The sequence below is a fragment of the Limanda limanda genome, chromosome 14 (assembly GCF_963576545.1).
Source record: "Limanda limanda chromosome 14, fLimLim1.1, whole genome shotgun sequence".
NCBI lineage: Eukaryota > Metazoa > Chordata > Actinopteri > Pleuronectiformes > Pleuronectidae > Limanda > Limanda limanda.
Window position 1 is genome coordinate 21,901,799 of NC_083649.1, and position 113,186 is coordinate 22,014,984.

General features: G+C 42.2%; 2 protein-coding genes and 1 long non-coding RNA gene across 3 annotated transcripts; all 3 read left to right on the plus strand.

Moving 5' to 3' along the window:
• Positions 1-18,610: 18,610 nt before the first annotated feature.
• Positions 18,611-96,892, plus strand: med13a (mediator complex subunit 13a). Its single transcript, XM_061085855.1, has 30 exons — positions 18,611-18,974; positions 28,606-28,840; positions 40,010-40,178; positions 60,540-60,685; positions 66,978-67,178; positions 67,295-67,489; positions 67,619-67,781; positions 68,937-69,047; positions 71,028-71,771; positions 73,113-73,329; positions 76,557-76,587; positions 76,821-76,942; positions 77,316-77,406; positions 78,754-78,959; positions 80,095-80,270; positions 82,604-83,526; positions 83,802-83,969; positions 84,479-84,702; positions 85,229-85,418; positions 85,727-86,153; positions 86,597-86,828; positions 88,071-88,262; positions 89,050-89,273; positions 90,421-90,563; positions 90,669-90,827; positions 92,587-92,775; positions 93,313-93,455; positions 93,550-93,714; positions 94,330-94,430; positions 94,813-96,892. The coding sequence occupies exons 1-30, from the start codon at positions 18,909-18,911 to the stop codon at positions 94,943-94,945; spliced, it is 6,486 nt and encodes a 2,161-aa protein (XP_060941838.1). The 5' UTR covers positions 18,611-18,908; the 3' UTR covers positions 94,946-96,892.
• Positions 96,893-98,350: 1,458 nt separating this feature from the next.
• On the plus strand, positions 98,351-99,457 carry LOC133019480 (uncharacterized). Its single transcript, XR_009682879.1, has 4 exons — positions 98,351-98,563; positions 98,784-98,894; positions 99,014-99,107; positions 99,199-99,457. It is a non-coding gene; the product is annotated as an uncharacterized LOC133019480 (long non-coding RNA).
• Positions 99,458-104,635: 5,178 nt separating this feature from the next.
• On the plus strand, positions 104,636-107,419 carry LOC133019013 (microfibril-associated glycoprotein 4-like). The gene is made up of 5 exons (XM_061085349.1): positions 104,636-104,692; positions 106,301-106,339; positions 106,411-106,507; positions 106,601-106,762; positions 107,115-107,419. Exons 1-5 carry the CDS (start codon positions 104,636-104,638, stop codon positions 107,375-107,377), a joined length of 618 nt encoding a protein of 205 aa, XP_060941332.1. The 3' UTR covers positions 107,378-107,419.
• Positions 107,420-113,186: the final 5,767 nt, after the last annotated feature.

The following is a 113,186-nucleotide window of genomic DNA, read 5'->3' on the forward strand; positions in this document are numbered from 1 at the left end:
AACCTTCAAAACTCCAGGAAATAATCAGCGCTGTCCGATATGAGATGATTGCAGTATCCTACATGCAGATATTGTTCTACGTGTGACTCTGTGCTGTGTGATCAAAAGAGCTGTCGGGGAAATGTACGCTTTCTAAAGAAAGGTAGAGTACAGGGAGGCTTAGTAATGAAAGATCTGTAATTACTGTGGTGGTGAACAGTAATGGTAACCTCCCACTCTGCAGGCTTTTGACAGCCATACTGTTCTCTGGGGACCGCAGATTTCTCTATATAAGAGGGCTCTTTAATTCAAGTCCTATAGGAGCCGAGATAAACTGGGTAGGACATCAGAGAGGTCTGGTGTGGAGATATACACCTCATTTCACTCCTGGTATAAATCCTGTCAGGCATCACACATGTGATTGAGTTTTGGTACCACTTTCTAAGAAGGCATTTTATATAATAACATTATATAATATGGTATTGATTAGTAATGAGTCATAATAAAACCAGAACACTCTGTTAGGTTGGGGGTTATCATTATAATGGGTTTAATTCAGCCCCCTCAAATGAACAGCACCCACACCAAAACTCCTTCACTATTTGATTGACAGTTGTGGATAAATGATCAAAGAAAAGGGAAGTGGTGGAGGAAGTACTCAAACATTTTATTTAAGTAAAAGTAAAAATAAAATGTACTCAAGTGAAAGTACCACATTAACTTCTCAACTAGTGTAATAAAGTGCTTGGTTTTAAGTATTAAAAGAAAAAGTACTTGCAGAGTGCGGCCTATTCCCTAATGCAGGGATCAATGGACAAATTCCCTTCTCAGTATCAATCACTTTAAAATGTATAAAGTATATATAAATATAGAAAAACTTTTAAATATAGAAAAACAATAAAAACATTCAATGAAAAGCCAACATATTTGCTGCTATGTGTAGTGAAGTGAAAAGTAAAAGTAACCAAAATAAATGTAGTTGAGTAAAACGCAGATAAAATGAAACATGTAATTAAGTAGAGTAACTAAATAAATGTACTTTATTACATCCCACCACTGAGGCGGGGTTTGCATTATTCCGAGTCTGTCCTAAAGCAACATTTACTAGCTGTATTATGCACATTGAACGAGTTATGGCTCGCTTTATTCATTCTTCCTGGCTCTGCTGTCTGTGAAGAAATTCCTTCATAATTTGATTCAGAGTTGAAGGTCATATTGCACAGTTTTACATATTCTAATATTTAATTAATATGCGTCTTCAGCACTATACGTCAAACCAGGTCTTCTTGTTAACAGCTCTGCTTCCAAATTAAGTCTGTTGTGTGTTAAGTCATCAATTCTTGCCATTATTACCAATTAGGAAAGCTGTCTGTTACACTTATATGCAACATTTGTGAAGCATGACTAAATGATTTAAGTAGAATATATAGCCTTGTGTCTTTTAGGCTACAGAAAAAGATAATTCAAAGTGAAGTGTGCATTTGATTTGCTTTAAGATAGAAGATTGTGAAATATGTGCTCACCGAGCTCATGATATGTCTGTAACATGGCTTCAGCACACACTTTGGTCCGGGTATTTAGAGCCCTGCTTCCATACACCTCGGACATATGGAGTGAGAGACTGAAGAACATTATTCATTCACTTTTCCAAACATCTGTTCCCAGCTGGGCTTCAGAAATGAAGCAGCAACCTGTAGGCGCTGAACCTGCCTCTCTCACCCAGAGGCTACAGCGTTTGGTTCAGGGCTTCACTCCTGACATCTTGATGATCTTTGATGTGATTTTTATAAGGCCCTTGACTCCCCTGTTTTCATATTGCTCACAGTATAGCCAGGCTGCTGCCATGATCTGTGGGAAATGAGTTTCTCTATGATGTAGTCCTGTATTGTAACATGAATGATGATGTAGAGTAGACCACAGTGCCACACTGCGTTGCTGTTATTTGCTGTGACACATGCAGGGACAGGAAAAGGTCAATGGCTTCTGCCTTAGAGAGAAACACGACATATGTATCATAACATCTGCATATCTACGAGCCATGGAGACTGGTTGTGACTCGCTGCCGTGGATTTATTGACTAGCGTACAAGACTAAATGGGGAGTAATAATTGTGAGGCGACGAAGGAATCCAAGCAGACTACATTATGTTAATGCGGCGTCTGCGAGCAGAGAAGAAAGGACTGTGGAGTAGTATTTGTGTTTTCCTGCCACTCAGAGTGTGCAGCTCATGAAAGCAGTCGGCTTCAAGGTTTCACTCTCTGTGTGTACTAACCACAGCTATTCATAGCTTTGATTGCCCCTGAGCAGAGGTTTGCCTGTGTGAGTGACTTATTAAATTGTGCAAGACGCAATATGTCTGAATGATGTGTGTGTGCGTGTGTGTGCATGCGAAAAGGACAATTTTTAATAGTTAATTTCTGTTTTTTTTAAATAGAACTTGTAGTAATACTAATTCAGCTTTGAAAAACTCTGTGTGACTGACTTACCACAAGATGCAATTTCTGAATGATGTCTGAGGGTGTGTGTGTGTGTGTGTGTGTGTGTGTGTGTGTGTGTGTGTGTGTGTGTGTGTGTGTGTGTGTGTGTGTGTGTGTGTGTGTGTGTGTGTGTGTGTGTGTGTGTGTGTGTGTGTGAGTGTGTGTCTGTGCGAACTGAAGTGAATCTGCGTGATGTTGGGTTAATGTCAGAAGATATGAATTCTGAACAAGAGGAATGGTATTTTAAAGCATTTAGTCACTGGTTTGTCTAGCAAAAAATTAAAAAAAAAAGAGATTCTGGGATTATGGTTACAAAATACCACTAATATGTCTAATATGTTTTCCTTCATGCCAAAATAAATTTTACATTAATTCTTCTTCTTTTTTTCCCCCCTCGGCTCCAGTTCCATCAGCTACCTTCCTCAGTCCAAAGACATGCAGATTGGAGTTAGGTTATTTTGAGTCTTTAAATTTACCGTAGGTGTTTTTCTTGTCCCAGTAGGTTGCCCTGCGATGCAGCAGCGACCTGTTGAGGTTGAACCATGGGGTGTACTCCGCCTCTGTCCCAAGGTCAGCTGGGATTGGTTCCAGCCCACCCTGCAACCTTCAAAGGATAAGCGGTATGCTCAATGGATAGATGGAGATTTAAATAATCTGTATTCAAATCTCATCTTGATGACCATTCAAAGGTCTTTACAGTACACTTTTCACACACATTCATATACAGTGCATCTATGTGCAGCACTTTCTCTATCACACATCACTCACCCTCATGGAGCACAGCCAGCAGGGGCACGTTTTGGTTGAGTGTCTTGCCCGAGGAAACTTCTGCGTGCGGAATAGGGAGACTTGGATCGAACCGCCGATCCTGAAAGTACTTGGAGGTGTTTTCTCCTTGGTGCTCGTTTGATCTCAAATGTTGTCACAATTATCCAATCAGGACACACCTCTGAAAGAATACATTAAAAGGTCAGGCTCAGGTAATTTCCCTATACCAATGTTTGTGTTTTCCTTTTCTTTTTTAGAGCACCAGTGTTTGATGTGTGACTTCCAGGAATATCCCAGTGAACAAACCACTGTCTCTTTGATCTTCAGTTGGTAAATGGTCATATCTGAGGCTGTTATTGGACCGCACCCTGTTATTGTCCACCTACTAAGGAGGGAGATGAAATACAACAGTTTCCTTGCAGGGACAGACATTTTAATTGTTCCAATTCTTCAAGCCTTAAAATATGGCCATCAGACAGCACTGACTTCACAGTACTCTCAATGTACTCTGAGGACAAAGTGTTGTGTGGGCTATTTAAAAAGAAAGATTGGTATTAACAATGTTCTGTGATGAATAGAAACATATCTTGTGATGTGGCTTCAGGGATAAGCTCCACAGACGCTGCTGCACAGCAAAGCCATTTGGAGAGCTACTTCTGTGTGCCACGTGTGGGATCAGATGTGACACGGCGGTGGATGGAGGGGAGGTCATGCTCCTGCGTTGTTTGTGTGTCTGTGGGATGATCGCTCAGTAGATCAGGAGGCCGCTGTGTGCTTATATCTAAGTGCTATTTAGAGGTCAAGCTGTATACCATGAGGACTACAGGAGGAACCTTGCACAACACAATGATAATCTGACTCGAGTGTTTATTTGTTATAATATTTAAATATCACATAGCAACGTCCAGCGCCTCAGTTTTACTGCTTCTTCTCTACTCATGTATTTCTCTTTTCCAAACATCTGTCATCCTAACTAGGCAGTTTAAGGGGATTATTTGCCCCACACTGGGATGCTTTCCTGCCATTATGTGCGTCAGGATTGTTCTTAATGATTTCCTTGTGTTTTCAATGGCCCACCAGTCAAAATGTCCTTGACTCTGTCAGCTGCTTGGCTGCCAGGAGAACATAGGGAGAATAAGATCTTCTCATGCATGTTTGTGCGTGTGTAATGTATTTTCAAGACAACAAGCTATCTATCCATCTATATGGAGTTTGAATGCATGCATTCTACACATGTTAATGTCTTACGCGTGTGTGTGTGTGTTTGCGTGTCTGTTTCATGTGTGCAGTCACTGCAGCAGCCCCATCCTCCACCACAGCACAAGGCCTGGGTTTTGCTCTTCAGACATCTTGTGCGTCTCTGGTGAGTAATCAGGTACTTGATCATAGAGACAGGTAATTATTCCTGTGCCAAGCTCACTGGCAAATGAAAAGTCCAGCAAAAAGCATCCGTCTCATCCAACACAGCCTGGAGTAAGAGGACAAGGAAAGAGTAAAAATGTGGAGAGAATAGATGGCCAAATGAACAAGCCTTAAATCACCAGTTAGGACTTTTTAGGCTGTTTAGTCTCGGCTTATTAGAGAGGTATGTGCTCCAGATGTTCAGAACTACAACCCTCGACTTACGCACAGTGATTACAAGGACACATTCCTGTGTGATTCAGAAGGGATTCCTGTTGAGTCACTTGAAAAAACATATATTTTCCCCTCAAAATCCCATGGTCACACTTTAGAAGTTTGAATAGCAGCCTGAGACTGCACTGGCAGCGATCCAGTGATTAGAACATTTCACTGGTAATATAGTGTGTTTTACTTGGGCCTGCACTCTGTAGGCTGTAAAAGGTGAGCTACTGTTGACGTGACAAAGTGCTTACAGGCAGAATTTCTACCTCCCCTTGCCTACATCTGTGATCTAGATTGCTTGCTTCATTGGTGTCATTTAGGTTTGTTCTGGAGCAGTGAGTAAACCAATCTTCTTACATACACCCCAGTCTGCAGTTTGCCTTGATTTATGAAGAGGGAATAACCTAGTTGAACTTGAGGCTCATTTGTCACCTGTCATTAAGATGTACTGGTAAGGTGTTTTCCTGTTACAAATAGCCGCCTCAGTCGTTGTGCTGCTGCTCCTGCTCCTTCTTGGCCGGTGCTGTGGAGATCAGTGGAGGGAGAAGCAGAGAAGAGCCACTCCAGATGTGTGCAGCTCACGCAGAGGGAAAGGGTGTTAATGTGTTGTCCACTTTGTCTGTCGTAATTGCGTTGCCGTCTGTAACAAGAGGATCTCGTTCCCCCTCACGGCGATCACTCATTGTCATTTCTCATCTTTGTGAGTGAGCGTGCAGTGCCTTTCTTCCCCTCCCCACCCCCTTCCTCACGCACACCCCTCCACCATCGCCGAGGTGGTTGCGCTCTTGTGGGCTGCGACTCCCATTGGAGACAGACACTTATTTGGCTCCAGGATAAAGCTAGATGTGTGCTGAATTGAAATGCTAAGTCTAGCATGAAACTCCGGGGCCATGAGAGACTAATCAGATGTTGAGAGGCAAATAAATAAATAAAGTCGCACTACAAATCTAATTTCACCAGGACATATGCCCGTGCATTTTGTGAGACTGACGCCTGCAGAGGCCTTAAAACACAAGCAAGTGCAGGAATTCTTTTTTTTCAGTGTAGAGTGATGGAGAGGGATAGGGTAGGACAACAGCTCAATAGAGGGTGTCAGGGGGACACGAATGGGTGAGGCTGAAAGAAGGCAGTTTCAGATTTATATTCAGATTTACATTCTATTTTTAGATTCATTAAATGTGCATCTCCTTCTGCAGAAATCCCCTTAAACACACTTCTGCACTGACATTCTGGTGGTGTCCTCCGAGCTGTACAGAACAAAGGGTTGACACACAAAGGCAGAGGCACATACAGGCAGAGAGGGAGTGTAAGAGAGACTGTTTGACAGGAATAAGAAGAAGAAAAAGCAGGAGACACTGCATTCATGGAAATACTGAGCCGACAAACCGTCCGCTGACAGTGAAATTGAAGCTACTGTTCCAGAAGTGAAATAACTGGAGCATGTTTGACAGCTAAGATTACACATAGCTACACAGCTAACACTCATTAATATCTGAGCCTAATTATAGCACTCTGGATTGAACTTGGAAGCTTAATAGCGAATCTATTTCCAGAGGGGCTTTCAGTCTTTATTCATTTACCTGTTCACACAGCACAGAGGTGCTACAGCGATAGTACCAGACTTATATGTGGGCACAACTTGAAGTGGCTTTTAAAGACGTCAGCAAAGATAAATTATTTCTAACCACTATCTGTTGAGGAATCTGGGAGGAATCCCTCAGGCTCAAACAACTTGGGCTTCCTTCCAGATTGACCATTTTGCAACATTCATCAATAAATTTGTTTCTGCTCCAGCAGTGGCCTCAATCGCACACAAGGTAGAAAAGCTTCAACCAGAGTTCTCCTTTTGAGCAACAATTCATTCTTAATTTTTCTTTCTCCAAAAAATACTGCCCCCTCACATTGTGCTATTGCTCTGTGCAATGGGGACAACAAAAGCAGAAGGCAACAGGTTGAGGTTTGGTCTGAGATTTCTGCCAAAGGTCAGAAAGGTGAATCGTAGAGGACAAATCCAACTCTTGCCTGCAGCTGTGCTAAAAGCTCCTTGAGGCACAGTGTGACTTTGAGCAACAAATGTTATTCGTTAGGGTTCAAATGAGGTTTAGTGCATTGTTTCCATGTTCACAATCTTAGCTTAACATATAGTATGCTAACATTAGCTAATTAGCAAAAAGCACTGCTGAGTCCCTTAGGAATTAGTGTGATTATCATTGCAGGTGTTTTAGTCAAAAATCTAATTATGGGACAAACTGAAAGTTTGACATGATGAAGAAACTCAATAAAAAAACAAAATGTGATGCACGCTTTTTATACAGTCTATGGTCATGGAGATACTTGACAAGATGTTAAGACGTTTTCAGACATGTCCCGCGAAGGATCTCCGGAGTTCAGTACACGTCTGAAAGCAGATTTATAGAAATCAGTCCCCTTAATTTGAAATATTTTTAAATTCAAGATCAATGAATTATTCCCTGGGAAATCACTGACACCAATATCAAAAAACACCTATTAAGCATTTTTAAAGAAAGTAAAACTTCCTGGATCTGCCCCCTGATCTGGATACACACCTAAATTTAATGGGATCCTCTTTGACGCATACAACATCCTCCCATGTACATTTACTTCTTCTACATAGCTTTATGGTAATCTTTCTCATACTTTTTGCATAATCTTGCTCAATTAACAGATTTGAAAACATAATCTCCTAGGCAGAGGTAATCAAGGAATTCATCCTGAGGCAAACATTAATGTTTGAAACAAATTGCAAGGCAATCCATCCAATGGCTGTTGAGACATTTCACAGACATCTCAATGTCAACATCAGGCTTTTAGCTGAAGAAAAATCAGGGCATTAGCAAAGTCGTTTGGGTTCATATAATGGAATTTTCGATTAATTAAAAAAAAAGGTGGGTAAATTGATCAGATACATCTGGATAAGTAAAAATGTTCATCTACAGCTAAAGTCAGGGGATCACCAACATTTTTCCGCCTCATCCTCTAGGCACCATGACTGTAGAAAATGTCATTGTAGAGGAGGCATGTTTTGGGATTATTGGCATCATGACAGCATTGCTTTCTTCCAGCATCCTAATATTTTCTGCTTTAGGATTTTGACCTGCTCTTACTTTGAAAATAACTAAAAAGACAGCGCTGGAAAGAATGTGTCATATTTCAGAATCTCCATGCAGCAGTAAAAGTGACTGGGAGAGACAGGACCACTGTTTCCCTCTGTACTGTCTGATTTAACACCAGTGCTGCACTTTTCAATGTAACCCCAATGTAAGGGGTGTTTTTAAAATTCATTCTCACAAGGTCAGTTCCTGCTCTGTGAAGGGTTAATCTGAGCTCAGTGCAGGCAGACCTCTCTGACACTCAGCAGGAGCTCCCCCTGATGAACACAGGTAGTGGGCGTCCAGCACGCTCCCTGCTGTGACTGGTGGTTAGAGAAAGATGGAAATTGCATTTGCACACTTTCTGAGAGCTGCTTTCCTCCTCCCCGTCGGGTTGATCCCACAAGGTCTGCAATAAAACCCCTAGTTCAACAGTGTATTAACAGTAAATGGTTATCAGCTTTCAACCCTCATAAAATGTGGTACAACACATCTTAATGAGGCTTAAAAGCTCTTTATTCACTTTTTTGACACGTTTCTACCAAACTTATTCACATATCTCCTCTCATTACTCCTCTACATGCTGTGCAAGTATGCAATCCCATTTTGGATAACACGTTTGTACTCTGAGTGATGAAATTAAGGTTTTGCCTATAGGTGGCGCTGCCATGAAATCGTACATTTCATAACTCAGTTGGCTCACTAACTTGAAATAACTTTTTAGAAATACAAACAAATTCAGAGGAAAATTGTGAAAAAAATGTAACAGTAAGATCCTTTTATTTGCATTATCCTCCATCCGACAGTGGCCTACATGAAGTGAGGCTGAGGTGTCATGTTGTTGTTGTCAGAGTTAAAAGGCCACAGAGTGACAGAGAACTTAACCACTGTGTGTGTGTGTGTGTGTGTGTGTGTGTGTGTGCAGTGGGTGGAGGTGCCAGGGGAACAATAAAATTATTTAATATGTCCTCAAAAACTACATCAACACCAGGCGCCTGTGGCTGATACCACTGGGCAGATGTTTATCTCTAATCAATATGAGCACAAAGAGGTTATAGCAAAGTATTATCATCCTTCATGTAATACAGCGTGGCTACAGTAACTGTTGTTGTCTGCTCTACACTCTACCTGTGGCGGGGGGTAAAACCTCCAGTGCTCCAGTAGTGTGACTCGGCAGCTTGGAGATTCGGTGGCAGAGGTCCAGCCTGGGAACAGCTCAGCCAAGTGTGCCATTCCCAGGCTTTATAAAGTGATATCATAGAAGCGCTTAAACATGTGAGGGCACATCTGATTTGCAAGCCAAATACCCTTAGCCAAACCAAGCGGAGCACAGTAAAGAAGTACCTGACACTGAATGATATCACCCACAGTGTGTCTTTTTAACATCTGCCACTAAGACTGTAGATAAACCGACAGAATGATGAGTCCCACATTTTTAATTTTCAGTCTGCAGTCATGTATGAATGAGGGGGGCAGATGCTTTAATTAGAAGAATGCAAGTTGCTGCAGTAATCATGCTGCAATTTCTATCTTCAGTTTTTTCTAAATTAAGCTAAATGAAACGATCGAGAGTAAGACTTTTCTTAAATTCTTATAATCAAATGGTGTTTATTTAATTTATGCTGCACACTATGATTGTTAAAGACACTGACATGAGACAGTGCATCCAGGCTGACAGATCATGTGTCTGATAAATTCGGTGCAGAGAATGGTGCAGGCTGATCCAACGCTTTATTCCAACCATATTGCCCCTCAGAACTAGACACTCCACACAGTAAATGTAAGACACAGATGCAGACATGCATAATGCATGAGGGTTGAGCAAGTGTTCACGTTGCAATGCAAGTGTGCTATGTTTAGAGTATTTATGGCATATTGTACGGTGAATAATGAAACCAAACACACATATGTACATACACACACAAGTGCACACACATATTGGACACACACTGATGCACACACGCCTGCAGACACACACTGAACAGTCTAGTAGTCTCTGCTGGCGGCACAGACAGAAGTCTTCTTGGCAGCTCATAACCTGTATCTCACAACCTGCTCGGCTCGCACAGAGCAGGTAATGACATGCACGAGGTATTATTGGATGCATTAATACAAATGAAAACTACAGTCCTCCCGAGATTGTGTCAATATTATTCAGCGTTGATATTGAGAAGTCATTCCCGTGCTCTTCTTTACAATCAGAGTTACAACAGATTTAATGTAATGCATCTATTGATCACAGAGCAGGGGAGGATACTGTATCTGTCAGTGTTCTGTTGGGAAGAGCCTGTTTGCAAAGACCTTGGATGCTGCACTTGGTAAACTTATTGACCAGTAACTGGCTTGTTCAAATAAACCCCTGCTCATGAATATTGACCGACACCCCATAAAATATTGACTAGTGTGCTGTGCTAGATCCTTGGTTGTGTATTGCTGTTTGTTCGAAATGTATTCACATGAGTGTTACTCTATGCCAAAAAGTATAAAAGTCCTTATTTGCCTAAAAACAGAATCATAATTCAATGTAGTTAGTCATGGTCATGAGTATAATGAGAACCTGGAGACGTGGCAGTCTGAGGTAAGAGCTCATAAAACTTGTGGGGAAACTTCTTTTCTTTTCCCACTGTGTTCATCATTTCATGGTTCAGTACCTTGTTTATTCAAAATCAAATCTTCATTTACAGATGAAATGAGTCCTGAAGTGTGTCTTAAAGTTTCTGTTGCATTTCATTAATACACCGCTCACTGAGATGTTAATTGCTTTTTCAGACTGCAAACATAATGCAAACTGCTCAAACAACCCTGTAAACATAAAACTTAAATGAAGGTCAGTATGCATTTATGTGGGATCGCAATGAAATATCAGTGCAGTGCTTAATGCTTTATTTTTGAATCTGCAACAGTGACCTATAATTAACTGGATTCAGTTTTTTTCAATATTTTCATGAAACTGAATTTGCTTTATTACTGTTAAGCTAGAAGATTACATTCTCTGTTGTTGTTCATCGTACATTGAATGTCGTATTTCCTATTTCAAAGTTCTGTTAAGCAACTGATACAATCTTTAGAGCGCAAAACTTCTCACATAAAAGCTGTCAAAAAATGAAAACATTTTGCTTTTACTTTGCAGACAAATTGCTGAAGAGAAAGTTATTCTATGAATGTTGCTGCTATGACTCAGATCAGCACCTGTGATTCCCATGAAAGTCAGATATGCTGATAAAGAAAAATGTAATTATGAAAACGACGTGGTAGAACATATATTGCTGGTTGGCCAGTTTAAACCCTGGGGCCACCAGTTGTTGGCCACTGGTGTGGGTTATCTGACACGCACTCACACACACACACACACACACACACACACTGACTGCTATGGAGCACTGCCTGCTTGTTTATTCAAAGTTTATTAATACTGAACTTGTGAGCTTACGAGTCCAAATCGCACCAGATTTGACACTGCACTTCCTAAGGCCATTAACAACACTCATGCAAAAAGTGAGGCTGATAAAGACCTTGATAATAATGAGCTGCAAATTGAATGTAGACTCGGACCCGAGTCGACTCAAACAAGGACCATTGTGTCTCACAGCTGTTGTTTGTTTAAAACAGAGGTCGGCGACAACCATCAATCTCAGCGCTACTTCAATTTACACATTTGTGCAAGTGTTGCAATTTTTTTTTTTTACAGCGTGATCAACTAATGTAATGAGCGCAGTGCAGGAAGCTGAGGGGCGGGGCTGAAAGGGGGCGGGGGGTGGAGCTGTGGGCTGGTGACAGTGCTGATGGGGCAATCAAGTGGTATCATGAGGAGGGGCGGCTTACTGGGTGGTAAATAGGCTCTATATCAATAGCTTGAGGAGGGGAGGGGAACACGTGGGCTCTGGAGCCCCCTCCAGCCCACACACAGGCCCCAATTAAACAATTAGGGGCCGAGGCTGCTCTGATCCCGCTGCACGAGGGCCTCTGCTACATCAACAGCCCTTCAGCCACCATGTTACATGCCCTTGAGTTGAACTCTAACATCCCCATTGCTCTCTGATAAACCCCCCTCCCCCCCTTTCTCTCTCTCTTACTCTCTCTCTCTCTGTCTCTCTCTCTCTCTGATCTAATTGCAGCAGTCCATATGGATGCTGGGAAAACTGCAGTGTCTGCAAACCTGGATGTGTATCCTGTGGCTGCTGTTTCCTTTATTATGGCACAAACTGCCGTAATCCAAGAGGAAGATGGAGGATTGCATCGTCCCATTATCTTTATGTGCCCATGTACACTCTTCTGGACCCTGGGTGTGCAGCCTCCTGCACCTGTCCTGTGGAAATTTGAAAGATAACAAGTGTCTTGCCAAATATTGATGCACGATCTGGGAAGATAGCTCCACGTTGGGAACCTGAACAATTACACCCCCATGAGACTCCGTGAATGCTGTTTCCTTGGATGTGGCCCACCCGACAGTGTCACTGAGAAGAATGTGACAAAGCACCATGTCACAGAGGAATGCCGAGCATGTTGGACCCGGGTCAGACTCCTGACCGCAGGCCAGCTCTATGGCTTTGCTTACAGCTGCTTTTGATAGTGTAATTGTGACAATGATCTCACTTTCACTCTCTCTCTCTCTCTCTCTCTCTCTCTCTCTCTCTCTCTCTCTCTCTCTCTCTCTCTCTCTCTCTCTCTCTCTCTCTCTCTCTCTTTCTCTCTCTCTCTGTCTCTCTCTCTCTCTCTCTCTCTCTCTCTGTCTCTCTCTCTCTCTCTCTCTCTCTCTCTCTCTCTCTCTCTCTCTCACTCTGACTCGAGGAGCTCTGCGCTCAGCTTTCCTCCCAGCGGGGGAGGTGGGGGAGCACATTTCATTAGCTTTCAATTCATATTGAATTTATTAATCCCATGCTGCTTCTGCAGGGCGGAAGGCTGCCAACGAAGCGGGGGAAAAATATCTTCGATATAGACACCTTTTCCTCCATCTGCTTACAACGTGTGTGCAAAAGTGTATGAAAGAGGGGGAGCAAGGGCTGTGGGGGGCAAAGGAACCAAGAAGGCGGGAAGGGGAGAGGGGAGAGGGGAGAAGGGAGAGGGGAGAATAACAATGACAGCCTAACAACAAGGGCTTGTGAAAAGACTGCAGCAGGAAAAAGTGTGTCAGATCATTTACCAGCGGGGATGCACGACTCCGTCTTTTTAAAGGCAGCCGCCCTGCAGAAAGGCTCTTGTCTAGTCAGCACTGCAACAAAGGCGCAGCTATGGCTCCATTCGAGCGCCCGGAATGTTCCTGTGTGCACGGGGCCGGCACCCGAGTGACCAACCCTCGGCTCCATCAAGGGAGAGAGCGCAGGGTTAACCTCGGCCAGACCTCGACCCCAGATAGAGAAGCGAAGCCTTGTTGTAACAACGGGCCTGACAAGCACTTCACACTATTTAACGACAGAAGCGATTCAACAAAGAGCCGCTCTGCCTAACTGCCTCTGAATAACACTGTTTGACATTGTTCTGAAGAGACTGAGACGGAGAGTGCTGTAGCGCACTGGCCCTGGACCAAAGCAGGTTGTAGAGTTAGATGTGATCTGGTGTCAGATGAAAATATAAAAGGTTTATGAATTCCTTGTGGAGACAGGGCACAGGAGACAGCTTTCACTTTAATTTTTTCTGCAAATCCGAATGTCCAAAAGGCACTGGGCTGGGAACACTGCCAGGAGAATAGGCAGCTGGAGAAAAGTAAATCTCGAACTACTTTAGATAGACATCTCCTTCTCAACAGGACGAGCTCACAATACCTGTTTTCTTTGAACACCTGCCAATAAGCCCACACACTTTATCTGACTGAAATCAGACAGTCATAGAAACACTTAAGGGATCTTTCATTCATTTTCAATCAACTTCCTTATCTGATCCTCCAAGAGACGGTTCAAAAGGAGCACATTTATTTATTTCCTTTTTTTTTTTTTTTTCTTTTTTTTTTTTTTGTATGGCTTTGATACAAAAATTACATTTGCGAGCTCAACACAATGTTATGTCACTCTACTGTGCACTTGCCTTGTGTGTGGTGTGAATGACAATAAATTGGATCTTGATCTTGATCTTGAACAGTCAAAATCCAAAGAATAACAATTTGACTACGTCTGAACTGGAACCAAACAAGAGCCAATTAAATGTTGTGCATTCTGTTTCCTCCTGATTAACTTTTATTTTCATTGCCTCTCTCACCAGCCAACTGCGTGATTATGTTTTATGTTGCAGCACAAGTTGGAGTGGAGTTACTCTGCTCTTTCCAAGCTGCCACTTTATCAGCAGCGTTTAATACTGTTGCCCTTTTATTTTCATGTAACACAGATCAGTTTATTCATTTAGTCCAAGCTTTTTGCTAAATGTTGATCACAGTTCAGATAATAACCAAATGAGCCAAATATTGTAACTATTTGAATCTTGTGTGTTTTTATATTCCAGATCAGCCCCACGGCTCCTAATTATTATATTATTGTAACTCAGGCCAAAATCTGGGCTCTCGAGATGTTTTTATGCTGCATTTTAATAATTTTTCAGTCTGGGCCAAGTGCTACTATGTGTGCGTAAATTAATGGAATAAGTGCTTGTTCTCATTATCTTCAAAAGATCCGCTCAATCTGTCTTTGCAGATGAGGCTTGTGGGTCCTCAGTGAGCATGTTTGTTTGTGTGTGTGTGTGTGTGTACAAGAGAGACGAGGAAGGAGGGAGGGAAAGCAAAGAGCATATCTCGTGTGCTTTAACGGGGGGGCTGGGAGGATAGCTTCTTTATTTGAACATGGCACGCTCGTTGACCTCTTCAGAGCTATTCCTTCTCTGCAGAGGCCAAGGGTGTGGAGGGAGGGGGGGATATTACCACTTAGCCTCTGTAAACACAAGTTACGCTGTTGAACTATGGACCTCGGAGTCGTGCTCTTAACTGCTGGATGCCGCAGCTTTGTCCGCCAGTGAAAGAAAACCCTTTTTCAGCCGGTGTGGATCGATTTTATTGATTTGTAGAAAGCTTTTCAAATATGCCATGTGACTCCTGTGATCTTTCAGTAACAGCACTGTGCATCCTGTGTCTTGTCCTGTGTCTAAGGTCATATATGGCAGACCCGTATTTTACACTTTCACTACCCCTCCCCAATATTTCCGAGTGCTGCTGAGTTTGAATATATATATGTCGGGACATCTCAGTGGGATTAGATAAGAGGGAGCTTGAGATAAGTGAGAGAAAAGCATCACCCGATATGATAACAATCTGGTATCCACGTTAGTTCCTCTGCTGTGACAACTGCACTCATCGGCTGCACTATTAGATGTTTTTCTTCTGTTAAACAATCTTATACAGATGGTATCATGCCACAGTTGTATTCCGTATCAAGGGGAGTGATGATAAAGAGTGGGAAGTGCTGAAAGTGAGATTATTATTCACTCCTATGGGGAGATTTAAGGTTGAGAAAGCTGCTCGGTCCTTGAGGATGGGATGGAAGACACAAAGCTGATTGTGCAGGCCCCTCAGAGGCTGCACAAAACAAGCACACAACTCTCGTTGTACATTGTGTTAAAATTTGGTTTTACATGCTTGCACAATTGATATATCTACGCCAGATCATAACGCGTGGATCTGGAATATTTCTGTTGTTTGATGTGAGGGACGGACGCTACTTTAGCTTGGGAGAAGTCTAGACATCAAGTGAAATTGTTTGTTTAAGCCACGCACAAACAGGAACAATGCTGAGACATGTTAGAAAGCTTTGTATGTCTAGTGTCGTGGTGTCTGTCTTGAACACACACTGTCTCTTTACTGATCACAGTTTTCATCTTCTGAAAGTTCAGGTAGGTGGAGCATCTTCCCGGCCAATCACTGGAGCAAAGTGATCACCTCACATGTTGCTGTTTGGTACAGTGTTGTTCCTCTTCGGGCTACCACACCTGCATGACTCCATAAGCATTTCAGGAGCAGCCAGCTGTTTTCTGGCCCTGGGGTCCTTCTGTCATCACTACCTTTATGGCCGGCTTTTCCCAAACTCTTTAAATATTGCAATTGGGAAATGTTACTTATCCCTGGCAAGGGAGAAAATAACTGACACTGACTGTTGAATAGTTCTGATTAATGAGCACGCCACTACAGTTACTGTATAAATATTATTTTTTTTTAAACCACAAGGCAACAGTTACTTCATAATAGTGCAATCTTGTAGAGCAAGGATTATATACAGTAGCAAAAGCAGTGTTTAGAATCTGCAGAATAAAGGTTTCATTCAGAAGAGAGTTTAACTTATTAATTACTCAAGAAATGACAGTTCTAAAAAGAAAAGACCAAACCACTTAAAGACAGCTTACATGGTCTTTATAATATTATAATTAACAGGTAATGCAATAACAAGAACAAAAAGCAACTCTTCGTTAATATTTTATAAATCTATGGTGCTCCAACTTGGAAATTACCTGAAAAACTAAGTGTTCAAAACAGATGATATGATCAGAGAGAGAATTTTGTTGGTGTTGATATTGTTGTGTACGATTTGTTATATTTTCTTCACAGTGAGAGGATTTGATGTACTGTTGAAATTATCCTCAAACACCAGCTCCAGTTGAGCTGACTGTAACAGCTGCAGTATTCACATGCACAGCGTACAGAGGATGAACTAGAATGTTCAGTGGTAATGCAGATTCTGCTGGACATTGATGCCTATTTACATACAAACCAAAAGAGTGGAATCAGAAAAGATTATTTTGATTGGCTTATTTCTGTCATATTGTGCAGCTGTAATCGAAGCCCTTTTTGTTAAGCTCCCTTGAGATCAGTGGTGCGGCAGCTCTCAGTTATGCAGTGCTTTATGATATTTTTGGTAAAAATCATATACACTTTATTGCCATGTTTATTTTGAGAGCAAACATTGTGGATTTTAATAATTTACAACTGTCTGGTTTGAGTCAGGAATTACTTGGAAGGAAATACAGGCTGGTTCCAAGAGGATGACTACAGTTGAAAAAAATAAGTTTTTTAATGCTAAATACTTTTACAGTAAATGAATAACACAAATCCTATAAAGTGAAGTCAAACAGTTACGGGTCCGTTAGTGCTGCACAAGTGGCATGAGCAGAGGGAGTCGGGCCTTTGGCACTCAGAGTCCAAAGTACCCGTGGCCTTCATCAAGAACAATTGACAATTAATAACAATTTAATAATTGAGTTATACCTAAAATGACCCGGCTGCCGTTGGTCAGTTACACGCCACATTCTGAACTTTCACCTGCACGACTTGAAAGCTCAGTGTGTGAAGGAGAAGAACATGGTAAGTTCACTTCTGGGGAAGTTCTGTTACATAAAGTAGTATGAGTTCTGTTTGAATATTGGTAACTTTTCTGCAACAGGTTATACTGAAATTTATGTTTTTAATATCACCTGCCTCTCTAAACAAATCCTAACTTTTTTATTAAATACAGTCAACAGTTACATCATAGTTTAATATTATTTGCACTGCTGCATATATGTACGTGATCTCCAGTCCCAGGTCAGTGTGATGATCAGAGAGACATGGACCAACCTTCTCTCAGTCCATTGTCACCCCAACATACCTCCCACTTACTTACATGTCCTTAGTTGTGCTGTTTGACCTTTGTCTAGTCATCATTTAAGTTGCTTTGATTTTATTTATTCATCCATTTCTGCTCTCACTCTGTCCTCTGCTCTCTTCAGTGATATACATGATTTATTCTTGCACTTGTGCACTTGCTAAATATTTGATTTTAGTTGCCTTCTCTTTGTACATGAAGCCCCGCTCTGCTGGAGTGGGGTGAGCGGGGTGACATGAATGTATTCCATTGAAATAAAGAACCAAACACAGAGCTGCACCGGTGCATCTCGGGCCGCACGTTTCCCTCTGAGGAAGTGCAGCATGTCGTGCGCTAGGTGGTGCACTGTGAAAGTGAGCAACTTGAGAGGGGCTGATCATTAGTAACAAAATCTGTTGCTCAGTAGCGCCACTTGCGCTCGGCCTAGCGGCAATACCTATCAGTCCTGTGTTATTACAGCCCTCATGACCACGACACCGGCAAGTTGGCAGAGGTCAGACTCGACGGTTGTTAGCGGGACTGTCAAAATAAAACGCGTGCCACAATCAAAATGTGGCAGCGCCTAATTAAGATGCGTGGTACTTGAAGAAAAAGGGCAAATATATCTTTGTGTTGTCGAATTCGAATGCCGTATTTGTTTTTCCTGAATCTGTATCCACTGGGTTAATTGGAATGATGAAGGAGACATTGCAGCACTTTTACTTCGCCGGAAACGCCACCCGCAGTCTGACGTGTGCCTGTCTGTGTGCGGCCAGCTTGACGGAGCATTGACCACGAACGAGCCAATAGGCTGTGGAAGGCAGAGTTGTCCCTGTGGCCGCCATTAAAGAAAGGAATCCATGAATTCAAATGGAAACCAACAGGAACCGAGGCTGAGAGAAATTATCGGATCGATCGTTGTGATCTAGGCCGATGCCGGATTTCGAGGGGTTTCGTCGGGATGCGTTTCGTGTTCGGGGAGGATTTGGCGATGGACGAGCGAGACAGGACGGCTTCTATTTTTTTTTAAAGCAGAGACCGTTCCAGGGCTAAGGGGGAGGGTGGGTGGGAGGGGAGGGGGAGAGTTGCTTCTTTTGCTCTCCTTTTCTTTTTGTTTTATGGACATTTGTCGCGTCCCTGCACGACTTCCCACTGTGTGCTGCCGGAGATGTCGACGTGAGGGCCACACGAGTCTCCGATCCGCTCCGGGCTCCGGCGGCCGGGGGGACCTGCGGGCGGGGAGGTTGTTGAATTAACTCTCCTCCAGCCAAATGTTCCACAAAAAAGATCTGTCGCTGATTTGAGCCTCTGCACACCTCCGGAAAAAAAAAAACACACACACGCACAGACCAGAATCCGCCCGATTGTTCTTCATTTCCCCGGGACGCGACACAATGGAGAGTTGGACCTCGCAGTGAAGAAGGATGAGTTCTTGTTTTGTGCCGAACGGGGCCAGCTTGGAGGATTGCCATTCCAATCTATTCTGTCTGGTAAGAGATTTAAAACTAAAGCAAAGCAGCCATTTTTAACTAGCTGAACGGGGGCTAGGCTAACGCTAGCCGCACGGGCATCAGTTGATAGCGGCTTAGCCAGGCTTCACGGCCCTGTCGAGCTGACATCTCCCCGGGACGAGGTTTCCCCCGGCGTGGACCCGAGTCCTCCCCGGGGACACTTTGTCGCCGAGTTGTCATTTCAAAAAATCCCGTCTCTGACACATTTTTCACTTTTCCCCCGGACACTAACACTCGAAGCCCGCGCCGCTCGCTCGTTAAACCTCCACTTGTCTCTCACGTTACAGCAACAATATCCCCCGGTAACACGCTGGAATCCGTGTTGTGTTGTGTTGTGCATCACACAAGTCCAGAAGCCTGGACTCGTGTCGTCACCGGGAGTTAGTTGTTGTTGTTGTTGTTGTGTCACTTTCTGGCTCTTCCACACCAGTGTTTGTTATTAACTTCCCATCTCCTCCTCACTGCATCCCCACTGTGTCTCTTCCAGTGCTGTGCTTTAAATCGAACACGCACGTTTTACTGACACTTGGAAGCCACAGTGCATTTACTATTAGATCTTTTATTGTGGAAAACTGACAACTCAACTCCAGCGTGGACTGGATCAGTGTCTAACTTGCACTAGTCCCACGCTTGTGTTTCCCCTCTGACAGCTATTGTCCAGCACCGGGCATGCACAGAGATCGCTTGAGGTGACAGTATGTGTTTACATGCCATTGTGTTGTTGATCTCCCCGGACCTGAGGCACAGGTCCCCCCGGTTGAGCTCTAAAAATCTGTGGTATGCATTGCATTCCTGTGCACTCCCGCCGTCGAGGTAGCTCCAAATCTCAAACTTCACTTTCTGTTTACCATCGAGCTGCAGTGTGACTCGGGTGGAAGCGTCTCACTCATTTCCTTGTTCGACTGCCAGACTGTAAATATCCTTTTCATCAAAGCCTGCTGTCAGTTGTGGGTGGTTGTCATCGCCCTTCATAGTTAGGGGTGGTGCATCTAACCACATGGAAGTTCACAGGTATTTTGTTCAAAATCCAATTTGAGATAAATGTCACGGCGATCATCATCATCATCCCCAGTTTGTCTTTGCCACTGCAGCGGATGTAAAAGGGGTGCAGTCCCTCCTCTGGCTGGATAATCAGGAACACGGTCTCAATGTGTTTGTTGTCACAGTTAATTGGCTTGTCAGCAGGCTTAACTACAGTTTCACTTGAAGGTTTAGCCCAGGAGTGTAATACTCCCTTAATATGCTCCCTTTAACATCTTGCCTCCTCCAGTGGGAAGTTGTTAATATGATTTATTATGTGCTGAGAGGTAAATATTCTGGCAAAGTAGATTTTGTGATTATAATTAAAGTGAGTGACACTGAATAGATTTGTGGTGCGGTGGAAGTCAAATATCCCAGAGTTTATAGGCTGTAGATAGATTTGATGTTGCATCTAGGTGAAAAAGTTAAATGAGGAGTCTGGAGTAGAAATTCGTCAATTGCGATATTGACGTAGATGCCTGTATAATAACAATATTATATACAGAGATACTACACTGCCTTCATCACAAATTGACACAGCTTCCTAGCTGTCCGCCACCTAAAGGCAACATCTCCTCGCAGAAAATCCCCCACTCTTTCAGCACTACACTTTTGGGTCGATTGTGTGTGCTGCACTGGTAATTACAATGTTTACGACAGCACTTGAAGGCAGCGCTGGCTACAGTGGACAGGCGAGGTGGAGGCTGGTCGCTGTGGTGCTGTGCCTGTCTGGCTGACATTTTCCTGCACAGTGAGACTAAGCATAACACCACTGCTGTTATGACTCACTCACTGAACAGACTCCACTTTGTGGTTTTATGGTGAAAGAATGCGAACACATTGTGGCACTTTTTCCCTGCTTCGTTTTCCAGCGGATGGTTTTCTCTTGAGAACGATACTACTTGTTGCATGCTCTTTTTTTTTTGTCTTCTAAAACAAGCCTCTTGGAATCTACTTGTCATGTAAGTTTAGTTGATGTATTTCTATACTATTATGCACTTATGGAGCTGGCTTGTTATGAAAATTGTTGTTTAGCCTGGCATGCATTTCAGTGTTGGAGTCGGTTCAAACCTTTATAAAAAGCCCTCCTCTTTGGTGGTAACATTGAATGGGGCATGCAATAAATTAACAGGAACTATGTATAAACCAGGTCAAATGAAATTGATCGGTGACAGATAGGGAAAGTGACAGGGACTCGTTCGAGGGGAAGCATCTGCAACATCATTTGAGCAGCATCACCTGTTGCTTGTCTCATATCTTGAAAAGCAGGATGGCAGCTGCTCGAACACGGTGTTCCCTACTGATACCCAGAGCCCAAAGTGGCCCCAGGGAAGGTGAGCAGCTGGCAAAATCAGGGGTCGCAACCTCCCAAGTACGCATCACCTTAGGACAGCTTCTTTGGCCATATCTAGTGTCTTTGGCCTTAAATTCCCTCCCACAGCAGCCCTGTGAGTTTATGCTTTGGTGTATGAAAGATAAAACTCCTCATGACCCACATCGCTCAATCTGCCAGGATATTTTATAAGCAGTTGCCCAGATACCTGAGCAGTCGCTACACAGAAGGGAGGAAAGACTGTGTAGATTTACAGCAGTGTTTAAGGCATGTGCATGTGCAACACTTAGTTGGAAGGAAATCCACCCTGTTGTGGCACACAGACTCTTTATTTTGAAAGGACAGACAGACTGGAGCAGGAGCATTTGGAGTGGATGGGGAGTGAAGTACTGATGTGTCTTATTTTTGATAGTGGGAGTATTAAGTTCTACCTCCTCAGGCTTCGAGTATGTACCTTGAGATTCAGCTCAAAGTTGTGGTCATAAATACAGTCGATGCATTTTTTGAAAATATATGATTCAAGACAAATATGACAACAAGTCAGTTTTTTTAGTAAGTTCTGTACTTGGAACTCGTAGACAACTTTTGAATCCTAAATTATATAACCCATTACTCTTCTATGCAACAATAGACATTGCATGTTGAAGAAGTCGTCCCTTTAAAAGCCTTTAAAAACATGTTAAAAAGTCAAATATAACTCCACATTAGTAAGTGTAGTTTTGTAATGGTGTATGTTATATTTTCATATGTTACAAAATGCACTGTGTGGTTAGTCAACTGTAAATCTAATCTGTCTAGAAAGGCATACAATATTTCTTTTTCTTTTCAAACCCAGAATGCTGCGCCTCAACATTGCTAAATAATTATTGACCACATCAGTTTGTTATTATTTCAAATGGAGCATTTGATTTTATTTATCTATGAATCAGCAGAACTCATACATGGCCCACTTCCAGTGTAAACAACAACTACTCTGGTTGAAGTCTTGTGGGAACAGACTGGTTTCATTCAAAGTGACTTCACACATTTTCTTCTGTTTTCTCCAAAATAAGCTCAGCAGGTTTAAAACAAACTCATTCAGCTCCAGAGCTGCTGCAGACCCTCAGTTTAAACACTTTTCAGTCAGGTTACAGTCCCCTAAACTTTATTAAGTTGTGGGTTCAGCTTATGTCAGCCTTACCTCTACTTCCTCACGGTATGAAGCAGAGTTTCTCACTGGAAGTGATTTAGTGGAAATACTCTCAACATCCTTCTCCACTCTGTAGATTGTCAACATAACGTATTGCATAAATTATGATTATACTTTAACAGCTTTCTGTGGAAGCATTTTATATCCTCATGTCCATTACTGGAGCTCTTGTGTTGTGCTATGATATTAAGTGTTATAATACATCGTTCAGATATCAGATCTAGAAATTATGAGTGACGTGTGCTACTAGACTATAGTAAGAGGTGTTCCTAATATCTTTCCAATCCTATTTATTTGAATTAAGGTGGATAATATTTAAGGGTGACCCCCTCAGTATAACCCACCACAATTCAAAAGCACCACAAATTAAAGACTTGGAAGTGGCCATTCAAATAAATGAACATGCTCTTTAACAGTCAATAAAAAGAATTTGAACAACATCATCCCAGTGTACATAATAAGGTGCTTGTGCAAGTGAGTGAAGATTAATATATTCACTGTGTCAGCTGTTTCACTGAACTGCAGAATCAGTTTGATTTAAGAACGTGTCTTAAAACCTAAAATAGGTGCGACGCGGATTTATTTAATCACTGGAATAAAAAGCACTTAAGAAAATCACCTGCAAATGTATTTTTGTTTCAGCGAGGAAATGAGGTTTGAAGAGATTTACTGACGTGAATAAAAGTAACTTAAAAACCAGTTTCTCACTCGAACGTTCCAGGAAACAGAAGATATACAGCAATTGAATAAGTTAGACGGCGCATTGTGTTATGTTACATTACCATAACAGCAGAGGTGAATAAATACATCACTTGTTCTATCTGTTAAGAATAATAATATATCTTGCTTTGGCGAGAATACAAAGTAAACAAACCAGTGCTGTCTGCCTGTCGCTGCGTCATAACTGAAGCGCTCCGTGATGCTTTTGCTCCAAGAGACCGTGCTTAGCTCTTCTCCTGCTGTGATAAGCCACTGCCAACGAGCAGAACTTGGGTCTTTCTCAAATACTCCCACATTTTAGTTGATCCTGTGCTAGGTTTTGTAACTGCAGCCTGAGTTCTTTCGTAATCAATGACGTAGGTTATGCGGATGCTCACTCAAGCACTGACCTAGTCACCGACTGTAATTTAATGTTTCTATTTTGGAGTCTCTTAAGAACTGCTCATCCGAAGAAAAAAAAAACGTCACAGCCAACGCTGCACTTCCCTGGGCCCTCGGCCATCCACCAGCCGCGTTTAAAGTCGATCGGTTGAATGGTTGTCAAGAAGAGGGAAGGACAGAATTTAGGTGGATTATCTGTTTCTCTGGCAGAAACGCAAAAATAAAAATATACCCAACCTAAAACCTCTCTTCATCCGGACTAAACTATCACATGAGTTGACGTGAACAAACCTCCGCCAGTGATCCGCATGTCTGAACTTGTCTGATAAATCTTTTTAAAAACCCACATGGTGTTACATGGTTAGATGATTTTATTCTGTACATCAGAGTTTGAGACTGTTATTTTATGTATTTCACAATATCTTCCCATTGAGCTGTGGTTAGGTGTTAATCCATGTTCCCAGCGTGTGTGTGTGCGTGTGAGGAAAGGGTGCGTCTTTGCATCTGGTTTTAGATGCTATTTAACTGCTTTTGCCAGGATGGAATTTAAGAATAAGTTGTAATTATTGTACATCTGTATATAGTTTTTTCTTTATGATAAAGTTTGATATTAAGGACGAAGATGTCAGAAATAGACTTAGAGTAATAAAAATGTCCCCTTAATGAGGCATTTATTACAGGGGATAATAACCCACAGCATTTGGTTAGATTTAAAACCACAGTTTTAGTAGTGAATGTTTATTTTTACACATGTTCGCAATTAGATTCATATTTTGACTAGCCCAGTTGCAATGAAACTGCAGCAGCGATGGAAACATCTTGTTTGTAACCGTTCAAAAGGAAAGAACTGTAATCTAAGATGAAGACTGCTGCTATTGTTTGTTTTGTAGGTTGTTCTATTTAATTCATGCAGTAGCAGCACAGCAGCTGCATCAGTTCATATGTATGCTGCACGTGCTACTGAAGCTCAACTTCAAAACAAAGCTTTATTGGTCACAGGATGCCGTCAGTTCACTTTTCCCTGCGTGTTCAGTTGCACTGCAGCAGCCGTAGATCAGTCAGGGTTTTCTCTGCATCCCATTTAAAAGTCAGCTGATTCCATGCCGACTGTTAATTAGAGTATTTAACTGTGTTTACACCACATGTGACGGTTGTTTGATGATCTGTGCCTTTTAATATATCACTTGAAACCACAAATGTCTGGTGAGAGTCTGTAACTAGCAGATATTTTGTATTATTAAATAATTCACAGTTGGTTGTTAATAATTGTCTTTTTAATTAATGGTGTAGTTTTTCATTAATTTGAAATTGCTGTAGTCAAATGTTATTGGGTTGTAGAGCAGTTTGCATTACACTTGTATTCTTTTGTTCCCTGTAACTTTGAAATAGATGAAAATACAGTAGGAAATATTGAGGAATAAAAACCCTGTTGTTTTTATATGTAATTTTAAAAACCTTTTCACATATTTGAACTTACCGTACCTTAGTGTTGATGCAGATGAAGTTAATGCACTCAGCAGTGAAAAGGTCAAGGGATTATGTTGCCACTGTTTTCCTTTTTTGTTACCAATTGTATTGAACAGGCCTGTCAGAGCAATGCCTATGTACACATCTCCTTTTGTATTTAGTGTTCCTTTTTAAAGTTAACCTATTACATGAACTCATAAGGGATAAGGGACAGTAAATAAAAATAAATGAGTTACTGAAACTCTTATTTGAATTCAAACTGAAGTGTCGGTCCCCTGAGAGCAGCTGGATGCCCGGCTGTCTGTGTGCAGCACATGATCATGTCTAAAAGTGTTAAACCAATATCTAGGAGGAGCAGGGGCGGATAATAAAGTCTGTAGGGCACTTATGAACTAAACCTTTTTATACAGTGAATAACACAGTACCGCTGGGGACTTGGCCAGGAATGGTCAGTGAGATGATGGGGGGGTGTTCCTCTGCTAATTGCCTATCTGCACGGCTTATGATCTGGTTTCACAGTTAACCGTTGTCCCGGCCCTCCCTTTGCATTGTGTGCACAGATGTTTCCGAGTGAGATGCAGGTGTAATGTGCCGCTTCTCACACTCCAGCAGGAAGGAGAAGCCTCACTGCTCGTAACACACTCTGTCATTACACACAGACAGAGCCAGCTCTCTTGGTTTCACCTCAGAATTTGTACTCCGCACGTGTAGCAGCTTTTGAATAAGGAGCCAGATTGTTCATCAGATACCACGATGTTTTGATCATGCCTCTCGACAAGCTTCTGTGTTCATTTATGCTGACGCTATAAACCAACCTTGGGCTTTTTTGTGTGCCTGCCAGGCACTTTTTAACTGAAGTGCCTGTTTGAAAACAAATTAAACATGTGCTTTCTGTTTATTGATGAGTCATACTATATACACTTGTAACCTAACTGGTGAGCCTGTATTCTGCTGATGTATTGCCTGGACATGCACAGGAGCCATACATGTAGTCAAAACTGTTTTTAACCTCAGGTTTTTTATTGATTTGTTGATCAGTATGAGGCCACAGTGTCTTATGGCTTGCTAACTTGTTGTTGTGATCTAGCTCTGCTGCTGCTGACGCCACACAATGCTCTGTTTTGAAAATCCCCAGCCTAGCCCCAACCCTCACCACCACCACCACAAATAACTCCACAAATCTCCCAGCTTATCCCTAGCCAAGCGAAAGACCACCGCTTTTCCACAACCATGAGTAATCACTTGTTCAGGCTCAGCGCATCTGCACATGGGTTAAGATATCCCCTGATTTGTAATGGATTAATTGATTGAATATACAGAGATCTGTACAACTTGGCATCTCAGCCTGAATGAAATTGATCTAAACCACAGGAAAATGAGCAGATCACACGGATTACTGGGAATATCCTGAAGAAAAGTTTTATTTTGCATATGTTTTGAATAATAATACTAACAAAATAATATTATTTAAAATTTTCTGCAATTATCATTAAAAATACTAACTTGATATTATGATGCGTCTTCTTTTGTGACAACATGCACTCGCATAAACACACTCGTGGCACAATGTCAACAAGTTTGCTGAGTTCCTGTCTTATTCCAGCATTATTTTAAAATTAAGATTAAGATTTCTTTATTTTCCTGCATCAGTCATGCACACACAGGTACATGCAATGAGAAATTCACCCTCTGCTTTTAACCCATCCGTAGGTGAACACAGAACACAACACACACAAGGGCAGGGACCACACGGAGCAGTGGGCAGCTATTGGAAAGCGCCCGGGGAGCAGGTGTTAGAAGGGAGGAAGGTGCCTTGCTCAGGGGCACTAAAACAGTGGGATATGGAGAGGTGTGTCCATCTGTCACTCCTCTTGGACTTGAACATGACAATGCTCTAGAGATTCCTGGGATGTCAGAATGCTTGGCTCTCTCAGTCCTTGAATCTTCAAAGGGCCTGAGGTCATGTGACTGATGAGGGATGTCAATGACAATCAGGACTTCTTGGTCTTCATATAGTTCTTCTAAAGCGTTGTGTTCTTTCATTCTATCAAATTCTGTATCTTTTCTGCAGGGAATTACGTTTGATGTATTGATCTTGTGATGGTGTGGTCACCTTTATTCTTCTGAATCTGATTGTGCCTCGGATGCAACTGATCTGCAAAGTGTCTTTAGCGTTCCATGCACTTCCTCCTGAGAAACCTTTAGTCGCGCCATTATTTAACGCTTTGAAAAACAATTTGCCTCCCGACACTTTCACTTAGTTCAGATGCCATTTCCCAGCATCACTGCTGCTTGTTGAGCAATGATCTGCTGGAATCTTGAGAAACACAGCTTTATTTATAATAGGGGAACACTGGCTGCAAGTTGAGTTGCTTGAACAAGCCTCCGATGAATAGATCAAATCCACTTGAATGTCATCTGAACTTGTGATTCAATGGAAGGGATACAACTCGAGGAAATCCTACCTTTTGTACAAAGGAGTTAAATACGCCAGTGCCTTAAATTTGTTTAATTTGAATACTGATGAAGAAATTAAACAATCATTGCATTATAATTTGCATCAATAGCAAGTCAATATTTTAATGCTTATGTTTTGTGCAAGCACAGTGAGAACATATAACAAACAAATGATCTACCTCAGACTTTTAAAGCCTTTGCTGTTTATCTCGTGTTTGTTATTTTCAGAAAGAGTTTAAAACCACAACCTTAACAAAGGAGGAAAAATCACTTCTCCAACTAAAATCACATTTTTGACGATTATTGATATTGACTTATATTTGGCCATATCGCTCTGGCCTTCTACACATAGTGCATAATCTTGTCTATGTATGCTCTATGCATTTCTGGGTCTACTTCAAAATATTAGATTTTTAATGTCGGCTCAGACTTTTGGACGCCACTGCCAACAGGGATCCAGATTGCCAGCGCAAACGGGGGTGTACGTGTTTGGGAATTCTCTGTTTGTCTTTTTTGTTCTAGTTAGTATTTGCATTCATGCATTTGTTTAGCTACACATGGGCAGTTTGTTGGTGTGCAGCTGATAAGCACTTGTGGTAGCTAGCAGTGCAGTGTAATGCTTTAACACTTAATAACCCCGCCAGTGATTTACTGCCTGTGAGGCTTTTTCCTATGTGTTTTGTTCTCTCTATAAAAGCCACACGGTGTTTACAGAAAGGCAAAGTACACACATCCCCAGAGCACTTGCCAACGATGAGGATTAAGGTGGCGAGACTACATTCACCGGCATTACCTTTTTCATATTGTTTATCGAACATGTTGTTCAGAGTGATATCGGAACAACCCGAAGCATAAGTACACAGTACTTTGCAGAAACAAACAGTTATTTCAATTTTTTGTTGCATGGCGTAGAGAATGTTGTTTTAATACCTACACTACCACACTCTGCTCAGGATGTTTACGTCGAGATGCTGAGTGAGTCCTTAAGCAGCAACTCTGCACACTTAACACTCTCTTTCTCTCCCCTTTCCCTTGTCTTCCAGGCGGACTTGACGGGGATCAAATGGAAGAGGTTTGTGTGGCAGGGTCCCACCTCTGCACCCATCCTCTTCCCGGTGACAGAGGAGGATCCCATCCTGTGCAGCTTCAGCCGCTGCCTGAAGGCGGATGTGTTGAGTGTATGGCGGCGGAGTCAAAGGCCGGGTCGGAGGGAGATTTGGCTTTTCTGGTGGGGGGACGACCCTAACTTTGCAGATCTCATCCACCATGAGCTAGCAGGTGAGCAACCTTTGACATGCACATAAGGGGCATCTAGTTTTAAAGATTTTATATTACAAGCTGTGCAGGTACATCGTCTGAATGCTACCTCCTCAGCACATAAAGGTCAGAGGTCAGGGTCAGCTTCGGAACAACATTCAGAGTGCTTTCAGAGATTCAGTGATTGAGTGCAAGGGATAAGAACAAATGCTCTTAGACACCGAGCTGGGTGTACCACTTGAGGAGCAGTTCATTTACTCTGCAGGCAAGTTGTTTGTTCTAGTGTTTTTGAAAAATGAAATGAAGAGAGCAAGAAAGAGATTCTATTTCTATATGTCACCACTTCGAGAGTGTGATTTTTACTTCCCCCACCACTGTACCTCTTGTTTGATTTACTCAAGATTATATAGCTAAAACAATTTTGGCTGTTAAAGATAGTGGATCCTGTGGACGGTGCGTAGATTGCTTTGTCAAGATAAGTTGGTGGTTGTAGAATTAGAAATTAGACAGATTCAATTTTTCAACTGAGAACCTCAAGGAAATCTTAAAATCTGTGTTATCTGATACCTTACCCCCTTGTACCCTTTTCTGACTGAGTAAGGCTGATAGTGCCAACGCCTGAAGAGAAACTCCCTCTCCCTGCAAACACTGAGAGTCTTATTATTGGATGGGTGTCTGATAGAGGATTATCATATCTAAGTGACTGCTGCCCTACACCAAATCAGCACCTGCCATTTTATTTTTTCCAGGTAGAATACGTAGTCCACAGCCACATGTCAGTTGAAACAGAAAGGAAAAGGGTAATGGAAACTGAATTCAGTGCGATCATAACTTGAGCAAGAAACACAGCATGCCTGAGCAGCCAAGCAGAAATAAGGCCAATGCATCCACCCCCCACTTTCTTGTTTTCCCTCTTCAGTAACAGTGATATAAGTGATGGAAGATGGGAAAAGGCCATCTTTATTCATGCTCTCTGCCATGTAGATTGAACTTTAGAGTCTGAGCCAAGCACCGCCTGTCTGTGACCCCCCTTCATTATGGGGATATTGTGCCTGAAGTGGACTCAAAATGGGAGCTGAAGGCTACAATGGGCAGCTCATTCAGGCCTAACGGGTCCTGGTAATAACCTGAAGCGTCTGGCTCAGGCCCTCTAATGGAGTGAGCTACATTTCAAGTAGAACAGGGTGGCATGGAGAGTCTATGTTTGGAAATTGTTAGAGTCTCTGCTGTGTTCTGACGCAGGCTTTGTGGTGGTAGTTGACGGGGTGCCTTCGTAAATTACTTGTCAAAAGATACTGTATGGATGGTATTATTTATAGAACATTGTCACAAATTAATAACTAAACAATATACATATATGCAAACAGCTCTATGTCTGTGTTTTCTGTCAATCTCACCTGTTACTTCTCCCCTTGCTGGCGCTCCTCTGGGCATTCAATCCCATTTTTCTGTTCCGATCTGAGACCAGAATTCGGATACCTGTCTATCATTCTATGGTGGTAGTTTTTTGACAGTAGTTTTTTTGGCTCGTGGCGAGCGATCAGAAATGTATCATTATATGGAAAACAATGGATGAATTGTTTTTTTGCAAGACTCTTTGAAGGTCCTGTTTCAGATGTTGTGTAATAAAAACCATGGTGCGGTCCGTCTCTTCCTGTCTGTCCCAATGGACAGCACAGATGTATCTCCTGAACACCTGATGAGACGTTTCACACTCCCCATGTTCCTCAATTTTTTTTGACCCTAACTCAGCTGTGTCTCAGTGTGAACGGTTCCCAGATGGACCGTGTCATGCTCCATTTTTCCTATTTTGGAAGCTGCTGCTCCCTTCTTCTTTAGCTTCCCCTCCTTTTTGTAACTGCTCTGGGATCCTGGCAGTGAAGTGAGGCAGAGCAGCCTTTCTAGATGGATCTTAAGTCGCCGGAGGGCCCCCTTCTGTCCCCTTTTCCCCCCCTATTTCCCCCTACCTGCATCTGCAGCTGTTGATCAGTCTCTTCAGGGTGGTGTGTCCTGAGACCTGATAACACAACCGGGGATGGAAGAATGTCAGAATCTCTGACTTGTGTCTGTAGACTTGTGTCTATCCTTTCATAGAGACATTTAGTGACATGAATTTACCGTCCTACCGAGTTCCCAGATTTCAGCTGGTTTTCACTCTGACTGATGATCTGATTGGGAACCAGAGGCCAATTGAATGCTTATAGGAAAGAAAATATTTAGTTTTCTGTATCCTGGGCACCTGGTAGAAGATCTAGTGTTGTCTATCCCGAGAAGTAGGATGATTGACAGCCGGCTGCATTTATTGACTCTGCAAGGTGCTCTCCCTGCAGATGTGTGAATCAACACACTACCAGTAGCAATGGCAGAGCAGACTGGGATAGGACCAGCCCAACAGTCTTTTCACCACCGCTCTCTTCTTACCATGGGTGTCATGTTTTGCCTTTGGTCCCACCCTGTCTTGAGAATTCTAAAAAGCTTACTATTTCTTATTGTGATTTCAGCTTAACTTTAGTTCAATGTTGGTGGTAAACAGGAAAATCCGCTCTTTTCCTTTAATTTCAGTGAAGAAAATTGTGCTTGCTCACAAACACACACACAGACACACTCCCTCTCCCATCCTCATTAGATTAGCGGCCTGTGAAAGTCTTTTAATTTTGAGCAAGTGCCATTTCTGTATACCAGCGTGCCAGTAATCCCTTCACTCCAGGGAGATGAGGGGAGAAGGAGTGAGCTTGAGAGATGAGAGTCGTGAAGGGCGGAAAACTTGAGGGATCTTTTAACGTCTGACACTTAATCACCATTGAAGAAATGTAAGGGTAACAAACCACCAAGCGCCTTTTCTGTGCTGTTGGAAACCCGCCTTGCTCGTTACAAAAGGAGAAAACCAATTCTAATCTTCTCCTGACCATGCACAGAAATTATTTCCAACAAGAGAATGCCATTGCTGAATTTAATGGCTTGCCTCCTCCCTCCTCGTAGTTGACTGTGGGCATGTATTCTTATGCAAATCCTATACTCTCTTCATTGTCCATTCCCTATAAGCTGGTGAGGTCCCCTGACCAGGGGCACCCTGGTCAAGTGAAAGATACAGTAAATTGCTTCTTTCTCCTCCTCTGGACTCTTTTTGGCAAAGAAATTAGGAATGATGTCTTTATGTGAAGATAATTGCTGCATAGTACTTACCTAAGCTCCTAGGATATGTTCGCATAATTTTAGCTTTCTTCACCTGTGCTTATTGAGCCCATAAAACAGAATTTTGCAAATGCTGCTGGCCCTGTTTTAGTTTGCAAAGTCCAGAGTTGTGTTTGGTCTGGATGGGCAGACACAGATATTTGGAAAGAATAACACGAGCAGCCATGTTTGTTTTCTTGTCGGTCACAATGGCATCTTTCCCCTAATAGCCACGCTCCTACCATGTGACCCTTCTCCAGAGAAAACAAATGGCATCAGCCTCGACTACCAGTATTGAATGCAATGTGGATAACAAACGGTTGCTGTCCTTGTTGTCTTTGCTTGTTGCTGTTGAGCAGTAAGATTCTACATTCTATGATAATACCTGTGACAATTTCTGTGGGTGTGTGCATGCACAGTTAAATGGCTGTTCATGTGATGTTCAGTTTCATGCATGTTAATATGGATAGATTATTCTTGACGGAGTTAAAAGGCTTGACTCAATGGGCATTAATGTCAAACAGCATTTGAAATTAGTGTTAGGGCTGGGCGATACGGGAAAAAATTGTATCACAAAATTCATGGCGAGCAAAGAGAAAAACTGCATTAAAATGTCCATCTCCCCCACTACTTAATGATGTTTTGAATCCATTCAAAGAAAGGCTCAATTTAGTATCATTCTTTCTTTGACAGTGATCTTTTGTCGTCTTTGTTTTTGCTGGAATGCAGTAATTCTTAGAATTTTTCTGCCTTTGCCAAGTTCATAGTATTTTTTTTGTCCTTGTTTGACCACTCTCCTACATGCCTTGAATCAAAGGGGAAATACATCCCTCGGACCTCAGGGCAGAATATCTATTTCCAAAGGGCATATTTCAGTAGTCTGTTGTGTTGGCTGAAAGTTAACCCTCTTATCGGTCTGCCTTTTTTTCTTGTCATCTGTGGGGGAAAAAAATTCTCTCCTTAAAAATGAACTGCCTATATGTCTGTGAGAGTTGCTCTGTTTGAAGCACCTGCAGATAATGGGCTCTAATTCATTTGGTGACAACAAATATCCATCGACCAGAAAAGTAGGATGTTTTCGATAGCTAGATGATGGAAAAAGTGCAGAGGGAAAACCAGCTTAGTGGCATTTTTGGACACGTGGACATTTTTTCATTGCAAGTTTTAATTGCGCCTAATTAAAGCATGGATTCACCTGAAGAGCAAGCTGAAGCGAAAAAAATCGGCACTAGCACAAGTCAGCAATAGACAGACTGCAGGCCGGACCCAGACGCCTTTCTATACGGACCCAGACCTATTATTAGATTTTGATGGAGAGTTTCTATTTTATTTATATATTTAGTCCCACAATGATGTAAGGCCTATTGAAAGGTACTGTAGCCCAGTAAATCCCCCCGGGCAAGGATTCAGAAAAAAGAAATCCCACTCACTCTTTAGAATTTCCAAATGTTATTGACTATAAGCAACGCAATGGCTAAAAGGAAACTGTGCTTTCTCTTATCGATCTCGTGGTATGTTCTCACTTTAATACTGTTTGATCGCCACCAAAAACCCTGGAAAGTGCCACTTTGAGTGAAGTTTTGTTGGGGAGTCTCCACTGGATTCACAAGGCTGTGGACGTGCATCAAAGATAATTAGTTTGTGACACACATTGTTAAGCCCTTTTCCTTCAAAAGTGGTTCTAAACTTCAGTGTGCAACACAGAGAATGATGAAGAGATAAACCCAGACCAGCTCTAAGGGGAGAAAAGCAGAGGAGGCCAAGGGCTTTGTACTTTGGGATCAATTTTCCAGGGCTAATCTCCTGCCTGTGAACCACCCTCCACTTCCCCCTTTCCCCCTGCTCCATCTCTCTCTCGCGCTCTCCCTGATGGATCTCCTATGGCTGGCACAGTGTAGGAACTCGGCCATGCATGCAGCTCTGGCCCATGGGTGCAGTCGCTCTCTCTTCTCCATCTATCTCGCTTTTCCTCTCTACTCAAGAAATATTCATTAATTAGTAATGGAGACTTTACAGAGCACTGCTGGTTCTCTCCCTCCTTCCTTGCAGATAAGGGGAGAGAAGTGGGAGAGAGGAGAAAACCTTCTGGCCAGGCTTGGTACAATCCCCCTGAGCACAGTCGATCACAAAGCATTAATCCTGCTGTTTAATGACCGACTGCTGCTCTAATTGCTTGCACACAGAGGGGTGGGTGGGTGGTGCTTTTCCCAAGTTTTATGTAGACGTAGAAACGCCCACATACCATTTTGTGATTTTTGGGTTTGAGTGTTTTGGGGATTAGCGACTGATGCTATATCCTCTTGATGTTATACCGTTTGTGCACTTATGTGAGCCTTCATGTCTAAAAGTGTGAGGTAGATGTGAGTGTTCTTAACAGAACTGCTGTGCACCCACTTAATAGCTTGTTTAAAGGTCAGCTCATCTGGGCCTGACACACAGAGACAATGACATGGAAGTGTCCCCACCATCAGTTGAGCTCATAAATCTTTGTTTAAATGAAGCCTCTTAACCTTCGGCCCATGCATTGACCGCAGCACAGCATATCCCACCATCCAAACACATACTTTATGAACACTCGTGCTCAAATATTGACTAGAAAAAAAACCTTTGGTGCATGTGTTTTACTACACGTTAAACGGTACTATGCACAAACACAGTAAGTCCAGCAGGTTCAAATTGAAACAGGAGGTTGCCTTGTTATATGCACAGTTAAACAATAAAAGTCTATACTTATGCCGGAGATAAAATAATACATCCTAGCCAGGAGCCGCGTTTAATTTCAGGCGCACACCGCATAAGCTCTGCCTGAACAGAGTGTGAACAGAGTCCCGGAGGAGGAGAACAGCGGACATTTAGGCTAAAATCATAGTTCAGGTCTTAATAACGCCAGATTAGTGTTGGTGCTTGTTAAAGTGTAAAGTAAGCACAGGTCAGGAGGAGTGTGGAGGGAGGACAATCAGACCAACCCCTGCTTCCGGTCTGATCCTGAAGCAATTTCACAATCGTTTCACAGCGTCGGTCTGTAGTGGACACTGTGTGTTCACACTTTTTGTCGTCACTGTTCCGGCTTTTACCGCCTCTCCTCTCTGCTTTACCGTCCGTGTGTCAGCGTGTGAGTGAGGGGGGGCGGGGGCCACCCCAAACCTTGTCTGTATATAAGTGTAAACTCTGCAGACTCCCTAAAATACAGGCACTGACCAGCTAAATCGTATGTGCGACCAAGGAAAACCTTTAGTCACACTTGACAGATGTTTGGTCGCTCTATGGAGCCCCGACAGAAGGAAGGTCCTGTTTTTTGGATAAGTGTATGTTTCTGTAAAAGAGACAATGTTATTTAAATAAACTTGAAGCTGCCACTACTAGCATGACAGCTGCGGCAGTCTGCGTGCTCTGCTGCGTCCCAGAAAGTAAAGCACATCCGGCTACAGGAGCCTGAGAGTTCTATCTTGTAGAGTACACCTGCTGCTTGAGTTGGGTCAAGAATAGATCCCATTCTCACCTCTAACAAATCCCCCAAGAGTTTGTGTTCACCAGGCTGAAATCATCCTCCATAAAGGGGTCTGGCTGTGGTTGTTTTTTGACTATCTCTCTTTTCTCTCCAAAGTTCTCAATTTAAGGAGCTGTAAAAACCTCAGAATTCTGTTTGAGTTCTTGAATAGTGCTATTTATTATTATTAACTGGTAATGCAACTTGACCATGATCCCTGACCAATGGGTGATGCAGTTTGAATTAGCACCCACTTCTTGCAGTAGTCTGTATATGCAGAACATCTTGAACTCTAACAACTCTCGCAACAAAAGAAACCTTCTAAGAGGCTGGCTTTGTTTTTTGATGAGGAGTGAGGTTAGATGGGTCTCATCCATTCCTTAAGGACGTGGAAAGACAATGTTTTTTTTTTTTTAATTAGTAGTCTGGCGTTCTTACCCTGCCCCTGCAGCAGGTTACCTCCATCTTCTAGTATCAGAGAGATATCTGCACTAAAAGTTAAAACCCAAGTCTCATCTGGTCCAGAGCCGTGTTGGTGTCGTTGTGAAAATGTGTTTGTTGAATGTTGCCTTAGTATTTCCTGTCAGTGTCAAACTGTTTACATCAGGCGTCACGCTAGATTTCAACTTGAACTATTGTGTGGCTGTGTTTGAAGTGTGTTGCAGCAGTCATGGCATAATGAACATGAGGTCCTTCGGAACACTTGATTTAAAACAGACGCACGTTTTAGAGTTGCCTGTCGCTAGAGGGAGAGACTGGAGACGAACAGGCGACAGAGAGTAGGAGGGCAGATGTGGTCTTTGCAGTGGGGAACAGATGCGATTGCTGGGGTATTTGATGTAAAAGTAGGTGGAGGGAGGTTTCTGCCAATCTCCCCATCATCAACAGATGGCTGAAGTAGGACTCGAGGTTTAGCAGCAAAATTTGCGGTGTTTTGAAGTCTCTCTTATGATGGCTTTGAACTTTGCTGTTCTCCTCCTACTCTCTTTCACATGTTATCAGCTATGGTAGACCAGTGTTTTCCATAAATTATCTTTACTGTGGCAGTCTGCCATATTCTAATTCGCATATTCATAATGAGCCAAAAGTGTTTCACATTTCTCATAACAACATCAGAGATCTCTAACTTGGTGTTTTGCTGCATTGTAAAGCTGTGTGCATGCTCCTGCTATCATCCATAAAGTTGTTACCGTCCACACACGGTCATACGCGTTAGTTTCAGCTGTATCTGCATTGATCACTTCCTTGAGAGAACTTGTCTTTCATTCTTTAGTCTGTGCACCTGTCAATTGGAATCTGTTGCACCAAAGAGTTTTTGCCTGTGCACCCCAGTTGCTAGGGTTGTGTACCGTTCACATTCGAACTGGTCTCACTACCTGGACTTCGGTACCAGTACACATCTGTCCTATTTTCTGTACTTTACTCTCAATTTATAACAAGAAATGTCCGACTAGGGTTTTTACTGAATAGATAATTGCAAGTCTGCCAGTACAGAATAAACCACTTATAGTAATCCCTATAAAGGAATTGTGTAGCTTCTGTATGATTGTGTAGCTTCTGGATGAATTGTGTAGCTTCTGGATGATACCTTTGAATGTACTTGAAGAAAAGGTAAAGGGCACTAACACAGTGTCTCTGCTGCTCACATAAATGATAGTGACAAAGAGAGGAGCAGTCAATTACTGACAGAGCTGGTAGAAACTGTAAAACTGTACAAAACATTTTTTGTGTAGACCCAAATGAGCTGTGCATGGCTCCCTGTCTGCCTTGGTGGAGCTGTGGCCGGGCTGTGCGCACTCTGATGGACCCTGGGTCTGTGTGCACTGATCAAAACTTCCCCACTCTCTGTGATGGGAACTTTATCCCATGGCTACTCGCGTCCTTTTTTTGTAAAATGTTAAATGTTTTCTTTCTAATAGGTTGAGCTTATTCTGCAGTTGCTGTTAATTTTTAATGGGAAATTGCTGTTTGCCTTCCTTTTTCCTGCTTTTGCCCTTTTTTTCTGTGTTCCTGATCTAATCCCTCAAGATGTGCGTGCACATGACTTTTAGCCGGTTGCTCTCAAATCGTCGAACACATAACCCCACTTTACTTGGCAGCTAGCCTGAAGTTGTTTTTCTTCAGTTGATGTAATGTTTTTAAGGCGCGCTGAACTCTTGAGTGTCTATTAGAGCTTTGGCATTTGAAAGTGGATTTGATGTGGTAGGGATACCTTTTTTCCTATTTGAAATTGAAGTTGACACTTTTTGCAGCAGATGTTTAGAATTTCACCCTTGCTGTTTGCCTGAACTCAAAAAAACAGTATAGCCCTCAGCATCACCTTAAATAACCTTTTAAACCCACCAGGCTGGCAAAGGGCCATTGGTGTCTCTCTTGTTCAAGGAAGGAAATCAATGTAATTTCCTTTTTTTGATAGCCTGAGAGTCATCTAAATTTAAAATATCTTTACCTACCTTTCCATTCCAAGAGCAAGCCATGGGTTCACTTAATAATTCAATAAAATGTGATTAACTTGCCTCTGGGCTGGATTGAGCTGGCGCATGTCAAGCTGACAAGAAGGGTGCGTCACAACCGGTATTTATTTGGTCTGTTTTCAGGCAGAGGCAGCACACTTGGGGAGATGTTTGCTTTGAGACTTGACTGAAAGGAGCTTAAGTCCTGTAAGATGTGAGCAGTGGCTGTTAATGAGATTAAACCAGCATTCAGGCCATGGCAGAATGGGATTCAGAGAGCAACTCTGATATGGTGTAACAAAACAAAGCCTCACCTTGAACAGCTTGCTACAGTGCGATGTGTCAGTTGTCTTGATTCAGTAGGTCATGAACTAAGTAGTTGTAGAGCTGCCTTACACGGTTTGATAACAGTTTACATTTTACTTAATAGTTTTGGCAGTGTGTTTGTTTGGATAGCCCAGTTTTTATGTTATTCAAAACAGGAGCCAGAGAAAATCTTCCCATGTCACAGCTTATTTCATAGCATGATGGTTTCCCAGTGAATTGAAGCATCAATGGGAATTTAGTAGCACATTTTACAGAAGTTGAGTCAACCAAAATTGGGTAGCATCCTCTTTGTTTCTGGAAGTCGCTACGTACTGTACATTTACATTTACAGAGACACTTGTATAAGGATATTAACGAACTGAGCAAATAATCTGAATAAAGAGCATTTTCTGAGTGTTTTCTTTGTTGCATTAACTCTTAATTGCTTTACAAAGTTTTCACATCATTTTACATCATAGACATACGGCAGTTACCAACTGCTTGATGACATATGCCTTGGGTGTAAACAAGATGGAGTTGTAACTCGCAGTATATCGTAGATTTCAGGTTGGGGTTTTAAACTGACAGAAAAACGTTGGACGTACTTGATGTATTGGAATGAGTCATAATCAGACTATGCTCTGTAAGCATATAATATATGATTCGAATATTCCATACACAATTTCTACATGTGCATAGTTTTGTTTTATACCATGTGTTTTAGTGATTTGCCTTTTCTTTTTCTTTTTTTTTTTTACTACAAAACGACTCATGATAAAATCTTGGTTTTCCCCACTGCACCGAAAAACAAAACCGGTGCTGGGAGTTTGTGAGCCATATCTTTCTTAAACACCGGTATTAAAAGTCAACATGTGCAGTTGCCAAAAGCACCTAAAACCGCCATAGCTTAAAAGCAGGCAGCAGCAGGTTTCTTTGTCACCTCTTGGTAACAGCAAGTGCAATCTTGTTTGCATTTACATTTTTTTTTTGCCATCTTAACGCAATATGATTCTCAGATGTCACTTTAGATATGACTTTCTGTTTTGCATTCCAGGAAATGTGAGTTTTCTTCATCAGGGTGTGAAAATCGCTTGTCATGCTCGGTGGATTGCCAGAGCGCAAACCTTGTTGTAATGTTCTTTCAGTGATTATGCGCCAGATAGGATCGTGTGCACAGTGAACGTGCAAGATCCTTTTCTGAGTTTCCAGTATGTTTGATTAGTTGATATAGTTGCTCACAGCTGTTTACATGCTTATGAGAGAGTTTCAGACAGGGTTTGCAAGGTCATTCATTCTTTCATTGTATCCCGTCTATATTCAGTTAAATGTATCACTGTTCAACTGTACTTCGACTTGTCATCCACACAGTTATAGATATCTCAGCTTGAATTGCAAAATCTTTTATGAGTCACTTTTTCAACTTGGGGTAAATGGTGTTGATTAAAACATAGAAAAACTTTCAAAATCAAAGCTTTATATTTTGGTGATACAATAATATTGGTTTTGACAGTAGTTGTTCCTGCACTTGAATATCCCTATGAGTGACTGTACCATCTGATCAAGTGCATGGCTGTTAGTGTGGTTTTCCTTTACCAGCCACAGCAGTAACATGCCCATCACTCGCTCTAATTGTAAATAGAGTTTTTGTTCTGTCACGATTGACACTGCCTGCCCTGGAGAGTTCTAACTGGTTTGAAAATAATATGGTTAAAAAAACGCACACAGCTTTCCACACCACTCAGATTTCTCTCTCTCTCTCCTCTCTTTTTCCAGCCGAGGATGATGGGCTGTGGGAGAACGGCCTTTCTTACGAGTGTCGCACGCTTCTGTTCAAAGCCATCCACAACCTGCTGGAGCGCTGCCTCATGAATCGCAGCTTCGTTCGCATCGGCAAGTGGTTCGTCAAACCCTACGAGAAGGATGAGAAGCCCATCAACAAGAGGTACGTTGACACTCACTTTTTTATGTCAACTTCCTGTCCAGAATGTTTCTCTTTTATGGCGGTGCTCTGTGCATGTACCTGCACTGTGGAAAAGGGGATTTTTTATAAGTTCCTCCTTACTCTTGCCTTTAAGGTTTTTAGACATGTTTGTTGTTGCTGGCTGTGTTGTGGTGTGTTGCAGCTCAGTGTGCTGATCACTGCTCCCACAGACACATGCTTACAGTTTTATGTGCAATTAAGTTTGTAGGCTATTGAACCAACACTTCCATAGGTTTCTAATTCCCTCTGAGAAACACTTGACGCTAGTACCGATCATATGCCTGTTTTAGACAGAGGTAGATATTAAATAACATCTATTGTATCAGAGATCTCCTGCTCTTTTTTTGTTGGCAAGTTCCAGTTCAAGGAGTTGCTTCTGTATGTAATCATTTTTTTAAGCAATTTCTTTTTTACTTTATGTTAAGCAAGCTTACTTTAGAGCATTTGATGTCAAATAGTGGCTTTTCAACAAATCTTGAACTCCATTGAACTAAGCAGATGTTTAAAAGTTAAACTGCATATCTCTTTGTTTGCAGCATAATAGACAACAACAGTACTTCAAGTTAAACCATTAAGGAAACAGCTAGGAGCTGTTTATAGCAGGTGAATAATGTGATCAATTGGAACAATTTTAAATCTTAAGCAGGCAGCACAATGTATAGATTTGCTGAGATGGGTATGACTGTAGACTGATACAAATATAAAATTGCTCTAATAATGTCCTGGGACAAACTGGTCAGTCGTGAGAGCCAGCAAAGGGACAAATAGGAAAAGACTGTGACATCATAACCATGCCAGCCCCTGAATGATTGATGTATCAAGAAATGTCCTGTGGATCAGCTCGGGACATTCCTGCATTGGACACTACATAACAGCTGTGATATGAGAGTTTTAAAGAAGACTGATAGAGGTGCTGTTGCCAACAAGTGCCGACACTGTCTGTCTCCTATCGCTCCTCTTGCTCTGAGTGTATTTGTGTATGACTGAGACATCCAGCACCTCCTCTTTGCTATCTGCTGAGCTGGATTTCTGGCCGTCAGTGTCTGGGTTTATTGATAAGAGATGTAGACGTGGGTAGAGAGGAGGAGAAAATGACCATAGCAGTTGTTGCTTTGCATCCCCAATGAACTCCCTGACTCTTCCTACCTCACACTGACTCTTAAATGTGTTGTTTTTTTAAGATTACACTTGTAATGTGAGGTGTGACATATTTTATGCTTGTGTATGTGACACAAATGCGTGAAAGTTTCAGATGAGACATACTCTAAAACTCCAGAAAGCTCAAAAGAATCCAGTAGTCTGTTATTTTGTTCAGTTAGCAGCTATCAAACTTCCCACTCTATGATGTGTTTTGCATTGTTTTGCAGCATTGTTGCCGGATTTCCCAGTCAGATGACCATCAGGGCCGTGTAGTGTTTGTTTGCAAGCTAGTTGTGTTTTTCCAGGTTAGAAATGACCAGGGCTGTGCTATCGGCTGTCAGCTTCTCTACATTCACTTCCACTGTGTGGAGTGGCAGATCAGAGTTGCCAGCTTTAATACAGAACTCTTTCAGGGCCTCTTATCTATCGACAGTGACTCACATCTCTCAGGACGTGTATAATAGAGTTCCACTTAACAGGCAGACTAGCAGACAATAGACACAATAATATGGAAGAACTAATTTCTCTTTAAAGCTATCTATATTCATGTCTTGTGTGTAGCACTATTGCTTTACCTAGTACGCTAATCACAGAGGGCCCCAGTGAAGGAAAAACAATGGTCCTTTCCTTGAGTCTGAAATTCAGAGGCCACCCGCTGTCTTTGTGTCAGCTTCTCTCTCTCCTCTCCCTCTTCTCTCAGCTTCTCTCTCTCTCTCACTCTCCCTTAGTCCCCCTCTGCTGTCACGGAGCAGACTGGGCAGGTTATAAATAGTGGTGCAACCACCCTGAATCTCAGTTGTCGTCAAGGATGTTTTTCCTCTCCCTTCGCTGTGTTACGCTGTGCCCCAGCCACGCTGGGATTTAGACAAACAAAGCACAACAAACCTTTGACAGGAATTCACTTTGAATCGTTTTGTGTTTTTTATTTTTTTATGTTACTGGTCCCAGACCAGTTTATCTGACAGTGAAACATTTTTGGTTCTTTAGTACTGATGTAGGGCTGTTGTGTTTGTAATCTATTAAATGGCTAAAGCGATGTTGGTTCTCATCTGTGCAGGAGAAAGTAATGTTGGGTACTCTTGCTTGTTTGTGATCCGGAGCTCCTCTACCTTCTTTGTGTTTTATCACTGCTCAGGTTTGTCCTATCATTACTGCCATAGCAAACTGTAGAAAGGATGCAGTGTCAACAGAGAGTGTTCACCCCTAGGGTCACAACATCCTCTTGGGTGGCATCATGATGGCCTTTATTTCCATGTTGACAACTTACCTCATTCTCATTGACTAGATGATTCCACAGGGAGTAGAATGGAAACCTTGCAGGGAATTCCCACTCTTATTGTCCAGTCCAGTTTGCATTGTTTCATTCCCATCATCCCTGGATACTTTTCCTTCCTTCCTTCCTTCCTACCCTAAATACAGAAACACACACTAGACTGATTAGTTAACAAGGTTTGCTAACACCTCAGCTCATCTGTCTCCTCTAAGCACCTTATTCACCTTTCATCGAGTTAGTAGGTCAGGCACTATTTAGTATCGTCTCTACTTCTTAATCACAAGTGGATTTGTGAGAAGCAAAACTGTCTGTATGACCATATCTTCTTTCCAGTATGACCATACAATTATCATTAAAAGGTTTTGGAACATAGTCTCCATGGTTGTAGTAATAAAAACATATGAACTGGGGAATATCACAGTTTACTGAGAACTCTGGATTTATCGTATCAACAGGATCACTGATGCTAACTGTCATTATTGGGTTTCTGATGCACAGATATTGTAATCTTTGAACAAAAATCCAAAGTTTATTGTCATTTATGACAAGGGAAAATGTCAATATGTACAATTTCCTCCCTTTTCCGTTTTTTCGGCTGTGTAGCATTTGCACACATTATATTTATGTAATAGGTAAGACACACCAAAAACAGATATATCCGCTCCATAGATATTTATACCGATTAGCCGATTAAATATACAAGAAAAAAATCTAATTTATATAGTAATTGACCACTCCTGCATATTAAAGCAAAGGAAAGAATACAGGTGCTTTATTTACTGTGGAAAAGGAGTTAGAATGGATTGCAGAGTAATTTTGGTTTAAGCAACAACGAGGCTTGTCCTTTTAAGCAATGATGGGTTTTTAGTGCCTTAATGAATTTGTAAAAAGCTCTGTGTACTAATGGTCCCATACCTTTTAATTGATTGATTGGTTGATTAATTAGTTAATTAACTTTGTGGATCCTCGCATTATATGTGGCTGAGTCTGAAATTAGCCATTTATTGGTCGCAGACTCAAGGCTGCTGTAAGTAATATATTTAAAAGGTATTTCATGGCCCTCTCATCCTGGCCTTTGGATATTAGTCCCAGCAGGGCTGTCTCTCTCCACAATACACTTAGCTTAGCTTCTTCCAACACGGGCTGTTATTTATTAATTGTTTTCTCATCTCCATTTGCCATTTGAATTATCAACTTTTCTAGTTGGCAGGTTTTTATGAGTTTTCCCCACTGGCAGTTTTCCGCCAAAATTGTTGGCTGTAACTATCTTAAATCTGTAATTTTTCTAATGTTGTAAGATTGCCACTATTAAATCAGTGCTGCAGATAAGCTAGTTTAGGATCTTACCATATTCTTAAGATGATGTGTGTACATTGTTCGGCGTAAGGGTTTTCATAAATCCAATGCTTGTTAATCGAGATTAACTTCCAAAAAGCGTCTGAAAGCTACACCAAATTATTTACCTACGCTGATTTTGTACAAATGGGGGATGTTTGTATGCCTAATTATTTAATATCTTCTTTAAACCTTACAAACCACTACACTTGGTGGGATTCTTTGAATTAACATCTATCGCCTCTGTTTCATTCACAGAACCCCTTTCAGCTTTAATACTGGTCTGTAGGGTTGACATTTAGTGCAGTCTTTACCCTCTTTATTTATTACCACTCTTGGCTTTTTATGTGATTTGGAAACGCTGCAAAGAATTCTCCTATTTCATTCAGTCTTGTGACAAAGGTGGAGATCTAGGATATTGCAACAAAACACCATTGAGAATAAATCGATCAAAAAAAATGATGGGTACATTAATTGTGGCAGCACTGGGTTATTAAATAATTGCTCATTCATTTTCTCTAGATTGATAATTGAGTAAATGTTACAGCTCCACATGTGGCACACTCACCATATTTTCCCACATAAATACATTTATACATATAGACTTTTTAAAAGCTAAAAATAGTAATTGCTGAAAGATAAATACATCTGTATAAATGGACACTGGATTATGTCTGTGATCATGGGATGACTCCTGTGCAGCATCTAGAGTCTCCAGTTGGGGGAGGCTGTTGCTAGCTCACAGTGTCCATAACCTCAGACCTCTGCCTGTGTTGAAATGCTTACATCATCTCTCTCCCTCCCTGCTTTCTCATTTTAGCCCGATGTGTGTGGTAAGCAGTAGGCAGCAAACTGAATTTTCTGACTCTTTAATAATGATAACCTCTTCTGGTGCCATCAGTTGCTCGTATCGTCTCCTTTTCATATCAAGCTGTTATGGAGGATTACCTGTATCTTTTCTGAGGAGCTGTCATTTTAGTGATTAAATAAGAAAAGGAAATATTCATATAAGATATGAATATTAAAATATAATGTTGAAAACACTTGAGCTGTTATGGACATATTTCTGTTGATAAATCTGTGCACATTGATTGGTCACAGTCTTTTGTTTTTAACGTGACCTGCAAAGGCAGCATGTATGTGTTGATACAGCTGACCGTAGTTCTCTTTGTCTGGAGGACAGGCAGCTCCAAGTTGTGCAGCCTGGTTGTTCCTGGGAACCTTTCGCTGCTAGGTAGACGTCAGGAAACACAGAGAAAGAGACAGAGAGAGGGGGGGGGATTGGTGGGAGTGAGGGGTCGAGCAAGGGAGAGCTCCTCTTGGTTGTCATGGCAGCAGGGAAATGCGCCCTGGGATCGTGTGTTTCCAAGGTGAAGCGGGATGCTTGTGCTCTATTGGTCAGCTAACGGTTTGACTTGCTTCTAATTGGCTGCGTTACCGAAATACAGAGCAACATTAAATCTTTGATGTGTCAATTTGATCAGGACAAAGGGGATATCATGCCTTCTCATCTGCTTGGTATGCACTCTGTATTTAAGGCAGCATTCACAAGGTCTACAAAGCACTCTCCAGCTGCGCTGCAAAAGGAACATTAGATCTCTACTCCACTTTAAATATATGTCGTCTGCTGTGCGTTTAGTTCCCGTCTGACTGAAAGCATCATTAACAAATCAAGCTGTTATGAAACGAGGCCAGTGTGCTGCAGCTTATGTTCCAAAGAGTGATTGATAATGAATGAATGCAAAACATATACAATGACACTAATGCCGGCGTATACTAATGCGGCTGTCTGTGCTTTTCTGCATTACCGTGTTGTGTTATGTGGCGGAGCACATTCTTCCTCTATTGTTTTGGCCCCGACGTTAGGAGGTGAATATGTGAGCCCTGGTGCGCTGTGGCAGGCAGAAGCAGAGAGCAGCACTCTGTTAAGTAGGACAGTGCAGGATAAAGGGCCACTGCCTCCAGTCTGGGGCTAAAGCGCTAAATTTATCCCTTCCCTGCTCCCAGCACAACTCAAACGCACAGGGACATGAACACATAAACACACGTCAACAATCGGCATGCGAGCCAGTCCACACCGAGGGCAGTTGGAGAGTTGGCACAGTGGCTCGTCATTAGAATTATTGGTGTAAGACACGAGATACGCCGCCAGACAACTTCACATGTAGCAAACGTACAGACTAATAGCGCTGATATCGATTTACAGAACAACTCAGCAACTCTTTTCGATACCACAACCTCCTCTCAACACCTCCCCTTGGTCTTCGCTGAGCTTCAACAGTCTCTCTAGCAACAAGAGGTCCAGCGAGACTGGGCTGTGGCACCATGTGACCCAGCGCTCTGGAGATATTATGTTGCTGGAGATATACTGTCTAGAAGATAAATGTGGATCTGCAAGGAAAATGCCGGCATTTTTCCTCGGTATGCGTTGCTTCCTTAATTGCTGCATAATTATGCATTATTGATAGTCAATTTACTCATTGCATCCCTTTTGTGTCACAGCTTAAAGGGAAGTTCTTTGCATCACTGACCTTAAAGTGTCCCTACAATTTACAGCAATCTGCAAATATATGAATTTTTTACTGCATCCCCTCATTTGAACTTCATCCTGAAGGCAAAGCATATTATTTATCTTGGTGTGCACATGCAGTTATTGCCTGATGGAAATAGGTAAAGCCTTTCTCTAAAAGACATGGCACCGCTCCATTTAAAGTAATTGATTGACTGTAGCATGTCCAAGGAAATGAGACAGTAGAGGCGCATATAATTTTAACCAGCATATCTCGTGACCCTGTGTGCTCACGGAACAAAACGCCTGGAGTGTTTCAAACAGTGTAAAGAAACAAGACACCGTCAAACTTGTCGCACCTCGTTGTAAGATTACTCTACAAATTTTCGCTCCTGAATGCTTTCCCCATTTCTTCTAGTGCCAACTCGTGGCCCTGGGAGAACAAAGAATTCTCTCATTTCTGAAGTAACAGACATGACAAAAAACCAGACTGGTGTCAGAGACAATTTTGAGGGAATCCTGTGTCCTTACATGTCCTCTGCTCCCTCCTTTTTCTTCGGAAACTCCCACCTCATCAGCCACTGTACCCTGCATTCCTCCCATTCCTCCCATCCCGCCTTGTAACCAGAGGCTACTGGAGAGTATGGGGCCAAATGCAGATTTGAAGAAGTCCTCATAGTTAATCTGTCAGCCGTCACTCCCCCTTCAGTCTCCCGGCCCTCCCCTCTGTCTTTTTTCCAAGTAACTGTGGTCCTGTCTTTAATCCAGAGGTTTAGACAGATGGTCACATTTAAAGATAATCCCAAATATGGTGTTGGACATTTCACCTCATCGCTGTAACAGTACGGTCCCTTTGTAACCTGACCTGGCCTCAAATGTTAACAGATTTACAGGAATCTCACCGCAGGCAGAGACCATGGCCAGAGAAGAGCCTCAAACCTAGTAACTCCAAAGAGATGTTTCTTCTAGAGAGACGTGGGCTTCAGTTAAAATTCAGTGCGGAGGCTAATAATGCAACTAAAGAATTCTTGATGCAATTGAGGGTTACAGATTACGTAATCTTCATATAGAGCGCAGGATTAAAGGCCTGTAACTGAGCCTGTTATTAAGTGTATTTTCTGCTGGATAGACATCACTCTGCAGCCATCAGCTAAAACAGCTCAGTCTTCAAAGCTCCATTCATTTGACACGTGATTCGTTTTTTTACAGTGGAATGAGATTGATTCCATTTCCAGAAGTAATTTTGGGAGTTTCTTTTGAAGACATTTCTGAAATGACAGGAAGTTTAACCGGAGGCAACATCTTTATTTCACATCCAGCCCATTGGAAGTACAACACAGGAATACATGAGTTTGTAGCACATTCGTTCCAGAGCTATACAACACTGGGGGATTTTAGATTTTTCTGCTTGTTTTTTCGTCATGCTGAAAACACTGTTTGATTCTAAATCTATGGTACCGCTCTGTTTAGCATTTGTTTCAACCCTGCTCAATGCCTAGCAATGTTTTAGTAGCGTTTTCATAGAATCAACAAGAAATTCCACTTCCACTGCTGTGAACAGAGCATTAAAAACAGACAATTTCTCCACCAAGAACAGCTGTCAGCAAACGCATCAATACTCCTACTCTTACAACACCGATGATCAATCTGGCACTTAAGTTGTACTTTATGTTTCTTTTTAACAGCTAAACGGAAACAAATTCGAAACAGTGGTACATATAAATATACATTCTTGATAAGGAAACCGTAAAAACATTTTAAAGTTTTGAACAAATCACCTGTAGCCTATAATGGGTTTGTTGAAATATGGACAACTACGTTTTAAAGCAAAAGAAAAAGCTAATTTTGGAAAAAGATCACTATGTTCGACTTGTAATGTGTGGTCGTTCGCCTACAGCCCCCAAATCACAAAATCTGCCACCATGCTCTGAGTAATCAAAAACTCTACAGTGGACTTCTGATTTAGAGTTCTGATCATGTTTTGTTCAGACTGTCTCATATTGAATTTATGTTCATATCCATAACAACCAGCTGCCTAATGGTTACTTTTAATCATCAACCCAAGTTCGTGTGATTCAGTTAACTCAGTGTGTGGGCTCCAGGCTCCTCACATTCATAACATACTCCGGGCAACGACAGATGATCAGCCAAACAGTTAAATTGTGCATTTCTCCGCCTGTATGTGCTGGATGTTTATTAGATGTTTTGACAGATTGCTCGTATTTCCGGGCCCTTATGTGCAAATGACTTGTTGCACTGCATTGTCATCAGTGACTCTGCTGAAGTATAACCACACTTCTGAATGCTAAGTTCTCTCTGGGATTGTCAGGGTCTGTATGTTTGTGGGTTGCCAAGTGCTGCAGTGTGTGATCGAGATATGTTTATCGAGATGATCTATCGCTTATATTTCTGTCTAATACTGTTAAAATGTGAAGGGGATTATACACGCGTCCTCCCTCTGATTACTTAAATTGAGCTTTACATTTTGAGTCGGAGTAATATGCTTCTAATTCTCGATCATTTTCCAACCTAGATATCAAAGTAAAGGTTCATCTTTTCCATGAGCTGTCAATCTTTTATTGGAGTCAAATTTCACTATACACATTCACTAGGCATCTGATATAGTACATTTAGACCGTCTGAAGGTTCACTTGTTTATTTAGTTCAACAAAGACATGATGTCCTTATAATAACCTGTGCTCATTTCGTTGGATTACAGTGAGGAATGCCCACAAATGTTTGCCAAGGCAGTTAGTCACATTTCTGTACACAATGTGTCACAGCTGGCTGACAAGTTTTAAAACCACAACCCTAACATGATTTACAACAAGCGTTTCTGCTAAATCGAAAGAAAAAGGGCAAAAGTAGCCCTCGCCTTTGTGGGTTAACTGCAGACGCCCAGCTTTAATCCAGGATGAGGCTGACTAATTGGCCATGGCTCGGGGTAATTAAGCTTTATTATAACAATTGCACGACTTATTTTACTAATGGCATGGCCTAATGACTCAATGTGAGCATGTCTTAAAGCAGGCAGAAGATACCACCTTTATTACATAGTATAAGAGCTGCAATAAACAATTAATTTGATAATCGATAAATCTGTCGATAATTCTTTTTAATTAATCTGATAAAAAGACAAAAGGCTACATTGTAACTTCTCCAGCAGCTCTTGTTGTACAATGCTGTTTTACATGTATTACAAACCGCTGCAAATTACTAATGAAAATAATTCCAGTTTCAGATACCTACTATTTATATCTGACTTTTCATAATCCAAGTTCAAGATGTCTGAAATTCATCTGAATTCAAGATAGTTTGGTGTTGTATCTATGTCTAGTCAGAATTAAATAGTGTTTATCTAAAAGTGGAATGAAAGATTATAGTGTATTAAAATATAATTCTACAGAAATGTAGATTTCTATAATGAAATAACACACATGAATGACAAAAGTAGTTTGAATCTCACTATGTAATTACATATGTTGAAAATGTTAGTTTTTAACATAATCAGAGATATTTACTATTTATAATGATGTTATACAAATCTTATATGAAAATTTGTACTCGTCACACTGAAAGTATGACTATGATAATCACGCTTAACACACACTAAATATTAAAACTCCTTGTCCTGCTGAATGTGCATTATACAGAGGGTGTTTTCCGTGACTCACATCTGAATACATGTCTATATTTACATAAAACTCTTCCAGTAGGTCGTTTTTGTGCTTTAGAACATAATTGCTGGGAAACAATCATAAATTTGTATCTTTGTTTCACTGCTTTGTGTCCGGCTCCGTGTATTCTAACAGACCTGGCTAATCGATGACTTAATTAGTTAGTATAATCGATTAATTTGATTAGTTCTTGCAGCCCTACATACCACCATAACGTATGTCGTTCACAGGTGTGTAGGACAGGGTATGCTTCACAGTTAAAGAGTAGGTTTTGGTTGCACGTATACTTTGAATACAGTACTCTCGGTTTCCAATGATGCACAAGTGCCTTTTTCTGACGAAGGAACAGATGTCGCATTATTGTCAGGATGCAGCTGCAAAGTGATTATGTGGACATGGAAATTAATGTAATTGATAAAACAACTTTTTTTCACCCTGAAGATCTAAGTTATCTTGCTCATAGTGAGAGAGCAGATCTTTAGCTGACAGCAGGTGTATCAGAGGAACAGAGTGAGTGTGTGTGTGGTGCAGCCTAAACCGAGAGGGAGCTGGAGCCTGCCGTGATGTCGGGGTTATGTCAGTATTATCTTTAGTCTGCTCTGGCTGGATCCGTATGAGTCTGTGACACACTTGGAGAGGATCGGATTTCTCCTCTTTTTATGGACTTCAGGACCTGTCGTTCCATCTCTTTCCATTTTCTCTCTCTCTCCTCCAAGTTTAATCTGACATATATAAAGAGGCTCACCCCCCTCCTATTTGCGGCAGAGGGAAATCAATTCAAAGTAATTGAGCTCTGAGTATGTGTAAGTGAATGTGCTGGCCTTAAGAGTTTTAGTTCAGTGTTTTCTCCAGCACCGTGTCTCCCCTGTGATCTGTGTGCTAAAGCCAGAGCTGGTGTTTCTATCATGTGCTTGTGTTACTCTGGCAGCAGACAGTGCTGTTGTTTCCCAGCGGTCAGGTGGCTAGACAATAGTGAAGATTATATCACCCTGGAAATGTGGCCTCAAATTCTCTGCTGTCTACCTCCTTTGTTATTTATTCTTTCATTGCTGATTTTCATTTCCCACATTTTACTCTTGATGGAGGCTCCACCTGATTAATGTCCTTATTGCTTATTACTTACCTGTTCTCACGTGGCTTTGAGAGGAAAGTGAAATATTCATATCCTCCTAATACCCTTCTGACAAATGATTGTGGTTATTGTGTAACCAAACTTCTAGTACCACTGCATCTCCCAATAAAAAAAGATTGAATTAGTAATAGGGATATCACCAGAGCCGATACCTCTGTACCAAAAAATGTCACAGTGCTCTTTTTTTTTTTTTTTTTTTTTTACAGTATCCCTCGCACATACCCAACAATACAAACCCTCCTCTGCAGGATGGTTGCTGCCGTTGCATCGGGATCATGGCACCACACACCTCATGTCTTCCCTCCACACTCCCCTGCTGACCTGTGCTCACTTTGCATGTTGATGGTGAATACTGTCACTGGTCAGAGGTTGTTGAGACCCGTGCACTACTTTGGTGTTGCTTTGTAATTGTTTGGTTTGCTCTGAAGGATATAAGACACGTAGACGAGCAGACACACACACACACACACACACACACACACACACACACACACACACACACACACACACACACACAGAGACACACACACAAGAAGTTCTTCCCACAGATTGGAAAGCAACACAGCTTTTTTACTTTGTTGTTGCAGGAACATTGAAGTGAATGCAGTGGGTTATTGTGGAGATCTGTTGTGTGTTCTTTTCAGAAGAAACACTGATACTGTTCTCATATATATAGCTGTTGTTTTTGGTATGAGCAAATATTTTTTGTGTGTTAAAGTAAGTGGGGTCTATTGTTATGTTTTTGTTTTTTTGCGGTGGTATCAGGAATCTTTGAATTGTTGTGGTATCGGAATCAAGTTCAACATTTTCGGTAATGTGACATCCCTAATTACTAGCCATGTTTTGTTGTTGTGTGTTGATGGGTCTCTCTTACGTAATTGTCCATATTTGTTAACGTAGTGGCTGATTGTTATTGTAAGCCTATATTCCAGAAGCATTGTTTATTGATGTTGTGTCAGGAGCTGTGCCGAAGCCAGCACGTCCTGTCACTGCAGCGGCACATGACCAGTCAAAACAAGTTTATAAGTCCCAAATTGGAATAACAAGCTGCTACACATAGCAGATATCCATGACACCATGTCTGCCCAGAGATGGGAGAGAGGGTGTCTCATTGCTGGTGGTACTTCTGCTGCTGTTGTTGTTGTGCTGAGGAAATGTACTTCAGCTAAACGGAAGCTCAGTTCAAAGTGCGCAACCATTCAAGCCCAACAAACATCTGTGGAATGTCAAAGCTCAGCTCCTCTTTCCTTTTTCTCCCCTCTCCCTCCTCGTATATTCCCATGAACTGTTCTGACCATGTCAGGCTCCATGGCCTCCAATTGACTTTTGTTTCACCTCAAATCAAGTTTCATATTTCGTAACTCAAAAGAAAAGCATGTTGCTCCTCAGCAGGAATATCTTCAGTAGCTAATGGAGAGTGACAGACCATTTAAAACTCAATCAGTGATTAAATCAATATCAATCAAACAACACTAATTTATACCATCACTTGAACCCTCAGTGGCCCTAAAAACACCTTTCTTTTAAAGCAAACAAGCGAAGAAGACTGTCGGCACAGTTTTGTTGGATAACAACCAAGAACAGAACTAAATAATACTGAACAAATTTACTCTCAATGAAAAGCAGAAGTATTTGGCAGCAATCCCATGACACAAAAACGTAAAAAGCACAAACCTTTTTAGCAGCTCAAGCTGTCTGTGAATGAATCTGGGTGCTCTGTCCTTTTTTAGGTTTTCGTGGTCTCCTACTGGTTTTGATGCCAGTTGTAACAACGCGTGACAAATTCATCAGCTGTAAAGCCTGGACACAGACAACACACTCGATAATGAGATGTTGTTGTTGTTTTAATCTTGTGTCATCGTTTCAATGTTCTCCAGCACTGTTGTCAAATTGGTTGTCAAGGGATAAGAAAATTATGTAAGAACGAAAGTTTGAGAAGAAATAAGAACGTTCTTTAAATCTCATAAAACAGTTTAACTGGTTTTATAATGGATTCATCGTTTGATTTATAATCTGCTCTTCCATTGTGATGATTCACTGTTTACAATGATTGTAAAGTGAATATCTGCGGGATTGTGAATTAGAGAAAAACAACAGTTTGAATCATCTTAGTTTCAGGCAAACTGCGATGGACATTTTCTTGATAACTAATAAACATTGTATACAGTATGTTAATAATTAATGGAAATAGTAATAAGTGACAACCGTAGAGAGTATGATATTTGGAAAAATTGTGAAATAAGGTGCAATTTAGAAATAATAACTAAGTTAAAAACTCAGTCTGAAACTTGGGGCATGGGAGGACAATGCTTTGTCACACATAACTAGGGTTGGGTACCGAGAACCGGTTCCAATATGGAACCGGTTCCAATACAACCGATACCTACCCGGACCGAAATGCAACGGAGATTTCGGTGCCTCATTTCGGTACCTGAGCCAATCAAAGCCTGGGGTCTCCGCTCGTCCCGCCTCCTCACACTTCCGCTCCTTCCTTCACGGATGTCGGCCGGCTGCCGGTGGACAGACTCTTGTCTCCGCGCTGCCCGCGCCCCGCGTGCGTCAGGGCTTCCGTGCAGGTGGTGGGGGGGGAGGATCTCCTCGCGGGACCTCTCCCCTCCGCCGGGCGCATTTCCTCCTTGGCGGTGCGCCGCGACCGGCTCCGGGTCGGCTTGGAAAGGCTCGGGGTGGGAGGAACGAAGACCACGCCGAGAAATGTTTCATAAAAGCGTCCGCATTTTAGGGGGACGAAGGCGGGGGGCCGAAGCCTGTCTGCGACAGCCCCAACCGCGGAGACACGGGGGTCTCTGAGTGATGGAAAAGCGACCCTCAGTCTTCATTTGGCTCAGGCACCGGAGTCAGAGTCACGAGTCAGAGTGTGTGTGTTTTGTATTTATTTTTATTTATTTAAGTATAGTGTAAACTTTTGTTAACAGTTCATATGTTATTCATAGTTTTAAGTTAAAAAGGGTTTTGTATTTATTTATATTTATAATCTACTTTAAACAGTTAATATATTTGGCAATAAAAAAAGCCTTTCTTGGTCAAGCATCGTTTTGTGCACTTTTTTGAAAAAAGTATCGGTTCAGGCACCGTTTAGGCACCGGTATCGTTTTAAAAGTATCGGTTAGGAACCGGTATCGGATAAAAACCAAACGATACCCATCCCTACACATAACATGTCGGGCCTGTTCTCTACACTGCTGAGAAACTGGCTATAATGCAAATGCATTGTGTAAATACAGGTCCCTTTCCAAACATCAGGTTGGTGATCATCTCTCTGTGTGCCACACAGCAGACCACCCATGTGAGTGGGATAGAGGCTGCCAGTCGTACACGTCTCCCTCCCTTACTCCGATCCCCCCTTGCCACAGCACTGGCCTTTGGTACCTCATTTCCATTGCGTGCCAGCTGAAGTCAAAAATGCCCTCCTGCCCTCCTTTGTACGTTACCCCGCTCCAATTCCTCACTGGATTCTCTTATTGTCCCCTAACAGAGCCAAAGGCCAACCAGCCATTTGCGTCTGAGAGGTGGAGCAGGGAGTTCCTCTGCGGACAATCAAGGCGGCGTGCGAGCGAGCGTATGCCGCGTGTGATGGCGAGGATTGGAAAAGGAGAGAGCAGATCAGAGAGCGGCCCAATCTATTTGCCAGTCAATAGATGAAGAGCAGAGCGGAGCAGAGGGGAGTGGGAGGAAAGGTGGGGACGAAGAGAGAGAAAAGATGATTAAAAGATCTTGTGGCGGCCCTCCCTCCTTCATACCCTCTCAACATGACTGACAGAAAGAGAGGCAGATAAAAAACTGGGAAGTGAGATCCAACAAATCAGGTTAATGAACATAATATTCTGACAAGTATCTGCTTCTTTGAAGGCTGTTGAACTCAGTATTTTGGATACACTGCAGCCTGCTATATCATATTTTCTGTCTGTATTTAAAATATGTATTGATTGCTGCTAATGAAAGAGCAAACGAACGAGATGAGAAATATTTAGCTGGTTTAAACGGGGATCTCTGTGGTCATTAGCTCATTGACACCGTGCTGCTGACAGGTGGTGTTTTCATCGCACAGGTGCACAGTTTTTCTCTGGTTCCCCACACTGGCCTTGGTGCTCGGCCCTGTCTTTATTGAAGCGCATGCAGTATCTCGCTGGAGGGGAGATGACATTCTGAAATCCCTGACAACCCAAGTCTTGAGACGAGGTTCGACATACTTTAACAACACAGTTTGTAATGGATAAGGGCCCCTGAGGGGTCCTTCAGGGGATTCTTGGGGACCCTGAGGCAATGTAAGAAATAGTTTTCGAACAAAATTATAATTTCATTACGATTTCATTTAGAGGTCAGGCAGAAGGGTAGTTTCAAGGATTTCTATGTTCATTTGAAGAAGATGTTCAGAAAGTCACTGCACCTGGACAAGTAAGGGTTTCGCACATATCTCCCCCAAAACTGAAACGTGTCTACTTTTTACAAACTAAACAAATAGGATTTTCAGAGGTGCTGATACACAGATTGTGTTACTGTTGGACCATGCCAGGATGGCTGTAGATCCATTATATACCTTACCGTCATGAAGGTGTTATTCATTTTCTCCTCATAACGTTTGACGAGAACACACATTTCCCACAACTTAAAAGTATTTCTTTAAGCATGCAGTAATTTTTGTCTTTACCTTTAAGGTGTCAATAGAGAAAAATGGCATAAAAAGACAAAGGTCCACCAGCCAGGAATTGAACTGGTGCTGGGCGATGTGACTTCAAATCAATATCCCGATTATTTCAAACCCCCTAACCACCGGATCGCAATCTGCTCCCCCCCTGATCAATCTTGATGTTCACTATTAACGTGTAAAGTGAGCGCAGGTCAGCAGCGGAGTGAGGAAGACAGGCATGCTGCAGGGTAATACGGCACGGAACGCAGTTGAAACTCGAGAGTTCGTGAATGCACTCATTTGGGAAAGTATTTACCGAATTATCCAACCTGAGCAAGATTGTAGGTTGTAGGTTATAAATGTCGGTTTCTAAACATTTCCGGTTAATTGCCCGGCACTGCTCCCGACCACCGGAACAGCTGAGGTTTGCAGGTGTGTGTTTACCCCCACATACTGAGGCATGTGAGTGTTTGCTGCACTCGTAGGCTGTGGATGTTTGCAGAAGGGCTGAATTTGATTCTGTGTTTGTGTGTCACGTGTGGATGGGTCGTGTGAAAATCCCTGCACACACACACACACAGATCCAGGAGATAGAGGCACAGATAGAGAGTGAGAGCGAGTGAGAGAGAGGGGTTTGAAATGCAACAAAAGTCCCCCTGCCTTGTACTGCAGTTTGTAAGCTTCACCAAACCTTGTTCATTTTGTGTATGTGTCAGTGAGAGACGCAGCGGTTAGGCAACATGTCATGTGCTCCTGTGTTGATGTTTCTTTGCTCGCTTGGCCAAGTGCTAACCGACCACCTGTTAAGTTCAGTAAGGCTCATGTCTGTTGACCTGAAATACTACAAGTGCACGGGTAAAAAGTCAAAACATATTTAGTTTTCTATTAAGGTACACAAAGGCAGATTACAGAATTATTCATATTTAGTTATATAAAGTGATAGTTTCTAATTGAATGAGCCATACTTTTAATCTCTAATGTGATCATTTAGCCCGAGACAGCTGGCATGTCAGATAATCTTCTTAACCAATAGGCTGACGCTGACGGAGCAATCTGTACAGTCACATTCATGAAGAATTGATTTGAATCTGGTTTAATGCCGGCGCGTGTGCGAAAGTTGGGTTGTACTTCTGCCTGCTGAGCCACAGATGGCAGCCCTCTACCTCGAGCGCACAAGTGCCCCTGCAAACACAGATGTGTGTGTGGATGTGTAGCGTCTGGGTTTCTTTGCATGTGAGAGGAGAACGCTACACTGCGGTTCTGTTTATCTGCAGAACACAACACGTGTTTGTAGTTCCTCTCTGTTGTTGTCGATCTCTCACTCGCTTTTCATTACCTCCCCCTCCTTGCTCTCCAGGCAATTTCCCCTCGTTTCCTACACGTACAGAAATATACCACAGTATTAGCAGCATGTACATTCTTGTTATGACAATTCATCCATATTCTAAATATTAGATTATTCCTTTTAAGCGAGCCTCAGATAGCCCCCCCGGCCCTTTGCTAGCCTGCAGTCAATGAGTACTGTTGCTTCCACTATTTGTCGTGTCAGCTTGTCATTCAACTACTTTTTTAAATTATTTTCTTGCTTTTTTCTTACTCACCCTCCAGGCGCTTTGGTAACAAACTCTTTTGCCATTAAGAAGACACCTCATTATGTTGGCTTTTAAGATGGAATAACAGCCATGACTTTGAACACAATAATGCGTCCCCCTTTTACCCACAAGTCTGCTCTGGGACCACCTCTTTCCCTCCTCACTTTCATGTTCAGATTTTTTATTTACAGAATGGCGATGTGGAATAAAGCCGCAACATTTCTGCCTTGAACAGGCTGTGTAAGAGAAGCCAAAGCAGTGTAATTTACTACTCCTGCACTGGAACAGTCGTGACACACCTCCCAAACAAAAGCGTCTCTGCTCCCTGTGCCAGCATGTGGCCCAATTCCCTAGTTGTCTTTTCACTCCCTCACCTGGCTGCTCACCAGTGTTTTCTTCTTGTGTTTGTATTCATTCCCTGCTTCTCCTCAGTCGACCGCTGGTAGAAACTGTTGTTGTTTTACTTTGACAAGCATATTTTCTTTTATCAGGGGTTTTTCTGCAGGGCTTACACACTTGGGTGATTTTGGGGGATGTCCTGAAGGTATCAGTGGTTCTCTGCATCATACAAAATAACATTACCCTAAATTGATTTGAACTGCAGTTTATTTTCATCCTCCCGTATCTGATAATTTAACAGAGTTTGACTGATTACCTAAATTTGTGTTTGGTTAGGTGTCTGCAGTGTTGTTTTAACCCAGTTTTTACTGGGCTTGTCTGTACCCATCCTCTCTATTTATTTTGACTACAGTCAAAATAAGCAAAGATTGCTCAACTGACTAATTTACAGAATTGTTTATTGATGAGTAAATCCCATGTAATTTTAACCGAAAATATACCTGTCATTCTGGATGGATGAGAGCGGGCTGCATGCAGGACGCTAAGGAGCCGAAAACATGTTACAGCAACTTTCAAAAACTTCTGCAGGTCCAGCCTGACTCACTAAAGAGTTGTTCGTTGATTCACTCTGACAGACTCGCTATTGACATACTTGGAAAGTCCTGCAAAACAGAGTACAGATATTCCATGAGGCATGATGATCTGTAAAATTATTAGTATAGTGTCAGGAAAACACCGATATTTTCTCCAGTCAAAAAGACTATTTTTGTAATTAATGCCGACTCTTATTTTTTTTTTTTTTTTATCAAAGGTTTTCGAAAAAAGGGTAAACAATGGTATCCTCTTTCTCAAGAGCTTGTATCCCTGAACGTGCTGGCCTCATCTGAATGAAGCAGTGCTCATCTCACCTGAGTGCAGCCATTGAAAAATCAAGTAGCTGTTTGTCAAAGTGTTTCTTCCTAGTACAAAATTACCCTTTGCATTCCTCTTTTTTGTGCGGCCTCACAAGGAAGGACTGTGAAAACACAGAAAGAATGTCATTCAAAAGAAAGACTACATTTGAAGGATATACCACTTGATTTGCAAAGCCCAGATTCCTGAAGACTTACAGCAGCTTTAGAAAGCACGTCTGGTTTCTGTCTGAATACCATGTAACTCAGAAGGCTGAAGCTTTACATTAGCTTGGATGAACTTAAGAATTGTATTGTTTTCTTGTCCCTATATCACCTACAGTGAAGACACGTTATGGAGGGATGGCTTCTTCTTCTTATGCTGCTTAGAGTTTACAGAGACCTATAATTAAGTCAGTATGTATAAGTCAGTGTACATATGCTGATATTTGAATTATATTTGACCCATCCTTTAATGGCAGTAGCAGTCCACTACTCTAACACCAAAACATTGGTATTTAGCTAAAACTGCTGAGGATGTCTTTGCTCTCTCTTTGACTCACCTTCATTAGCCCTACATTGCCTCCAGTCAGGACTGTTATCCACAGTAAACATCATACATTTACAGCCATTCATTAACAAGCACCACCTTATCTTAACCAATAAAACCCAAGTCGAAGATTAATGCCAAGCTCTGGGGGGCTTAGGGCATCTCTTCAGTACGTAGGTAGTATTATCTTATTGAAGTGCGCTTTCTCTCTCTCCATCTCTCTCTCCCTCTGCTCCTTTTCTTTAATCCTCTGCTGAGTAGGTGTGCCAGAGAGAGAGACGGGGCGAAAAGACTGATATTTGCTTAACCAAATCCTCTGAGGACGCAACCCTCTTTGATCCACTTCCAAATTCAACCCCTTCGTTTGGTCATCTGTCACTTGCGCTGTCTCCCGCTCGCTGTGATTGTGTAATGTGTGAGCGTGTGTGTCTGTGGGCGTGTATGTTGGATGAGAAAAGAGAGAGGGAAGTCCACAGACAATGGTCTACATTTTGCTCTGCCCCTCTTCCATCTGTCTCGTCCTTGCTTTGCATTTCTTCTTCAAGTTGACACTTTTGTTGTGTGTAGTGTTGAGGTCAGACTGGCACAGGCAGGCGTCGAGCTTGTGCGTGTGTGTGTGTGAGAGAGAGGGAGAGTGAAGGTACTGTTGTTGCTGTGTTTGTTAGCTAGAGGGTTAGTGTTCGTCCTTTGTATTTCACACAGCTCTATCCACATTAGACAGACCAAGTACAAAACACACTAACACAAACCACCTGTGAGCAATGATTTGATGACATTCTTCCATCCTAAAGATGCTGCAGACGCTTCATTATCATCTGCAAAAAAGAGCTGTCCAGCTGTCTGAGCAACTTGATATAAGCAATGGCGTATTTTATATGACCAAAGGGTGCACAGATTAGTACCTCCTTGCACCTCCCTCTGGCTTCATTCTTCCAATCGAGTCTCTGTCACATTGAAGCAGAATATGAGTGAGAAGAGACATTCCATTGCTGCCTTTGACAAAAAAAGACTGGTTTTTATTATCATATTTTCTCTCTCTACCCTGCCTCTCGCTGCCAACTCTTTTTTGTGAACGGAAGCATGAACTAGTACATCTGATATGCTTCATTTTTTTTCCACAGCAGTCTCTCACTCTCCATCGGAGTTATTCATTGCAAGCTGCACCTCTCTTCAAACATTCACATTAAAGTAGTGTGATCCCGAAATACCCATCTCTTTCTCTCTCTCCCCTTCCATACAGTGAGCACCTATCCTGCGCCTTTACTTTCTTCCTGCACGGCGAGAGCAACGTGTGCACCAGTGTGGAGATCAACCAGCACCAGCCCATCTACCACCTGACGGAGGAGCACCTTACTCTGGCTCAGCAGGCGTCCAGCCCCTTCCAAGGTGGGTGTCCCAATACACTTGGCTTCTTTGAACTCGCTCCAATGAATTCTAGGGCCAGTTAGAAACACAAAGCATATTTAACCTCATCCTGTTGAGTTCACTGTGGGGTCACATTCTGCCCCATGTTCTCTAAACATCTGATCAGCATTCCCAGCTACTGGGATAAACAAATGAACAGTGTCATCCTTTAGTCACTTTGATATAACCCTCGAGTAGAGTGCCACACACAGTTCTGATGAGGACACGTCGTTACCCTCGAGTTTTGTTCAAATCTGATCAGCAGCGTCTGAAATAATACATTAGACAGATGAACAAAGAGGGCCCATTAGACCAAGCCTTATTCAGTGGGAAAACATAAATACTGCTCCAATCTTTTGCTCAGTGTTTTCTCTTTTAACTTCTGGCTTCAGGGCTGGCTGGGAATTCCTCATTTCAAAGGAAAAGGCTGTTATCAGCTGACAGAGTCCAGAAGAAGCCCTCTGATATTTTCATGTGTGAACACATGTCTGCTTTTGCACTCAGGTTGCCAGAGCAAAAATATATATGGTAGCCTGTTCTTGCTTTATTGTTTCGCTTGAAACTTTATCTTAAATGTACATTCAGCTTAAGAGAATCTTCAGATAAAAATGAGCCTTGCATTAGTAACATTTTGTCATAAATGGCATAAATGTCAATTTTCCTAATTGGTAATCATTAGTGCACAAACCTGAACCGCAAAGCAAAATTGTTGGTTCTATTTTATTTAGGGCACCTTAATTAAAACTTAAAAAAGTCATTAAAAGGAACTGCACATTCTCTGGATTTATTATGCCTCGGCACAGGTGACATTTATTCAGGCTATTTGAGTTTGTTCCTTCCTTCCGTCTGTTCCATTCTATTGAACATCTCTCAGTAACACCTTGAGAAAATTAATTTCAAATCTTGCACAAATCACTAAAAGACTTGAAGATGATTTGATTGGAAAATCTGTGGGGGCTATAACTCAATTTCAAACACTAATTATCACTTTTATTAAAATCCTTTTAAAGTCCTCACTACATACAGTATAGTATATGGGTCTGAGCAAAAGTGAACGTAAACTGCAATTTGACTGGTTGGCAGAGGCATAAAACCATGAGTCAATAATTTGAGTCTTTGAATTAGAAGAATAATGTCGTATTGCTGAGGCTGAGAGCTGAGAGCACTAGTCCACACTTTGTGTTCATGGTTATAACGCTGCTGTCAAGGGTCACCAACAAAGAGTTAAAAATTGTCAGCCAACAACTGCATCTTGTATAACTGGACTGAGGACAGAGAACAGAGGACTTACAGTTATTCTTGGTTCAATTTTATAAGAAAAAAGCAAACGAAATAATGACAAATTAAATTGTGAGAAAAACATTTCTTACCTGTAGCAGATGTGCTGTTGCCCATGCTTCTTTCAGGAATTACTGATTTGATCTAAAAAGGCCTTATTTGTATTCACACCCCACTGCTTTGTGTGGAAGCACTGATTCAATACTAATATAAGATACACATCCGATTGTAACTAACCTTATCAAGTGTTAGTAACTGTAGGAACTTTTCACTTAATGCATCTACTAAAATACAGTTTTATCATTAGGAGTCAAAGATGCCATTTAACTCAAAGTATTTTAACTTGCTCTCAAAGGTATTTTTTTCACATCTTCTTGTAACATTAACCACTAAAACTTCACTCTTAGCCTAGGAGAGTATATTTTGAATGAAATGAATTAGTAAGCTTTATGTGTGCTGTGTTGGGAGCTGTTAAGATGATACATATGCAATCCTTCTGTCAGGCTGTCTTTCATTACACTGGCAAGCATCCAGTTTCAAAGTAAAGCCTCTGCATTCACTTTGAATTACAGTGTAGCGCAGTTATAAAAATCTGTGGCCCTAATGATATTCCATCATTGGCTCTAAATTGACTTTCCCCCCCGAGCCAAACACTATAATCCCAAAACCATTGTTAGCTTGCATCTCCTCTCACATACAGTGACATTAATGTAATGACAGTAATATACATATTGTCATATTTTGCCTGGGGAAGGAAATGGTTTGCCTCTTAATAACATGATTACATTAAAGTGATTTAATACATATATCCTGATGTTTGTATCATAAGTGAGGCACGGAGAGCTGTACACAATCTTTTTTTCTGCATACTTAGCTGACGCCCCGTGATCCTTCCCTCTGGTAGATTGTCACATAAAAGAACACACACTTTACATTATGAAACAAGTGCTTCATAGAAAATAGACAAAGCCTGACTAGAGTTAGTTTAGTTTGTCAATGAGTTCATAAAACCTTAAAATTCTTTAAGTTAGTCTTTCAGTGATGGACACATTAACCCCGAGGAAATGTGTTCCTCCTTTCATCCCCTCTGTCTCTACAGCTCTCCTGAAATGAGGTGTTGAGGTCCTCTCTGTTGGTTTTGAAATTAAACAATTATTGGAACTTGGCTTATGATTCTAATTTGAGGTTTTGATAAGATCTTCTTGTTCAGTATGAGGATTCCAGTCACTAACTAGCAGTTACTTAGTTGTGACTCATTGTGACTCATTTTATTCATCTTAGAAAGCCTATCTGCACTCGGTTATCTTCCTTTCAATGTTCCCAGTCATGTAGTTCCAGACAAGGCATGTGAGTTTCCCCACAGAAACACACTCTCCCCTTTATTATGAGACAACATTGTCTCAATTAAATTACGTGAAGTGTGCTGAATTCTTTCTATTTGTGTTGACACTGAACTATCAAAACTGAATTAATTACCTCCAGCTAGGAGGATCTACGTTTGTTCTTGTTTATTAGCAGGATTACAGAAAAACTACTGAACTGCTTTCATGTTGTTAATGTGTTGGGCATTAACACACAAATCTTGGACCTTTATGAAACAAAATAGGCATGTTTAGTCGGCTGATATACGAGTGTGTGTAATTTGGTGCTAAAATATGGATCCTGTAATTGTAAATGTGGTTTCATTAGGGGACGGTTGTGCCTTGGTGGGGGTATGCATTTTGAGTGCCATTTAAGTTCTTATTATGAGGCATATACAAATACCTCCCAGTAACCCCATGTTGAGAGCATAGATTGTTTTATGTAGCCTGATGTGTAGGACTTTTATGATCTCCCTGTTGTGTGTGTGTGCACAGGTGTGTCTTCACCTCGGCAGTATATCTTTAGCTTCTGAACAACCCATCCTCTCTCTTCCCCCCTCACCTCAGCCAAGCTTGGTTTAATGTGTGGTAGAGCGCTCCGGCAGGCAGACCTCTCCAGGATGTGACCTCATAAAAGGGCGCAGAGTGAATGTAATGAACTCTCAGCCCATTACACTGATCTGAACACATTTGACATGTCTTCAGGGAGCCAGAGATAGACTCGCAGCCAGAGAGAGAGATAGAGAGAGAGAGAGAGGCAGAAGTAATGGAGGGCTGGAGGGAGGGGAGGTGGTGATGGGGGTAAAAATGGTGAACCATTTCATAATTGTGCCGAATTTGATCTCTTCCACAACTGACCTCAAGTCTTAAGAGTGTGCGGCAAGAAATGCAGAAATGAAAGGGAAACAAGTTGTATTTCATTGATATGATTGGCCAGTACTGGATGTTTGGCAACTTAAATAATCGTTAGTTCTTCTCTGTTGCGATGTTTTTGCTGAGGTTGGACTGTATGAGCTGTAGGTAAAGCATTATGTTGAGGGGGCATTCAGGATGTGCTTCGTGTTGGAGCTTTAAAAAAAGCAATGTAATGAATGCCACCCGGATTCCTTTCACAGTAAAAATATTATCTCTATAGGTGCCAAACTTTGCCTAATGCTTAACAGAGCTCCTAATACCCCACCCTATCTGTCACCACAACCTACCAACCACATCCTCAAAATATCCAGGAGTGTTGGGTCTGTACGTTACATTTTTCCTTCAAAATAGTAATTTTCAAACCTTCATAGTGACACCTGTGGTTCCCATGGTAACAGCAAGCGCAGGAAAACACTCCTCGAGCACAGACTTTGGCAGAAATAAAATAGCAGTGCAGAGTAAAGTTGCAGAAAAGGTGGACGTGTGCAGCCTGTCACCTGCAGCTCTTAATTTAACACTTCACTGTGGCTGCTCCTGTCGATCCCATTACTGTGACATTTAATCAGTCTCAAAACCCGAGCGAGGGTTGGGGGGGTGTTGTGTTGAAGCAGTAGCAAGTAGGGCTGGACAATATGGGAAAAAATTATATCAAAATCACAGAGAGATCACAATAGATCCCACATTATTACTTTTTAAGTTTAAAGACAGATTATTTTCTCATGAGTGAAGGTTGTGCTTTTTAACTCTTTTATTTCGAATGACAAACACTGAAGTGAAACATTTTACATGTAGTCATTAAACCCCTTACTTGTTTGCACAATGCATTGGCAATATATTAATATGTATTGAACCTTTATGATATTGCTATTGATGAAAAGTATATTGCGATAGTTATTGATTTTGTTTAATTGCCCAGCCTTAGTTGCAGTTGTGTACAGAGGATTGAGCTTGTACTCATTGCAGCCACGTTCTTGTTAGACCTTTTTTTTTGCGTGAAGAGCAGAAGAGCTGTCTCGTAAGGATGGATTTCACAGATTTATTCTTTGTTGAAGAGTGACTGGTCAGCACTGTACAATTAGTTTGTTTCCTGTGTCTACTTCACGGTAAAAGCCTGTTGCCAATCAATGGCTTTTAATATGAAGCAGTAGCCGTAAAAAAGTTTTGTTTGTATTAGCAGTGACCTCTGACGCTATGTAAAGAGAATAAAGAGCGAGGCTGATATCAGTGAAGCAATATTAAACTGGAGAATCTGAATGCTGCATGGGAAAAGTGAAATTCCACTACCAATTACAAACTGCTATATAGACACGCTAATATGTCCAAGGCCTACCTCAAATAAAATGCAAAACATAATTACGATACAAAATTGGCTTTTATTTTATTAAAGGATTGTTTAGTTGAGCCTCACCATCTGCAGGACATTTTGTGGGAAAATGCCCCCTCGACCGAAACACTGCTCATGCATCTTGTCGTCCTTTTCCTTCCATTTTCTCTGTCTCCCTCCATTTTCCCATCCTGGAAGCTCTTCTATGGTCCAGCCCCAGGATCAATACCTGGAGACAAAGGCCATCCAGTCTAGTAATGACATACTAGAAAAGCAGAGCAGAGCAGATCAGGACATTAACAAATGCTCCCTCACACACCCAACCATCCAGCCAGTCTGTCCGTAGAACCATTTAAACCCCCTCCTCACATTCAAATGTATTGCAGACGCAGAGATGGAAAATGGAAGCATTACGAGCTGAAGGGCTCATATATACATGTCAGGTTGATGTGCATATGGTATCTGTGCTCATAGGTATGAATTATGCATGTTAGTCCATGGTAGCGCTTTCACTCTCTGATGGATGTAGGTCTGTTCTGTAAGCAGACTGATGGGCTCACTGGGTGACTCCTATATGTCTGTGCAGTCAAATGTGTTTGCAGAGGAGTAGCCCTTTTTTCTAAGCCTCAGTTTATGGGTTCTGGGAGGCCAGCGCTTGCCAATAATTGGCGCCTGGATTGCTCAGTTAGTATTTGGCGAGTCTGCCGGGACCAGCTGAGTCCAGCGGTGCTCCAGAAAGATTCTCCCGGAGATGACGGAATCACAGGGAAAGGGACGCATTAGGGAGAAGTAAGAAGGGAAAGGTGATCAGTATATAGAGAGAATTTAGATAGTTATGAGGGCGAAAATGGGAAGAGGATATAGGACATAGAATGGGAATGAAGGAAACTATGAAGTGAAGGCTGGAGTAAGAGCATGAGGAAGGAAGTGATAAGTGATGGAGCTGAAGAAAGAGTGTAAGAGTGGGGTAATGATTCAATTCAAAAAGGGCAGAAAAGAGGTACGATGTGAGAATGGAAGTCTGGGGAGAAGAGGGGTAAAGTAAGAAGTGATGAGTGAAACAAGAATGAATAGTTAAAGAAGTGAGATAAGGTTAAAAAGAAGTAATAAGGATTTTATGATGTAAGATAAGATATAGGATGTAGAAAATGAATTAAACTGGAAACAGAAACAAAGAAAAGAGAGTTAGTAAAACATGGACGTTTTAAGGTTATGCAGAGGGGAATCTAGGGAGGAAATGGATTCAGAGGTGAAAGAAGATGTGCGGGGGATTAGTTGTGTCAGAGTGACGCACACTTGATTTTGCCACTGCTCCTCGGTATAAAGTAGAAGACATACTTATGATGACTAACATTGTTCTGTTTTTCTCTCCTCTCAACCCTACCCCTCTCTCTAGTCATCCTCAGTCCTTTCGGCCTGAACGGGACCCTGACGGGACAGTCTTTCAAGATGTCAGACCCACCCACTCAGAAGCTGATTGAGGAGTGGAACCAGTTCTATCCCATCGGCCCTAGCATTAAGGGGGGTGTGTCGGAGGACAAGGTGGAGGACATGGATTGGGAAGATGACTCTCTGGCCTCTGTGGAGGTCCTCGTCGGTCAGTTATTTTTAAAAATGTCGATCACTGAGCTGTTTCTCTTTGTGTTTGTTTCATTAGAATGTATATTGGATGCTTTGGTTTAACCTGTTTGTTTTCTTTCTGTGTGTGTACAGGTGGTGTGCGGATGGTGTACCCAGCCTGCCTGGTTCTGGTGCCCCAGTCAGACATCCCTGTTGTGGCCCCTGTGGGGTCCTCCCAATGCACTGCCGTCTACTCGGGTGGCCACCAAGTGCCTGCTTCCCAGCGAGAGCCCGCCATTTCATTGGTGACCCTCACCCCTCCCACATCGCCCGAGGAGACGCAGACAGGTAGTGATACACATTGTGTGGATTTATATCACTGGAGAATAGAGACGGATTGTCATGGGTTGCTCTTAAAATGATCTATACCATTGAATTGGTCAAGTGGTCCATTGACCTTGTCCTCTCCCTCTCTAGTGGACTCTCACTCGGCCAAGAAGTGGGTTAGTATGCCCTCATCGTCTGATGTGTTCAGCGTGGACAGAACAAGTCACCATGGAGGAAAGGTTCCACGCCGACAAGCCACCCAGGTGGTGGAGCGTGTATGGCAAGAGTGCAATATCAACCGAGCCCAGAACAAGTAAGTTGCTGTGTCAAGAAGGCAGCACAAGGTCATGTTTGAAATCAGTGTTGATATAAACATTAGGACAAAACCCATAACCGGCAATCTCATCTGTCCTCTATTTTTGCGTTACGTTTGGTAATTTGGTAACAAAATAAAATCACAAATGTTCTTGGTTTCATGTTTGCAAGCTAGACGGAATATTAATTTGTTGCTCAGGTTGTGTCCTGGCATGAGTTCCCTGTGTGGTCTCCATGGGCCTGGGCAAACTCCAACAGCCTATCAGTAATAATTGTCACCGTGGATGGTTGTAAATTGGAGATGTAATGGCGGGGGTGTAGTTTATTTCATTGAAGCACTCAATCAAACTAATAAGATGCCAAACCAACCCAGATAAATGTGTATCCTCATCTGTCTTCCTGCATGAGTTGTGTTCATCAACAAAATCATCAACAAATTGTGATGAAAGCATTCACATTGCAGTTTTTTCATCGGGTGCCTAAAAAGCGATTGGATGGATAAAGGCTTTGTGCGGTAAAATAAAGATGAGCTGGTCAAAACTGAAAGGCCCTTCCTTCTGACCGATGTGCCCAACAGCACTGTTGCCTTTCAATGTCTTGTTTCCCAGCACCTTTCAACTCCAAATACTTCATATACATTTAACAGAACTTTTATGCCTTAATTGTCAAACCATTTTTTCTTATATTTCTATCACACATAAACCAGTGCAAAATCTTTGGATACAACGAGATAGAATCACAAGTAATTAAAGTAGGAGTGAGCTTGCAGTATTGTCCCTTGGTCTTTTGTTTTATTCTGCATCAGTGAATCTGACACATTGGGAGCACCCTGGGATCTGTTGCCCCTTGACCAAGCACAGAATGTCAGCTGTACTTAGCTGTTGGCTTGTCAGCCAAAATATTATTGCTCCAAGCAAGGCTATGAAATAAGCCTCAGCACAAAGCTTTTACCAATCGCCACTGAATAGCAAAGAAACATGAGCAACAGCAGTGCCCTTTTTAGGATTTATGTTACAGAACTTTAAAAAAAAAAAAAGCACTAGTCTCTTCACATGAGTAACACCGGATGAAAAATAGCCGGGGAAGTGGTTGGACTCCAGTCACAATTCGCCCTCAGAAAATTTGTGCTTCAAAGTGTTGTTTTCCTCCCCAGGCGGAAGTTCTCAGCTGCAACCAACGGTACCTGTGAGGAGGAGCTGACGGAGAAAGTGGGAGCCTGGGATTTTGTGGAGCCGTCGCAGAGGTCGTACTGCAGCTGCTCGAGGTCAGTCACTTTTCCGCGTGGAGGCACAGTGTGTGCAGGTATTGCTCATGTAGTATGTGAGCTCCGAGGCATTTCGAGGTTATACTGAGTGTGTGGAGCTCTTAATGCAGGCACACAGGGCCACAGTCAGCAAAAATGTATTATATGTAAGATATTATTCTTCATATTTTTTTATTTATTACTTTTTTGTAAAAGTGACATCTGTGCCAAGACGGAAACCTCTGCTGCACTCTGGGGTTTCTGAAAGTCAGACATTTTTATTTCTGCACCAATGGGGATAATTCAAGGAAGAAAGAATAAATTAACCTCTAATAGAGCACTTAAAGGATACTGTGGTAGTAAAAAGAGCATGTGTTGCATGATCTTAATGTTAACAACCATGAGCTCAGAACATGTTGAATTCATTAGTGTGTGTGAATGCTTAAATGTCTCTTTATGTCCTGCAACAACGGTCCAGAATGCAGGACATTAAGTTGTCATGTGTGACTCTGTAGCCACATTGTGGACATCACTCTACAGTACATGGTAGAAACTTGAGAGGTACTCTACTGAGTAGGGGGGTGCTTGGCTATACTCTACTGAGAGCATGCTGCAGCTATAGTCAGACTCAGTTTTGTTTTACCTAGGTGATTCCTGCACATTGTACACCAGTTGAGAAGGATATCCATAGGTGATAAAGATCTTTCTGACTTAGTGTTGCCTTCTCACCTGGGCTGTGTGTCACCACGTGTCTCCACCTCCTGGATCTCTTGCCCTGTGCAAAGTCATTTGATTGCAACCGTGTGTACGCCCTGCAGTGGTGGGCCACTGCTCACAATGTGAATACCTGAAACACTTGCCCACGGAGGGGAGAGCAGACTTGGACCACAGGCCACAGAAAAGTGGAATGGGCCAGTCAGCTGGAGCATGTTAATTTGTTGGAAGCCACCCAGCCCTTTGGTGACACAGAAACAGGGAAGCTCCTCTCTTTGCCAGTTTTAATGGCCATTAGCTTTGTTTAGTAGATGGAAGCCTTCCATGTCTCTGCTTAGTTAGACATCTAATAGTCAGGACATGTGCGTACCCCAGCCATTACAAAGGCACAGCTTCTTCAACAATTCCCTCATTTGTATCCACAACAGTAGGCTGAGTGGTGACCCAGCACAGAGAGGCTTAAGAAACACTGAGGCTGACTTGAGAGACTCTGATGCACGTGCACAGTGGTGTAGATGAATTCTCCCAGTGTAGTGAGGGAAGGTGAGCCAGAATGATTTGGTTGGCAACGTGGATGGTTAGAGAACCTGTTGTCAGCTTGGCCTATTTTTTTGTTAAAATTTACAAAAATTGCCATTCTTGCAAATTTGCAAAATACAATGATAAACTCACACTTCAGTGTGGAAAAAGGTAAGCATTTGCAAGTATACAAGACTATAGTTTAACTTGTGTTTAATGATGTAGGATTGATTAAGACATGGGCTGAACTCCGGATAATCTCCTGACATTGTCAGGAGGGGCGCAAAGGTCAGAGTCAGTAGCTGTGGATATTCGCTGGTCCCATAATAAATACTCTTAACATCCGAGGAAGCCCATGTGAGAATACAACTAAATAGTCTCTGTTAGTGAGTGGGTGAACCTCCTGTGTGTGAATGCAGCACCACCTAGAGACGTTGCTCTATCGAGATTTCTTTGTCGTTGTGAACTCGTCTGACAGGAAACTTCTGCATCGTTTGTACTAAATATCCATGTTCCCATAGGTCTGCAGAATATGATTTGTAATCTGAGGCACTTTTTAGCAGCTTAATTTCTGATTGTATTTTCAGACAAAATTGACCTTTTTTCCATTATATGAATTTAATGGGGTTTGGATAGTGCACTAGCCCTTTTTCCCCCGATTTCAGTAACCTTTCCATTAATTGTTAGCCCTGGTGTGTATTATGGTTTCAAAAGTTCTCTGACACTGCTGTCATTTTAACAACATTGTTTCACTGTATTCCCCTGCAGATATAAATCGGTGAAGCAGCGAACAGGCAGCACCCCAGGCCAAGCTCAGTCCGCAGGTCAGCCCTCCCAGACTCCGACCAAGCACAAAGCTGGAGGAGAGAAGCCTGAGAAAGGTGACAAGCAGCAGAAAAGACCCCAAACACCCTTCCACCATCGCAGCATGGCCAGCGACGAGACCTCACTAGAGACTGAGACAACTGCAGGGCAAAGGTTGACTATGAGGAGCCAGGATGGAGGAAGGTTTCCTAGTATTCGCTCTGCAGATGTGTCTGGCATCCAAAAAAACCACCAGCTTCACAGTGGGGGGGTCAGCGCGGGACCATCGGAACAGGCCAACTCCCCCCAACCCCCACCACTTAGCCCCCACCCCTGCGAACGCAGCGAGGAGTCGGGGGAGGGCATGAAGAACCCTTCGACCCCCAACAGCCAACACTTTTATCAGCTACCCCCAGAGCCTTGTCTAGCCAGGGTGAAGGGTGGTGGCGAGGAGCACGGAGGTTCAGAGGGTCTGAATCAGCACTTCCACTCGCATCAAGCCCATCCTGGAGTATACTCCGACCCTCCTGAGCCCTCTGTGTACGTGGGATCAGCGGTCCACCTGGAGGAGGACAGCTCCAACGCTCCATGGCGGTTATTCAACCTACCCCGCAGGAAAGAAGTCGACGTGCCCACACCACTGCTGCCGGGGGACAAACTAAGGGACGATGCATCGGCGTCACAGGACAACCTGGTGTCAGTCACAGAGTGAGTGACATTTGCCAGCTAATATTCCCTTCCACCCTTTCCCTCTACTACAGTAAGGCCCCGGGGCCCCTTTGCAGCATTTTCACTAGTCCAGAAAAATTGTTTGGGAAGAGTAATGACTCAAAACCCACCGTGTTGCTCGTTCTCATTCTATCCTTCCCTCTCTCAGTTCCCCCACCTCATTCAACCCCTCTCATCCCTCAGCTGCAGAATATTCAGTATAGTGCTTAGCGCACACAGCATGTTAATCTCTTGCTATGTGCCCTTTTGACATCAGACATTTCCAATGTGCAGGGCCAGCACTACTCATTTATCCCAACACAGAAACACACACAAACATGGTAGCTAGGTGATAGGGAGAGTAATGGAAGAGTTAGATCAAGATAAACCTCTGCTATAGAGACATGCTGTCTGCTGGGGTTCAGTTTGGCAGGTACTGAAGAGAGAGCTGCACCAACACGAAGCTGGAAGCAAGGTAGCGGGTCACAGATTGACAGAATAGGGGGGGTGGGAGCTGTCCAATGTGAAGACACAAAGGGCAACCAGTGGGCCATAGGGTGGCCGTAGTGGGAATTATCATCGAGGTTATGCAATCCCAATGGGCCAGTCACTTGTATGGACAGTTCTAGTGAGCTGTAATCCTCCTGGCCACAGCTCTTGAATGGCTGCTAATCTCTGGCCCAGGCCACTGCACACCATCACCTCACATCAGAGCCGGACAGGCATGACGAGAGGACAGAAGTACAGAGAAATGTAGGAGGCAGCGAAGGGGGGAGATAACACATAAGCTGGGTCAGTCCCTCCTCCCTCCTCACGCAGCCAGCAGTCCTCTTCCTTTCCCTCCCTCCATGTTCTTTCACCTATGAGAAACAACAGGGGCGCAGTGGTGGCGACGTAAAGAGATTTTGATGAGCCGTGTCACAGCAACAGCTGATAAATGTGTCTGTAAGAGTTTGAGCAGTCAGTGCGGCAGTCACCATGTTTCCATCAGTCTGCCAGAGACCAGATTGTCTGACAACGAACGCGATGCATCAGTTGTGTTGCACGAAAGCTGTCAGATTTGTTTGCGATCGCTGCCATTTCTGTTAGTACAGATAACAATGCAAGCAACATTGACATGATATGAGGCAGCATCAGGTCCGAGCAGTTGTAGAAATGTTCTAGTTGTCAACATTTTATACAGAAAATCAGTTTATGTTGTTTTTCTTTTTACGTGCAACTTCAAATTATTACCAATTTATCCGGTTGGTAGAACGTAGCTCTTGACATTCACACTAAGAATGAGTAGGTGCTCCCTACTTGTAAATCTTTCTGATATTTCTGCTTTGATCTCTTTCCCAGGATCATGTCCACATCCAATTGGCCACTGAAGGTGTCGGAGGAGCGCGTTCAGATGTATCGAGCCAGGAGAAACCAGTACTTATCTGCTGCCATAACTGACGGAGATCACGAGCCGGAGGTTGACCCCTATGCCTTCGAGGAAGGTGACGTCAAGTTCACATTCTCCAACAAGAAGGATAAGGCAGGCGGCGAGCGCGAGCCAGGCAAGAAACACAAGGTAAGACGAGCCAAGTGGAGGGGTGAGGAATGTTTTCTGAACTCCAGGACACCCTGACGTTTAGCTCTGTTGCCCGGGACAAGTGTATCAGATGCACACAACAGAAAAATGTAATGGCATAGTACAGACATCATATTTTGTCCTCTCTGCATTATTAAGTAATGGTATTAACACAGATGAATGGAAAACACTTCAGGGCATCAGATTAACTTCACCACTGGTAACACTGGTTCTATCAACTTTCTCAGTTGGGCACATAAGCACATGATTTGGTCACACCCTTCTCTGTTCAGTGATTACTCTCATCTAACGGCTGAAGGTGAGGAGGGGCTCAGTGTTTCAGGTCATGCATTGGCCAAAGGAGGGATTGTGTTTCGTTTTGACCTGGTAACAAGTTTAGAGTAGCCTGCAAATGGTCAGGCCACCTTGTCTACAATGCTCACCATGTATAGAGTTTCCCTCCTACCACAAGCAAGGCACTGCGTCAGCTAGTGTAGCTCAAATCAGTTCTCTTTCTTCTTCACTGGCTCAGTTGGTTTCCCCCCTGCCTACACCTGCACTCCCCCTGCAGCGCGCACGCTCATCATCGGCTGTGTCTTAGTCAGAACCACTTGGATTTGGGGCACAGAGCCAGCAGGAAGAGTGCAGGTGAAGCAGAGTGAGTCAGTAAAGAAAAATGGCTTGAACCACAAAGGCTAAAAACAGATCCAAATAAACCTAATCATCATTATGCAGCACTGTGAAATTTAACTCGTAAAGAATATGCAAACATGTTTAGTTACCTACACTTAGATCATTTATAGGGATATCTGTATAACCTTTTTTTACTCTTTATCATCATCTTTTATCAATGTTCCGCACCAATTGGTAACACTGGTACATATGTTTTACTTAACATTCTCGGGTAATTCACACTGAAGACCACAAACACACTAATTAATGCTCAATTATCACACTACTTATTAGCTTAGATTAATCAAGTAGCAGTGTAAATCGTATTATGTTTTGGTAACAAGCCAAGCTTCTGCTGCCACTTGTTACGCTGGTTTTTTTAATCTTAAAATGTTCACTCTACCAAATGTATGATCACAAGGAAACTGTTCGGCCTGTGAAAACAGCTGTAAACAATCGCTTCAGTGGGTCTGGAGGGATGTTTTTAAAGTTACAGAAAAAAAACAGCCCAATGAGCTCATCATGATAATGTAATGTGCTTGAGACCGGAAAACTGAAACACAGGAAGTTCCTAACAACCAATAGTGTCATTATGGGAAATGTTGGATCCAGTCATTTTGTTGCTGAACCCACACCCAGCACTAAAAGTTGGGGTGTTTAAGCCTGTGTTGGCTAAATTCAATTTTGACCATTCTTTTGTTTAAATCTGTCTCGTACAGTCCTCCAACTGTATGGAATTTAAGAAAAAATACACACTGGAGTTCACTGTGGTTAGTTAACCTGATCGAAATGCCATGCTGAACCTTTGCCAGCATTGTAAAGTACTCCACTCTGCTTAAAGAATGAGCCACGCCCCAGTGCCTCTTCCAAGTTGGCTGCTCTTAGTCTGGTTTGCTGCCACACCCCATTGCATATAATGCACAAAAGATTGAGTGTATCCACTTGATCCATACCTTCTTGCCTAGTGACCCAGGGTGAAATCAGGACACGAGGACTGACTCGTGTACAGCAATACTGTACTAAAAATAACAGTGGGACCGCTTTCCACATACATCCGCGTTCACTGCCCAGAACTAAATGAGCAGGAAGCCCTGAAACCCCATTGTTAGATGAAGCCAGAGGAACACCAAGTAGTTGGCTAGTCAAATTTTTTTTCGATCTGTCCTCTCCCTCTTTCCCCTTCTCACTGTATTGCTCGGCTTCAGCAGGGTGTCGGCTCTGGATCCAGACGTGGGGCCACTTGTTAACTTTGGGTTGCCCCTAGCGTGCGATGCGTTTATGTGTGTACGTGTCTCGGTCTGAATGTTTGCAGAGGGCTTCACGGAGCCTGGAGTCGAACCACAGCAACAAACCTGACTCACTGAACCATTAAGCTGAAATACGGCACTCAAATATTTCTCCTCCCTTCTGTCTGGTGAAGACCTCGCTGCACGCCTCCGGTCTCAGTCGGGATGTAAGGATGAAGGCAACTCTCAGTGGAATGGAGAGTCTCCAAAGAGCAGCCTGTGCAATGGAGCCCTACCACTGTCTGTCTGCTATAAGTGTGTGTGGGTGTGTGTGCGCATCATGGACATGTGGATTCCCTCGTTGTGTTTGAGCGATTTTTCTCAAGAATGGTCGTCATTATTTGTGGCTGCACCACGAGTGATGTGAAATATTAACCAGGAACATATCAGATCACCATACTTTTGCTCAGAAGTGATGCACAATATTTATCTTAGTTTAAGGTACACGCATGGCAAAAGCTTTAAATATATGAGATGGAAGAAAGCGATGATGGGAGGATTTCATGCAGGCAGCCTTGGAGTCGAAGAAGCTCTTGCAATATGTAAAGACTCCTTCCACACTTCCCCACCCAAAGCCAGGTTATTGATAAGGGGTTAAGGCGTCATTACCACCTATAGATTGTGGCCTTGGTGCGGATGTTGTGCTCTGGATTGGTCCTTTAAGGGAGACGGATTAAATCCTGCGTTAGTCAGAGAAAAGCCCTGGAGCGCAATGAAATCAATGGCCAAAACATAACATTCCTGTACCCCAGCTACAACTGCTCAGAACATAGTGTGCACACAACTTTTCATAAGAGCTCCCACACACACACACACACACGTACAGAAGGTCAGCCCATCCAGATATTGACGTCTGGGTGGGAGTGTAGAGGCCATTCCTTGGATCATGTTTTCACAGTGATCCACACTGGAAATCTTATTTGCCACAGCAGAAGCAAACCTCTCATTTATAGGGCCTTCTGTCCAATTTTATCTCCATTATACTGATATTCTTTTTTTATTCTTCTTCCAAATTGAGTCTCATAAATTTGACATAATGATTTTCACCCACACATTTTTTAACACAGGTTATCTAGCTATGGGGCTCTTATTAACAACCTGAAATCCTTCATCAACATGGGATTGGCTTCAAATAAACAGTTTACTTGTCCGTACTGAGCAATGTTTGTTGAACTGGTTCATAAATCACTCTGGTTGCCTTTATTCAGTCATTCAGCATGTGTGGGGTCTCCCTTCTTCTGACCTTCTTGTCTTTCTTTTTTCCCACAGGGTGAAGATGGAGGATCAGGTCCATTAGACGGTAAGGAGTCTCTTCCGCATCGATCTTTTATTCCTGTGTTTTCACTGCTATAACACAAACACACATTCTTTTACTCCCACTCGTAGACAATCTAGACAGTGACATCAAAGTACTTTGTGGTCATTGAGGTCCGAAGACACGGAACATTGATAATAACTTGTCACTTACACTATGTTTTTGGAATTTGAAGTCTGATTCCCACTAACTCTATATATGTATATGTGTGTGTACAGAAGCTCAGCGGGCAGCTGCTACCAACCGCATGGCTTCCACCAGCCTCATCCATGAGACAGACCTGGTGGTGTCCATCAACGACCTGGACAACCTCTTCAACTCGGACGAAGACGATCTGGCGGTGAGCAGAGACCTTGGCTCACACAGCAGCCAGTATTTAATTACGCAGGGTGTGGCTTGGCTCTGTGTGTGTGTGTGTGTGTGTGTGTGTGTGTTTGTGTGTGTATGTGTGACTGTGTGTATGTTTGTGTGTGTATTTGTGACTGTGTGTGTGTGTGTTTGGCATTCATGTGCCAGAGCTGTCTCTACTCTGCCCATCATTCGCTGACAACTCTCACAGCAGTTCCTCCAACAAGACGTTGTATGTTATACTGACTTACAGGCCCCACGGGCGTTAGAAATATAGCAGGAGTAAATTCAGAGCAGTATTATTAACTGACATTTTGAGTTACCAAGATCGTCAGGTGCTATAAATCTTACTTTTTTGTTCACAGCCTGGCTCTCGGCGACCTGTGAATGGAACTGATGACAAATTTGGCAACAAGGAACCAAAGTCCTCCTCGTTGGACCCTGTATCCTGCATCAGTATGTATCTCTACACCCGTCTACATTCATTTCATCATCTCCTTTTATCCACTCAATAAAATTAAGGCTTTAACTACACAAGCATCACTAATGCTCACGTTTGGTTTTTCCACCTAGTGGTGAAGAATATGGCTGTAATTAACTTGACAGCGCATCAGTGCTCAGCTCAGCTTTGAGTCCTGTAGCTGCTGTCTTATTGTCTCCTTGTCACTCCACTGCTGGCTCCGTTCTACCACCAGAGTGTTGCCTTAAACTTGAGTTGATTTGAACACAACTAAACAGTCCTTTGGGTGTTTTTGTATTGTTAGGTTTGAGCTCAGGGACACTAATGTAGAAGAAGAGACAATTTAATGACACTGTTCAGTAGATATTGCTGTGAAGTAAATTGGTCTCATATTAACAGTTTTTCCTTTAGTTTTAAGAACAAATAATTCCCAGACTCTACTCTTTTACCATGAACTGTTTCTTTAAAATATTAATAAAAGGGAGAGTCTAGATATTCCCTCCATTTTCTCAGTGAATATTTGTATAGAGGCTTTTCATTCTGGTGTTGATTTATCTTATGCCAATGGTTCACAAACTGAAGTGTATCCCCCCCCACTGGGAGACGAATGATGAGGATGCCCAGAGGAAAACTATGAACTGAGGCTCATTTGTGGTGATAAGGTTCATTCAGGGAAAGTAAACTAGAGTTTTCTGATGCTATCGAATGCTGATCTTTATTTTTCTATTTTAGTTTGTTGTTTCCCCAGTTGCTCTTAACGACTAAATAAATGAATGGGTATGTTTGAGAAAGTTTCAGAAACACTGTCTTTATGTAAACAAAGGCAGTTTAAAAATAAAGCTCTCCTGCTTTTGAATCTATAGTTTTAGTTAAACAGGTTGTGAACATGAAAAGGCAATTGTGACAAACCATTTGATCATTTCACCAGTTGCGGGTGAGATGCCTGTTTGACTTCCAGCGTGTCTAATACGTTTTCAGCTGTGGTGCGTGGTAGCTGCCTGTCACAGCAACTGCTTGTCATATTTGGCTGCAGAACAATGGGACATTCATCAGAAAGCATGTTGGCAGTAGTTGTCGTAATAAACCTATTTTCCTCACATGGTATAATCACCAGGATCATGTACATAATTAAGAAATGGCATTGGTTGCAAAGTGTCAGATTAAGGGAAATTTTAATTATGGGAACAAAATATATCTAAATGTATCTTATTAGCATGTAAGGCAGTATACACTGTAAAATATAGGCAACAGTGTTCAATTAGACTTTTACATTCCCTTTACCTCTACAAACATATTATAGTCCTGATCTGACATATTCTAATATTGTTCTTGTCCTCGCTCAGGCGACCTGCACCAGATGTTTCCGACACCTCCCTCGTTGGAGCAGCACATTATGGGCTACTCACCCATGAACATGTGCAGCAAGGAGTACGGCAGCATGGATACCAACCAAGGCATGACCTCATTGGATGGCACTTCATCTCTGGGAGGCCACTTTAAGATTGAGGTGGAGGAAAGCTTTTGCAGCCCTAAGCCATCTGAGATCAAGGTGGGTCTGGACTAAATCCCCCGGGTATCATAGCAGTGTCTTTTACAACTGAACCAACAGGTGGAATATATTGCCAGAACCAGTAGATGTCACAAGCCGAGCCTTTTTCAAACAGGCCGCATGAGCAGAGACTGTGCTACAGATCAGTAATCCAGGGTTCACTCCACATGTCAACAAGCATCTCCTCAGCTGAAGTGCCCAGAGTCCTGCACGGCTTGTAACTAAAGGGTAATCGATAAAAGAGTCGTACAAATAATTCACAGACGGGAACAGATACAAATGAACTCAATGCGACATAGAACTTAAGAGTATCAATTTCTCCGGGAAATCAGAACTAAAACAATTGTGCAAGGATTTTTCACATCTCGATCGGTTTATACGAAACCTAGTCAGCTTCAAGGATTTGTTCTATTGTGAAAGCCAAGACACCACCTATGACCAATTCCCTTCTGCTCAAATGACTGTCTCTACCGTCAGCGAACTTGCTAGAACATCAAAATGGATCACATCATGACAAAAATAATCAGATGTGAAGATGTGCTCTCAGTGGATTTGCTGCTTGTATAAAGTGCCAAAAAGTATTAGCTTTTGATAGCCACTGGCTAGACACATTGTTGGAAGAAAAAAAAAGGTCTGAGGAAAAACATTGACAGCTGCAGGAGCACAGCTGCTATAACAATTGACAGATACTTCTCTAAGAACACAGCTCCACCAAAACAGGAGGAAAAGGAGGCTGTAACCCGTTTGATTGAATGACTTTGTATGAAGCATGTGTTTTTTACTCTCAGGTGATGGGTTGGGCGGCTCATATGTTAACGGCTCCAGATCTGAAGCTGAGTTAATTACAGGAAACGGGTCAGGTCTAATATTGAGCTTTTTCGGTGCAAGCAGGTCCCTAGAAGATCCCACGAGCAACACACTCAATCTTTATTTTTTGTCCTACAACAATAGACCTGATAATGTGTAGTCACGGAATTGTTCAACTCTGCCTTGCATTATTTACTTCAGGGAAGAGGTTATTAACTGTGGTACGCATATTTTTTAATCCAGTGTAATGTTCAAGGATATCAGTGTATTCTCATTAGTTAAGACATTTTTCTAACTTACTCTGCCTTATTTTCTGTCCACCATTTAGGACTATTCATTCGTGTTCAAGCCAGAGCTGTGTCAGGCGTTTGTTGGCTGCTCCATGTTTGCTCCTCTGAAGACATTGCCGAGCCAGTGTCTTCCACCTGTCAAAGTACCAGAAGACTGCATCTACCGACCAAGCTGGACCATGGGCAGGGAGATGACCTTCCTCAACAAGGACAGGTACAGCTGATTATTATCTTTCTGAACTCTTTTTTTCAGCCCCTGAAATTCAAAAATGCCTTGTTTATCCTGATGATGTAGGCAGAAGGTTACTGAGGTATTTAAATTTACATTTGCAGAAGACATGCCATGGCTGTGCTGGGCTGGTTTGCGTTTTTGTGTGCACAGAAGCATGTATTCATACTCTGCTCTCTTTCTGTCCACACTCCCACCCTCTGGTCTCTCCACGGACACCCCCTTGGCATGCAGCTCAACTCCACCCATGCACGGCTGCCGCAGGCGGTGCAGGGAAATTAGTGTAAAAGGCATTCTTGGATGAGGATTATCACTGGAGTGGTGAGATGAGCCCCCACAGTGGCTCCATGCCACCTCGCTGCTCATAGCAGCTTGGAGTCTCTAGAAATACCTGTCACTGATTTCTTAACAACACGCATGGGAATTTCAGTTTATAAGCAAAATCAAAATACCTGGCTTTGCTCTATTGATTTTGTGGGCACTAGACCCTTATAGCATTTGTATGGACTTAATATTTATCATACCCATGTGCTATATCATATGTTTTGTTGACGCAGGAACATAAAATCTGGCAGGCGCACTAGACTTAAGGCGTTCACTGATCGGATCATGCAATTCCGAGCAGAAACTTTCACTGTAAATCATTTCTTATGCAGGGTTGTAACAATGTCAACAACCTCACTTCGGGTCTTAAGCTGAATTTTGTTGCATGAAACTGCAAACTGTTAAGTTTTGAACCGATGCCACCAAACCTGTAAACTAACAAACTAGCTTGGAGCAAATGCAAAATAATGTCCTTTCCATTGATCTTATATTAGACATACTTTTTTAAAATGACTATGTAGAGCAGAACAATAGTTGTAAAATGTAATAACTTGCGATAGTCATAGGGCTCATTATTTATTTTTTTAAGTGCAAACTCAGGTGAAGGTACACTGCATGGAAAGAGAGGTGTCTGGCCATTTTCCAAAGAGTCACTGGTAAAGATCTTATAATGCGCTTGCGAAGACATCCCATCTCAAACGTGCGCTGGCTGCAGGAGAGAGAATTGTGCCGGGACTTCCTCCTAATGGTTCTCTGCCAGGAGTTGTTCCCCACATACAGCTAGGGACATCGTGTGCTCACCCTCCCTCCTTCTCTCCTGCGCTCTCAAACACACTCTCCCTGCTTCCTCACAGTTGCTTGCCAGCCCCAAAAATAAACCGTACCTCAGAGGGACGCTTGCTGAAATGTTTATTGAATGTCTTTCTATCTCTCTCGCTCTGCTTCTTTACACTTTCCCATTCTCTCTCTCCCCCTCAATCTTCTTGTGTGCAGCCCACTCTAAATTCTTTTTGTAGTTGATTGTCGTTGTGGCCTTCTGCCTTAAACTATGTTGCATATGCAGAAAGACAGTTGGATAACGATATACCGTATTGTTACTTTAAGCAATGTGTAGACAATTATTGTTTTCCTTCAAAGGAAAAAGAAAACAATTATGCTCTAGTAGGGGATGACTACCTTATTTTCATGCCACAATTAGACATAATTGTTTGTCCAATTCTTGTTTTTATACCGTGCTGAACATGGGAAGTTACTGTTGTTGACATTGGAACCCGTGGTTTTGATATTTTCTTATTATGGCTTTCATAAAATGTATCACCAGCCCATTCCACACCGCTCAAAATGTCCATATATACGTTGTATTAACAATCACTGCCTAATAACTATAAAGTCCACTTTATAGTGGATTCAACATTTGTTTGTATGGTCTGAAAGTTTATTGAAGTTTTTTATACCCTATATCACATCGTGAAAAGTAGTGTACAACCAAGCAATATCTTCCATCGTGCATTGTGAGTGTTGACTGGATAAAAATAGTGGAGAGCTGAGAGGGCAGCATGTCTCAGCCTTCCCTCTCTTCGATTGTACTCCTCCTCATTCTTATCAAAAATGTCCGAAAAAAAGATAGACAATTTATATTTGCAGGTATATTCAAAGACTAATTTTAAAGTGCTTTCCTAATACTTCAGGAATGAGACAAATCTGTAAGTTGTGGCGGTAAATACTTAATAAGAGCAGAGCATCACAGTACATATGCAGCTAACAAGTATATGTCTCCATTTAATCAGGGTCATCCAACATGCTTTTTTACCTAAAAGTAATAATACAAATTTTAACATAAACATTAAAAGTTTATCATGGGATTCTCCAGTGGCCGATGTTGTTTTCTGTCATAAGCCTGCGACAGTGGTGCCGAGTAATGTCTGAAAGTGTTTCTGTTGCTGATGGTTCTTGTGCCTTTTCTAATTATTGTCCTTCAATCTTTGTGCCCTCAGTAACATCCCCAGTGTGGGCAGCACCATGGACCAGGACTACACCCAGACGTACACTCCTCAGACCCACACGCCCTTCATGTCCAACAGCGCTCCACCAAGTAACAGTGGTGCTGGCATCCTGCCTTCACCGGCCACACCGCGTTTCTCCGCCCCCACCCCACGGACGCCACGCACTCCACGCACACCTCGGGGTCCCTCCAGTGTCCAGGGCTCGCTCAAGTACGAGAACTCGGACCTTTACTCACCAGCGTCCACCCCCTCCACCTGCCGACCGCTGAATTCAGTAGAGCCGGCCACAGTACCCTCCATCCCAGAGGCCCACAGCCTCTACGTCACCCTCATCCTCTCTGAGTCAGTCATGAACCTCTTCAAGGACTGCAACTTTGACAGCTGCTGCATCTGCGTGTGCAACATGAACATAAAAGGAGCCGATGTGGGCGTTTATCTGAGCGACCCCATCGGCGAGGCCCAGGAAACCTGCAGCTGCGGCTTCAGCGCTGTGGTTAACCGACGCTACGGCAACGGCTCAGGTCTCTTCCTCGAGGACGAGCTGGATATCATCGGCCGCGGTTCAGATGTCAGCAGAGAGGCAGAGAAGCGCTTTGAGGAGCTGCGGCTTTCCTCGCTGGAGAGAACTGGATTCGGGAGGGGCGACCGTGTCCCCGACGATCTGATTCTCCTCCTGCAGGACCAGTGCACCAACCCCTTTTCACCCATTTCCATTCTGGAGCATGAAATCACGACCCGAGGGCCAAGCGGGGCCCCTGTGCCGCCCTGTGTGAGGGTGGAAGAGCGAGACTACCATAGCGACTGCTACATGGCCCTGGAGCATGGAAGGCAGTTCATGGACAACATGTCAGGTGGAAAAGTGGATGAGGCGCTGGTCAAGAGCACCTGCTTGCACCACTGGGGCAAAGAAAATGGTGAGATAATTTTGTGTTAACCAAGTTTCCTTCATCTGAAAAAGGAAACAAACGACTATTAAAAGTACTAAAAGTCGTTCTAATAGTCTGCCAAAGATTTGCTTAAAGGCGACCTGTGTTTTTAGCTTTGTTCAGTCATATTGTTCAAACTCAAACACCAGTTATATTGTCAAAAGGACAGTTGAGGACATTTCTGCCTTTTTTACTTGCAGCCAGCATGTTTGTTCTCATGTTGTGATAATCCTTAGTTTCCCCTTTTCTTGTCCGTTCTCCAGCCGTGGACGTGAGTACTCTATGCTCTCAGGACGTCTTGCGGGTGCTGATGTCCCTCCAGCCTGTGCTACAGGACGCAATCCAGAAGAAGAGGACGGTGCGGTCGTGGGGCGTTCAGGGTCCTCTTACCTGGCAGCAGTTCCACAAGATGGCTGGACGGGGATCTTACGGTAAAACGGAGAACAAGCTGGGAAAGATTATCCGTTTAATACACAGCTCTTACTGATGCCTTGTGCCAGTCCAGTGTAGCTATTTAAATCAGTTATCAGTGAGTCCAACAAAAGCACATGTTGTCATCTTGAGCACAGAAATCTGGTTTCTAAGACGATTACCAGATAAATCCATGATATCATCAGCAGTGGTGGTTGGTGTTGGTGTACGTGACATTTTCAGACGTGTGTGTCTTGAGGAAGAAAAAGGCTGGATGTTGTCAGATCAATAGGAAGCGTGGTCCCTCTGCTGTGGTCCAGATGTCAGTGCTGTTGGGAGGAGCTGTCAGATTGCTGGTGACCTCGCATTCTGACGCACAGTGGAGGGTGAAAGGGAGGGGGTCTGACACCTTACCTGTTAACACCACTAACTTCCCTGTTCTTTCCGTCTTTGTTTCCCTCCTCCTCCTCCTCCTCCTCCTCCTCCTCCTCCTCCTCCTCCTTCTTCTTCTTCGAACTTTCTCCCACAGGCACAGACGAGTCCCCAGAGCCCCTGCCCATCCCCACCTTCCTGGTGGGTTATGAGTATGACTTTGTGGTACTGTCTCCGTTTGGTCTGCCCTACTGGGAGAAGCTGTTGTTGGATCCCTTCGGCTCCCAGCGGGATGTCGGGTACCTGGTGGTTTGTCCTGACAACGAGGCCCTGCTGAGCGGCGCAAAGAGCTTCTTCCGAGACCTCACAGCTGTCTATGAGGTAGAGACTTTGAAGCAGAGAGCAAACCTGTCCCTGATTGTGCTATACAAATGTAACAGTGCTTTATTCGTCCCCATTCCTGGTTGGCAAATGTTTATTACAATTTTGAACAGTTAAGAATGATTTGTAATGTATATCACTCAAGAATTGTACATGTGTTGCTTCCTTCCATCTCTGTAAATGATAATTCAGACTTAAAGAACAGTTTCTGCCGAAGAAAATATACCATGCATGGGGGGTAAGGACATTTCAAAGGCAGGAATTAATGCACCGAAAGTCCAGATCAGCAGTGGATAGCAGAGGGTTAATTACACAACTAAATTATTTAGTGTCTCCGGATGGAAAACATTTTTACTGAAAAACTCAACATTTTGTTGTGTGAAAGATGGAAAAGAGTAAAACAGGAAAATGCAGCTACACTCCAGCCTTCATTCTTTTGCTAATTTTCATACTGAATAAAATGTATCCACCATTTCTTAAGAATGATTGTCTTCACCGTTCAGCCTCTGTCTCTGTTTGTCTACAGTCGTGTCGACTCGGCCAGCACCGGCCCATTTCCAAAGGCTACCCTGATGGCATTGTCCTCGTCGGGGGCAGTGGAGCAAAGAGCCTCGTGGATCAGCCAGTGAGCGACTGGTTCCTCAAGGCTGCCAGCGGCAACAGTGACGCCTTCACAAAGCTCAAACTCTATGCACAAGTGTGTCGCCACAACCTCGGTATGTATCATTTCCAGCCTGCAAGGTAACTGCAGCAGTCTTGATCCTGCATCTCTCAGGTTCTTCTGTTGCTCCATGCTTGGTTCAATCAGCTCTTTGTTGCTGAATTTCCACCTCTTGGTTTTGTTATTATGAAAAGGCAAGCCAGAAAGACTTGACTGCTCGAAAGAGAGCAGATCTTTTAAATGCAAAAGCAGTGTAGGAGGAGGTCAAGTTGAAGTGGAATAAGCTGAGTATCTTTATCTTCCCCTGGAGTGTTTCATGGTTAATAATAAAGTGGCCAATGTTGGGTTTGTTTCTCCCTTTAGCTCCATACCTCGCATCACAGCCATTGGACAGTTCCCTCCTCACACAGCCCAGTCCCCCACCCTCATCCAGCCAGTCATCTTCCGCACAATTGTCCAGCTCCGCCTCCAGCTCAGTGGGCCAGCAGGGCTCAGTGAACGCTGTGGGCACCTCGGTTCCCAACAACAACGGCAGTAGCAACAACAACACTGGGTCCGGAAATGGCTCTGCATCGTCCAACAGCCTGGTGACATCCTCAGGCCAGTCTGGCAGCGCAGTACCGTCTGCCAAACCCAACTCATTTCCCCCTTTTGGAACCGTAGGCAGTCAGGGCCAGGGAGGTGGCCCCCAGAGTGGACAGCTGGGACAGCAGGCTGGTACCCAGAACACTGGCACCTCAGGGGACACCTCCAGCAGCCAGGCCCAGGGACCCGCAGAGCCTCTTGAAAGGTACTGCACGAACCATAAGCCTGCACAGCATCAAGTCAAGATCTGAAGAATGGTTTGAACAGTTTAGTCGTATGTGGCATAAGTCACATAAAGCTTTAAGCTGTTATATTTGAACATTTTCAAACACTTTGAAATCCCTGTTAAGCATTTAATGAAATAATGTATTCCTTTTAGGAAGGGTAGGTAAACATAATACCACTAATAATAATTACACAATAAAGTTAATATTTATTTTATCCAATGCAGAACACACTGTTTGATATAGAATTTAGATAAAATTGTAGCAAACAGGTAACAAGAGGAGAGCTTATTTGTGGTCTTTGTTACATGAATAAATGAAGCTTGAAGTCTTGGATGTGTCCCATGTTATCATAAACTAAGAATCATGCAGAGCCCAAGATCAGTTCTATAACATCGGGTATATGATCCTGTGCTTTCCCCAGCACTTTGGAACGAGAGAAGATCGGCGTGCCCACGGACGGCGAGTCCCACGCCATCACGTATCCACCTGCCATCGTTGTTTACATCGTGGACCCCTTCAGCTACGAGGAGGCGGACGGTGGCCCGGGCCCGGTGCCCGTCCACTCCAGTGTGTGGACGCTGGGTTTGCTACGCTGCTACCTTGAGATGCTTCAGTTCCTGCCCTCACACGTCCGCAATTCTATCTCTGTTCAGGCAAGTAAAGTTCCAGTGCCACACGTTTTATTGCCGATCATATTGTTTTTCATTATCACAACATTAACTCCATGAGTGAAAAATTATTTCGTCGTGTATCCAGTTTCAGTGAGTCGGTTACTCCTCATGACATAAGGATTAAATATTGAATAGCATCATTACAGACACATCTATCATAATTAGTCACTCACAGTATAATGAGAGGGACCAAAACATAGAAACAGCTTAATGTGCTGTACAATGTCAACTAGCCCTAACTCTGCCAAGGCCAAACAGGCAACTTATATTCATAAAGCTGTCCAAAATTCCACAAACTCAAACAAATCAGTTCCTTAAATTTGTCAGATTTTTCATCAAGATTCATGAATTATTCTTGTGAGGGAAATTGGTGAACTTGTCAAACTAATGCCTCTATCTCATAATGCTAAAAATCCCTGGTTCCCCCCTCTGTCTGGATCCATGCCAAACTTTAATGGGTTCTTTCTTGGCCCATGTCCCATCCTTTCAAGTTGTGCAGAAAACCGACCAGTGCTCTTTGAATAATCCTGCGGACAAACGAGCAAGCCAACAAACAAGGGGCCAAAATCATTAACCTCCCTGGTGATGGTAAAAAATACCACCACACCAGCCTTGAAAATGACCACAAAGACAACGGTCACGTGTCTCACCCTGTGTCTACAAGAATCTGACATTTTCACTTTAATAATATTTACACTAAAGCTGTTGCCAGATCAGAAGTGTCCATGTGTCTGAGTCATCAGGTTTTACAGACAGACAATGCAGATTATAGAGCTTTTACAAATTGTTCAGCTTTTGTTAATATGAATTATTACCACAAACAGTATTTTTTTGCCAGATTGCTTATGCTTACTCAACACTTTTCTCTAATTTCTCTTTTACACCAAAAATGGCGAGTGTGCAGGTTTTTTAAACAAGGTAAATGCGCTAAAAGGGCGATTGACTCCTTTCCCATTGCCAGTCGAGGAGTTTGTTTCTCTGTTGTTTTTTTTCCTCATGCATAACGTTCACGTCACAAATGCACTGAAAAACTTCCATTTGACCTGGGAGTGAATGCAGATTTTTTTATTTACATTGCCGAAAAAAGCCAAAAGTAAGCAGGTTTTAGTAGGTTTTAAACCCCTTATGGAAAACCATTAATGAGTAGATATTGCAGTTGTAGAGTTGTTGTAACCCCAGGTTGCCGACATCTAACAGCACATGTTTTTCTTTTTCTTACCCCAGATTGTCCCCTGCCAGTACCTGCTTCAGCCAGTACGAGGCGAAGACCGTCATATCTACGCCCAGCACCTCAAGTCTCTATCCTTCTCCGTGTTCGCTCAGTGCAGACGGCCACTGCCCATCTCAACCAACGTCAAGTCTTTAACAGGCTTCGGCCCCGGCTTGGCCATTGACACAGCACTGAAGAGCCCAGAGGTAAATGCATACTTTGACATAATCTATATGTAAAAGCAGAAACAGTTATTATTCTAGCATGCTTTGGCAGTTCAGCTCCGTAGCCGCACCCTGTTGGCATTGTGTGTCAGCATCAGTATGCCTGTGTTGTCCTCTGATCGATAGGCAAGCAAACGGAGGCTGACACCTCGGACCGGGCAGCTGCATCTTAGTAGCGTTCTGCTCTTCAGCCAGACATGAAGCTGACCTGGAGCGACACAGCCTTTTGCCCCGGCTGTGTTCAGTCTGCCAGTGAGAAGAAAGAAGCCAATGAGATATAGAGGTTTTAGGACTAAACATCCACATATTTTTTCTTCTGGAACAGAACCAAGGGAACTTGTAACCCTGTAGTACTGGAGAGGTTTTTTTTCCATTATCTGCTTGGCTAGCTCCCTGAGACCTCCATAATGGGATCTCGACTCCAGGTTTAGACAAAGGGGCGCTTTAGATCAGGACTTAATTCAGTTGACTTCCTTCCTTTCAGCCAGCGCTACCTCTAACACGCCAGCAAACCCAGCCCTGCTGGAGGAACTGGGACATGAATGGGACAATGGGTGCAACACCAGGGACACACAGGTTTTGTTCAGATACTTAGAATGTGAAATCAGCAGGAATTAGGATTGAAAGACATAATTTCCTGTGGCTGTGAAAGTCCAGTAGCCAATCACGTGTGCTCAAAATAAACAAATCTGCAGCCTGTATAGTTTTTGATCCATTTGTCTTTTAGTGCTGAACATTAATCATTTCGTCTTCACCTACCAAATTGTAGAGACCGGAGTGTCTGCGTCTGTATACACCTCCATTCATCTTGGCACCGGTGAAGGACAAGCAGACGGAGCTCGGGGAGACATTCGGGGAGGCATCGCAAAAATACAACGTGCTGTTCGTAGGATACTGTCTCTCCCACGACCAACGCTGGCTCCTGGCCACATGCACTGACCTGTATGGGGAACTGCTGGAGACCTGCATCATCAACATTGATCTACCAAACAGGTAGGACTGTACCATATTAAAACCTACTGTGCTCTTTTGCTGTTGACATCCAAAGGAAACACTCAAAGCATCTTACGAGTTTTGGCTTTTTCTTAGGTTGAGGTATATATCGGGAATTCCATGTTTTAATAATCATTTTTAAAAATAACCAGATTTAAAACAAAGTCGTTTAAGCTGCTTTCAGACATGCACTGCACTCTAGATAATCGTCTGACATTCTTTGGTTGAGCTGAATTTGAGAACACAAATACCAGAGTGAGAGGCACCGGACTTTCTCCAGAGTTCCTCCGAAAAAAAAAGAAAAGGCCACCTCTAAAAAACTGTGGAGAAAGTCAGAAGGATCCCAATGTGAGAGAAAAGCAGGAGATTATAAAAAGGATTCACAGTGACCCAGTGTGTGGGTTGATGACGTTTTCTAACAGGCAACTGATGCAAAACTAAAAGGAAAAAAAGGGAATACAAATGTTTCGGGATAAAAAAGCGGTGTCATACACATACAGTAGGAGACATTAACGCAGTTCTTTAAATCCTCTAGTGATAAGATCCAACGCTATTGTCACTGTACTGTAAACAGAGATTCCGCAGCTGAATTAATACATTACATCTGTTCTCTGCCTGTGGCTCCACCCCCACCCAAACACTTGTTAGGTTAGCTTTGCATTTAGGTGTTTTAGGGCAACCTGGCATCATTCTCAGTCTACACTCTTGACTGGTTCATATTTCTCTGTGAACATCACACATTCAGTCCCAGCTGGGCAACAAGTGTATGTGACCTCACAAAAGGTGCACAGGAGCTTTCGCTGCTATTCAAAATGTTTCTGCTTGATGTTAAAACTGTGTCATACTAGCTGTCAAATGAGACTCAGCTCACTAAAAAATAAATTAGACCCGAGAGGAAAGGCACATAACTGTCAGTCAAGCATTGTCTGCATGGGCCCACACATTCCTGAGAGGAGGTTCACCTTCACCAATCTGAACAGCTTGGACTCATAATGTATTCATAATGATATGCTGTAATATATATCATACATTAATAATATATAATATACAACATTTTAACCCACCTCTGTTTATAAGCTAGGCACTCTGTATTTACACTAGACAATGAAAGGAGGTTTTGACATTTGCGTCTGTGCATGTTCCACAGGGCGCGGAGGAAAAAGGGCTCAGTGCGGCGGCTCGGCCTCCAGAAGCTGTGGGACTGGTGCTTAGGATTGGTGCAGATGACATCTGTCCCCTGGAGGGTGGTGATTGGCCGACTAGGCAGGATAGGGCACGGAGAATTAAAAGGTAAGGACTGTCACGCTAAAAGGCTTTTTATTGAACATTTAGTGTTCTCCACACCAGTTTATCACTTTGATTCATCCCCGTCACTCTCCCCGTCTGATGTTCCAGACTGGAGTATTCTGCTGAGCAGGAGAAACCTCCAGTCGCTAAGTCGCCGTCTGAAGGAAATGTGTCGAATGTGTGGCATCTCCGCCTCAGATACTCCCAGCATCCTCAGCGTGTGCTTAGTCGCCATGGAACCCCAGGGATCCTTTATCGTTATGCCAGGTACAGTATGTGCACACTGGTTACATTTTAAATACACTTGTTATCTCTTTTTAATGTACACCTCTCGTGTCAGTTGCATTACTCTACCAAGTAAGGCAGGGCCGTTTCTTGTTTGTGTTAGTGTTTGTGTGTGTGTGTGTATGTGCGTGTGAGTCAGTGTCATGATGGATGGCAGCAACATATCACCAGCGTGTCCCCTCCTTGTCCAGAGCAGATTGATGGCAGGGAAGATCATGTACCTTTCGCTCATAAAGCACTATCTCTCAGATTCCCATTGATCTCAATGCAGTGTGATGGAGAGCTTGATCAATGGGTTTATTTTGGGAAACGAGTGGGGGGATTGTCAGTGCATCATATCAGGATTGTGTTGAGCGATGCTTGGCCGAGGATCTCTCCTTCGTCAAAAGCTCTTCAAGCTGAAGAGATTAGAAAGGCGGTGTTAGCCACAGATGAACAAACATGTCCAACTATGTCCGAGGGCTTTAACTCAGAGATATGTGGCATCGCTGCTTATATTCTATAAATATAGTTTATTTTCAAACAAGTTTTAAAATGTATCAATATCATAAAACAACAAAATAATTTAACTGATTTTAGCATTTATACTGTAGTGAAAGGTTGCTGTGAGGATCACAGTTGTGACAGTGTGAAGCTGAAGATGCAGGATTTGCTTGAAAATAGGTTGCAGTTATTTTAGTTTGGCTCTGAAAGTCTGTGAAAAAATGAATCGCAGTGCTGTTCTTGATCCCGCAACCTTTATGCTCACACACTGTATAGCCAAATACTAGTCATGGTGTCACATGTTATAAAGAGAGAAAAACAAATGCTTTGGAATCTGTTATTCACAAAAATGTTGTTATAATGTCAGATTCTCATGTAATGGAACCTCTTGCAGCAAAATATATATACTGTATGGCCAATCTGTTTCTCCACATCATACATATTATCCATGATTTATATTTGTGGGTTTGTGTAAAATCATCATACTGTTTATTCCCAACACAGATGAAAAATGTCAAGCTGCTCTGGTCAGCATGTGTGTCTGATCATAATAAAGGGAGATGTAGGTGGACAAGTAGTAAGGAATTAGTGATGCAATAATGCTCATAATGCTGTAAGTTTTTATATTGGGGATAAGTAAAAAATTTTTTTTATAAATATGTAACTGGTAAACGATATGAAAGCAATTCCTCTGTGACCTATATTTAATGAGATATGACCAGTCAAAGTCCCCCCCCAAAAAAAGGTTCAAACTGGGTCAGTCCTTGTGCTTTTTCTTGTCACAGAGTAATTTCTCCTTCTTCACAAAATGATTGATCATTGTTAATTTTCTACTTCCTAATTGTTCCTTTCAATAACTCACTGCATGTTAACAATCATGTATAAAATTCATTAAAAAATTCAATAATTAAGATCAGTGTGTTAAGATAAAAATAAATAAAAGTTGCGTTAGAATGTAACACAGTGTTTCCTCCTGGCTACCTTTCCACATCATATCCTTGCAGAAAGCCCTGTTGATGTTCTGTTACTTGTCTGAGATTTCTGATGAATTCTGTTTCAGTGGTGCTTTGACTCTGTTAGTCACAGTTTAGGTGATGTTTTCTTGCTCAAACACAGTTTTCTCAGTCAGACACGAGTTAAAGGATTTTCCCCACAGAAGATAAAATGATTGTGACAAGGATCCCTGTCTCGGTTCCTTCTGCTCAGCCTCAGTGTTTATTGACCCGGCGCTCTCTCCTTCCTTTGTGCATCCCATCAGACTCTGTGTCGACAGGCTCCGTGTTTGGCCGCAGCACCACCCTGAACATGCAGACGCCGCAGCTGAGCACCCCACAAGACACCTCCTGCACCCACATCCTGGTCTTCCCCACCTCTGCCTTCGTCCAAGTGGCCAGCTCCAATTACACCAACATCGACACCAACATCGACATTCTCAACGCCACCACCGGTCAGCAGCTCTCCTTCATCAATCTCCTAGTCCTCTTCAGTTACTAATCCAGTCTGACTCCGGCTGTTTGCCGGGGCTTAAACAGACTCACTGATGTTTAAGCAAAATGCAGCAATTACTGAGGTTTCCCCTCTGAACTGAACTGTTTGTTTCCAAACACTTCCTGTTTACTTTTCCAGTCTATAAAGAGTCTGGTTTAACAGTGTATGCTTACATACTTCTACAGCACCCTCAAGTGTCTTCCCTTGTTTTCCCTGTGCAAATGGACGTGTTGCCAGAAGTAGGAATCAGGGTCCCTCACATTCCATACTCACTAAATAAATCATCCACATACTGCAATTGACAGTTAAAACCTGTGCCCAGGTTATATTTTCTGTACAATATGTACAATATGCAAGTTATTGCCACAAAGAAATTGTCTAATAACATACAGATAAGAAAAAAGGAAACCATTTCCCTCAGAGGATTTTTCAGCTGTGTTCAGAGACTTATTGATAAAACATGTTACCAATTGAATTATTCTCCTGTTCTCCACAGATGGGTCTGATGCTATGGGGATCATTGACCTGCTGGACCAGGAGAACGAGCTGGTGGACCCAGACATCATCAACATCTCGCCCAACACCTCGCCAGTACACTCCCCTGGCTCTCATTACCACCACGGAGGTGACGGCATTAAGGTGAGACATGTGCACGCACACAGAGAAAGACCTTTAAGTGCCATGTGTTAAATAAAGGACCTTGAGCTAAGCTTGAGTTCCTGTCTGTTTCCAGGGCCAGAGTACGGACCGCATGGAGTCTCATGAAGAGGTCCCCAATCTCCTGCAGCAGCCTTTGGCCCTCGGCTACTTTGTCTCCACGGCTAAAGCCGGCCCACTACCCGACTGGTTCTGGTCAGCCTGTCCCCAGGCTCAGAACCAGTGTCCACTCTTCCTCAAGGTACCAGGCATGACCTCCCTCATCACTATTTGTTTGGCTATTATAGAGTTGTATTTAACACAAGAGCAGAGTGAAAATTGCTTTTTTCATTTGTGTTTTTTGTGGTGAAAGAGCAAGACAAGCTAGTGAAACAATTAGATGCTGGGTGAGGACACATTAGGGATAAAAGGAGATACAAATGAAATACACTTTAACAAGGCAACTACAGTAAACAAATTAGTCTTGGGATACTCTCCTTTTATTACTTTTCCATTAAAATGCAGTTTAGACATAAACCGTGTGCTAGTCCCTAATGGAAGACGGAAGAATTTTTAGACATCATCATTAATCCACTGCATATCTGTTCTGTAGCATTTTTGTTGCTTATGTGACCCTCCATCAGCAAGTGGTCTTATGTTAATTGAACCCTTGGGTGTAATTAAATGGCACATACAAGAAAATGGCTTCACTAGCTTTGATTTACAGACATATCCCTACCTTTAGGATTTAGCTACAGACTCTGCGCTGCTGTCACTCTGCTTCTAATCGAGCAGTGATTATTTAGATGAGATGTAATAAAAGGTTAATAACTTCATTATGACACTGAACCCTCTCCTTGTGTCCCCCCTCTCCCAGGCCTCTTTGCACCTCCACGTGTCTTCAGTGCAATCAGATGAACTGCTGCACAGCAAACACTCCCACCCCCTTGACTCCAATCAGACCTCAGATGTTCTCAGGTAAACAACAGCAGAACACGCTCCACCACAGGACAACTGCACAAAATACTACTGGCATCATGTCAACTGTGTTTCCTAGGTGATATTTGTAGCCCTTATTCACACTGGTTTACTGGTTTAAGCTCAACGTAAATTTAAAATGTTTGTTTTTTTGTTGATGATGATGATGAAAATGGCTCCTGTGCACTCAGTTTCTTATTTGTATTGGTAAACAATAATCATGTATTGGATAGTTTTCCTTTTATTTATACTTTTATTTTTATTTAAGTCAAATTCTACAGGGCAAATAATAATTTAGTCAATAGCTAAGCCAAGTGTGTCAACCTATGAACATCTCCAAATAAAAAAAGATAACTGCTTCCCTCTTTATATGCCTGGACAGATATGTTCTGGAGCAGTACAACGCCCTCTCCTGGCTGACGTGTGACCCGGCCACACAGGACCGACGATCATGTCTACCCATTCACTTTGTGGTGCTCAACCAGATGTACAACTTCATCATGAACATGTTGTAACCAACCGCCTGTTACAGGAGGGATGTAGGCCAAATATTTCACAGAAGAGGAAAAGCGCCAACTTTCGTCAGAAAGCTTTGTCACGACTGAAGAAAACTGCAAGAACCAGCCCCGAGTACGGAGCTGGATCCTGCACTGAGACAGGATCAGACAGCTGTTAAAAGCTGAGAAGGTCCTGTCCCCCACGGCTGTCAGGACAGTCCTGTCCCTGTGATTTAAAGACATGCACATAGAGACAAGGGGAAAAAGAAGAGGGGAAACCAGAAGTTGAGTTGCAATTAATGAACGTGAGAGAATGAACGATTGGTTGTTATGGTATGTAGCATGGCAGCACAGTCACTGGCCAGTCTGTATGAAGAGACGAGTCTATCTGTAAAGTTATTGGAAGAAAAGGGACATATTTTAATCAAGGAAACACTCAAGAATGGATCTTTGGTTTTAAGACATGAAATTCCTTTTTATTCCTTTGGATGAAATAGTATCCAAATGAATGCCTGCATCCATTTTATTTATTGTTTTTAAATGTATAATTTGTCTTATTTCTTAACCTTTTTTATATATAAAATGGTGAAGGTTTATATCACCTTCCTGCTTTAAATCAATTGGTCGAAGATATATGTAATCGTCTTAATAAAAAAAAACAACCAGGAAAAAATACCCATAAAAATTCAATGAATTCCCAGTAGGTTGCTTTTAGAGTATTATTTTTTGTAATGGAGAAAGAATATTTGTATGTTCACAATGTACAGAAGTTCAGAGTGGAAAATTATGTTCCATGCCTTTGAGCATGGAGGACTTACAGCAAAGCTGTAGCTACAGAGTTCTTGTACAGCAATGCACTTCACTGTGTTCAAATAAAGAGGTACATTGTTGTATATAGTATTTTATACCACACATTTAGACACAAAAACCAAACGGCAATATATATAAATAATTATATATGAATGCCATGCCAGCAGTTGGTGGTGTGGCTTCTGTTTTAGGAATAAAGTGCGTCAACTTATTTTTCTGTGCTTGTGTGTATTGCTTTGGGGGAGGGGACTGTAATGTGCAATTGGACAAGGGCACCAATAGAGGAGTGGAAGAACTATTGGCATCTCTTGGAAGTAGCTGACCTCAGGTTTCATTTAGTTTTGAATTATAAATGAGCAAAAGAATGTGAGAACGGTTGTTTTAATGGCAGACGTGGAGTGTCCTTTTCAGCTCATCCCTTTAGTTACTGTACCTCTCCTTACTCTGATTGGCTGAGGCTCTTTAAGCACCACTTCTGATTTGGTTATGAAAGCATTTAGACAATCCCATTTTACATCATTGTTAAAGGACCAGTGTGTAAGATTTAGGTGACAGGGATCTATTGGCAGAAATTGAATATAAAATAATCCCAGTGATGTTTTCACGAGTGTGTTTCATCTAAATTGTTTGAATGGTTTTCTTTACCCTAGAATGGGCCCTTTATATTTAAATAATTTATATTTATCAGGAGTGGGTCCTCTCTACGGAGCTGCCCTGTTTTTTACAGTAACCCAAACTAAACACCTTTTGAGTTTTCAATGACAACTGATGGTTACCACAGGTTCTCTTTCATGTTTGGAAAGGGAGGGTTAGGTGAGGGGTATTCACTGCAACATGCAACTTCACCACTAGATGTCCCTAAACCCTACACTCTGAACCTTTAAAGTAAATGAGTGGTGTAAATGAGCTTTAACCAGCCGCGGATGGGTACCCGTTTTCTACATGCAGTGTGTGCTCAAAGGAAGAGGATCTACTTTCTGGATTTCTCCTGTTCAGAGAGAAACTGTACTTTTGATGGAAATCCATTGGACTTGCTCTGTACCTTGCATATTTGCCAAAATATGTAGGCCTGGAAAATGTGACCATCAAAATGTAAATGGTCTCTTTTTTAGTGTAGATAGATACATTCAATATTTAATAAAAACCCTGAAAATATATTTTTGGCCCGGTGCTATGTTTTCTTTTTGGGAAATCATGGTTTTTATTATTTATCTGCTTCTGTGATAAAGTTGCTCTGCAAGCGTGTTACCTCGCTAGCAAACTGGGGGAAAGGCATAGAAATGAGCCTGCAGAATTGCCCTGTAGTCATGAAGTAGCAGCTGGCAATTCATTCATTTGAGAGTTCTCTGCATTTCTTCTTGCAGTCAGCAGCCTTTGAATACACAGAGGTCCTGCTCTGTTTAACTCCATCCCTCAGCAATTGCTGTCGGTGTGCCCTTGAAAATGGAGTGGCGTTTACTCTAATAGCATCTCAATGACTGGGGAGGTGGAATCACTGCATGAAAAGAAGCGTTTGTGTCAATCTGTGTCGCAGAGAAGTGTTGGCACATCCTTCGGTTAACGACTTTCACACGTATCTGCAGGCAGCAAAGGAAACGCTCAGGGTTCCTGCAGTTGTCAAGCCTGTGAGCTGTGGAGATTTGACCCCCCCTGCTCCAACTCCTAGAGGACGCTTTCACATGCAAATGACAATGCTCTGAGCTTCACAAATGCAAATCAGTTTCCCTGAGAGCAGATAACACCAATATGTAAGAGGCACCAACAAACTATCTGGCTGAGTAAACCAGGCTTAAAATAAATATTAAACCTGAAATTTTAAATTGTTCTTAAGTAAGTAAGTGTGCTATAATGAATTATATTGTATACCACGAACAAAGGTCAATGCAGTCAAAAGAAATGAAACAATGCACTTTATTTCAAATTTTTATTGTCATCCAATCCTAAATCTCAACAACTGTACAGAGTGGCATGATTACAGTCACTTTTTCAATTGTGCTGGTTAAATGCACAGAGGAAGTGTAAACCACACCTCTTCCAGCAAATAAATGATGCTGGGTATGATCATCTGTGTCCTGTAAGCTCCAAACTTCTACTGGCTTTCCATAAAAATATCTGTCCTCCCAAAATACTGGCATCAAATTCACATGTCAATGGCAAACTAAGCTGTTCCATGAATTATAAATGGTACCTTTTCACCACTACTTTCAAAATTGCTATGAAACATTCATTGATTTAATGATTTATTTTTTCAGTGTAATATTTAATCCCCCATGGACTGCACAGTGACAAAACACAGCAGCCGGCTGTTTGGATACAACATACATCTCCACTCAGTTTGATTATTATTTTAAATATAAAGGAGACACAATATAGAGCTTAAATTCCTTCATAATTTGAACTTCAATTGTCTAATTGTTGTTATTAAACTTTCTCAGTATTCCATTAAAACAGTCAACACTTTTATCCAAAGCGACTTACGATAAGTGCATTCAACTATAAGGTTACGAACACAGAACAGCGTGAATCATGTGTGTAAATGTACTAAACACCGCTGCTCACGTCACCCGCTCGCGTCATCAGCTGATGGACTCGTCCAATCAGAGCTTCGTAAACGCCGTGCAGCAGCGTCGAGTGTCCCGCAGACAGGAAGCGGGTCGTGTTTAGCTTGTCCCGTACGAGTGACTCTGTCTTCGGGGTAAATAACTTGCTGAAGTCGACACGACACTGTTCCCTGGAGGAGAAGATGAGTGCGTGTGGAGGCAGAGCCGCGGGCCCGGTGTGGACGAGTCGAGGCGGAGAAGACGGAAGCACAGTCCCTGAGTTACGGTGAGCTAGAGACGCCATGCTAACCACTAAGCTAACCCTACATCTGAAAGCATGTCCGCCACTCTTTGGGATAGCGAGAAAGTTGCTAAAATACGAATACAGCATCGAGTGCTGGAGCAGATCTAGTGCATGTGTAAATATGTATGAATTACTTAGATGTAACAGTTTGTTCTCGTTAAGTTTTTTCATCAACGTGACTTTTTTCTGTATGTTTTCACAGCCTCAGCCCCCCCCCCCTCCACACACACACACACACACACACAAACAAAGAGGCGTTAGGCTGAGACGCTGAAAGTCCGGATTTAAAGTGCAGAAAATTAAGCCATTGAATGTAAGTAACTGTTTTTGAATTGTTCTGGTGTTTTTTTGCTGTGGATCTTCCAACGGTGATGCAGCGCGGCTATTTCCGTTTATTAATAATAAAGTCATGTTACATGTGTTGTTTTCCAGCTGCCTGTCCATGACGTACAAAGACACACTATGAGCCAGTATGATCCGACCAGACCTTACATCAGCATTGAGGAGTTGTCGGAGAAGAAAGAGGGTAAGGTTATATTCATTAAATAATTTTCCAGTTACATGTAAAGGTGTATGTTGTAATTGAACTGTGCTAATTTTACTGAATGTGTTTACAGCTGATTGAAGCGGGACAGATGACATGGATCCATCCTTCCACAGCCAGGAGCGCACCGACCTGTGTCCCACACTTCATATAAGACTGGAAGCTACACTGATCTCACAGCTACACACCACAGACGTCTACACACTGGAGAAGAGTCCCACAAAGAAGTCATGACCCAGAGGCTGCAGAGAAACATTTCAAGCCTCATCTGAGTTTTTGTACAATATTTTTGCTGTATGTAAATAAAGCTTTCACTCCACATACCTTGTTCACATTTGTTCCCTGTACAATATGTTCACCTATAACATCAAGCATCACATGAATGTTTAGTTTTAATTAACTGCAGTGCTTTTGGTAAAGGCTTACTTATAAATAATAATAAATATTAATATATACATTTTTATTATAAATATTGTGTGGGAGGGGCTTACCCCACGTGCGGAATGCTGTGACCCCACGTGTGCACTGCAATGACCCATAAGGTGACCAATAGCAACACTTCTACCAACCAATCACGAGTGACATTAGTTTCAAGGGTCTGTGGTTTCCTCCAATGGTGAGTAGAGAGAGGTTCTAGCCAGCGGCTGGACTCCGATTCATATGCTAATTAGATCACACGTCGCGATCGGTCCGCGAGGCTCAGCGAGCCCCCCCGCGGCTCTCTCCTTTGTTCTCCAAATCCCCCTTAAGGTCCGCAAACGCCGATAGACCCACCTTGTCTTCACTGGCGAACGCCGAGGCAACATCATGGAAACAGTTGGTTACAGCAGGGGATTAGGCCTGTCCGTAGAGGTTCACTGTGACAATAATACTGCTTTTCGTCTAGTGAATTCTACAGCATTTAAGTCAGGGGTCTAAACAGAAGTCAGCAGACACTTAAGGTGTTTGTTTGCCTAAAGCCTCTCATAAACGAAACCAAGTAAAAATATTGATGTGCTCTTTTTAGGCACATTCATAATGGTCATAGTTGATCGTGCTCTTCAAACGTATAAATTCTATTTTGCACGTGCATTTCTCCACCTTGACTACGTCTGTTTTTGTTTGCGAATAATGCTCAAATTCACACCCTTTAGGTCTATTATTTACCCAAGGTGCTACTCAGGTAATCTTTGCCTTTACTTTCGCTATTCCCCCTCATACAGTAGATTTAAGTTACCCTGATATGCAAAGGCTAATAACTTGAGAGTGATGCTGACACTGCTTCTTTTCTCAGCAAATTAAATTCGATTTTATATTGTACCTTAGACAGCCACACAACTAATTCAAGGGGGTGAACATATTTTCATGAAGCATTTAGGATACGCAGCCATTTTTTTATATATATATATTATATAATTGGTTGTGTTGTTTGTTTTTCCATCTCGACTTGTTTTAAATCTGTTTGTTTTGTTTACGTGGACGGGTCAGACTAAGTAGACACGGCCAACCAATGATAGTCTATTTGCCAACAGTTTTTGTTTAAACCAACTACTTCCAATATTTTCTTTAAGGAAAGTTAACCATTTGCTGCCTCGAGCTATGTATTTATGTGCAGATGTTGACACGAAGCAGGAAAGGGGAAACGAATGTGAATCGAAAAAGGAATACCTTCAAAAAATTATGTAAAGTCACCTAATAAAAGCCCTCAAAAAGCCAATTAATTTGCCTGAATAATAATCCTTACAATTTCAATAGGGCCTCACGTCTGTCAGTGCCTGTCAGTGCTCGGGCCCTAATAATAAAGACTGAACCGAGCTCCTGCAGGAGCGAGAAGGCGAGAGAGAAGTGCGCCGTGTGTAAAGGTGCACTTGTAAATGGTTGTTGAAATATTGTCTCCTATTTTTTCTCCATATTTTAACTGAAACGATTGTGAAATTGTCACTAGCATTGGTTCATATTGTAAAAAACACGTAGCTGAGTCAATATTAGCTGAGGTGACGTTAGCTAATGCAGCTAATGCAGATAATGTAGGTAATGCAGCAAATGCAGATAATGTAGCGTATTCAGCTTATGTATCTTATTCAGCTTATGTAGCTAATGCAGATAACCATTAACAGTAGCATTGGTTCATATTGTATAAAAACACGTAGCTGAGCTGAGTCAATTTGAGCTGAGGTGACGTTAGGGAGCTGCCTGCAGGAGTTTCGGGCGTTGAACAAACAAGTTTTTATTTGAACGTTCGTTGTTCTCCTCAAGCGTTTAACATAATATTATGTTTTCTTTGCTTTCCGTCCAAAATCAGCTCTTTCTTTATTTCATTTAAGTAGTTACTTTCTTTGTCGTTTCTTTAAATATTTAAACAGGAAACTTAATAATGACGTTTCCATGGACACCAATATGATTATTATAATATAGACCAGGGGTCTTCAACGTTTTTCAGACCAAGGAACTAGAACTGGGCCTAGTGCCATGTATAAACATAACTACCATGATATTGTGCATTCAATACTAAGCTATTCAAATATTACAAGGGTTCATATATTCATGTTTTTAGTTTAAACATGTGCAAGGTACAGGGTGGTCATGCCACTGCCATTTATAAAACATACAGTGGGTAAGGAAAGTATTCAGACCCCTTTAAATTTTTCACTCTGTTTCATTGCAGCCATTTGCTAAAATCAAAAAGGTTCATTTTATTTCTCATCAATGTACACTCAGCACCCCATCTTGACAGAAAAAAACAGAAATGTAGAAATTTTTGCAAATTTATTAAAAAAGAAAAACTGAAATATCACATGGTCATAAGTATTCAGACCCTTTGCTCAGTATTGAGTAGAAGCACCCTTTTGAGCTAGTACAGCCATGAGTCTTCTTGGGAATGATGCAACAAGTTTTCCACACCTGGATTTGGGGATCCTCTGCCATTCTTCCTTGCAGATCCTCTCCAGTTCCGTCAGGTTGGATGGTGAACGTTGGTGGACAGCCATTTTCAGGTCTCTCCAGAGATGCTCAATTGGGTTTAGGTCAAGGCTCTGGCTGGGCCAGTCAAGAATGGTCACAGAGTTGTTCCGAAGCCACTCCTTTGTTATTTTAGCTGTCTGCTTCGGGTAATTTCCTTGTTGGAAGGTGAACCTTCGGCCCAGTCTGAGGTCCAGAGCACTCTGTAAGAGGTTTTCTTCCAGGATATCTCTGTACTTGGCCGTTTAATCTTTCCTTCAATTGCAACCAGTCGTCCTGTCCCTGCAGCTGAAAAACACCCCCATAGCACGATGCTGCCACCACCATGTTTCACTGTTGGGATTATATTGGGCAGGTGATGAGCAGGGCCTGGTTTTCTCCACACATACCGCTTAGAACACCAACAAGTTCAATCTTGGTCTCATTAGACCAGAGAATCTTATTTCTCATAGTCTGGGAGTCCTTCATGTGTTTTTTGGCAAACTCTATGCGGGCTTTCATATGTCTTGCACTGAGGAGAGGCTTCCGTCGGGCCACTCTGCCATAAAGCCCCGACTGGTGGAGGGCTGCAGTGATAGTTGACTTTGTGGAACTTTCTCCCATCTCCCTACTGCATCTCTGGAGCTCAGCCACAGTGATCTTTGGGTTCTTCTTTACCTCTCTCACCAAGGCTCTTCTCCCACGATTGCTCAGTTTGGCTGGACGGCCAGGTCTAGAAAGAGTTCTGGTCGTCCCAAACTTCTTCCATTTAAGGATTATGGAGGCCACTGTGCTCTTAGGAACCTTGAGTGCTGCAGAAATTCTTTTGTAACCTTGGCCAGATCTGTGCCTTGCCACAATTCTGTCTCTGAGCTCCTTGGGCAGTTCCTTCGACCTCATGATTCTCATTTGCTCTGACATGCACTGTGAGCTGTAAGGTCTTATATAGACAGGTGTGCGCCTTTCCTAATCAAGTCCAATCAGTTTAATTAAACACAGCTGGACTCCGATGAAGGAGTAGAACCATCTCAAGGAGGATCAGAAGAAATTGACAGCAGGTGAGTTAATTATGAGTGTCACAGCAAAGGGTCTGAATAATTATGACCATTTGATATTTCATTTTTTATTTTTTAATAAATTAGCAACAATTTCTAAATTTCTGTTTTTTTTCTGTCAAGATAGGGTGCTGAGTGTACATTAATGAGAAATAAAATGAACTTTTTTGATTTTTGCAAATTGCTGCAATGAAACAAAGAGTGAAATATTTAAAGGGGTCTGAATACTTTCCGTACCCACTGTACATCTTGCATACAACACTGAGCTATTAAAGTAATTCACAGATTCATGTTTTTATTTTAAACATACATGTAGAAGAGACAGTGAATCCTCATCTGTGGATGGCACACATACTCCCACATTAGTGAGATGTCGGACCCTGATGGGTAGCACACAACTTATCTAATCTTGGATGGATGGAGGTTGTCAGGCAGAGGGTCAAATCAGCCTCACAATATGTTGGATGCACGTTAATGTGTATTGAAAGACATTTAAAATCGTAAGAAAAAAAAAAAAAAATTATAAAAAATGTAAAAAATTGTCTAATCAACCAAAGATTTTGCGACCCCCCTGCAGTACCTCCGCGGACCCCCTAGTATCCTTATATATCTATTATGTTACCATGAGTTTTTTACATTACATTTCATTTAGCTGACCCTTTTATCTAAAGCGACTCACAATAAGTGCATCAACCACGAGGGAACAACCCCAGAACAACAAGAATCAAGAAAGTGCAATTTTTTTAAGAAATCCAAACTAAAAAGTTCTATAAGTAACTGACATATAAGTGCTACTAAACTGTTAGTTTAAACTTTTATTCAAAGTGTAGTCTGAAGAGGTTTGTTTTCAGTCTTGAGGAAGATGTGATGTTGTTGATTGACAGCTGTCTTTCGCAGTGAGGGTCCTGTCCTGGATATAGACTGGACCTGATCCGGTCACAGCCCTGTACCAAGTCCTAATGTTTTGAAATGGATGCAGCTACTGGTAACCAGTGAAGGGTGCGGATGAGTGTGAGTGAACTCAGGTTAAAGACCAGTGGAGCTGCTGCTTTCTGGATGAGCCTGGACCAGAACCTGGACCAGAACCTGGACCAGAACCTGTCTTCTCACTCAGAAGGGGACATATTCTCCTGATGTTGTGCAGCATGAATCTACAGGAACGTGTTGTTGCAGTAATGTTGGCAGTGAGGGAGAGTTGACTGTGGGGGGGTTAATATGAGTTTTTCCTTCCAATGATAATGATTCAAGTATTTAAATGAACAACTGAACTAGTGAGCGAAATTGGAATAAACTAATATGTAGTGGTTTGTTTGCATATGAGACGTCACAGAGACGTGTGCAGATAAAAGACGTGAAGGAGAAACAGCAGTTTATCTGTTTCCTCTGAAGGTGAAGTTCGTCTCTTCAGTTTGACTCACAGGTGAGTTCACACAGGTGAGGTGAGACAGGTGAGGTGAGACAGGTGAGTTCACTCATTGGTTGACTGCGTTTTTGTTTTTATTTTCAGATAAGTCCAGTTTCAGCAGAAATCTGTTCGTCATGGATGTTTCCTGGAAGCTGGGGAAAGGAGAAGTCAGGCATCAAGGAGACCAGAAGGTGAAACAATATACAAACACTAACAGAGCAACATGAGCAACTGTCTCCACCAAGTCGGAAGATGTCTCCCACAGCCTGCCAGTATATCTCCCTCACCTTGCGTCACCCATTCCAACAGCACATCCATGAATGTCCCTCTCTCTGTTACATGGAGGTGTTTGCATCCTATTGGACAGTTCAGTCTAAAGTGTGTGTTCATGAATCACATTGTGTCCTTACGTCTGGTGAAATACACAAAGAGTTGGTGTCTCTCTATGGAGCCTCTGAGTTAGAGTGACCATGAAGACACTACAATGTCCTGTTGGTCCTTTATCTATAACCTGACCTGGGTTCTGCTTAGGGAGAGAAGGAGGATCTCTGGAGCTAGACAGGCTCTATTCTCCTGTACAGATAGAATATACACTATACATTATATAAAGTGACATATACAGTTATGTGGGATGATGTCAAAAATTCCTCAACACTGATGATGAAGGTGAGTGAACAGATTATTTCTCCTCAATTCTAATGTTTCTACGGTGGCTCTGAATAAACAAGTTTTAATCTGAGCCACTAGGTGTCGCTGAACACGACTTAATAGAAAATAACTTAATGTAAACGTCTTAACTTTAAAACAACAGAACTTAGGGGAGGTGAGGACCAGGTCTGGACATAAACTTCGGTCGACCATCAGTTGTTCTTTTCTCCAGTTCATACATGTTTTATGCGTGTTTCATGCATGTTTTATAAGCGTGTGTCATACTCCACTCAGGAAACATGTTATCTTCTGTTGTGTAGTTGTTGAGAGGTTCGTGAGCTGTGGCTTTGGCTTTGGGGACAAAATATGTGGATCTTTATCTTGATAAGCTCCACCTCTGTATTGAAAACATCTGTTCTGTTCCAGCTGTTTCAAGTCGTCCTCCTCCTCCTTTTGGCTCCAGCGTTGATCAGCTGCCATGTCGCCCAATATCCGACTGACTGCAGCTACACCAATGAAATCGGAGATCACCACCAGAGCGGCCCCTACTCAATCTACCCTGCATGAGAGAACCATAAAGTCGAGGTACGTTCACTTGCGTATTATTATTGGACAGAAACATGTTAACCCCTCATACGTAGAATCATTAAAGCAACATGTCACCGATACTGATCAACAGCACCCCCTGCAGCCACATGAGGGGATTGATGCTGTCTCGAATTCTTCATATTTCAAAGTTTCCTGCTGAATATTGGCGATAAACTCTGGTTTTGAATGATTTCAGAGTCTTTTTAGCTGATCTCAGTTCAGCTTCACTCTTCAACTGGAGCTGATTGTGACAGTTGAAGCTGTGAATCTCAGTTAGTTCTTCTCATAGAAGATGGAACCCACTCACCAGAGTTACAGAGAACAGACGTTCAGGGAGTGGAGGAGGAAACTTTCTCACGTTCACACTCACACATCAGACTCACTTTCATCAAGCTGCTGGTTTTAGGAGGAAACGTTTAAAAGAAGTAGATTTGATTCTTGCCATGATCACTACTATCAGATAAATATCTGGGCTTCTATTGGTCAGTGTCACCTAATGTGTTGAAAGTGAAAAAGACGTGAATGAAACATTTGAGTTGATCACATGTATTGATGTGTTACAGGTGTACTGTCAGATGAATCCAGACCAACGAGCCTGGACAGTGAGTATTTGTATTGACTTTCAATAAGCGTCAAATCAGTCAGACTCATATTCCACTGTTTACCTGCTCAGGTGATTCAGACCAGGATGGATGGAACCGTCAACTTCTACCGGCCCTGGATTCAGTACAAGGTCGGCTTTGGTTCGGTGAAGGGAGAACACTGGCTCGGTGAGAAGTGGAACCACAGGAACAGCTGAGAACCTTACTGTTAATACACAACCCCCTTCAACTGTGTGTGTTTGTCTGTGTGTGTGGTAACAGGTCTGGACAACCTCCACTATCTTACCTCAGGACCCACGAAGTTTGAGTTACTGGAGGACTTTGAGGGAAATAAAGCGTCCGCTCATTACGGGTTGTTCTCCGTCGACTCTGAGTGTAACGGATACAACTTGACTGTGTCTGGATTCACAGATAAAGGAGCAGGTAAGTGTGTGTGTGTGTGTGTGTGTGTGTGTGTGTGTGTGTGTGTGTGTGTGTGTGTGTGTGTGTGTGTGTGTGTGTGTGTGTGTGTGTGTGTGTGTGTGTGTGTGTGAAACATGTATCACTAATCTTCTTTCATTCTGGAAAATATATTTTCAGAATGAGTCAAAAGAGAACTATCTAAAATCTTTTCTATTGACACTCCTCCTCCAGAGACTGCAGCGAACTGACAGAAAGAGACAGACAGCGACAGACATGAGACATGTTGCCTTAAGACAAATCCCTCGTTGATTACAGATATTTTCATATGTGTATAACACTGTATGTTCTCTGTGTCTTCTCTGTGTCTCTGTAGGAGACTCCATGGTGCCACACAATGGCATGAAGTTCTCCACCTTTGACAAAGACCAGGACATGTGGCCTGAGAACTGTGCCTCAAGCTACATGGGAGGTTTCTGGTACAACGAATGTCACCAAGCAAACCCTAATGGGGTTTATCGCTGGGGGCAGGAGAAGACTCCCTTTGCTGTTGGAGTTACATGGTACACTTGGAAAACCACCTATGACTACTCTGTGAAGTCCATTGTCATGAAGGTCCGTCCTGTGCAGCCTAAGTAACTTTCCAGGAGCAGCAGCAGACCAGATGTTGATCTGTCTCAACATCTGTCACTTTCATCAGTCAAAGTCAAATGAAATCACACGTTTGAACCCTGATGTCAATCATCGCCTGCTGCATTTCCTCAATAAAAGAGACGCAAAAAATCTGATGTGACCTGACGTCTTTGTTTCATGTATCTTTTCCTTTGTTTCATGTGTCGTCATATGTCTCATTCATGTGTCTCATGTGTCTTCATGTATCTCATGTGTCTCATGTGTCTTCATGTATCTCATGTGTCTCATGTGTCCCATGTGTCTTCATGTGCCTCATGTGTCTCATGTGTCCCAAGTGTCTTCATGTTTTCACTCTGATTGACGACTGATGTTTGATTTAGTTTAGTCAGCGATAAACGCGGCTCTAGAAAACGCTGTATCCGTCGGTGTGGCGTGTTGCCACAGCGAAGGCAGGGAAATATTGTCTCCTATTTTTTCTCCATATTTTAACTGAAACGATTCTGAAATTGTCACTAGCATTGGTTCATATTGTAAAAACCACGTAGCTGAGTCAATATTAGCTGAGGTGACGTTAGCTAATGCAGCTAATGCAGATAATGTAGCTAATGCAGCAAATGCAGATAATGTAGCGTATTCAGCTTATGTATCTTATTCAGCTTATGTAGCTAATGCAGATAACCATTAACAGTAGCATTGGTTCATATTGTATAAAAACACGTAGCTGAGCTGAGTCAATTTGAGCTGAGGTGACGTTAGGGAGCTGCCTGCAGGAGTTTCGGGCGTTGAACAAACAAGTTTTTATTTGAACGTTCGTTGTTCTCCTCAAGCGTTTAACATAATATTATGTTTTCTTCGCTTTCCGTCCAAAATCAGCTCTTTCTTTATTTCATTTAAGTAGTTACTTTCTTTGTCGTTTCTTTAAATATTTAAACAGGAAACTTAATAATGACGTTTCCATGGACACCAATATGATTATTATAATATAGACTATTGACCTTATTCTGAATAAGACTTTATATCTATAATGTTATCATGCATTTGAATATGAAGGAGTATTTTCCTTTCAATGATAATGATTCAAGTATTTAAATGAACAACTGTTTATGTTGTTTAAAAAACGTTTTAAATGGAACTTCTTGTTTTATCTTATACTTTTTGCGGCTGTTGAAAATTTTGTATTTGCTGTTTATAAGTTTTTATCTTTGACTTTGTGACAGTTTTATAGGATCAGCTCATATTTTGTATCAACACTTCCATGAACATGTTTTAATTGTTTCTCCTCTTTAAACTTTAATAACGACTGATTTTAACATGTGGCTTCTGAGCAGATTAATGCACTCTGATCTTAAAGAGTTTCAGGAAAATACATTTCTTTAAGTTACACAAAGAAATAATTTGTCAGTAGAAAATAACATTTGTTTTACACAAGATTACCAAAGCCTCTTCAGGAGAAAACGTCATCGTCAGTATAAACGGGAGGAAAAACATGATTCCTGTCTTAAGAGAATTTGAATATATGTTTATTTTTACTAGGAAATAAATGATTAGATAATCTGGTCTGACTGTTTACATCCGCCGACCTACGACAGTTATGTTCAAATCTGCTCCGATAAAAGGTATAGAGCAGATAAATATCAATAAAGAATATTATACTCTGCCGTCAATATTTTTGTCTTCAGCTGAATAGTTTTCATTTTATACGTTATTTTGATCCGTTTTCAAGAAGACATATTTTTTTAAAACCTGATAATGTGATCTGTATTTTTATCAGTCTTATCTTTGTTCAATACGAATATCATTAAATACAACATAATTACAATACTCCTCTTTTCTCATATTGTGGGTTAAACATGGTTTTACTTTAGTACCAGGTTTTTGAACTGGTTCATTGGGACGGAGACGTTTCTTATTTCTGTTCATGTGAACCAATCATTTCTGGATAATTTTTCCTGTGTTGATGAATTTGATATTTGACATTTGATTTTTTTGTTTGTTGTAGTTTTACTCTTGTTGAGGGTTAAGAGCAGAGGATGTCTTAGCTTGTTAAAGTCTATGAGACAAACTGATTTGTGAATATAGGAATATACAACGGTGAAGTTTTATTGATTACTGAAAACGGGATCAATGTCCACTTTTAAATTCATTTGATTTGTCTCTAAAAATCCTAAATATTATATTGAGTATATTAGCTGCCAACTGATTTATCAATATTTCAGGGTTGTATTGTGCAACAGTTTTATTTTCTTATGATTCATTGGATCTCCTTATTATCTCATTTATGTTTCAATTACATTTGACAATCATGTTCTTTTAATCTGTTCCATTGCTGTCACAAAACAATGAAATTAGATTTCACTGCAGTTTTAAAATGTCTTTATTATATCATATTTCTTTAGTGGATTATACATTTATCATTGAATTATTTTATTTGACAAACCTCAAATGTAAGAAAACAGCCAAAAGGCTTTGTACAGATATCGTGTTAATTCTGAAAGTTTTTTTCTATTCTAATCAAATTTCTACTGATGTCTTTTCCAGGATTAAAAACAGATCCTGACATATTTGTAATATTAGTAATTTTTAATCTGCATTTATTATCAATATTGATCGATTATCAGTCCACATCCATCTGTATAGTGTATTCAGTGAAAGTTTGGAGATGATGCAGCTAATGTAGCTATTGAGCTAATGTAGCTAATGTAGTGTCGTGGAAATTTATCATGAGATTTGAAATAATGAGTTTCCCAGACTGTAGTTGCATTAGAGTTTTAATTATTAGCTCTGCAGAAGGTTACACAACCAGCAACATGGCTCAGAGTGCAACCAAGAGAAGTTAAAAATCAGGTTTTTATGCAATGTGATACACAGGAAACAAAAAAGAAAGCAGACAGAAAACGTCTGCTGTCTGACATCACTGTTTCATAAAGAGGAATCAAATCCAGCACACAGTTGCACAAATAAAGGTCAACAAGAGATGGAAGACATTTATGTTGTATCATCTAAGTGCACAGAAAACAGTCAAAACAGTAGTAAGACATTATTCACAGTAGTAAGACATTGATCAGTGAAATGTTCCATTATATTCCTCCCTTTTTATCGTATAAAAATATGATCACTACCGAAAAACATCACAACAAACATCAGTAACAAACATCAAATCAAAGAAGAATATTGACGAGTCTTCACCCCACGCACTTTGCGTACATACAGGGTCACATCCACCATGGAGACGTTCTAGAGAACAAACGATGCATGTCGATGAGGTCACAATAGGTAACTGCTGCTGTTTTTGTGCAAAGAAAAATGTACATTCCTGTAATTGAGCAAGCATATAAAAACAAAAATGGAAGGTGTAGGAGGAAATCACACAAGTCTGTGGACGGACGTCGAGAGGACAACAATGCAAAGAGAATCTTATAAGGTGAAAAATTAGACCTGATTAGTTTAGTTTAATTTACATCAGCACCAGAGGCAGGACCTTTGTCCATGTGAGACCTGTGTCTTCACAGCACTTTGCAAGCTTAGTTTTGAGTGTGCCGTTCTCTCGTTCCACAGCTCCACCACTGGCTTGGTGACCACACTTGCAGTTTGTTTTGAGACAGGAAAGGCTTCAACCCATTTTGACCACATGTTGACCATCACTAGGCAATGAGATTTACCTTCTGATGGTGAAAGCTCTTAGCCTGGATGCCACACAAACTTAGCCCCACCCACAACATTTGAGGTCGGGAAGTTCGGTCTGGCATTGCTCCGTTGGGGAGAAACTATGCCTGAACAGAAGCTGTTCGGACCAATCAAATTGTCAGGGCGGGCTTTATACGATGATGGATAGATGATCAACAGTAACGTAATCAACCACGTCACCAAAGAGCGCTTGGGTTGAATTCGTTTTCAACAAACATGCCTGCCGCTGGAGAGCTGAGATGTGTAGATGCTGCCATTGAGTCTGTTTTAGAAGACATCAACAGCGCATTCATTTTGAAAGAGGAACATAGAAATGCGATCAAGGCATTTGTAGATCCAAAAGATGTTTTTGCCGTTCTTCCTACGGGATTCGGAAAAAGTTTAATTTATCAGCTGGCCCCGATGGTCGGGAAGAAGATGGGACACAATGAAAACCCAGTGGTCATTGTGGTTTCTCCTTTGCTCGCACTCATGGAGGACCAAGTGAAAGAGGCGACCGAAATGGGCATCACGACGATGCAACTCGACGTGCACGACGAGATGGACATTACCAGCGGTCGCTGCCAGCTCCTTTTCGGAAGCCCGGAATCCTGGCTGCTGAACAAGAAGTGTAGGGACATGCTAGGCTCCGATGTTTTTCAAGCCAACGTAATAAGTATCCTCGAGTTCCAACCGTGTTATTAAGTTCTTACAGGACCGACAAATGCGATACGATTTGTTTGATGTGTTGTGGAGTTGTAATCCTAAACGGAGAACTTGTTCATACGTTCATTCACCTTTACTGTTTCTCTCAAAAATGCTGATCGTGTTGGTAAGTTCTCCGTGTATCCTTAAACTCTTTTTACAACACAGGCAAAAATCGTTTTTACTCATCTTCTTCTTCTACTTCTTCCAGCGTGCGTGCAGTTGAGTTCTGTTGACAACAACTATGCGTCGCTTAACATACGCAGAGGTGTCAAAAGTATTCACGTTCATTACTCAAGTAGAAGTATAGATACTAGGGTTTAAAAATACTTTTGTAGAAGTTGAAGTATCAACTCAAGCTTTTTACTTAAGTAAAAGTGTAAAAGTACTGGTTTCAAAACTACTTAAAGTATAAAAGTAAAAGTAATGTAAGGGAAAAAAATTTCCATTAAGGACAAACTCTTAAGCCGCGTCTCAGGGGCCTATAGTGCACTACCCCACCTCCTCCTAAAAAAACAGTTTTCTAAAGGCCATTATGACTATCATGTTATATTAAAATGTTATGTTGAAAAATTTAGGATGCACTAGGCTACCCGTTTCAGCTGCATATATGCCTATTGAAAATCATCACATTTTATTACAATGAAAATACATTAAAGTACCATATGTGTACTACTGAGCATTAACATGCGTTTCATGGAGCGAAAGACATGATAACTAGTTGCCAATAAGTATTGTAATAATGCAAGTCAAACTTCAGTGGAATGTTAACAATAACCTATATTGGAAGAGACCTTGAGACCTTTAGACTCAATCCTGTATTTACAACAACACGACCAATAGGCTTTGTTCAGCCGCAAAAGCAGCAGGTTCTCAAAGTTATTTGAGCCTATGCATGCTCTTCCTGGCCTGAAGATAAGTCCTGCAGCACTAAACAGTCTTTCACAGGCTGCTGAGGCAGGAAGTGCAGTATTAAACTTAAGTTATAGCTGGCACACAGCTGGGAAGGACTTCAGTACATCTACTGTGTCTCCGGGTAACCCGCTGAACCCCACTCGTGATATGGATTGGGGATTGCAATTATTTCCCATGAACGAGGAATTCCCAGTAAGCGCGGGGCATATTTATTATCATTTATTCATTTTTTGATGCGGGCCAATTAAAAATGGATGACGGGCCGCAGTTGGCCCGCGGGCCGTAGTTTGGACACCCCTGATCTAGAGGAAGTAAACAGGGTTTCCGTAGGTGAACCTGCGGAAGGATCATAACCGGTACAGCCTGATTCGACTCTGGTCGAGCATGGCACCCAAACCCCCCCACAGGTGCTTAGGGTCTCGCGCTGCGCCCCAGGGCCAGCGTGTCTCCCGAGGCTGGGGTGTGTGTGGGTTGGCACGCAAGTGCTCTCTCCCCCCCCCTTCGCTTTTTCTGTCTCCTCCACTTTGTCTGA

Bases quoted from the DNA above. Each gene is read 5' to 3' on its own strand.
- med13a (XM_061085855.1), top strand. From the start codon at position 18,909: ATGAGTTCTTGTTTTGTGCCGAACGGGGCCAGCTTGGAGGATTGCCAT. The intron at 18,975-28,605 runs GTAAGAGATTTA...CTTGTCTTCCAG, and splicing joins ATTCCAATCTATTCTGTCTG to GCGGACTTGACGGGGATCAA. The intron at 78,960-80,094 runs GTGGGTCTGGAC...TCCACCATTTAG, and splicing joins CTAAGCCATCTGAGATCAAG to GACTATTCATTCGTGTTCAA.
- LOC133019013 (XM_061085349.1), top strand. From the start codon at position 104,636: ATGGATGTTTCCTGGAAGCTGGGGAAAGGAGAAGTCAGGCATCAAGGA. The intron at 106,508-106,600 runs GTGAGAAGTGGA...GTGTGGTAACAG, and splicing joins GAAGGGAGAACACTGGCTCG to GTCTGGACAACCTCCACTAT. The intron at 106,763-107,114 runs GTAAGTGTGTGT...GTGTCTCTGTAG, and splicing joins ATTCACAGATAAAGGAGCAG to GAGACTCCATGGTGCCACAC.